At 45.3% G+C, this 144,179-nt stretch overlaps 1 protein-coding gene across 4 annotated transcripts; it reads right to left on the bottom strand.

The window, feature by feature from the left end:
* Positions 1-42,854: 42,854 nt before the first annotated feature.
* METTL27 (methyltransferase like 27) lies at positions 42,855-130,166 on the bottom strand. 4 transcript variants are annotated; one of them, XM_044283933.1, is made up of 7 exons: positions 120,925-121,242; positions 118,828-118,900; positions 105,568-105,746; positions 91,299-91,427; positions 61,753-61,888; positions 45,029-45,121; positions 42,890-43,505 (listed from the first exon to the last, which is right to left on the bottom strand). In XM_044283933.1, the coding sequence occupies exons 3-7, from the start codon at positions 105,685-105,687 to the stop codon at positions 43,270-43,272; spliced, it is 714 nt and encodes a 237-aa protein (XP_044139868.1). In that variant the 5' UTR covers positions 105,688-105,746; positions 118,828-118,900; positions 120,925-121,242; the 3' UTR covers positions 42,890-43,269. The 4 variants fall into 4 exon arrangements, with proteins under 4 accessions (XP_044139869.1, XP_044139868.1, XP_044139866.1 ...); XM_044283931.1 differs by lacking the exons at positions 118,828-118,900; positions 120,925-121,242 and adding an exon at positions 130,094-130,166 and having other exon boundaries at positions 42,891-43,505; XM_044283932.1 differs by lacking the exon at positions 118,828-118,900 and having other exon boundaries at positions 42,891-43,505; positions 120,925-121,241.
* Between the last annotated feature and the right edge of the window lie 14,013 nt (positions 130,167-144,179).

Below are 144,179 nucleotides of genomic sequence, written 5' to 3'. Positions count from 1 at the left end.
TCTAATGGGGGTCTGGAGGTCTAGTGGGAGTCTGGGGTCTGAAGGTCTGATATGGGGGTCTGGTCTGAGCTCTGATATGTGGATCTGGAGGTATAATAGGGGTCTTATCTGAGGTCTGATATTGAGTCGGGGTCTTACATGGAGGTCTAATGGGGGTCTGATCTGAGGTTTAAAACTGGGGTCTTATATGGGGGCTGACATAGAGGTATAAACGGGGTTTGGTCTGAGATTGGGGGATCTCATTTAGGGTTTTATATGGGGGTCTGATCTGAAAGGAAGGTGTTTGTTTTTTAATTACTAGCACACAATATAAAGCAGTGTTTTTGTACAAGTATTTTCAGGGGGACTGTTTCAGCAGTACAGTATTGGGGAGCACAGCAGTACAGTATTGGGGGTGGCAAGATGGGGTGTTGAGAAGATGGGAGGAGGATGAAAAGTAGGAAAATAAGATGTCTGTTTGTTGAACTCTGCAGAGACGAGGCGCAGCTGAAGAAAGTCACCATGCTGGTCTTGTCTAACAGGAGAAGAAGAGGAAAGAGAATATCTACATCAGAGAAGAGAAGTCACTGGATGTAAGAGGTACATGTGGCGCTGTATGACCCTGTATGTTCTGTAGCGCTGTATGTAATGTTTTCCAAGTAGGTCTTTAAAAGGGTAAGGCCTCATGCACACGACCGTTGTGTGCACCCGTGGCCGTTGTTCCGTTTTCTGTGATTTTCTGCGGATCCATTGACTTGACCTGTCCTATTTTTTTGACGGACAACGGTTCACGGACCCATTCAAGTCAATGGGTCCTTGAAAAAACACGGATGCGCACAAGATTGGCATCCGTGTTCGTGATCCGTGGCCGTAAGTTACTTTCATACAGACGGATCCGAAGATCCGTCTGCATAAAAGCTTTTTCAGAGCTGAGTTTTCACTTTGTGAAAACTCAGATCCGACAGTATATTCTAACACAGAGGCGTTCCCATAGTGATGGGGACGCTTCTAGTTAGAATGTACTACGAACTGTGTACATGACTGCCCCCTGCTACCTGGCAGCACCCGATCTCTTACAGGGGGCTGTGATACGTACAATTAACCCCTCAGGTGCCGAACATACAGGGTCATACAGCGCCACATGTACCTCTTACATCCAGTGACTTCTCTTCTCTGATGTAGATATTCTCTTTCCTCTTCTTCTCCTGTTAGACAAGACCCCCCTCCCTCCCCAGTTTCAATTTCATTGGTGGCCAGTGCGGACCCCCCGCCCCCCCCCCCCCTCCCTCTATTGTATTTATATCATTGGTGGCACAGTGTGCGGCCCCCCTCCCTCTATTGTATTTATATCATTGGTGGCACAGTGTGCGGCCCCCCCCGGCCCCCCCTCCCTCCCTCTATTGTATTTATATCATTGGTGGCACAGTGTGCGGCCTCCCCCCCCCCCCCGATCATTGGTGGCAGCGGAGAGTTCCGATCGGAGTCCCAGTTTAATCGCTGGGGCCCTAATTGTTAACCATGGCAACCAGGGCGCTACTGCAGTCCTGGTTGCCATGGTTACTTAGCAGTATTAGAAGCATCATACTTACCTGCTGGCTGCTGCGCTGTCTGTGACCGGCCGGGAGCTCCACCTACTGGTAAGTGACAGATCATTAAGCAATGCGCCGCACAGACCTGTCATTACCAGTAGGAGGAGCTCCCGGCCGGTCACAGACAGCGCAGCAGCCAGCAGGTAAGTATGATGCTTCTAATATTGCTAAGTAACCATGGCAACCCAGGCTGCAGTAGCGTCCTGGTTGCGATGGTTACCTATCGGAGCCCCAGCGATTAAACTGGGACTCCGATCGGAACTCTCCGCTGCCACCGATGATGGGGGGGGGGGAGAGGGGGGACCGCACACTGTGCCACCAATGATATAAATACAATAGAGGGAGGGAGGGGGGGCCGGGGGGGCAGCACACTGGCCACCAATGATATAAATACAATAGAGGGAGGGAGGGGGGGCCGCACATTATTACTGTGAAGGGGCACAGTGGTCATTATTAGTGTGAAGGGGCACAGTGGTCATTATTACTGTGAAGGGGCACAGTGGGCATTTTACTGTGAAGGGGCACAGTGGGCATTTTACTGTGAAGGGGCACAGTGGGCATTATTACTGTGAAGGGGCACAGTGGGCATTATTACTGTGAAGGGGGCACAATGGGCATTATTACTGTGAAGGGGGGCAGAATGGGGATTTCTACTATGGAGGGGGCACAGAGCCAGAGGGCATTACTACAATGAAGGGGGCACAGTGGTCATTAGTACTGTGAACGGGGCACAGTCGTCGTTATTACTGTGAAGGGGGCACAGTGGGCATTATTACTGTGAAGGGGGCACAGTGGGCATTATTACTGTGAAGGGGGCACAGTAGGCATTATTACTATGAAGGGGCACAATGGGCATTATTACTGTGAAGGGGGCACAATGGGGATTTCTAGTATGAAGGGGGCACAATGGGCATTACTAGCACAGTGGTCATTATTACTGTGAAGGGGACATAGTGGTTATTATTACTGTGAAGGGGGCACAGTGGTCAATATTACTGTAAAGGGGCACAATGGGAATTATTACTGTGAAGGGGGCACAATGGGCAATATTACTGTGAAGGGGCACAGTGGGCATTATTACTGTGAAGGGACACAATGGGCATTATTACTGTGAAAGGGGCACAATGGGCAATATTACTGTGAAGGGGCACAGTGGGCATTACTGTGAAGGGGCACAATGGGCATTATTACTGTGAAGGGGCACAATAGGGATTTCTACTATGGAGGGGGCACATAGGGCATTACTAGCACAGTCGTCATTATTACTGTGAAGGGGGCACAATAGGCATTATTACTGTGAAGGGGGCACAATGGGGATTATTATTGTGAAGGGGCACAGAGGGCATAAATACTCTAAGAGGGCACAATGTGGGAATAACTACTGTGAGTGGGCACACAGCTGTACAAAACTACTGTGAAGGTTGTACAATGAGGGCAATACTAGTGTGAGGGGGTACAATTATATATTTTTTAAGTATTTGGGGGGTGCCAGAGAAAGGACCCGCCCCGGATGCCAAACACCCTAGGCACGCCACTGAGCAGTGACAGCAAGAAACAAACCAGTGGCTGCTACAACACGTGATGGCCTTACAGAAGACAGGAGAATCTCAGGGGTCCAGAAAGCAGTCCGCACGGCGATCCCCAAAAAGGCTCCAATGGATGACGTTGAGACCTACCTAGCGGTGTTCGAGAATGTGGCCGAGAGGGAGGGTCTACCCTGAGACCAGTGGGCTGAGGTTATTTCTCCGTTCCTGACATGCGGATCCCAACAGGTCTACTTTGATTTCTCGGCCGAGCAAGCGGTGGACTACTACAATGTCAAGGGTGAGATCCTGGTGTGACTGGGGGTGAATGTGTTTGTTCGGGCTAGTGCCCTGGAGATGGTGGACCTGGTAGAGCGGTATGGGACTACCGGGGAACTCCAGGGGGGGCTCTGGGGAAGGGGGTAATAAAACCCAGAAAATCCCCGCTCCAGACCCGGCCGCCTAAGCTGAGATAAACTGCTCAGGATGTGCCATTTGGGGATCTGGCCCTGATAATCTGCTAGCATTGTCATGAGCCCGACCATGTAAGGACCGACTGTCCCCACATGGTTGATCCCATGGACACAAACTTTGGCTTCTGACAGTCACTGTATGCCAGAAGGGTCTGTGCGTCAGACACTCCAGTGACTCTCGATAATAAACATTTGTGTGAGGTGGAAGTAAGAGTCACTACCGTGGTGGCTCTGGTGCGACCCACGGAGTTTACTGGCCGGAAAGTCGGTGTATTCAGCATACATGAAAATGTAAAAGAATACCTGTCCCTGAGCACGTGCCGGCAGGTGGATCCATGAGGTGGCAGTGACCACGAGCCTGCACTATGAGTTGACACTAGGAAGAGACTTTCCGTTGTTCCTAGCCATGTGGCCAGCTGTTATACCTACTGATCTCTGAGAGACAGGGAAAGCTTCAGTGGAGAGGCCTGGGTCAGATGGGGTGCTAGAACACAGGGAACCCAAGGCAGAAAGGCCCGCAGTAGGGGTGACAGCCACTCCGGTGGATGAGGGGGAGACAACCCCACTGAATGGGATAGGTAGGGAGCATAGGAAGGCAGCTCAGCGAGCCCAGAGTCGGGTCTATAATTGAGCAGCTTGGGTCCAGAACTTTAGCCTGGGAGATCGGGTCTTGGTTTTTGTGCCACCTGTGGACAGTAAGTTCCATGCTAGGTGGCTGGGGTCCTATGAGATAGTGGAGAAAATAGGCAACATAAATTACAGGGTACACCCGCCAGGTCGGCAGAAGCCAGAGCAGGTCTACTATGTCAACTTACTGAAGCCTTGAAAGGATAAGGAGACTTGTGTTAAGAACAACCCACAGCCTGTTTATCTAGGAGAAGGATTTCCGGCACCTCTGTCTGTTGCAGGAGAAGCGGTTACCACGGTACGTGTTATGTTGTTGACAGCCTTTCCTCTAAGCAGGCTCAGAAGGCCAGGGAGTTCATTAGCCGGTACATGGAGGTGTTCTCGGACCTCCCTGGACGTACTTACGTAATCCGATGTGGTATTGTCACAGAGCCCCAGGCGAATGTCCGGTTAAAGCCGTACCACGTGGCCGTGGCTCGGTGACAAACCATCTAGGAGAAGGCACAATACTTAGGGTATGGCATTGGACACGGAGTCATCAAACCCAAAATGAATAAGATAGAGGCGATACGGAGTTGGCCACGGCCTGTCACCACCAGGCCAAAGAGGAGAAGACCAGGGTCACCAGATGGTTCTTGTCTCTACAGAAGTTCAAGTTCACGGTGGAACATAGAGCAGGCCGGTTACAGGGAAATGCAGATGCCCTGTCCTGGGTGCACTGTTTGGCGAGTGTTCACCCCCTCAAGGTTGAACAAAGGGGGGGGGGGGTGTATATGACACAGTGAATGGTCTGTTAGTAGATGGGAGGTATTTTCCTCCCAGTATATGCTACAGAGACTGATTGCAGCAAAGTGAGGTCAAGCACCGTCCGGATGACCAACTCTCATTTAAATCCTGGACTTAAACTTTGGTGTGGACCTGTTTGCAAAGTGTAAATACACGCCTGGACTTGGACTCTTTATGCAGGACCTGCAGCATGGTGTGAACTGAACACCAGGACTTTCACCTAAGGTGAAGTTGTTTGCTGAGCTGTTAAATCTGCTTGTGTGAATAAAACACTGGAGGTTGATTAAGAACTGTTTTTGGCGCCTCTGTTCTGCGTCCGCTCACCCTGTCAACCAGATCGAATCCCCACAATTGGTGGCTTGGAGCGGGCATACGCAGCGAGGCTGACGCAAAACCGGAATAATTATATATATTTTTTTTTCCGGGCACTGTTTTATGTCCTGGATTAAGTCTGCTAAATTGTACCCAGAGTGAATCTCCACAATATACTCTGTGTGTGTATGTGTATGTATATATATATATATATATGTATGTAATTTTTATATTTTTTTTGTCCATTCTTCTTTGCAAAATAGCCGTAGCTCAAGTCAGATTGGATGGAGAGCGTCTATGAACAGCAATTTTCAATGGGATTTAGGTCTGGACTTTGACTGGGCCATTCTAACACATGAATATGTATTACGAAAAGTGGGTGGGACCCACTGGTCAAACCAGAGAGTGTGGATTCTCGGTGTCAACCAAGAAATGGCAGCCACTTACCCCTAGGGTGTTTCTCAGCACTGTCACAGGAGACAGGACAGAACGCAGCAAGGGAGAAGCTGAACCACTACCTACAGGATTAGTTAATATGGTAGACAGCTGACTCACTGAGTCAGACAACAGGTAACGCTCCAATAGCTCAAGTTGCAGTTAGAACCAAAGTGTGAACTGAGTCCGATGGCAGACATGGTGGTGAGAAGTGGCATTGCAGAGAAGACTGGAGTAAAGGCAGCAGTTGATTATTGTTAGATGCAGAAGCTGAAGCGTGGTCAGAGGCAAGCCAGCGGTCAGAAGCCTGTATCAGATAGTAGCATGGTACAGAGGATCAGATAGGCTCAGGGTCAGACAGGTCCAGTAGTCGATGCAGGTGGCAGGCAAACAGAATGGTCAAACACAGAAGATCAGAACAGAACACCTTTGCTATTACTGTAAGTAATCTCAATGCTCAGGAAGTTTCCTGGGACAGTAAGCTGTTATTAAACCTTGGACCGTGCTGGGAAGAAGGAAGCACATAGAAGCATAAATCACAGGAAGCCGCGAGAGTGCCCCACTACGGGACGCCAAGCATAGAATAGAGCACGGAGGCAGCACGGCCGGAGGACCCGTCTAGCAGGCACGCGCCTGCTACATCTGACGGAGACAGCAGCGGGCAGCAAGGCAGGAGATGCTGGGAATATGACAGGTGAGATAGCGGGAGGTATGACAGAAGGCCCAGGCCTTTACAATATGCTTTAATCTAAACCATTCCATTGTAGCTTTGGCTGCATGTTTAGGGTCGTTGTCGTACTGGAAGGTGAACCTCCTCCCCAGTCTCAAATCTTTTGCAGCCTCTACCTGGTTTTCCTCCAGGGTTGCCCTGTATTTAGCTCCATCCATCTCAACTCGATAATCTTCCCTGCCTCTGCAGAAGAAAAGCCTTCCCACAGCAAGATGCTGCCACCACCATTGGGGATGGTGTGTTCAGGATGATGTGCTGTGTTAGTTTTTTGTCAGACATAGGGGGTAGGGTGTCATTTACTATCATATATATGTCATTTTTCTGGCATATATCTGTCACAGTTTGCGGCACAAAGGTTATTTGCGCTGCAATCCGTGACTTTTCCTCGCCCCTATGCCAGGTCTAAAAAAGGGGACGTGGCATGAACGGGGAAGAGCCCGTCTCCTGTTTTAGACTGGTGGTGGATGCGCCGAAGTTATGTAGAGGTCGGTGCCTATTTATAAATTCGGAGAATCCAGTGCCAGCACAGGGGTTATTAAAACTGGCATCTTAAACGTTGGTCTTAATAAATGTGTGTTTTGCATTTAGGACAAAAAGTTCAACTTTGGTCTCATCTGACCAGAACATCTTTCACATGTTTGCTGTGTCCACTGCATTGCTTGTAGCAAACTGCAAACTTCTTATGGCTTGCTTCAGGGGTCAAGTCCTGGGAAAAAAAGTGTGGGAACTCACCCAAGATCCAGTGCCACCCCGACCCCGCCCCCCCAAAAAATAATATATATATATATATATTTCGCAGAAAATTCAGTGCATAAACATAAAACGTAAACGAAAACTGGAATTTGCGCTATATTTCTGTTCAGGCGTAATTCGTCTCTTTCATATTATAAGCTCCCCTTATATATAATTAACAGTTCTGAAGACTCAGGGGTGCTGGCTGGCTTGGCTTTAGGGGTGCTGACAGGCTTGGCCTGAGGGGTGCTGGCTGGCTTGGCCGGGCAGAAGGAGTGTAGGAGACTGAGGCCTTTTTTTTCCAAGCTGCTCCGGAAAAATAATATTTTTCATTACACCTCAGGTCAGACCACCAATCAGACCCCCAATGTTAATCAGACCTCAGCTAACAGCCCCAATAAGATCCCCAATGTTAATAAGACCCCAATAAGACCTCAGATCACACCTCAGCTCAGACCCCAATATAAATGACCCCCAATCAGACCTCAGATAAGAGCCCCATGCCTCAAAGCAGCCCACAGTAGCCTCATAGCAGCCCCCAGTAACCTCATAGCAGCCCCCAGTAACCTCATAGCAGCCCCCAGTAGCCTCATAGCAGCCCCCAGTAGCCTCATAGCAGCCCCCAGTAGCCTCATAGCAGCCCCCAGTAGCCTCTCCACCAGCCCCGAGTGCCTCTCCACCAGCCCCCAATGCCTCTCCACCAGCCCCCCAATGCCTCTCCACCAGCCCCCCAGTGACTCTCCATCAGCCCCCAGTGACTCTCCATCAGCCCCCAGTGCCTCTCCATCAGTCAGCCCCCAGTGCCTCTCCATCAGCCCCCAGTGCCTCTCACCAGCGGCCCCCCAGTGCCTCTCCATCAGCCCCCAGGCCCACCAGTCAGTGCCTATCCATCAGCCCCCAGGCCCCCCAGTCAGTGCCTCTTCATCAGCCGCCTCATAAAATAAAATAAATTCTTACCCTCTCCTGCTCCTGGACGCCGCTCCTCTCCTCCTACGCAATGATCCTGCTGTCGGCTGTGCTGTGAAGGCTGCGCACAGCGTGACGTCACCTAGCGCCTTATGCCTGTGCATAGCCCTGCACAGCTGACAGCCGAGGACCAGGAAGCGGTGAGTACAAAGCCTTCACCACTTCTTGGTCCTTTTGCCCAGCGACCGGCGTTAAAGACGGGCAGCCCTGAAAGGGAACGGCATTCCTGCTATGAAAAAAGTGCAGGAACGCCTTTCCAACACGTTCCCGCAGGACTCGAGCCCTGGCTTGCTTTCAAAAATGGCTTTCTTCTTGCCACTCTTCTATAAAGGCCAGATTTGTGGAGTAAACGACTAATAGTTGTCCTGTGGACAGATTTACCTGTGCTGTGGATCTCTGCAGCTTTTCCAAAGTCACCAGGGGCCTCTTGGCTGCTTGTCCAATCAGTGCTCTTCTTGTTTGGGCTATCAGTTTAGGTGGACGGCCATGTCTTGGTAGGTTTGCAGTTGCACCATACTACTTCCATTTTTGGGTGGATAGATTGAACAGTGCTCCGTGAGATGTTAAAAGCTTGGGATATTTTTTTTATAACCTAACTTTATCCTTGACCTGTCTGGTGTGTTCCTTGGTTTTCTTGATTGTTTGATCACTAATGTTCACTAGCAAACCTCTGAATCATTCACAGACCAGCTGTAGTTATATTGAGAATAAATTACACACAGGTGAACTCTATTTACTAATTAGGTTACTTCTGAAGGCAATTGGTCACACTGGATTTTATTTAGGGGTATCAGAGTACACAAATGAAGTACACAAATGCCACACTTTCCAGATTTTTATTTATTAAAGATTTTAAAAAAACATGTACCATTTTCTTTTCACTTCACACATACTTGCTACTTTGTGTTGGTCTATCACATAAAATCCCAATAAAATACATTTCAGTTTGTAGGTGTAATGTTAAAAAATGTGGAAAAGTTCAAGGAGTATAAATACTTTTTCAAGGCAAGCTAATCTTAGAGAAAACATCAAAGATCTGCGCCTTATAGTGCCACAGCTGGTGTTGTGTGGCAACTATTGTGACACTGTGTATCACAGTATATTTATTGAAGTTTGCATAAAGAGGAAGGAACACGGCCCCCTCTAATGGTGTGAGGTCGCTCCTGAACTAAAGATGGCAAGTGGAGAAGGAAAGCGGCCCCCTCTGGTGGTGTGAAGCCGCGCGTCCAGCTCTGGTATGACCATGGCACAATTCTTGCAAGAAAGGGGAGAACATCTGTATCCACACAATCAGCTCTTACTATCTCTTTTACAGTTTATCTTGACAAAAAATATATTCCTCTTCGACAGAAAGATCTACCACCAGCTCAGAGGGGTGGCAATGGGTAGCCCATGTGCCCCCAGTGTTGCCAATCTCTACCTGGGCTGGGGGGAACGTAATGTGGTGTTTGGCGAGACAACTCCAAATTGGTACCAATGCATTCTGTTATGGCTCCAGTTCATTAATGATGTGCTTATCCTGTGGAAAGGGAGTAAACAAACACGTTTGTTAATGCACTGAACATCAATTAACTCAGTCTATTCTTTACCGCAGAGATCCATAAAGATGGAATTACATTTGTAGACCTGAAGATTGCCAGGGGTCAAGATGGCAATATTGTCACCAATATTTTTCGCAAACCCACCGCCACAAATTCGTTACTGCATTGGGACAGCTGGCACCCCTACCCATTAAAAAGAGGTATACCGGAAGGTCAATATCTCAGGGTACGACGTAATTGCAGCTCACTTGATAAATATTATGTGGCTGCAAAGGACCTCCAAGATAGGTTCACAAGACGAGGTTATCCAGCAAAGGTCCTTCATGTGGCACATCAGCATTCTCTTTGCAGCAACAGGGACAGCCTCCTTAATCTCAGGGCTAGACCTGATGGGGACAACATTGCCCGCATCATTGCAACTTTTGACATCGAACATGAGGAGGTACGACGAGTCCTCAATACCTACTGGGACATCATCAGGTAAGATCCTGATGTAGGTCAATACGTGGGAACCGCTCCTTCCATCACGTATCGCCATGGACGCAATTTAAAGGACCGTTTAGTCCACAGTTTCTACCAAACACCAAGAACAGAGACTTGGCTTAGAAATTTTACCACTGGTATATACAGATGTGGTAAGTGTGTAGCATGTAATTTTATCCAACAAGGGAAACATTTTACATGCACGCATACGGGCAAGATTTTTGATATTCGATCATTTATTAATTGTAAGACCTCTGGACTGATTTATCTGATCACATGCACGACGTGCGGTGCCAAATATGTGGGCAAAACCATCAGAGAATTTACAAGGCGCATTGGTGAGCATTTGGGGAACATCAGAAATGATAATGACACCCCTGTTGCCAAACATGTGAAGTTGTTTCATGATGCCAACCCCAACACCCTCAATGTCCAGGGAATTGAAGTTGTCAAACGCTCAACTCGAGGGGGCAATTTCGACAAACTTGTCCTCAAGAAAGAGGCAGGTTGGATATTCAGACTCGGCACTGTCAAGCCCATAGGTTTGAATGATCAGATCTCAGTCGCCTGTTTTATCGACAATTTTGTGCTTGTCCGTAGATGCACCTTCTGTTTACTTTGCCATATACTACTCAGAAAGCCACTGATTAATTCTGAGCTAGTGAAGAGCAATAGATGATATTAAATTGTCACAGCTACACACCGGGGGTTACCAAAACGTCAACCCCCCCCCCCCCCGATATAACCTTTTTGGACATCTGTATTTATATCCCAGATGTCTATTAATGCTCTTTATCTTGGCCATTTTGTCATATATCGGGCAGCATGGTGGCTCAGTGGTTAGCACTGGTGCCTTTCAGCACTAGGGTCCTAGATTCTAATCTGACCAAGGACAACATCTGCATGGAGTTTGTATGTTCTCCCCGTGTTTGCGTGGGTTTTCTCCGGGTACTCAGGTTTCCTCCCACAATCCAAAGACATACTGATAGGGACCTTAGATTGTGAGCCCCATTGGGGACAGTTGGATGCTAATGTCTGTAAAGTGCTGCGGAATATAGTAGCGCTATACAGTTTAAGTGCATAAAAAAAAAAGCCATTACTTGAGAAAGATCCCAGGAAGCGGATCGAAACGTTGCATGCCTGGTGAATAAAGTCACTATATTTATTTTACCTTGTGGATGTGCCGTGGAATTTCTTCTATCTATTCATTTGGAGCAGGATCGTCTCCTCCATACATACGCAAGAGACTGCAGTGCTGCCCAACTCACAATTTTTTATTTATATATATATATATATATATATATATATATAAAACTCAGCGGCTCAACCTCTCACCGTATGGAAAAGGTACTCACCTACAAGGCCCACAGTGAAAACTTAGATAGCAAAAACAAAGAAGGAGCACACTCAAAAGGGTGCACTTGAAAGAACAAAGATGCACAATTTATTCAACCTAAAAACATATACTCCCCTAAAAACAAATATACCTAAAATGCAGGCTCTATACGGATATAAAACCTCTATGCATATAGAATTGAGTCCCGTATATCAATGCGCCAGTCCCAGGGTGATTCCTATAGCATGTATGCCAGCTCTATACAGTTGAAATAGAAAAGATGGTACATACAGTACAGACCAAAAGTTTGGACACACCTTCTCATTCAAAGAGTTTTCTTTATTTTCATGACTATGAAAATTGTAGATTCACACTTAAGGCATCAAAACTATGAATTAACACATGTGGAATTATATACATAACAAAAAAGTGTGAAACAACTGAAAATATGTCATATTCTAGGTTCTTCAAATTAGCCACCTTTTGCTTTGATTACTTCTTTGTACACTCTTGGCATTCTCCATTGAAATGAATTAGTGCCGAATCCGGCATTAAAAATACTGCAATGCCGGATCCGTCCTTCCGTTCTGCGCATGTGCAGACTGGTAAAAAATGTGAAAAAAAATATATAAGGATACGTTTCTCTGGATGACATCCGGAGAGACGGATCCGTTCTTGCACTGTGTTCATTTGAGGGGTTAGGTCATGTGTTTTAAAGAGCAGATTCTAACAGACGAGGCAATTCCTAATACCGTATGTCTACTTTTTAAAATGTATTTAGCTTTTACACTATAATATCCTTTTTTAAACAGAGGATAGGTTAAGAAAGTTTCCAAAATCAGTTTTGAATACCTTGAGGGGTGTAGTTTCCAAAATGGGGTCACTTTTGTGGAGTTTCTACTCTAGGGGTGCATCGGGGGGCTCCAAATGGGACATGGTGTAGATAAACCAGTCCAGCAAAATCTGCCTTCCAGAAACCATATGGTGTTCCTTTCCTTCTGCGCCCTGCCGTGTGCCCGTACAGTAGTTTACGACCACATATGGGGTGTTTCTGAAAACAACAGAATCAAGGCAATAAATATAGAGTTTTGTTTGACTGTTAACCCTTGCTTTGTTAACTGAAAATATTGATTACAATGGAAAATTTGCCAAAAAGTTTAAATTTCATCTCCATTTGCCAATAACTCTTGTGGAACACTTAAAGGGTTAACAAAGTTTGTAAAATCAGTTTTGAATACCTTGAGGGGTGTAGTCATTTTTGGATGGTTTCTATTATGTAAGCCTAACAAAGTGACTTCAGACCTGAACTGGTCCTTAAAAAGTGGGTTTGCTTCTAAACTACTAAGCCTTGTAACATCCCCAAAGAATAAAATGGCATTCCCAAAATGATCCAAACATAAAGTAGACATATGGGGAATGTAAATGAATAAATATTTTTGTAGGTATTACTATGTATTATAGAAGTAGAGAAATTGAAACTTGGAAATTTGAAAATTTTTGGTAAATTTGGTATTTTTTTATAAATAAAAATGAATTTTTTTTACTCCATTTTACCAGTGTCATGAAGTACAACATGTGACCAAAAAAACTATCTCAGAATGGCCATGGATAAGTAAAAGCATTTTAAAGTTATTCACACATAAAGTGACACTGGTCAGATTTGCAAAAAATGGCCTGGTCCCTAAGGTGAAAATGAGCCCGGTCCTCAAAGGGTTAATTATATTATTTACCCCTCCAGTCCTGAGTTTTTCACACTCCCAGGGCATATTGCCTTGTGTGGACCAACTTCCTCAAAATACATCCATATATTGCTTCTCTTTCTTGAAGCCATCCTTAGATTCCTTAGGTGACAGGCTCTCTCTCTTTATATAGACACTCAAGTTTATTAGAAAATCATCCACAGTATTATGTTCAACTACCTGTGTTGTCACTGTTGTGTAGCTGATTTTCTGTCAGATCAGCCAAATAATGTATATTATTACTGAAGCTGTGTAAATTTCGTGTTACTGTGCATTGCGCATGCGCAGTGCGGATCAGACGCTCGTGACCTTTGGTTCACTTGCTTGTCAGCCGACTCAACAAGTGAATCGAAGATTCAATTCATGAATCAGTTCTTTTGAATGAACTGATTCAAATAAACCGATTCCTCTAAAAGATTCGAACTTCCCATCTCTAATCTATCCTGCTGCGGACCGGCGGGAAGCGGCATACACGTCCTGGCCCCGCCTCCCCTGACCGGCCTCTGCAGCATAATTGGTCCTTCCCTACTTAATGGGCGGGGTATAAGCTTCTTTAGAGACACGTGGAGGAAAAAAAGACGGCCATACCAGAGCTGGACGTGCGGCTTCACACCATGAGAGGGGGCCGCGTTCCTTCTCCACTTGCTATCTTTAGTTCAGGCACGACCTCACACCATTAGAGGGGGCCGCGTTCCTTCTTCTTATGTGCAAACTTCAATGAGTATACTGTGATACACAGTGTCACAATAGTTGCCACACAACACCAGCTGTGGCACTATAAGGCGCAGTTCTTTGATGTTTTCTGTAAGGCCCCCTTCACACGGGCATCGCGGGTGAGAGCCGGATGTGATGCAGGTGTGTTCAGGAAAAATCGTGCGAGTAGGCACGCAATTTCAGTCAGTTTTGACTGAGATTGCGTTCCGTTCGAGGGTTCAAAAAAAGAATAAAAACATTACTCACCCCATCCACTTGAGTGCAGTCGGAATCCTCTTCTTTGTTCTTCTTGAAGGACCTGCAAAAGGACCTTCGCTGACGTCATCTCGATCACCACATGGTGAGCGCAATTACATCATCAAAAGTCCTTTTACAGGTCCTGAAAGAAGAAGAAAGATGATGATGCTGGCTGCGCGATCAAGTGGATGAGGTGAGTAATGTTTTTATTATTTTTTAACATTATACATACATTGACATTATACTTAGCATTCTGTATTAAAGAATGGTATTATTTTCCATTATAACCATGTTACAGATCTACAGAACACCAATCCCAAACCCGAACTTTAGTGAAGGGGTTCGGGTCTGGGTACCATATTCAGTTTTTTCTCACGCGTGTGCAAAACGCGGTGCACTCGCTCAGAAAAAACTGAACAACGGAACGCAATCAAAACTGACTGAAATTGCATGCCTACTCGCACGATTTTCCCTGCATCTCATCCGTCTCTCACCTGCGACGCCCGTATGAAAGAGGCCTAAGATTAGCTTTAATGGGTCGCCTCCATATCTTAGACTCCTGATGATCCAGCCTTAGCTGGGGAAACGCGTTGAGCAGAATACATAGAGCCAGATTTATCATTTCTCTGATAGCTCACTCCACTTTCACATATGGCTAAACGTCAGTTTCAGCCAAGTCAGATTTATGATCGGCCCTTTAAGACTGTAATAAATAGTGGTTTGACGGTAGCAGTTTATTCGTCAGTAAGCAGCTTTACAAAAGTCACATGTCTTTACGAAAAAGTTGCATGTTCTAATTAAAAGTCGCATAAGATAAACATGGTCCTCACTGGAGTAAAATTGCGAATTTTTTTGCGACTTTTTAAATAGTTGCAATAGTAAATCTGTCTAGAGATTCAGTTACATAAGAAAACACGCCAACTTTCAGAAAACTGGCGAGTATAGTGCAGAGCCAATAGCCAATAAAAGTCGCACATTTTTGCGCAGTTTAAGCGATTGCGCATAAATTTGCGACTTTTTCACTTCATTATTCTAACTTGAGCTAATGATAAATCTGGCCCATAGTGTTGAATCAGCGACGTTAGGATCCATTTTTTATAGTGTACAAGATATTAGTCAATATTCCCTACCGGATCCACAACAGACAAAACCTAGGTGACTTTAGGCTTGTTCTGAATTAGATAACTGGGTTTGAGTTTAGGGCTTGACTAATCTTCCTCTGAGGGCATCAGACCAATTTTATCCCTACTGATCTAGAATCTGGATTTTTTCTGGTGGATGCAACTCATACCACCGGAAGGTTTACTGGTGGATATACTTTTCTAGAGTCTAGTGCCTGGGATACCAGGGGCATCTCGCCCAGGTTAGGGTTTTAATAGTCTACCAAACAAAGAGTTATTTTTCTTCCATCCAGTAACAACTATATTATCATAATGGACAAATTGACCCTATATACAGTTGTGTTCAAAATAATAGCAGTCAGACATCACTAACCTGATCAATCACTGTTTTTGATAGAAATTATATTTCTACATGACAAATAATTTACTAGCAGGTGTAGTAGAGTAATAGAAATCCAACAGACCCAACAGTCATGACATGCATGCTGCTGATTCTCTGTAATTCAATCACTTATTGAAAGTGGCATGTTCAAGATAATAGCAGTGTGGAGTTCAATGAGTGAGGTCATTCATTCTTTGAAAAACAGGTGGCAATTATTGCCCCTATTTAAGGAAGGAGGGCAGAAAATGTTGTACATGCTGGTTAGAGTGCATTTGTCTCAGAAATTCTGAGGAATATGGGTAGTTCCAGAAATTGTTCAGAAGTACAGCGTACCTTGATTAAAAAGTTGATTGAAGAGGGGAAACCATATAAAGAAGTGCAGAAAATGATAGGCTGCTCAGCTAAAACAATCGCAAATGCTTTAAAATGGCAACCAAAACCTGAAAAATGTGGAAGAAAGTGAAAAACTACCATTCAAATGGATAGAAGAATAGCCAAAATGGCAAGAACTCAGCCAGCAATCAGCTCCAGGAAGATCAGAGAAGGTCTAAAGTTACCTGTGAGTACTGTTACAATTAGAAGACGCCTATGTGAAGCCAAGCTATCTGCAAGAAGCCCCGGCAAAGTCTCACTGTTGAAAAAAATACAAGTGCTGAAGAGGTTACAATTTGCCAAAGAGCATATTGACTGGCCTAAAGAGACATTTTGCGGACTGATGAAAGTAAGATTGTTCTTTTTGGGTCTTGTGGCCGGAGACAGTTTGTGAGATGGCCCCCAAACATGAGAATTCAAGCCACAGTACACTGTGAAGACAGTGAAGCATGGTGGTGCAGGAATCATGATATGGGGATGTTTCTCATACTACGGTGTTGGGCCTATTTATCGCATACCAGGGATCATAGATCAGTTTGAATACATCAGAATACTAAATCAAGTTTACAGTTACATTAACATCAATGCTTAGCCATGAATGATATAACTACTATAATCGCTATAACAGGGTACATCAGAAGAAGGAAATATACACAGGTTGATGAGTGTTTTGGTTTCCCTCCGTACTAGACTCAGGTCAATAGAATTCACCCCAAACTGACGGAGTGTATAGCCGGACCTTATGAGTAGCTCGGGTGCCTAAACTTTTGCCATAAATGCCAATGACGTTAAAATTTTGGATGATTTCTAGCTTCCCATGAGGATAATTCTTCAAAGCGAAAAATTTGATCGACTTTGAGTTTCCATTGCTCTATGGAAGGAGGGGTAGATGACAACCAACACTTTGGAATTAAAAGTCGAGCTACCATTAGAAGCTGTTTGAAAAGGAAAGGCATAGGGTGAGTTGCTTTGTCCATATCAAGGTTGAGTAGTGCTTTACTCGCAGACATCTGCACTTTGGTCTTGCAAATTGAGTTGCTAACCTGGAATATTTCTTCCCACCACGCCTTAATAATTGGGCAATCCCACCATATGTGGAAAAAAGTTCCTCTATCAGTACCACACCTCCAGCATGTGTCAGAAGCTGTTGCTGAATACAACGAGGTGATATCCGGGGTTTTGTACCACCTGGTTAGGATCTTATACCCATTTTCCTGTATACGGACACATCTGAATGAGTAGTGTGGGGAAGACAAAACGTCCGGCATTATGGAGCATGAGAGCTCCTGTCCCAAATCCCTTTCCCAATGACGGACAAACGCTGGCTTAGTGGGGGTCGACGGAATGTTTAGCCTTTTGAAAAGTTGTGAGATTAATCTCTTTGGGGGGACAGGGTTTGAGATTAAGGCCTCAGACCAAAGTAAAGGTCGATAAATGTCATTTATTGTTATGTGTTGAGAGATGAATGCATGTATATAAGATGTGGAGGGGATATGCCGGCGATCAGAAGTAAATATCGCTTGAAACTCCTTAAGATTGACTAAGGAACCATTGAGATCGAAAAGTGGTAGAATTGGGAGTGTTGATTCCCTCAAGTCCCTTGGGGTACAGTCTATCACCTCGGGCATTGCTGTTCCCAGGATATCCCTAATGGAAACAAGAGGGGAGGGAAAGGGTATCGAACAGTGAGATGACTGAAACCATCTCCACACATTCAGGGTGGCTTGAATGATTGGATACGGTGAGGAGGGTAAGTGACATGTGCTCCTGTTGCCCAGTAATAGGGATCTAAAGGGCTTATTTACTAAATCCTGCTCCATTGCAACCCAGGGTTTTGTGCTATTAGGTCTGAGCCATTCTATTACTCTAGACAACAGGACTGCCTTCCCATACACCTCTGGGTCTGGAAGGGCAATACCCCCGAGACACTTAGGGCGCGAGAGAAGTTCGTAAGACAGTCTTGGTTTTTTCCCTCTCCATATAAATGAGCGAAATAATTTCCTTAAGGAGTTATAATAGGTTTTGGGGACTGGAATGGGCAGGACTTGTAAGTATGTAAGGCGAGGGAGTATCAATGACATAAGTAAATTCTTTCGTCCAAACCAGGAGGTGGTTGGAATATCCAATATATCTATACTAGAGGAGATATCATTTAGTAGTGGGGTATAGTTCAGTGAAAACAGGTCCTTGGTGTTTGAGCTAATTTTAACCCCTAGATATGTTATGTAGGGGGTGGACCAGTTGAAAGGGGAGTCTTTTTTTTTAGCTATTTTGGGTCGGTTGGGGAATCCCCACACAAATTACTAGTGATTTTTGCTTATTAATTTTAAAGTTTGAAAAAGAGCTGTAGCACTCTAGATGTTTTTGTATAATATGTAATGAGTCTTTAGGGTTAGATGTCATGATATCGTCCGCGAATGCGGCAATTTTATGGTCCCTGCCTCCCAGAACCACTCCTCGGATATCGGTGTCCGCTCTCAATCTCAGGAGAAGCGGCTCCAATGCCAATACGAAAAGCAAAGGATAAAGGGGGCATCCCTGCCTAGTACCGTTTTGGATAAAAAAAGGGTCAGACAGATCGCCATTGACCAATACCGAAGCAGAGGCCTGTGCATACATTGCAAAGGTAGCTTGTACAAAGGGATCAGGTAGGCCAAACCGTATAAGGACGTGTTTCAGAAAAGCCAGTTAATCCTGTCGAATGCTTTTTCTGCATCCGTGCTCAGCAGGAGGAGAGGTCTAGAGCGAAAATTGCACTAATCAAAACTCTGGCCGTATTGTCTCTACCCTCTCTACCTTTGATAAAGCCCATCTGATCCCCGTGTACTATTGAAGGAAGGAAAACCGACAAGCGATTAGCTAATAACTTCGCAAGCAGCTTAAGATCGATATTGAGGAGGGAAATGGGTCTATAATTGGCACATTGTTTAGGGTCTTTTCCCTCTTTAGGGATCAAGGTAATATGGGCTTGTGTCATATCCCTGGATAATTTTTCCCCTTTAAGGGTTAAGTTACAAACCTCAAGTAGGTGAGGGAGTAAACATTGCTGGTATGTTCTGTAGTATTGTACCGGTAGGCCATCAGGGCCTGGACTTTTGCCAGAGGGTGTCTGTTTTAAGGCAATTTTGAGTTCTTCAAGAGTGAACGGGGAGGTCAGTTTCTGTTTCTGGTCTTCAGGGATAGTCAGAATTGGGATTGAGTCCAGGAAGGATGAGAGGATTGATGTATGCGTTTCAGGGGAAAGTGTTTGGAGCAGATTGTATAAAGCTTCGTAAAACTCTCTAAATTGAGCACCTATTTCTTTAGAGGAATATAAGGGGGAGCCCTGGGGAGATGATAATTGGTGGATGTAGTTTGCTGCTCTCCTATTTCTTATTCTGCTCATCATGAATTTGGATGTTTTGTCTCCATGGGCAAAAAACTTGTGTTGCGAGTTTAAGAAAAGCTTAGTTGTGGACTGCTGTAACATGGATTTCAGTTCAGCTCTATACCCAGATAACTCCTGGAGTTGTAGTGCTGAGAATGTACGTTTGTGCGAGGATTCTAAGGATTGTATTTTCTGGCAAAGAAAATCAAATTTTTTGGTTCTCTCCTTTTTTTGATGAGCTCCCATGCTTATGAAATGTCCCCTAATAAATGGGCATCCCATGGGTTTATGGGCATCCCATAGGGATAGGGCAGAGATAGCGGGCCTTTTATTTAAGGTAAAGTATTCCTCAAGGAGTTCAGCAATCTTATTTCTAGTGTACTGATTCCCTAATAGGGATTCATTAAGGCGCTATTTAAATTTGTACTGTTTGGGGACCAGGGCGGAGAGTGACAGGGAAATAGGGGCATGATCAGAAAGGTGTATAGATCCTATTTGAGGGTTACGACAGTTTTGAAGGTGTTCTTTAGATACAAACAGGTAGTCCAGGCGTTGGTATGAGACATGGACATTTGAGTAAAAAGTATAGTCTGCAGTAGTGGGATGCAGCGTACGCCAGACGTCTATGAGGTGAAGGTTCCAAAAACCCTCTCTAATGTACCGTAGAGTTTTAAGAGCAAGGGCCAATTTTGAGGTTGAGGAGTCTAGTTGAGGGTTTAATGTAGCATTAAGATCCCCTCCTGCTATAGTCAAACCTTCTGCGAAGGAATTAATAGCAGGAAAAACCTTGGAAAACCAACCGTGATGGCCAGTGTTTGGTGCGTAAAGGTTGATGAATGTATATATCTGAGGTCCTATGTTGCCCTTAACCATTAGGTAGCGACCCTCAGGATCCTGTAAATGAGATATATATTGAAAAGGGACTCTCCTCTGAAACCCGATACTCACCCCCCCTGAAGCAGAGGAGTTGCCGCCACAGTGAAACCATTGTGAATAATGGCCATATGAGAGATTGGGGTATTGATTGAATTTGAAGTGCGTCTCCTGGAGGAGAAGGACAGTGGGAGCCAGTTTGCGTAAAACAAAACAATAAACAGAAAGAAATACTATCTGTGAGAAAAACCTTAAAGGGCAGGTCATCACAGAATGGGGTAGAGGTCGTAGGGGGGAGAAGGGTAAATAACCCACTTGTGATCCCCAACGCACCGTTTGATGCCTCATGGGTGAGGTTCTCAAACATGCACATGAGAAGTGTCGTGGATGGCCTCTCATTAGACACGCACACTATAAATGAGTAGGAGAGATAGGGTAGTGGGAGATGGAAGGAAGTAAGCAGGATAGGCTAGGAATATGAGGACAGGGAAGTGACATATAACAAGAGTATATAGAATAGAACTCAGGTCAGGTATGTGAATAGACATACAATGCTGAGTCTAGATGTCACGTTGCAGAGTCCTAATGAGGTAAACTGTATGTTTCTTCGCTTGGACTTCTGCGATTTTGGAGTGCGAGGATGCTCAAAAGGGGTGATCACGGGAATCTCCGGCAACTCCAGGATGTCTTGATATAGTTCCCAGTTCTCAATGTCCATGCTTGGGATCTGAAGTTGGTCAAAAACTCCAGCTAGATCGGCGAACGCTAAGATCGTGAGGCGGCGACCCTCATGCGTGAAGGTAAGTCCAAATGGAAAATTCCACCGGTACAAGGTCTTGTTGGACCAGAGCCAGTCGGGTAGGGGCTTCAAGGATCGCCGTTTTCTTAAAGTTGAGGGAGCTAGGTCTTGGAAAACCGTAACAGGCGATCCCTCGCACGATATTGTATCCTGATTCCTGGCCGCCTCCAGCACTGCAGTTTTGACTTGGAAGTTCAGAAAGCGGCATATGATATCCCTGGGGGGTTCGGCTGGCTTCAGTTTAGGCCTCAGCGCTCTATGAGCGTGTTCAATAGTAATGTCCACCTGAAGTTCCGGACCTAGCAGGGACTTGCACAGCTCCATGACAGTGGCTGGGATATCAGCGGTGAGGATTGATTCGGGTATCCCCCTGAATCGAAGATTATTCCTCCGTCCTCGGTTTTCCTGATCCTCCATAGCGCTGTGGAGGTCGTTCAGGTGAGTATGGCATTTCTGCAGGGAGGATGCTGTGGCTGACTGGTGGGCTAGAATCGCGGCCTGGTGTGACTCTAAGGAGACCACTCTGTCCCCGACATGTAGCATGTCCTGGCGCATAGCCGTTAGTTCAGTCAGAATAGGCTCCATTGCTTTGCTAAGCGCCTGCTTCAGGAATTTGCGCGTGATCGGGAGTGCCGTTCTGTTGTGGGCATCTTCGGCGTCCGACTCCCCTTCAGAGAAATTTGCTGCACGCTCACTAACCTTAAGTGAAGGTGTCGGCGCCATCTTGGGCTCCCGGGCCGCAACTGTAGTGGCTGCTTTTCTGATAAATTTGTCCATTTCTCCACTCGGATTCGCCGTTCTGTTGGAGCTGGACGAGTCCCCACACTTAGATTGGCCTATCTAGACCATTTCTCTGGCAGTCGGCTAATGTATGCTGGTGCTTTGTAGGATCTGTAGCGGAGAGCTCCTGACTAAGCTGCCATCACGGTCAGGCGCTCGGGAAAACACCAATACATCAGAATACTTGAAGAGGTCATGCTGCCTTATGCTGAAGAAGACATGCCCTTAAAATGGGTGTTCCAACAAGACAACGACCCCAAACACACCAGTATCAACATCTTGGTTCTAGACCAACAAGATTGACGTTATGGAGTAGTCAGCCCAATCCCCGGATCTTAATCCAATAGAAAACTTGTGGGGTGACATAAAAAATTCAGTTTCTGAGGCAAAACCAAGTAATAGAGAAGAACTGTGGAATGTAGTCCAATCATCCTGGGCTGGAATACCTGTTCACAGGTGCCAGAAGTTGGTTGACTCCATGCAACACAGATGTACAGCAGTTCTCAGAAACAGTGGTTATACAACTAAATATTAGTTAAATGATTCAAAGTAAAGCAACATCTTCAAACATTTTTCAGTTTATATAGTGATTGTTTGAGCTTGTAAAGAAGAATACAAACACTGCTATTTTTTTTTAAACAGTCAAATGTTCACTTTTCGTCAAATATTTTAGAGGAACAACACAAATTTGATATATTTTTCTTCATGTTTGATTTGGATCAGAATGTGTAGTGTTCCTAATTCATTTGTGTGTATGGAAATAAAAGCTATTAGAAGGATTTTGAGCTTTATGCACTTTTTAAAAACATACTGCTATTATTTTGAACACAACTGTAGCTCTCTAACAGTCAGAGAGACCTTTGAGTATTTTGCTTAGGTTGTTGAAAAAAAGTTTAAAAATTAATAAGTGGTGAGTCATCTGGTTCAGTTAGGGATGCAAGGAAGTGTTTGCTAGGGATAAGAAGAGTGTTTTCAATGTGCTTAGATGTGTTCAGTGATGCACCTGTATGTATACTTTTTAAATCAGTTATGCCCTTCTATATCCATGAGGTGAGATCTAAATTGGGAATATGACTATGGACTATGGCTATGGCAGTGCTTCTCAATTATTTTCTGTCATGCCCCCCCTAGGAAGAAGAAAACATTTCGCGCCCCCCGCGCGACTGTAAATAGTATAATTTGTCTATAAAATTGTTATAAGTACAGCCCCCAGTAATAACAGCCCCTCTGTGTCAGTAATAACAGCCCCCCCTTTGACAGTAATAACAGCCCCCCCTTTGCAAGTAATGTTATGGGGGGATCTGTGGATGACGGACACTGTTATGGGGGGATCTGTGGATGACGGACACTGTTATGGGGGGATCTGTGGATGACGGACACTGTTATGGGGGGATCTGTGGATGACGGACACTGTTATGAGGGATCTGTGGATGACGGACACTGTTATGGGGGGATCTGTGGATGATGGACACTGTTATGGGGGGATCTGTGGATAACGGACACTTATGGGGGATCTGTGGATGATGGACACTTATGGGGGGGATCTGTGGCTGGCGCTGTTAGAGGGATCTGTGGCTGGCACTGTTATATATGTGCCATCCACAGACCCCCCCACCCCATAACAGTGCCATCCACAGTGCCCCCCAGCCCATAACAGTGCCATCCACAGACCCCCACCCCTTAACTGTGCCATCCACAGATTCCGTGTGCCCGCCGCCGCCGTTTAAAGTATTAAACATGCCCCCCTCACTCCTAATAGTACCGTATATCCGAATTTCTTCTGTATAATGCCGGCAGGCGGGCCGGGCGGCCGGCGCGTCCCTCAGTGACGTCACTTGTCTGCGCCGCCTGCTTCATTCATAAAGCAGGCGGCGCAGGCACGTGACATCACTGAGGGACGCGCCGGCTGCCCGGCCTGCCTGCCGGCATTATACAGAAGAAATTCGGATATACGGTACTATTAGGAGTGAGGGGGGCATGTTTAATAACTTTTAATTCAATAATACATTTTCTATTAGTATACCGGAGGGAGCGGTGGGGCGGGGCTATAGTACAGTGACCGCACCGCCCCACCGCTATTGACGGCCCCAGCTCCTCCTCCCAGTCCCTCCTCCCTCCAGCCTGGGCGCGCCCCACTATTTGAGAAGCACTGGGCTATGGGCACATTTTGCAGACGAATAGTTGGAATAGTATTTGGTCTCAACTTCGGCAATTGTGAGTAGAGAGTCTGTTGTCAGTTGAAGGGGCATTAGGAGAACCATAAAAAGGAGAGAAAAGTAGAGGAACCAAGAACATTCAGCTCCATGGTAACCTGTGGTTTTATTGTAAATAAATACCACCAGTGTCTATGTTCTAGAATGGCTGCTCTGTAGTAATTGGCGATACACGGGCAACCCAATCCACTGTCCTCTATATGGGCATATGATGTCTTAGCTGCTAATCTTGGGCATTTTTTCTGCCAGATAAACAACATGAGAAGTAGAGATGTCCTTGCAGTTCCCCCGGCAGTCGTTTCACTGGTGAACTTTGTGCGTTTGCGATTTGCCGAACATGCGAACATATGGCGATGTGCCATATTCTTTTGCATTGCGCCCAACTTTGACCCATGACACACACATCAGGTGGCACAGGACAGCCAATTGAGACGTTTCAGCACATGGACACACCCCCACCCTATAACAGAACCCGATCTGGCAGCCATTTTACATTCTGTGTTTTGCCAGTGTAGGGAGAGGTTGCTTTGTGGAGCAGGGACAGATTGTTAGGGACACCATAAACGCTAGCTAATAGGGCCACAAAAGTTCTTTTAAGGACTGGTATAGGTGTGCTATCGATAGGTGTGATTTACTTATAATATACTTTCTAACATAGAAAGTATATTATAGTGCATTTGCATTGTGCAGCAGTTGTGTGTGGTTCTGCTGCGATACCGCAGGTATATAGAGGGACAAGCGCTATTGGAACAACTATTTACAACGGGTGTGATATACCTGTTGCCCCCCAAAAAACTGATTGAGGGATGCAATATACCTGCTTCCACAAAATACTGATTGAGGGGTGCAATATACCTGCTTCCACCAAATATTGATTGAGGCCTGCGATATACCTGCTTCCACAAAATACTGATTGAGGGGTGCAATATACCTGCTTCCACCAAATATTGATTAAGGGGTTCTATATACTTGCTTCCACAAAATACAGATTAAGGGGTGCGATATACCTACTTCCACAAAATACAGATTAAGGTTTTTTTTTATACCTGCTTCCACAAAATACTGATTAAGGGGTTTTTATATACCTGCTTTCACAAAATACTGATTAGGGGATTGATATACCTGTTCCCACCAAATATTGATTGAGGCCTGCAATACACCTGCTCCCACAAAATACTGATTAAGGGGTTTGATATACCTGCTTCCACAGAGGAATTATTTTCCCATCCATTCCCAGACCTTACTAATGTGTAGCCATTCTTGGCACCGGATGAGGAATTGGAGGTAGCAACGGCCACTACCCAGCGGTCTGATGAAAGTACCCAGATCAGCCCAAGGAGCATGGTCCCCGCTGGTGCTGCCTACTCCGAGATCTCTAATGTCAGTGCTGGTGAAGGTGAGAATGTCGATAGACGTCAAGTGGGTGCCCACAAGAGAGGAAGAGTGAAGGAGTTCAGAGGGAGAGATGGAGCAGCAGGGAGGAGAAACAGGCAGAACTCGCAGTGCATAGGAGGCAAAAAGCAGACTAAAAATGTATCTTGCGCTCCCAGGACGCCAGCATGTGGCTCCGCAGTGTGTGCTTTTTTAAATAGTGTTGTCATCTGCAGCCTGTGCTGTCAACACATAAGTCGCGGTAAGCCCAACACTCGCCTAGGGACGACCGCCTTAAGAAGACACCTGGCCTCCCATCACCAAGCCCAGTGGGAGCAACACCATCAAAACCCACAAAGCCACACTCTCGGTGCTCCTCGTCCTTCCTCCTCTCCTTCTCCTCTCTCCTCCCATTTGTCCTCCACCTTCCACCGTGCCGTTGTCACGTTCATCTGGCAGAAGGAAGGCTTCCATGGCCCAAATGTTTGAGCGTAAAAGGTTGATGATGCCGGATAACCCTCTTGCCCAATGGCTGACTGCTGGCTTGTTGGAACTGCAATCCCGCCAACTACTGCCATATAAACTGGTGGACTCGGAAACCCCTGTATAAAAAGCATAAAGTGCAAGGACACAAAATGGCGGACATGTTACTAGCATCACAGAGGGCTGTCAGAATGGAGCATTTCCAGGCCTTGCTGCGAGAGATGCTGCATTCTGCTGTTACGGGCGCTGGCAGAGAAATTTCCACCCACAGCGAAACAGGTGTGGGTACCAATCCTACCACGCCTGCAAGAAGCGGGTGGTTTGAAGATGTGTTGGTCACTTCGGATTTGAGATCATTCTTGCAGCCAACCCATTGAAAGCCGCCCTCCGGATCCATCCTCAGGGAACGCCTAGACCTACAGGTGTCCGACTACATCAGGTTAATGGCCGATGTGGACGTTCTGAGAAGAGAGGAACCCCTGGACTACTGGTTGTGCAGGCTTGACCTGCAGCCAGAGCTGGCACAATTTGCCATGGAACTCTTGGCTTGTCCCTCGCTGAGTGTCCTGTCCGAAAGGACGTTCAGCGCAGCAGGGGAAATCGTGACCGATAAGCGCACTCGCCTAACTCATGACTGTGTGGACTACCTCACATTTCTAAAAATAAATGAGGCATGGATCTCAAGGGAATTCAACACCTATGATGACCATGTGCAATTGAATTTCCCCATGCCAGCCCACACATATTCGCCACTACCCAGAACAAAGAATGGACCTTGTCTTATGTACAGTATATACAGCGGCATAAAAGGCCTTTTCTTTTAGGTGAATGTCAAATTTTTGGGGCCTCTACTCCACTGGCCTACAGTAAAATTGTTATCCAGTGACCGCCTAATGTACCTCCAGCCAGATAATCACTTGTTCTTTTCTGTCAGGTGAATGCCTAATTTTTGGGGCCTGTACTCCACTGGCCTGCAGTGAAATTGTTATCCAGTGACCGGCCTAATGTACCTCCAGCAACATAATCACTTGTTCTTTTCTGTCAGGTGATTGCCTAATTTTTGTGGCCTGTATTCCCGTGGCCTAAGCTACGCTCCAGCAAGGCACATTTTTGAGATTTTCCCTTTAATACGCATAAAAATGGCCCCTGATTAAAATACATATTTTTTGTGGGAATTTTTGCCATTGATCCTCTGGTATGTCACTGTCCATGTTGTTGGGACTATTTGTGCCTTCAAGTGAGTATTTGGTGGCTGCAAATATGACATGAAGGTTTTTCCGGTTTGCCTGCAAATAAATTCAATGGGGTCCGCCGCAAACGCGTGGTTCGCGAATATTTGATTGTGAACGCATGTTCGCGATTCGTCCCAGCCACTGTTCGTCCATCACTAATGAGAAGTTTCTGTATATGAACTAAGTGTGGACGTAATATGGAAAGGTACTGTATATTACTTAAATGAGACCTTGCTAAACCAGTGGAGGAGATGTGATAAGGACGCCAGTAAGAATTTTTGTGAGGAAATAGCTAAAATTACATTGTCCGCAAAGAGACCACCAATTAGAAGTCCCTTGATGTTAGCATGTTCCCTCTTGTGCTGTGCCATGAATTTCATTATGGGGTAAAAAATTAACACAGACAACAGACACCCCTGTCGGGTACCATTGAATGTAGGAAATTGGGTAGTCTAAATGTCTAGATTTGTACAGATGATGGGGAATAGGGGGCTAGTATTGGCAGAAAAATTTGGTCCTCAAAATATTGGAGCCAGTACAACGCTGTATTTTTTTTCATATAAGTCGCTTGTTAGCCCATCCGGGCCTGGTGATTTTTTGGCTTTTGGAGACTTAATGGATTCCATAACATCCAAAATAATAAAAGGTTCAGAAATCAGTGACACTTAATGGGTAGAGAGATGTGGGAGAAATATACTATTAAGAAAGGGATCTATTCCTTCTTGTGTTGTCTGGGGTGTATCTCTGTCAGATAAGGGGTTATACAGCCTAAAGTAGGCTGCCAAGGTATTTGCAATACTCTGTGGGTCTAGAACATAATGATCTTTCTAGTCGTAAAGGAAGGGAATTTTTGATTTTGCTGCCTGAGCTTTCAGCCTTTTGGCAAACAAAGAGCTCATTTTATTTCTTTGCCAGTAATACATCTTAAGTCTTTGTAGTGCTAAATCAAAGTTGTAAGAGTTGAGTAGTTGCAGTTGCATTTGCAGACAATAGGGCACATTTATTAAGACCGTCGATTTAGACGTCGGTCTTAATAATGGCCCATAGCTGGTGGAGGATCTGCCGAAGTTATGAAGAGGCGCAGGGCTCTTCATAACTCCGGTGTATCCAACAGCAGTTCTAAATATAAGACAGCTCCCTTGTTGTCTTACATTTAGACCATTTTCTATGCATAAAACGTGTAGAAAATGATGAATGAGATGGGCCTCTCCCCTTTCCTGCCCACGTCGCGCCCACGATTTTAGACCTGGCGTGAGCAGGGAAAAGTCACAGATAGCGGCACAAATAACTGTTGCACCACCATCTGCGCCTCACATACTCCTAATTTAGGCTTATTTCAGATGAATAAATAGCCCCCAATATATTTGCTCAGCTATGTTGGGACAGGAGACAGATTTTTTTTCAAGCTATACAAAGCGCTTAGGTGCTGCAAGATATACAGCAACTTTTTTGTCTTTCTTATCATGTGAGGCAGTATAAATGAATTTGCCTCTCATGAATGCCCTATGCAAACACCACACAGTTAATATGATATGGAGCTGTTGTCATTAATGTGGCGTTATTCTTTCAAAGCTGCTTTAGAGCAGGTGTAATATTTATCTCCATGGGGACAAATTATATTTCTGAGAGGTTTGGGCGTGCACAGGGTCATGATCCGACCAAGATATCACACCTATAGAAGTAGAAAGAGTTCTATGAGTTGAAAGTTTGCCAACCAGGTCTATGTATGTGTAAGTTTTTTCAAATTGGTGCTGCATTCTCTATACATACAATACAGATTCTATTGGTGAAGGAGGTTAAAGAGAGGGGATGGGTTTAGGCCATGTGTGGTAGAGGTCAGAATGTCATATTGTAATTGTCATTATTATATTTATATTTGTTATATTATAACAGGGTAAAAGGGAGTTGCAAAGTTTGAAGAAGAAATTAAAATAATAATATAGCAACCCTCTGTCCATTTTTTGTTCAATCAGTGTAAAATAGAACTTAACAAACCATTTCAGCTCAGATTCACAATTTTTATTTTAATTTTTTTTTAATTCTGGTCAAAATTAATTTTATCTGAATCAAATATGTTCCAGTATTATAAAAAATATACCCGTATTTTTCACCCTATAAGACGCATCTGCCCATAAGATGCACCTAGGTTTTTAAGGAGGATAATAAGAAAAAAAATAGTTTGAACGAGAAGGTGTGCTTTTGGTGGGTTTTGAACTAATGGTGGTCTCTGGATGACACTGTTATGGTGACCTGTGGATGACACACTGTTATGGGAGATCTGTGGATGACACTATTATGGGGTATCTGTGGATGACTGTTATGGAGGGGATCTGTGGATGATACTGTTATTGGGGATCTGTGGATGACACTATTATGGGGGATCTGTGGATGACACTGTTATGGAGGGGATCTGTGGATGATACTGTTATGGGGGGATCTGTGGATAACACTTTTATGCTATATATGTGTCATCCACAGATCCCCCCCATAACAGTGTCCCCCAATACACCGGGCCCCTCTTCTCATAGCAGTATTCATATGTAAACTGTAATCCCTAACCTCTTCTTAACTTTAGTTAAAGTAGCGCTATCCCGTCCCATGTACTACTACTTACTGTCAAGCTCCCGTATCGTAGCAGGCAGAGCGGCCGGCAGTGTAGCGTCACTCACTCACGTCACGCGCCTTCTCCGCCTGCTTCACTAATGAAGCAGGCGGAGCAGGCACGTGACGTGAGTGACGTTACAGCTGCCGGCCACTCTGCCTGCTACGGTAGCTTGATAGTAAGTAGTAGTACACGGGATAGTGCTACTGTAACTAAAGTTAAGAAGAGGGATTAAGGATTACAGTTTACATATGAAAACAGCTGTGAGCGGTGGGGCCCGGTGTAAGAGTACAGTGACTACACTGGGCCCCACCGCGATGCCAGCAGTTGCCGGTCTCCAGCCCCTCCTCCCTCCCCCTGATACATAACCGCGCTGTGCAGCATCACAGCCGGCGATGTATCAGTGTTAGCGATGTAAAAATGGCAGCATTCGCCCCATAAGACGCACTGCCATTTTCCCACCACTTTTTTGGGGGAGGGGGGTGCGTCTTATAGGGTGAAAAATACGGTAAGTCCTAGAAGAAAATAGACCCACACATAATACCATACTTCTCTGACTGAGACAAGCCAGTTCTCCTTCCAAAATGACAAGAGAGCTGAATGTCCCAGTATCACACTTCAAGAAAAAAAAAAAATGCCCTGGTTAGCTGAGTGGCCTTGGGGTTACTCTGTGACCTTAGGGAAACCAACTAGTATGCATCTGGGGTATTGTAGTCCATGCAATGCAGCTCATGTATGCAAATATGAAAATTAACATCTTTTATATCTGCTGACATCGGATAGGCTTAGTATTCTATTTTTTTTTGGGGGGGGGGGGGAGGAAAGTAAATTTGCATACTTTTGGGTTTCTGGGAAAGATATTCAAATTAGCTTTCCTTCTATTCGGTACTCTTAAAGGGGTATTCTCATCACGCAGTTTCATACTTACTTGCTCCCGGCGCGCTGTCCACTTCCTGGTTTCAGCAGGGGGCGGGCTCCATCTTGATTGAAGTCTTCTCCCGGCCGGGCCGCGCGCTGGACTGAACGCGCACACCGCCGCGCATGCGCCCTGGTGACTTCTTCCTGGCAAGTATACTATACTGGCCAGGAAAAATTCACCATAGCTCATGCGCGGCCTCGGCATGCGCTTTCGGGACTGCGCGCGGCCGGCCGGGAGAAGAGAAGAAGTCGTCTGCGCAAGCGCGGCCACCGCGATTCCTGAGAAGAGCGGTGGCCGTAACCAGGGGAGATGGAAGACAACAGTCAGGTAAGTATATGTTTATTTTCTTCTAAGGGGTGGGAATTAGTTAATTAAATATATTTAGAAAAATTATCACTGGTAAATCATTAACAGATTTAACAGTGATCATTAAGGTGGGAATACCCCTTCAACTTTTTGAGAGCAAAATTGGCTTCTAAATCCCATTCAGAAAAGTATTATGAGTGGGTCTCTGTTATTTGCCAAAAACAAATCACAAGAAATTTGGGTTTGTTAGGCCTTCATCAGGATTCAGTACCCCTAAAATCCTGACGAAGGCCTCTCACCCAGTTAAGCAAGTTCTCTCTGCTGTGCACTGATGAGGGGCAATTATCCTGAAACAGCTGTCTGCAGATGAGGTAATGGCTTAGTTATTATCCAAGTTATGGCTTAAAGGGGTTCTCTGGGAATTAAGAAAATGAAAATACTTAAATATTACTTCATGATAAATATATTCCCAAATACCTTTCATTAGTTATAATGGCTTGTTTTGTCTAGGGAGAAATCATTAGGAGAAACAAAACAGCCGCCATCCTATTAGTACACACAAAACATGTCCTTATCACACAGGAGGACAAGTTACTTCACAACACTGAGATAAAGAGCTGCCTCATCCTCCTCTCTGCTTGTCAGAGATTATGATCCTGAATACAGATGATACGATATTTAGCTGAATCTCTGTAGGAATGGAGTTCATGAGCAGATGTCCACACAAATAGAATTACAGGTGGCACTGCTGGTACACATCAACACCACCGAGTGCTTCACAAACGCCTCTTGATACCTTCAGAAGACCAGTCACAGCGGTGCACAATCCACAAAATAAAGCCATCCAAATCTTCCAAAAACAAGATGAAGAAAATAGGCAGCACTCACCACTGGTTCTTTGCTTCTTTTATTTCATACAAGCAGATTACATGCGGCTGGGTAGCAGATTGCCAAATTCACATACAGCGGCGACGGCCGTTTAGCGCACGAATGATCGCGCTTACTCAGGCCACTACGTAAGCACGTATCTACGTGCTGGCCTCTTATACCCGGCATCTAGTTGTCATGGAAACCCCAAACAAACCTGACGCCACAAATATAAGGGTCCATTAATAACAATATACAACAGCAAATATGCTATTTCAAAAACACATTCAAATCATTCCGGTCCTTCAGACCTAACTGACCTAATGCTCCCGTACGTATAATTCATTTTGCTTCCTTTTGTAAGAGAATGCGATGTCTATCCCCACCCTGGGCTGGGTGCGGGACGACCTCCACTCCGGCAAACTGGAGCGCTTGTACGCTTCTCTCACATGAACAATTAACCTGCGACAGCCTTTTCCCGTTCTTATAGAGTTAAAATGCTCTCTGATCCTTTCAAATAAACACCTGGTGGTTTTTCCTATATAAAAGCGGCCACAATTGCACATCAAAAGATAAATCACATATGTACTTCTAAAGTTTATGAAGCCGGTTATTTTTTGAGTTATGGAACCTATCTTTAAAATTTTCTTGCCGCATTTGTAGCTGCCCTTCGGCAACTGCTCCTGCAACCAGTTCCTCTTCCCCCCCCCCTATGAATCTACTTCTAACAATCCTGTCTTTGATTGTGTGACTCCTCTTATATGTTATTAACGGCTTTTCACTATACCCTTCAAACCTACATCCTTTTTCAAAATATACCAATGTTTTTTTACCGTTATTATTCTTCTGTTGTCCTCTCATATTATTTTCTCCTTTACCCATTAAAAGCTCATACTGGGAAAACTTACCTGCCTCTTCCATCGTCTCATCTAATAATTTCTCAGGATAACCCCTTTGTAACAACCGTTCTTATAGCTGCAGTGCTTGTTTTCTGTATCCTTCGTCTTTGCTGTTGATGCTCCTCAATCTAATAAATTGCCCATACGGTACAGATTTTTTTACTGTATAGGGGTGAAAACTGTTGTGGTGCAGTATAGAGTTGGTCGCCGTGGGCTTCCGAAACCCCTCCGTGACCAACTCTCCATCCACAGACCATGACAGAGACATCCAGAAATTCTAGGCATAAACCCCCAAAATTCATCGTGAATTTCATAGCCATGCAATTTTTATAATTAAGGTGCTGTACAAACTCCCTACACAAAGTCTCAGTTCCTGGCCAAATTGTAAAAATATCGTCCACAAACCGAAGAAACAGTTTAATGTACTTCAAGTAAGGATTGCTGGTACTAAAAATGCACCTATCTTCCAACCTTGCTAGGTACATATTCGCAAAAGTGCATGAGACCGGAGTCCCCATTGCTGTGCCGACTTTTTGTCTATACCAGTTTATTCCAAACTTGAAGACATTATTATCCAAAATAAACATTAATGCCTCCTGCACAAAATCACAATATAGGGAACTTTTTCCTGCATGTTTTATGACATCAATACCTGCTGTCACTCCTTCAGCATGTGGTATACGTGTATATAAACTTTCCACATCTAGGAAACTGTTTCTTCGGTTTGTGGACAATATTTTTATAATTTAGTCCGCCGCTGTATGTGATATAGTCGCCGCTGTATGTGAATTTGGCAATCTACTACCCAGCCGCATGTAATCTGCTTGCATGAAATATAAAGAAGCAAAGAACCAGTGGTGAGTGCTGCCTATTTTCTTCATCTTGTTTTTGGAAGTCATGAGCAGCAGCACTTGTATACAGTCTCCATTACCACAGTCTGTCCTTTCTGTACTTCTTGTCTCCTCATAAACTCCATTCCCACAAAGATTCAGCTAAATATCATATTAACCTGTATTCAGGATCATAATCAAAGTAGACGAGGTGGCCGCGGGAAAAGTCTCTCCAGACTCTGACTCCCTCCTCACACAGTTCGCCACTTCACCTGACTCCTGGCCTGTGAGGAGTGTCCAACCTAAGACAGAAGAAGAGGAGTGAGAGACCCTAAAACATAGAATAGAACTGGCCCGGGTCGCGGACAGTGTCATAAATTAAGGTGGTATGTGTATGTCTTCCGCAGCCCTGGCCTGGTCCTTCTTTTCCTGCCTGCAAGCTGCAGTCTGCATATTGATGTATAATAGCAGGCATTAGGGAATAATGAGTCATCATGAGTCCCCCATACATGAGCAAGAAGAAGACATTACTGTATGGTGGCCACAAGACTTTACTAAACTGAGGAGGGGGGGGGGCTTTAAAAATTGTTGTCCATACAGTATAATGTCACGTTGTGGCCCCCTTACAGTACAGTTCCTGAGTCCACAGTATGTCTCCTGGTGGCCCCATGCAGTATAGTGATTCCTTGTGGCCCACTGCCTGCCCAGCATGCCAGCCCATGCAGTGTATAATGTCTCTCCTTGTGGCCGCTGCCTGCCCCCCTAACAGTATAATGTCTCCTTGTGGCCCCCATACACTATAATGTCTCCCTGTGGCCCCAAATGTTTTTCTTTTAAATGGGTATTTATTGTGATATATATTGTTATTGTGATGCATTTCTTATCGTTATCGTGGGAATATTTTAGATTTGGGTGGTTGTAACCCCTGGAAATACACCATGTATAATGTGATTGAAAAATGAATCCAGCCAACAAAGGAGGCAATATGTACACTCACAATACATTAGTAAGTGCTTTGTATTAACTTTCGCTACATGATAAATGCATTTGCTGAAATGAGACAACCCCTTTAATTGTTCGTCCTGGTATAATGGAAACTTAAACTAAACTATACAGTGTATATATATATATATATATATATATATATATATATATATATATTTGTAATTTAGGGAATAGGACATCCAAGAGAATACAGAACATTTAGTTTATCGCTGGCTTTTAACGGCTACTGTACCTCATGAATTGCAGTCTGTTACAATTAGTTTAAATGCATACTTTGTAAATTGTTTCCCAAAGATCATGCCAAAAAATGAAGTGTGGTGCTATATTCTCTAAATTAACGGCATGTATTGAGCAGGTCGATAGAGTATCTGATGAGATGGTGCAATCCAGTGAGAACAGGACATTCCCTTCAGCCGTGACCTGATATAAGGACGATATTTACATTCCTCAGGGACTTTATCTTCCAGCCTGGAACCAGAGAGCTTCCTGCAGGACAATAAACTAACACTAGATGAGGACATTCTGGGCTAATAGCACCCAGCAGGTAATGATAACATTTATGTATCCTGGGGAACACAAGGTAGGAGATATGACTTCCTATTATCAATGTTCCTGCTAGAGTCATAAATAAGCAGAAAAGGAAATGATAAAACAAATATTGGCTAAAGGGGTATTTTCATCTGAGAATGGGACCTCTCAACCTTGTCCCACCTGGATGCTGAAGCCAGAGGTGGTCGAGACTACAGAAACAGCTGTGCAGGATGTGCTATGCTTTTTCTGTAACACCCATACAAGAGAATGGGTTTGAGGAACACCATAGCACAGCCAGCTGACCTGTTCTGACCACCTCTGGCCACAGCATTCTGACAGGTCATGGTCAGGAGGGGAAACCCATGCTAGAGAAAAATGTGAGTCTCAGAGGTGGGGCTTGTACAGACATTTAAGGCATATCCTATGCATATGCCATAAATTATTTGGATGGGAATGCCCCTTTAAAGTGTTATCATAAGGCTGTCCATATTTGATAGATTCAGTAGGGGGTGCTCCTGCATAAGATGAGTAAAGCATTGATTAGCGTCCCTTTCATAATAGTTTCCGTGAACTGCTGACGCACCAGTGGAACTGACTGGATGTTAATGCTGTACCTATGTGCTATTTCATTTTGTAGCACCTTTAAAAGACCATGATATGTTTGAATTGTATACTGGTGGTCACAGTTGGCTGGTGAAGTCTGTGGTTATATGTACTGACGCAGTAGTATGGTGCCACATGGACTCTGAATAACCTGCAATTTATTCATTAAAATCTCTGCTCTTTCAATACTTAGTGGTCATGTGTCCGACCAGTCATACTGCCTGAAAGCCTACCTTGTGTAAGTATGCATACAGAGATAGATGTCAATCACTATGATGAAGTCCCCAGGACTGATCCATCCCAGTGAAGAAGAGGGAAATAGAGGGAGATAGGTAAGTGCCAAACATATGGTACTACTTATCTGTGGGGGAAAAAAAAGGATTATAGATTGTTGGCGGGTTCCATTTGCATCCGCTAACAAAAAAAGAGTCTATTGCCAGCTTTTAATTCTGGGCTTCTAAAGGTGACAACTATAAATCACATTAGATGTAGTATCCGCAGAGCCTGAAGAGCATATAAACTGGCGATGTCATGCAGTAAGCAGCGCTGCATCTGCAATTAATGGAGCCTCCTGGAAGAGCTGTAATGTATTTTTGACATTATAATAATGTCACTGAAAGGAGTGATCAAAGTTATATCTTAATGCTTCAGATTTCACAACGTTTTAAATTTAAGCTCTCCATGTCGGCATTACATTAGGCCAGAATTATGCTTCAGATTTATGCTCTGAGCTGGGAGGTGGCAGACAAAGGTGTGTAGCCATATTATAATGGTAGAAGGACTAGTTTGATAAGGTACTAATATTGGAAATATGTTAAGATGAATAATTGTTGTAAGATCAATTGCACCGCAGGACGTGGATGAGAATGTAAGACTAGCTTCACATCTGGGGCACTGCTCTCTGGTTGGCTCTCCATGATGTATGGGGATGAAAAATCCATACTGTTGGTACAGATTCCTTCTTTGCAGGTACACAGGGTGACGTGCTGCTGACAAGGGTTTTTGGTGCTGCTTGAAAGATCTGATCCCCCTACAAACCAGCATTTTCTTATTTGTAGGAAATCAGCAACATCTTTACATTGACCAGTTATTGGGAACCAAGTGTTCATATGAATGTTTGGCCCTGATAGTTGTCCCGATCCTCAGCCTGTGTAACAGAGCCCATTAGCTGGCCTTGTAAGTTACATAGCTGTTGGCAAAGCAAAACTCTTGGCCAACAGCGATCTCTCCCGATCCCTTAACCTCCCATACAAACGCTAGGCTTGACCAAACATGCATGTCTTCTGAGTAGGAAAGAGGGTAGAAAGTCTTATCTCAAGGTGAAGTAAAGTCAGCAGTTGAACATAGGCTACTGGTGATTCCGCTCCATTTTTCTTACCATAACGTAATTCCACAAAGAGACTGACCTGTGAAAAGATGTGCAAGGAACATTGAGCGTGAACATCGTTTTAGAAGAATCAATTAAATCAGTACATCCACAGGAAATCATTGTCATTGTAAAAAAAAAGTTCTGAAATCTTTTTACCACTTATGTAAGGTTTCTCATCTAAAGTGGAAGGGGAATTAAATCACTATTTGTTCCTTTACAGTACTTCCTCATCCCTCCTTTCCTTACTTTCCCCCTAGCATTTCCACCAGTATTTAGTCACCCGCACCTCACTTTATTACAATGCTAATGGATTCTGAAGGGGTTTCGTACTTATAAAGCTCAATATAAGGGCATGTTCACATCTGTATTGGAAGTTATGTTTAGGGCCTCCATCACAGATTATGCCAGAAAGAGCGGACCAAAAAACTGTATGCAGGACAGTTTTAGTTTTTTTTTGCTAAAAAAGTGGACACCTGAACAGACCTCATTATACTCAGTGGGGTCTGTTCGGCTGCATTGGCTTTAGTTATGTACCAAATCCAGCACTTCCATTATTTTTGTTCTGCTCCTCTAACAGAGCAGAAGAACGGAAATAGTTAGTACAGATGTGAATGTGGCCTAAGGCCTCATTTAAACTTTCGTATTAAGGTCGGTATTTGTAAGCCAAAAGCAGGAGTGGATCCAAAACACGGAAAACATATATTTTAAAGAATTCTGTCTTCAAAAAATAGGGCTTTGAAACTTTTTTGGACTTACTTATTCTCATAAACGAGTTACTTCACTTTTGAAAGTGGGTGTGAAAGGGGGTGAGGTAGCTATGTTTTCATAAATTTTACTCCAGACTTATCACCATAGTTTTTTTTAAAAGGCTGATTGAAAAGTTGCAAAAAACTCCAGTAGTAGGTGGTGTAAAAAAAAAAAAAAAAAGAGTATCAGTTCTAGACAAAAGTGTAAGGGCTCATGTACACAAATGTATTTTTATTCCATGTCCGTTCAGTATTTTTTTTGCGGTGCATATGCGGAACCATTCACGTAAATGACTCTGTGTCCGTATGGCCATTCCACAAAAAAAAATAGAACGTGTTCTATTACGGACAAGGGTAGGACTGTTCTATTAGAGGCCGGCCCTTCCGTTCCACAAAACGCGGAACACACGGCCAGTATTCATGTTTTGCGGATCCACAATTTGAGGCCTGAAAAACAACCAACAGTGCATGAGCCCTTATGCTAGATGCACCAAACAGCCGACAGTTATGTCTCTCAATCCCTCTTCCCCATACATGCATGCTTGGTTGAGAGGAGAATACACATTGCTCTGCCCAGCAGGGTTAGAGAGTCATTACAGATCACATCTCAGTCTTGATATTTTTGAAGTGTTTAGTGTGGTTATAGTGGTGTTAAGTTGTATTACACTTTTTTTTTCCTGTTACAAAGGCTACTGCATTGTGGGCTTGCAAAACATTCTGGGAAAGAGAAGTCTCCAGTCTCCAGGACACAGTACAGAGCTGTCCTATGCATGTCTCCTTCTCAAACTCCATCCTTGTAAAAGCATGTCTGATGAGAGATCTACCTTTGTTTCAGAGACATGATATTATGCAGAGCTGTTCAGCTAGTTGTAATTGTTACTCAGGGAGTTGATTTTACTGTTAGATAGGTATGTAATCCTATGTATAGGCAGCCATTTTACCATGTGCTTTTACTGTCAATGCAAATGTTATAGTACATGCTATCCATGCTTAATATTTATACATGTTATTTGTATTCTTGTAGTTTTACCAAACAATACTGTTTCACCAATCAATCGTATATAATCAATCAATCGTATATAATCAATCACATATGTACGACCTGTTGACTAATAAACAAGTTAGATTCCAAAGAACAGTCCTCTTATTTGAAAGACAGGAATGGTTTATGCTGAATGTCACACTGCACACTGTGTGAACGTGTAAGAAGACAGAACACACATGTTGTCAATGAGAGAGGGCAGAAAGACGCTGCCAGATTCCACTGGTAGGAGGCTTCGTTTCTAGTGTTCAGCGAGCATGCTTGGCCGAACACCAGTTCGGCTCGAGCATCGAGATGCTCGGCACATCCCAATGTTTGGCCGAATACCTTGTGTCCTTGAGCTCGAGTCAGTGTATTTAAGTCAAATTTAGCCTCTTTCTGAAAAAATTCTGCCGGGATTTGAACTCTCAACCTTCTACATTAGAGGCAGGGACTTTAACCACTCAGCTATAAAGCTGAATGAAAAACGGTGTCAGAAAAACCTTGTAGTGTGTCATGTAGTAAGCATTCCTATACAGCAGAAGTATAATTTCATATTTCAGTGCAGGTTGACATGTAGCTGTATAGCTGACATAGTTTATCATTCAGCTTTATACCTGAGTGGTTAAAGTCCTTGCTTCTAATGTAGAAGCTTGTGAGTTCAAATCCCAGCAGAAAGTTTTCAGAAATAGAGACTAAATTAGATTTAACCACTTCAACCCCGCTAGCTGAAACCCCCTTAATGACCAGGCCACTTTTTACACTTCTGCACTACACTACTTTCACCGTTTATTGCTCGGTCATGCAACTTACCACTCAAATAAATTTTACCTCCTTTTCTTCTCACTAATAGAGCTTTCATTTGGTGGTATTTCATTGCTGCTGACATTTTTACTTTTTTTGTTATTAATCGAAATTTAACGATTTTTTTGCAAAAAAAAATGACATTTTTCACTTTCAGCTGTAAAATTTTGCAAAAAAAACTACATCCATATATAAATTTTTCGCTAAATTTATTGTTCTACATGTCTTTGATAAAAAAAAATGTTTGGGCAAAAAAAAATGGTTTGGGTAAAAGTTATAGCGTTTACAAACTATGGTACAAAAATGTGAATTTCCGCTTTTTGAAGCAGCTCTGACTTTCTGAGCACCTGTCATGTTTCCTGAGGTTCTACAATGCCCATACAGTAGAAAACCTCCACAAATGACCCCATTTCGGAAAGTAGACACCCTAAGGTATTCGCTGATGGGCATAGTGAGTTCATAGAACTTTTTATTTTTTGTCACAAGTTAGCGGAAAATTATGATTTTTATTTTTTATTTTTTCTTACAAAGTCTCATATTCCACTAACTTGCGACAAAAAAATAAAAAATTCTAGGAACTCGCCATGCCCCTCACGGAATACCTTGGGGTGTCTTCTTTCCAAAATGGGGTCACTTGTGGCGTAGTTATACTGCCCTGGCAATTTAGGGGCCCATATGTGTGAGAAGTAGTTTGCAATCAAAATCTGTAAAAAATGACCGGTGAAATCCGAAAGGTGCACTTTGGAATGTGGGTCCCTTTGCCCACCTAGGCTGCAAAAAAGTGTCACACATCTGGTATCGCCGTACTCAGCAGAAGTTGGGGAATGTGTTTTGGGGTGTCATTTTACATATACCCATGCTGGGTGAGAGAAATATGTTGGCAAAAGACAACTTTTCCAATTTTTTTATACAAAGTTGGCATTTGACCAAGATATTTATCTCACCCAGCATGGGTATATGTAAAATGACACCCCAAAACACATTGCCCAACTTCTCCTGAGTACGGCGATACCAGATGTGTGACACTTTTTTGCAGCCTAGATGCTCAAAGCGCCCAAATTCCTTTTAGGAGGGCATTGTTAGACATTTGGATCCCAGACTTCTTCTCACGCTTTCGGGCCCCTAAAAAGCCAGGGCAGTATAAATACCCCACATGCGACTCCATTTCGGAAAGAAGAAACCCCAAGGTATTCAATGAGGGGCATGGCGAGTTCATCGAATTTTTTTTTTTTTGGCACAAGTTAGCGGAAATTGATATTTTTTTTTTTCTCACAAAGTCTCCCTTTCCGCTAACTTGGGACAAAAATTCAATCTTTCATGGACTCAATATGCCCCTCATGGAATACCTTGGGGTGTCTTCTTTCCGAAATGGGGTCACATGTGGGGTATTTATACTGCCCTGGCATTTTAGGGGCCCTAAAGCGTGAGAAGAAATCTGGAATATAAATGTTTAAAAAGATTTACGCATTTGGATTCCGTGAGGGGTATGGCGAGTTCATGTAAGATTTTATTTTTTGACACAAGTTAGTGGAATATGAGACTTAGTAAGAAAAAACAAAAACAAAAAAAAATATTCCGCTAACTTGGGCCAAAAAAAATGTCTGAATGGAGCCTTACAGGGGGTGATCAATGACAGGGGGGTGATCAGGGAGTCTATATGGGGTGATCACCACCCTGTCATTGATCACCCCCCTGTCATTGATCACCCCCCTGTCATTGATCACCCCCCTGTCATTGATCACCCCCCTGTAAGGCTCCATTCAGACGTCTGTATGATTTTTACGGTTCCACGGATACATGGATCGGATCCGCAAAACGTATACGGACGTCTGAATGGAGCCTTACAGGGGGGTGATCAATGACAGGGGGTGATCAATGACAGGGGGTGATCAGGGAATCTATATGGGTGATCACCCGCCTGTCATTGATCACCCCCCTGTAAGGCTGCATTCAGACGTCCGTATGCGTTTTGCGGATCCGATCCATGTATCTGTGGATCCGTAAAAATCATACGGACATCTGAATGGAACGTTACAGGGGGGTGATCTATGACAGGGGGGTGATCAATGACAGGGGGTGATCAGGGAATCCATATGGGTGATCACCCGCCTGTCATTGATCACCCCCCCTGTAAGGCTCCATTCAGACGTCCGTATGTGTTTTGCGGATCCGATCCATGTATCCGTGGATCCGTAAAAATCATACGGACGTCTGAACGGAGCCTGACAGGGGGGGTGATCAATGACAGGGGGGTGATCAGGGAGTCTATATGGGGTGATCATGGGTGATCAGGGGTTCATAAGGGGTTAATAAGTGACAGGGGGGGTGTAGTGTAGTGTAGTGTTTTGTGGTATTTTACACAGCTACCTGTGTCCTCTGGTGGTCGATCCAAACAAAAGGGACCACCAGAGGACCAGGTAGCAGGTATATTAGACGCTGTTATCAAAACAGCGTCTAATATACCTGTTAGGGGTTAAAAAAATCGCATCTCCAGCCTGCCAGCGAACGATCGCCGCTGGCAGGTTGGAGATCCACTCGCTTACCTTCCGTTCCTGTGAACGCGCGCGCCTGTGTGCGCGCGTTCACAGGAAATCTCGGCTCTCGCGAGATGACGCGTATATGCGTCACTCTGCGCAGGGCTGCTGCCTCCGGACCGCACATCTGCGTTAGGCGGTCCGGAGGCGGTTAAATACACTGGGTGTCCCCAAGCACTGACTCCATATATGGACATAGCTATATATGGAGTCAGAGCAGGGACTCCTAAGCCGCAAACTCACACTAGGGGATTCCCTCACTGTAAAGCGATATTTTGCATAGACCTCAGTGGGACTCGGCACCCTCCCTTCTTCAGAGCAGGGGGTGCCTGGTTTATTGCTCTGTTTCTCCCATTGAGCACCCGAGCATCACAAAGTGTTCTACTTGAGCACCAGAGCACTTTGGTGCTTGGTCAACACTATTAGTTTCCCAAGAACTAAAGGAACGGGCATGTTGCAATCTGACACCTCTCTCTGCATCTTACACTAGGGAAGAGTTGGGAGGCCTCCATAGACGTTAGATGATTGGCCACTCCTGCCGAAATCAGGGATTTGGGGAAAGCCGTTTCTATGGTGACAGTGGAGCCCACTGCATGTTGGGCCCTTGTGCAGTTGCACATATAGGGGGAGATTTATCATCAACCTGTGCCAGTTACAAAAAGTGGGAAACATTGTTTTTGTGTTATTTTAAACACCACAAAGACACAAACTTTGTTGTAAGTGGCATTTCTACACTGCTCTCGCTACTTTCCTAAAAGGGAGCATGGTGAGGGCGAGGAGGGGATGGGTCTAGGACATTTATCTTGTGCCAGTTTTTATGGTGCAAATGAATACAGAAATCTACAGCAGCTCGGAGCTCATTCTGGAGCACTGACTGCTTGAGTATGCGCCAAACTGGGTGCATCCTCTGGAACAGGGAATATTATAGACCAGCGTAAAACCCCCATAGTATGTCCAGCTATGGCATTTATTAATATAAAATTCTGAGGAACTTTATTGAGTGACAGTTGAACAAAATATACCAAATAATATATGTAATCAACTGACAATAGAAGGGGCTGACATTTTTCTATAAATGAATATAACACCGGGGATATAGTCAGACTCTTGATTGATCTCCTTTTCTGATGTAGCTTTCTCCCACTGCTCCACTTCTTCTACCAAGACCTGTTCCCAGAATCCTTTATACTGTAAAGAAGACAATTCTTCTTCAAGTTCAGCCTTGTACTGCAAGTTAGAGATGTTACTCCGTGTGGTCATGCACACAAAACCGCCTAGACATGGGCAGAAAAACTGCATTCAGTTTAAGGTGTGGAGGACATATCACATACAGCATATGTTTTATGATGCCTTTTAAAGGGAATCTGTCAGCGGCAAAAGCCATCCCAAACCGCCAGCATTACCTTCAAGTAGCCGGCAGTGAGTTTCAAATGATTATTTTCTTACTGCATTCTGATAAAGGCAGAAGTATGAAAAATGATCTTTTATCCTCCGTCCGTGCTATTTTCCAGTCAGTCTTGAAGTGAGGGGAGCAGCGGTCTCCTTGCTTCAAGTCAAGGTAATCGCGTCCCCTTCCTTGTCCCTTCTCCTGTGACTGACAGCCAGTGTTCTAGCAAAAATCCTTACTTCGTGAAAATACCTTACCCCTCGTGACTTCCGGGGGTGTGCGCCTCAGCGCAAGTGCACTATCATGGCACGGTTAAGATAAAATTACATGGAGCGCTGACTCACGGACATGTGCGTACGCCGCCAGGGATAAGGAGATCTGCCGGTCTTTTCTCCTTACCCTCACACTGCGCATGCGCGGATTGTGAAATCTCCTTTTGCTCCCAGCACCATCAGCCATTCGGGGGGTGGTGGGTGCAGCATATTGGGGGGCATAAACCTAACCCTAAACATTGTCAGGGTAAGGAGATTTCACAATCCGACCGCCAGATCTGCTTATCCCTGATGGCGCACGCATATGTCCGTGAGTCAGCGCTCCATGTAATATTATCTTAACCGTGCCATGGTAGTCGCACCCCCCCGGAAGTCACGAGAGGTAAGGTATTTTCACAAAGTAAGGAACACTGGCAGTTCGTCAAAGCTGGCATAAGTGCTGTCAGTCACAGCGAAGGGGCAGGGAAGGGGGCGCGGTTACCTTGACTTGAAGGAAAGAGGCCGCTGCCCCCTTCACTTCAAGACTGACTGGAAAATAGCGCAGACGGAGGATAAAAGATCGTTTTTCATACTTCTGCCTCATCAGAATGCAGTAAGAAAATCATCATTCGAAACTCACTGCCGGCTACTTGAAGGTACTGCTGGCGGTTTGGGATGGCTTTTGCCGCTGACAGGTTCCCTTTAAGCATATTCATGAATTACATTTTTACAAGTTTTTGGGTTACTAGTACTACAATAAAAGAAGAATAAAACCCGTCTATTTTCTTTCCCCTGTCTGATTCTTCTGATCATGAATGATCTATAGGAGGAGTAAATTGATCCAAACATGTGGCTAGCACTATATGGGGGCACTGACTTAATTAGAGCATTACACTAAAAAGTGAAGGGCTCTTCTGTGTACAAAGAGAATAATAGTCATACTGCTATCTCAAATCTACACCTACTATTACATTAACCGATGGCTCACAGCAGCAGTAAACTGACAGTACAGAAGGATAATATTTAGTATTTTATTTTCAATCGAATCCTCCTGCGAAATGAAATATAAAACCAGCCAAAAAGTTCTAAAAAAAAAAAATTAAGTGCCTGCATTTTCTGTATAAATGAACTTAGAATAAGGTAGTGTGTGTATTCTCACCTGGTTTAGTGACACGAAGCAGTTCTGGAAGCACCAACACAGGGACCTGTCCATCACTGAGTGCTCCAACTATAATTACTGCATCATACTTTTCTGAAAACAGACAAGATGTAAATGTATTCTGTTATATATCTACTATATATATACCAATATAACACAGGAATTGTTAGGGAGAGTTGCAAGTGCAGCCATTAGGGTCTACCATAGATATTTGGACCCCTGAGCATAGGATGTTTGCATTAAAAATGCTTAATATGAACCCTACTGTGGTGTTGAAGTGAGGAGCAGTGGGGGACTAGTTGCCCACTTTGCTCGGGGCCCACCCGGGGATTCACCTGTACCCCTGACAGCATATTTGCATGTACCTGTGCAGTTGGCCCCCCAGTCCAATACTGGAAATGATTACAACTCCCAGCGTCTCCATTCTGTTATTGTGGTAAATCCAAGGACAATTCAGAGAGGGAGTATAAGAGGAGAGGACTACAACTTTCAAGGTTTCTCAGGCTCACCACTTCTCTACTGCTAAACTCCATCCCCACCTGCACTGATCACATTAAGGTGACGTCATCACAGGTCCTTCCCACTTCTCCCCTCTACTGCTGAGCTCTGGCCTCTCCTGCACTGATCACATTAAGGTGACGTCATCACAGGTCCTAGCAGGTTATAGTGCCCATACTGATGTGCACCCCACTCCCGCCCCCACCCCCTTCCACCTTCAGAATCCCAGGCATTTTTGGTAATTTATAAATACCGGCTGAGCTTCTTTTTTTTTTTTGCCAGAAAGAGTACATGTCTGGAAAAAAAAGGACAAATTGTCATCTGAAAGTTAAAGACTGTTCTGGAGGAGGCTATGGCACTTGTAGGGCACTGTGGCTGTCAATTATGGCACAACTATGGATATGGTGGAAACGTATAAGACATTTAAATGTTATGGGAGAACTGTGGCTGGCACTTGTGGATAAACAACACAACTATGGCAAGCAGTTTTGGGGCATTGACTGGCACAAATATGGTACTGTCAATAACTGTCTTTTATGGTAGCACTGTGGTTGCTCTGTTAGACGGGCATAGTGGCTAGTACTGGCACTGTGGATGGCATTTGTAAGGGCACCATGGTTGCCACCTTTGACATCATTGTGAATGGCTCCTATGTTAGCAATATTGGTGGGAGTGGTAGGGGCAGTGTGGATTTCACTTATGGAGACTTAGTGGCAAGCAGTTTGGGGGTACAGTGGCTTTCAATTATGGAGGTACAGTGACTGACAGTTATGGGGGCACATTAGATAGCAGTAATGGGGGCACTGGGGCTATCATCCCTGGCATTACTGTGGATCACACCTGTGGAGGTCAGTATTGCTGGGATTTCTTGGGGAACTATGGCTGCTAGTTACAGATATAACAGATGAAACTTATGGGGGCATTGGTTGGCCCTTTTATGGCATTGTCGCTCACTCTCTCTAATGGTAACACTAGATACTACAAGAGGCCCACAATTGTAAGATCTGTAGGAGTGATGTGGCTGGCACTAACTTTGGCTGGTAGTTATGAGGGCAGTCCAAGACACTTGACTAAATGTATAAGGGCTCAGTCTGGCACAATGAGGGCACTTGGACTGCGATTTGTGGTGTTATTGCTGAACTGTAATGATACAGACATGCAAAACATCTCTTGTAACGTACATCTCATTTACCAAGGACTGTCTTTGTTGCCCCTAGCAACCAATCAGAGCTCAGCTTTCATTTCTTTAACTGCTCTGGAAAAATGAAAGCTGCTTTCTGATTGGTTGCTATGGACAATGAAGACAGTCTTACTGGTAGATAGCTTTGATGAATGATGAATGTTATTATTTACTCATGTAATCCCCTAATATTACATATATAATATGCATTTATATATTTAGGCCAGACATTGTTCCAATGTAGGTACAAAATTGGACATGTGGCTAAATTTGCTAAACTGTCGTAGAAGATTGATTTATTCACCCCACAGCGTTCAGCAGAACAGTTGTTGACCCTCAGCGTCACCAGAGACTGTTTTCATTCGGCGCAATGGTGCTGGGACTCCTAACACTGCTCTGAGTCCTAGCAATGCTCTGCTAACTTGGTTATTTCATAATGAATTTCATTTTAAGGAGTATTTCCATTTGGGGCATTTATGACATAACCATAGGATGATGCCCCCGCAGTGTACAGACAAAGTCATGCATGTGTGGCCACCCTTCATTCACTGCTGTGGAACTTCAGAAAATAGCTGAGCGCTGGTTTGGCTATTTTCAGGAGTCCCCTAGTGGTGAATGTAGAGGTGGCCGCGCTTCTGCTGCTTGTTCTCCATTCGCAGCTATGGGATGTCCTAAAACGGGTGAGTGCACTCGCTATTTTTGGAACTCCCATAGCAATAAATTGAGAGGACTCCCTGCATGTGCAATGTGCTCTCGTTTTTACTTCGGACCCCTGTTCTGGAAATATGAGCAGGTCCCAAAGGTGGGACTCACACCTATTGGACATTTATGGCACATTCTATCATTATATACCATATGTGTCCCAGATGAGAATACCGCTTTAACCTCCTCCCTGAGAAAATCATGCATACACCGCTGAAACCAAAGAACGCAAAATAAAGACACAGAATAAAGCTATAGAACACATTAATTGGAAAATAAATGGCAAACCCCCGACTCACAGAGAGTCACCCTCCAGCACAGGAGAGGAAACCACCTGTGGAGGAAACCTCTAGAGAACAATGGATGGAGGGTTGACCTTCCCTTGGGCTTAGAGGGTAATGTCACTATGTATCTGCCACATAAATAGTACGAGGATGGGGGGGGGGGGGGTGCAGGGGTAGTCAAGGTCCTCAGGCCATCAAGTACGGCACCAAATATGGCCGCTCGCCGGCTTTTTACAAGGGTTCTTCCATTATGACACACGTGCTTGTGATGTCACAGGTGTCTATGACTAATGTTGGGGGCAGTGTTCTGAAGGGTTAACCCTTTAGTGACTGTCAATGTGCCCTACTGCAGAGGCCCTTAATCCCTTCTTGACCGCACTTTTTCAATATACTTCAGTTTAGATAACCGCAATATATTTATGGTCCCCTGTCTATCGCAGGGTTTCCTCCTTCAGGGGAGCATGTTTGTTCTGTTACTCACAGCCACTGGTCCAGGTGCCGACACTCAGTAACCGGACCATTGGCTCTTACTTAACCCCTTCCAGACTGCACCATGTAATTGAACAGACTAACAGCACGATGTGGTTAGTTTTATATGTGACCCTGGATCCTATCCTGGGACCGCACCTCAGTATGGCGCAGCCATGAAACAGACACTTGCATCTTGATTTTACCCCAGCAGGAGGCGCAGTGCTTAGAGGTTACAGTCACCATTGGGCACAAAGCCTGATGGTTACATTGTTATTATAAGCTCGGTGGTTACTATGGGCAACTGAACAGTCGATCAGGTAAACAGCTTGATGGTGTCAGTCTTTCCCTGAGGCACACAACCCTATAGCTATAAATCTTGCCCTGAGAGCACTCGGATGCAGTTTCTGACAACTCACACTAAGGGCTCATTCAGACGACCGTATGATTGGGTCTGCATCCATTACGCAATTTTGTGGAACGAATGCGGACCCATTGATTTCAATGTGCTGTGAAAGTCTGCTATCCGCATCTGTAGTTCAGTTCCACGATCCCGCAAAAAAGATAGAGCAAATCCCATTGTTGTCCGCAATTGCGGGCAAAAAAATAAGTTTCTATCATAGTGCCAGCCATGTGTGGTCCACAAATTGCGGAACGCACGCGGGCCAGTATCCGTGTTTTTTGCAGATCCGCAATTTGCAGACAGCAAAACACTACAGTTGTCTGAATGAGCCCTAGAATGTGGATCAGGGCTGTCCTATCAGGGCCACGCTATGGAGCCCATTAGACACCACCTTCCCGCCTCCCAACTGTCATCTTCCCCTTGACTGCCTCTTGCTGTCTTCTCTCCTTGACAAGACATTTGACTGATCGTCAGCCACGTCCCTGATTGGTGCTGGGCCCCTTTACACATCAGGCACAAGAAGACAGGTAAAGAGGACAGACATCATACATGACTGCTGGGCTCTCTCTGCACCAGCTCATGAAAGCATGGATGAAATAATTTAAAGGGGCAGCACCACCAGTGTTCCCTGTAAACCTTGGCAGCTGCTGAGCGGGGTCAACTGCAGAGCTGGGCACAGCGCCATCAAAGGTGGGTGATATGAAAACCTAAGATAATTGTCACATCAAAGACATACAGTATAACCCCTGCACCATCCCGTACAATACAGTATAATCCCTGCACCATGCTGTGTAATATACAGCATAGTTCATGCACCATCCCTGCATCATGCTCTACAATCTACAGTATAATTCCGGCACCATGCTGTATAATATACATTATAATCCATACACAATGCCGTACAATTTACAATATAATCCATACACCATGCTGTACAGAATACATTATAATCTCTGCACCATGCTGTACAAGATATACAGTATAGCTCATACACCATGCCACACAGTATAGTTCATACACCATGCTGTACAGTATTCATTATAATCCATACACCATGCCATACAATATACAGTATAGCTCATACACCATGATGTACAGTATATGTTATAGTTCATACACCATGCTGTACAGTATACATTATAATCCATACACCATGCCATACAATATACAGTATAGCTCATACATCATGATGTACAGTATACATTATAGTTCATACACCATGCTGTACAGTATACATTATAATCCATACACCATGCCGTACAATATACAGTATAGCTCATACACCATGATGTACAGTATACATTATAGTTCATACACCATGCTGTACAGTATACATTATAATCCATACACCATGCCGTACAATATACAGTATAGCTCATACACCATGATGTACAGTATACATTATATGGTAATAAAAGGTTAAGGAACAAAAAGAAACCAATGTGGATAAATAGAACTGTAACGAAAGCAATAAATGACAAAAAGAAAGCATATCATTCACTGAAACAGGAGGGGAGCACGGAAGCACTGAAAAACTATAAGGAAAAAAATAGAACATGTAAAAAACAAATAAAAGCGGCCAAACTAGAGACCGAGAGATTAATTGCCAAAGAGAGTAAAACTAACCCTAAAATGTTCTTCAATTATATAAATGTTAAAAAGTATAAATCTGAAGGTGTCGGCCCTTTAAAGAGTAATGAGGGGGGAGTCGCAGAGAGCGATGAGGAGAAAGCAAAGCTGTTAAATATTTTTTTCTCCAATGTATTCACTGAGGAAAATAAATTGTCAGATGACATGCAGAATGCAAAAATAAATTCCCCATTAAAAGTGTCCTGTCTGACCCAGGAAGAAGTACATCAGCGACTTAAAAAGATTAAAATAGACAAATCGCCAGGACCGGATGGCATACACCCCCGTATCCTAAAGGAATTAAGTAATGTCATAGCCAGACCCTTATTTCTGATATTTGCAGACTCTATACTGACAGGGAATGTCCCACAGGATTGGCGCATGGCAAATGTGGTGCCAATATTCAAAAAGGGGCCAAAAACCGACCCTGGAAACTATAGGCCGGTAAGTTTAACATCTGTTGTGGGTAAACTGTTTGAAGGTTTTCTGAGAGATGCTATATTAGAGCATCTCAATGGAAATAAGCAAATAACGCCATATCAGCATGGCTTCGTGAGGGATCGGTCATGCCAAACTAATTTAATCAGTTTCTATGAGGAGGTAAGTTCTAGACTTGACAGCGGCGAATCAATGGATGTCGTATATCTGGACTTCTCCAAAGCATTTGACACTGTACCACATAAAAGGTTAGTATATAAAATGAGAATGCTTGGACTGGGAGAAAACGTCTGTATGTGGGTAAGTAACTGGCTCAGTGATAGAAAACAGAGGGTGGTTATTAACGTACACACTCAGATTGGGTCACTGTCACTAGTGGGGTACCTCAGGGGTCAGTATTGGGCCCTATTCTCTTCAATATATTTATTAATGATCTTGTAGAAGGCTTGCATAGTAAAGTATCAATTTTCGCAGATTACACTAAACTGTGTAAAGTAATTTACACTGATGAGGACAGTATACTACTACAGAGGGATCTGGATAGACTGGAGGCTTGGGCAGAGAAGTGGCAGATGGGGTTTAACACTGATAAATGTAAAGTTATGCACATGGGAAGGAAAAATGCAAGTCACCTGTACATACTAAATGGTAAAACACTCGGTAACACTGACATGGAAAAGGATCTAGGAATTTTAATAAACAGCAAACTAAGCTGCAAAAACCAGTGTCAGGCAGCTGCTGCCAATGCCAACTAAGATAATGGGTTGCATCAGAAGGGGCATAGATTCCCGTGATAAGAACATAGTCCTACCACTTTACAAATCGCTAGTCAGACCACACATGGAGTACTGTGTACAGTTCTGGGCTCCTGTAAACAAGGCAGACATAGCAGAGCTGGAGAAGGTCCATAGGAGGGCAACTAAAGTAATACCTGGAATGGGGGGACTACAGTACCCTGAAAGATTATCAAAATTAGGGCTATTCACTTTAGAAAAAAGACGACTGAGGGGAGATCTAATTAATATGTATAAATATATCAGGGGTCAGTACAGAGATCTATCCCATCATCTATTTATCCCCAGGACTGTGACTGTGACGAGGGGACATCCTCTGTGTCTGGAGGAAAGAAGGTTTGTACACAAACATAGAAGAGGATTCTTTACGGTAAGAGCAGTGAGACTATGGAACTCTCTGCCTGAGGAGGTGGTGATGGTGAGTACAATAAAGGAATTCAAGAGGGCCCTGGACGTATTTCTGGAGCTTAATAATATTACAGGCTATAGCTACTAGAGAGGGGTCTTCCTCTGGATCAACTTGCGGGATAACAGGCCGAACTGGATGGACAAATGTCTTTTTTCGGCCTTATGTACTATGTTACTATGTTACTATGCTGTACAGTATACATTATAATCCATACACCATGCCGTACAATATACAGAAAAGCTCATACACCATGATGTACAGTATACATTATAGTTCATACACCATGCTGTACAGTATACATTATAATCCATACACCATGCCATACACTATACAGTATAGCTCATACATCATGATGTACAGTATACATTATAGTTCATACACCATGCTGTACAGTATACATTATAATCCATACACCATGCCGTACAATATAAAGTATAGCTCATACACCATGATGTACAGTATACATTATAGTTCATACACCATGCTGTACAGTATACATTATAATCCATACACCATGCCATACAATATACAGTATAGCTCATACATCATGATGTACAGTATACATTATAGTTCATACACCATGCTGTACAGTATACATTATAATCCATACACCATGCCGTACAATATACAGTATAGCTCATACACCATGATGTACAGTATACATTATAGTTCATACCCCATGCTGTACAGTATACATTATAATCCATACACCATGCTGTACAGTATACATTATAGTTCATACACCATGCTGTACAGTATACATTATAATCCATACACCATGCCGTACAATATACAGAATAGCTCATACATCATGATGTACAGTATACATTATAGTTCATACACCATGCTGTACAGTATACATTATAATCCATACACCATGCTGTACAGTATACATTATAGTTCATACACCATGCTGTACAGTATACATTATAATCCATACACCATGCCGTACAATATACAGAATAGCTCATACACCATGCCGTACAATATACAGAATAGCTCATACACCATGCCGTACAATATACAGTATAGCTGTTACACCATGATGTACAGTATACATTATAGTTCATACACCATGCTGTACAGTATACATTATAATCCATACACCATGCTGTACAGTATACATTATAGTTCATACACCATGCTGTACAGTATACATTATAATCCATACACCATGCCGTACAATATACAGAATAGCTCATACACCATGCCGTACAATATACAGAATAGCTCATACACCATGCCGTACAATATACAGTATAGCTGTTACACCATGATGTACAGTATACATTATAGTTCATACACCATGCTGTACAGTATACATTATAGTTCTTACACTATGATGTACAGTATACATTATAGTTCATACACCATGATGTACAGTATACATTATAGTTCATACACCATGATGTACAGTATACATTATAGTTCATACACCATGCCGTACAATATACAGTATAGCTCATACACCATGCTGTACAGTATACATTCACCATAACCTTATAGTCAATGGTGATTCTGTGGCAAATAAAACACATGTATATTTTGTCGCTGATCTCTAAATCCACGGTATAAAAAACAGGGTGTGTGAATTCCCCTTCATTGCGAGTCAAGTGAATGATGAGCATAGTTCCTTCTATGTAATCTAGTGCCCATTTGGAAGAACTGTAGTTTTTGTTTTATGTTGGTGTTGAACCCCATGTTCTGTCCTTCCTTAGGCCTCCTGCACACGAACGTTTTTTTACACGGTCGCAAAAACGGGGTCCGTAGGTCCGTGATCCGTGACCGTTTTTCCGTCCGTGGGTCTTCCTTGATTTTTGGAGGATCCACGGACATGAAAAAAAAGTCATTTTGGTGTCCGCCTGGCCGTGCGGAGCCAAACGGATCCGTCTTGAATTACAATGCAAGTCAATGGGGACGGATCCGTTTGATGTTGACACAATATGGTGCCATTTCAAACGGATCCGTCCCCATTGACTTTCAATGTAAAGTCTGGAGTTCTGTTATACCATCGGATTGGAGTTTTCTCCAATCCGATGGTATATTTTAACTTGTAGCGTCCCCATCACCATGGGAACGCCTCTATGTTAGAATATACTGTCGGATATGAGCTACATCGTGAAACTCATTTCCGACAGTATATTCTAACACAGAGGCGTTCCCATGGTGATGGAGACGCTTCAGGTTAGAATATACAAAAAAACTGTGTACATGACTGTCCCCTGCTGCCTGGCAGGGCAGACCCCCCCCCCTGTTTTTAACTCATTGGTGGCCAGTGGGCCCCCCCCCCTCCCCTATTGTTAACTCTGGTGGCCAGTGTGCGCACCCCCCTCCCTCCCTCTATTGTAATAATAGCATTGGGGCCAGTGTGCGCGCCCCCCCCCCCCTCCCTCCCTCTATTGTAATAATAGCATTGGGGCCAGTGTGCGCGCCCCCCAACCCCCCCCCTCCCTCCCTCTATTGTAATAATAGCATTGGGGCCAGTGTGCCCCCCCCTCCCCCCCCCCCCCGATCATCGGTGGCAGCGGAGTAGAAGATTCATACTTACCTGGCTGCTGGCTGCTGCGATCTCTGTGTCCGGCCGGGAGCTCCTCCTACTGGTAAGTGACAGGTCTGTGCGGCGCATTGCTGTCACTTACCAGTAGGAGGAGCTCCCGGCCGGACGCAGACATCGCAGCAGCCAGCAGCCAGGTAAGTATGAAAATCTTCTACTCCGCTGCCACCGATGATCGGGGGGGGGGGGGGGGGGGGGGTGCGCACACTGGCCCCAATGCTATTATTACAATAGAGGGAGGGAGGGGGGGGGGGGGTTGGGGGGTGCACACACTGGCCCCAATGTATTAAAACAATAGAGGGAGGGAGGGGGGGTTGGGGGCGCGCGCACACTGGCCCCAATGTATTAAAACAATAGAGGGAGGGAGGGAGGGAGGGGGGTGCGCACACTGGCCACCAACGAGTTAACAACAGGGGAGGGGGGGCCGCACAATGATATTCAAACTGGGGAGGGGGGGGGGGTCTGCCCCCTGCTGCCTGGCAGCCCTGATCTCTTACAGGGGGATATGATAGTACAATTAACCCCTTCAGGTGCCGCACTATCATATCCCCCTGTAAGAGATCGGGTGCTGCCAGGCAGCAGTCTTGTACACAGTTTGTAGTGTATTCTAACTAGAAGCGTCCCATCACCATGGGAACGCTTCTGTGTTAGAATATACTGTCGGATCTGAGTTTTCACGAAGTGAAAACTCAGCTCTGAAAAAGCTTTTATGCAGACGGATCTTCGGATCCGTCTGTATGAAACTAACCTACGGCCACGGATCACGGACACGGATGCCAATCTTGTGTGCATCCGTGTTCTTTCACGGACCCATTGACTTGAATGGGCCCGTGAACCGTTGGCCGTGAAAAAAATAGGACAGGTCATATTTTTTTCACGGCCAGGAAACACGGCTCACGGATGCGGCTGCCAAACGGTGCATTTTCCGATTTTTCCACGGACCCATTGAAAGTCAATGGGTCCGTGAAAAAAAACGGAAAACGGCACAACGGCCACGGATGCACACAACGTTCGTGTGCAGGAGGCCTTATCCAGGACTTTAAAACTGATGGTCTATCCCTAGAATAGTCATCAGTTTTAGGTGATGGTGGGTCTGACTCTCAGCAGCCCTGCTGATCAGTTTCATGGTTTACCAGGCACAGCTCTGTATGTGTAGTTGTCACTGGGGGTCACTTATTATCCTGAAATACACCTATACTGTAGACATATTTCTGGCGCAGCGGTCAGTTGCACTGCAATCTGTGACATTTCCCCGCCCACGCCACGCCCAATTTTTTAGACCTGGTGGAAGGGAACGCGAGATGACGCGACTATGCGCGCGCGCATGCGCAGTTCGCGCCGGCATTTCGCACAGGAGTATTTCGTCAGCAACCTGCCAGCCGTGATCATTGGCTGGCAGGTTGCTGATTTTTAAAAAATCCAATCAAAGTGCCAGATAGCAGATCATATTTGTAAATATGATCTGTTATATGGCTGCCTGCTCCTCTGCTGGTTCTTTTCGTCGGTTGGATCCAGCAGAGGAGCAGGCTTCACAGTGAGTACACCAAACATCACACTTTAGCCCCAGATCACCCCCCTGCACCCCAATTAACCCTTTGATCACCCCTTTGATCGCCCCTGTCAATCACAAGTGAAAAGAAAAAAGTGATCAGTGCAAACTGTCACTTTTTTTTTTCACTGGTATTGACCGTTAGGTTTCAGTATAGTTTAGGCCCCTTGGTTAGGTAGTTTAGGGATCGGTTAGCGCCCAGCCCACCGCACCGCAGTCCGTTATTCGCTGATTAGCGTATCGCTAATCAGCATTTGTACTTTTATAGTATCTGGAAGTGATCAAAACTGATCACGGTCAGATCTATAATAGTACTAGTGTCACTTTAGTTCTCCCTCCACCCGTTCGCCCACGCCCGCCCCACCGCAGTGACAAAAAAAAAAATTTTTTTTATCGCTGCACATTCAATTTACACGCACTGCGGCGATAAAAAAATCAGTTTTGATTTTTTATCAACCGCAGTGGCCTCCGGTACTTCGCTAGGCTCCCCTTTGTAAGACAGGCTTGCTTTTTTTTTCTTGGGTAGTCTCAGGGAATACCCCTAAATTTAGTTGCCCACATGTCTAACAGGGGGTATTCTTCTGAAGAGGCCTACAGGCTTCTGACCCAGTCGGATGAGGAGTGGGAACCCTCATCTGATGAATCCAGCGGGTCAGAATACGAACCTGTAGAAAGCAGTGGCTCTCTGACGCAAAGTTCGGACGAGGAGGTTGAGGTCCCTGATAGCAGCAGGCGTACCCGGCCCCGTGTCGCTAGACCGCAGGTTGCGCAGGATCCGCTTCAAGAGCAGCAGAGTGGGGCTGGTGCTGTCGGATTACGTGGTGAGGCATACACCAGCAGCCCAGCCCTTCCTGGACCTAGTACCAGCACTGCCGTACAACCTGGTGAAGTAGCGAGCACCAGAAGGGCAGTTGAAGCTGGTACGGTGGCACGTGCAGTAGTGACCCCGTCGCAGCCACCGCAAAGACGTGCCCGTAGAGCCCCTAGAATCCCAGAGGTGCTGGCAAACCCTGATTGGCAGTCCCCAACTTCAGCCGCACCTGTAGTTTTCCCTTTCACCGCCCAGTCTGGAGTTCGGGTTGAGACAGCTCAGATCGGTTCGGCCCTGGGATTTTTTGAGCTGTTCTTGACTGCGGAGCTTTTAGACTTAGTTGTGGCAGAAACAAATCGGTATGCCACACAATTTATAACCGCTAACCCGGGAAGCTATTATGCCCAGCCTTTCCGGTGGAAACCAGTCCAAGTTTCCGAAATTAAAACTTTTCTGGGCCTCCTCCTCAACATGGGCCTGACAAAAAAGCATGAATTGCGGTCATATTGGTCCACGAACCCGATTCATCACATGCCCATGTTCTCTGCTGCTATGTCCAGGACACGATTTGAGGTCATCCTGCGTTTCCTGCACTTTAGTGACAACACCGCCTCCCGTCCCAGGGGCCACCCTGCTTTTGACCGGCTCCACAAAATTCGGCCCCTCATAGACCATTTCAACCTGAAATTTCCAGATATTTATACCCCAGAGCAAAACATCTGCATAGACGAGTCCCTAATACATTTTACCGGACGCCTTGGCTTCAAACAATACATCCCAAGCAAGCGCGCCCGGTATGGGGTCAAATTGTATAAGCTCTGTGAAAGGGCCACAGGCTATACCCACAAATTTCGTGTCTATGAGGGAAAAGATCAGACCCTGGAGCCGGTCGGTTGCCCTGACTACCTGGGGAGCAGTGGGAAGACAGTTTGGGACTTGGTGTCACCCTTATTCGGCAAGGGGTACCATCTTTATGTGGACAATTTTTTACACAAGTGTGGCCCTCTTTAGGCATTTGTTTCTAGAACGGATTGGCGCCTGTGGTACCGCGCGAACTAGTCGCGCGGGCTTCCTCCAACGGCTCGTTAGCACCCGTCTTGCAAGGGGGCAGAGGGCCGCACTGTGTAACGAAGAACTGCTCGCGGTGAAATGGAGAGACAAGCGTGACGTTTACATGCTCTCCTCCATTCACGCAGACACGACAATTCAAATTGAGCGAGCAACCCGTGTCATTGAAAAGCCCCTCTCAGTCCACGACTATAACCTCCACATGGGAGGGGTGGACTTCAATGACCAGATGTTGTCTCCGTATTTAGTTTCCCGACGCACCAGACGCTGGTATAAGAAGGTGTCTGTATATTTAATTCAATTGGCTCTGTACAATAGTTTTGTTCTCTACAGTAAGGCTGGGAGAACTGGATCTTTCCTCAAATTTCAGGAAGAGATCATCGAGAACCTCCTGTACCCAGGAGGTTCCGTGGCCCCATCCACCAGTGTAGTTAGCCGTCTACACGAGCGACATTTCCCCAATGTCGTTCCTGGTACCTCAACCCAACCGTCACCCCGAAAAAGATGTCGTGTCTGTAGCAGGAGTGGAATAAGGCGTGACACCTGCTATTTCTGTCCTGACTGTCCCGACCACCCTGCCCTATGCTTTGGAGAGTGTTTCCGGAAGTACCACTCACAGGTACACTATTAGCATAGGGATCATCTCACCAGGATAGGCACACAGGGCTATTAGGGCCCATTCACTCACTGCTGCTGCAAACGTCTCCTTTCACATGGGACAAAGTGCATAACGCACTTCGCCACATCTTTGGGCGATTTGCGCTTTGCACATTGACCCATGGGGAAGGAGAGGTTTGTTCTATAAAGGTAAAAAAAAAAAAAAAAAAAACACACCAGTAAGCAAACACGTTAATGTTCAGTTCAAAAAGTTAAAGTTACATGTTCTGTTCCAAAGTGAATAAAATTATTGCGTTGCGGCCTGGTTTTTTCTTTTTTTTTTTTTTGTCTTTTTACCTTCCAGGTGGACCAACCGATCTACTAGCTGCAGCACCGATGTGCATTCTGACAGAAGCATTGCGCTGCTGTCAGATTACACGCAAGTCGGTGTATGCGGCGCTGCAAGACGGGATTTTCTCCTCTGCAGTGACAGATACGTTTGCCGAGGCATACGAGCTGAGGAGGAGGCGGCGTTCCTATGCTTTGGCAAACACTTTGTATATATATATAAAAAAAAAAAATATATAATAATCCCGGCAATGATTTATTCATCCACATCGATTGATGCGAATGGAGAAATCTGGTTTGCCAGGGCATACGAGCTAAGTGGGTATGGATGTAGGGCGGAGCTCCTATGTCCTGGCAGACGCCTTTCCCCTCCATTTTTTTTTTTGGCAGAGATTTTTTCATCCACATTGATCGATGCGAATGAAGAAATCTGTGCCGTTCATTTTTTTCTTTCAGCCCAGAGGCTGAACGGAAAAAAAAAATCTCATTACCTGTATGCTCAATATAAGGAGAATAGCAGAAACTCCTAATGCTGGCCATACATGTAATGATTGCGGAGACCCTCAAATGCCAGGGCAGTACAAACACCCCACAACTGACCCCATTTCGGAAAGAAGACACCCCAAGGTATTTGCTGAGGGGCATATTGAGTCCATGAAAGATTGAAATTTTTGTCCTAAGTTAGCGGAAAGTGAGACTTTGTGAGAAAAAACAAAAAAAAAATCAATTTCCGCTAACTTTTGCGGAAAAAAAAAAAATTCTATGAACTTGCCAGGCCCCTCATTGGATACCTTGGGGTGTCTTCTTTCCAAAGTGGAGTCACATGTGGGGTATTTATACTGCCCTGGCTTTTTAGGGGCCCTAAAGCGTGAGAAGAAGTCTGGGATCCAAATGTCTAAAAATGCCCTCCTAAAAGGAATTTGGGCACCTTTGCGCATCTAGGCTGCAAAAAAGTGTGACACATCTGGTATCAGCCGTACTCAGAAGAAGTTGGGCAATGTGTTTTGGGGTGTCATTTTACATATACCCATGCTGGGTGAGATAAATATCTTGGTCAAATGCCAACTTTGTATAAAAAAAATGGGAAAAGTTGTCTTTTGCCAAGATATTTCTCTCACCCAGCATGGGTATATGTAAAATGGCACCCCAAAACACATTCCCCAACTTCTCCTGAGTACGGCGATACCAGATGTGTGACACTTTTTTGCTGCCAAGGTGGGCAAAGGGGCACATATTCCAAAGTGCACCTTTCGGATTTTGCAGGCCATTTTTTTTACACATTTTGATTGCAAAGTACTTCTCACACATATGGGCCCCTAAATTGCCAGGGCAGTATAACTACGCCACAAGTGACCCCATTTTGGAAAGAAGACACCCCAAGGTATTCCGTGAGGGGCATGGCGAGTTCCTAGAATTTTTTATTTTTTGTCGCAAGTTAGTGGAATATGAGACTGTGTAAGGAAAAAAGAGAAAAAAAAGAAAATCATCATTTTCCGCTAACTTGTGACAAAAAAAATAAAATTCTAGGAACTCGCAGTGCCCCTCACGGAATACCTTGGGGTGTCTTCTTTCCAAAATGGGGTCACTTGTGGCGTAGTTATACTGCCCTGGCAATTTAGGGGCCCATATGTGTGAGAAGTACCTTGCAATCAAAATGTGTAAAAAATGGCCTGCGAAACCCGAAAGGTGCACTTTGGAATATGTGCCCCTTTGCCCACCTTGGCAGCAAAAAAGTGTGACACATCTGGTATCGCCGTACTCAGGAGAAGTTGGGGAATGTGTTTTGGGGTGTCATTTTACATATACCTATGCTGGGTGAGAAAAATATCTTGGTCAAATGCCAACTTTGTATAAAAAAATGGGAAAAGTTGTCTTTTGCCAAGATATTTTTCTCACCCAGCATGGGTATATGTAAAATGACACCCCAAAACACATTCCCCAACTTCTCCTGAGTACGGCGATTACCAGATGTGTCACACTTTTTTGATGCCAAGGTGGGCAAAGGGGCACATATTCCAAAGTGCACCTTTTGGATTTCACCGGTCATTTTTTACACATTTTGATTGCAAGGTACTTCTCACACATTTGGGCCCCTAAATTTCCAGGGCAGTATAACTACCCCACAAGTGACCCCATTTTGGAAAGAAGACACCCCAAGGTATTCTGTGAGGGGCACGGCGAGTTCCTAGAATTTTTTATTTTTTGTCACAAGTTAGTGGAATATGAGACTTTGTAAGAAAAAAAATAAAAATAAAAAATCATCATCATTTTCCGCTAACTTGTGACAAAAAATAAAAAGTTCTATGAACTCACTATGCCCATCAGCGAATACCTTAGGGTGTCTACTTTCCGAAATGGGGTCATTTGTGGGGTTTTTCTACTGTTTGGGCATTGTAGAACCTCAGGAAACATGACAGGTGCTCAGAAAATCAGAGCTGTTTCAAAAAGCGGAAATTCACATTTTTGTACCATAGTTTGTAAACGCTATAACTTTTACCCAAACCATTTATTTTTTTTGCCCAAACATTTTTTTTTTTATCAAAGACATGTAGAACAATAAATTTGGCGAAAAATTTATATATGGATGTCGTTTTTTTTGCAAAATTTTACAGCTGAAAGTGAAAAATGTCATTTTTTTGCAAAGAAATCGTTACATTTTGATTAATAACAAAAAAAGTAAAAATGCCAGCAGCAATAAAATACCACCAAATGAAAGCTCCATTAGTGAGAAGAAAAGGAGGTAAAATTCATTTGGGTGGTAAGTTGCATGACCGAGCGATAAACGGTGAAAGGAGTGTAGTGCCGAAGTGTAAAAAGTGCTCTGGTCATGAAGGGGGTTTCATCTAGCGGGGCTGAAGTGGTTAAACAGCTGACCAGCAGCGGTGCCTATAGTCAGACCCTTACGATTTATAATATTGATGACCTATCCCATGGATAGCCAATCCTTATTAAAGTCCCTTATTGCAACCCCTTTAAACTTTACTCCTTTTACCAGAGTCACATGGTAATGGTCCCTGTCCCAGCATGCTCTGCTTCAGTTCCTGGTACAAGTCTTTCTTCTTAGCAACTTCCAGCATTCCTGCGCTGCCATCCAAACCATGAAACAATTGAAAGCCACAGCGCTGCAACTGAAAATGAAAATATTACATCAGTGATTATATGGTAGAGTAATAAAGAATGAAGAGGTTTCCTGGTTTCATGTAAATAAGGATTAATCATGGTATAATGGAAAGTGACTAATAATTTTGGTATCAATTTTCTACCATTTTCAAGGTCTCTGCTTGACGTCAGTGATAGGGAACATTCTTGCTCAAATCTCAAGACTGGAAACCCAGCTAACGGTTTGACACAATGGTATCCAGCCTAAACCACTCACAGAGGATATCCTAGTTCGGATACAATTGTGGCAAATTCTCATCAGAGGAATTTTCCATCCACTGACAGGGAGAAGAGATCTTGAGAGCCATGAGTAATTAACACAAAGTATACAGTATCAGAATGTTGCATAATTCAGCAATTAAAGGGGTTAACCTATGAATAACGTAAAAAAAAACGACAATTTCTAACGAAGCTAGAATCAGCCCTGTACCTCACATGGATCCAGAGATCTCCCCATTTATTGCTCTGCTAGATTTATATCCAGCTGGCAGCTCAAGGGGAGTGTCTTTTATCTGCTGCAGCTCAGGGGGCGTGTCTCAGCTAGTCATGTGATCTGGAGGCTGGACAGGGGAGTGTCGCCTGCCGAACTGTCACACTTGGGGGAGGGGCCTGGCTGCTGGTGCCTGCATCATGATCGACGTCACATTTCAGCGCGGTCAGTGATTGCGTGCACCGGTCGCTAGGCTACCGAGCATGCGCAATGGAGGACCGGGGATGCCGAGACGGACGCCATCACAGTACTTCGCTGTGTAAGTGTATTTCTTTTAATGTATGCGGCCGATTGACCGCCGTTTAGCACATTCAGGTGATCACTGTAATCAAAGCACAAGGCACTTTATGAACAAGGTTATGTATGCTTGTGATCGTTGGAAGATCATTGACTAAGTTTCACTGTGTATGTACACTAATTATCTGGTTATATTATATATATAATGAACTCACAATTAACTATGTAATTTTTTATGTATTTTATGTTTCTCACATAATTGATCATATTATTGTTAATCACTTTATTAATTGACTCACAAAGTATTGTGGGTATAAATGTAGATACTCTGACACCAATTGAGTTTAAAATCTGCAGCATGTCAAATATTAGTTGATGGAATTTTCAGGGCAAATGTCATCCTTTTTCAATGCAAAGTGTGAAATCTTGGTCAAATCTGCAAAGTAACTCATGTGGAATTTGGTGCAGAGTTGGAGTGAAAACAGCATGAAAATCCTCATGGAAAATCTGCATAAATTACATGGCCAAAAAATATGCATTTTAATCAGGGGCCATTTTTATGCATCTTAAAGGGAAACTCAAAAAAATGTGCCCTGCTGGAGCCTAGAAATTTTTTATTTTAGGCCATTGGAGTACGGGCCCCAAAAATTAGGCATTCACCTTGTGATTTTGATTCTGTGGCGGGAGGTACATTAGGCGGTCACTGGATAAAAATGTTACTGTAGGCCACTGGAGCAGGGGCCCCAAATATTTGGCATTCACCTGACACAAAAGAACTTGTGATTCTGTGGCTGGAGGTACATTAGGCGGTCACTGGATACAAATTTTACTGTAGGCTACTGGAGTACAGGCCCTAAAAATTCGGCATTTACCAGACAGAAAAGAACTTTGATAGCCGAAGTATGTTGTACGGATAAATAATTGCTCACCGAGCACTCACCCCACCTGATGGTATGTGATGTTCACACTAACTAGCGTGCGCTCAGGTGTAGGTGTTCCGGGCAAGTCGATACCTACGTAGCGGTAAGATTTTCTTGCAATTGCCTGCACTGTCTCTGTATTCTGCTCCGTGCACAGTTCTCGCAAGAATTTGGATTCAAATTCACGGGTGCAGATCGCTTTTTGCCTTCACTTTCCGAATTACTGAGGAGTCGTCTCACCCGATTAAATTATAGCGTTGAAATCACATGGCCACGCTTCAATTGGTTGTGGGATCTTGGATGCAATACTATATCAAAGCGTGCAGGCGGTCAGTATTCCAGCGCTAATACCAGATGCACTAATAAGCACATCTACTGATATAATTTATTTCGACAGGAACTTATCTTGCACCTTCCTCTACGATTTTTTTACGATTTATCAAATTTTAATCGAGTTCTAGTGTTTTAGTGTTATATGCTATATATTTTAAGTGATGTTATTATTGTGATACCCTGTACTATTAGTATTAAATAGTGTGCCTGCTCCATGATAGTTTGAGCGCTTGCCTTTCAAGTTTATTTTATCTAGTGTGCACGTATTGAATAGGGTGATCCAATTTTAGGTTTAAGCATCTATTTCATAGCCATAGGGGGTGAGCCATTCCATTATTTCTCCTCCAAGAAAATAACTTTGGCTGATGTGGCTGGAGATACATTAGGCGTTCACTGGATAAAAATTTTACTGTAGGCCAAAGGAGTACAGGCCCCAAAAATTTGGCATTCACCGGACACAAAAGAACTTGTGATTCTGTGACTGGAGGTATATTAGGTGGTCACTGGTTAAAAGTTTTACTGTAGGCTACTGGAGTACAGGCCCTAAAAATTTGGCATTCACCGAACAGAAAATAACTTTGGCTGATGTGGCTGGAGGTACATTAGGCGGTCACTGGATACAAATGTTACTGTGGGCTACTGGAGTAGAGGCACAAAAAATTAGGCATTCACCTGACACAAAAGAACTTGTGATTCTGTGGCTGGAGGTACATTAGGCGGTCACTTGATAAAAATTGCACTGTAGGCCACTGGAGTAGAGGCTCCAAAAATTAGGCATTCACCTGACAGAAGAGGCATTTTATGCCGCTACATATACATAAGACAAGGACCATTCTTTGTTCTGGGTGGTGGCAGATTTGTGTGGGCTGGCATGAACAAATTCAATTAGACATGGTCGTCACAGGTGTTGAATTCCTCCGAGATCCATGCCTCATTCATTTTTAGAAATGTGAGGTAGTCCACAGTGTCGTGAGCTAGGCGAGTGCGCTTATCTGCCATAATCCCCCACCTGCTGCGTTGAACGTCCTTTCGGACAGGACACTCGACGAGGGGCAAGCCAAGAGCTCCATGGCAAATTGTGCCAACTCTGGCCACAGGTCAAGCCTGCACACCCAGTAGTCCAGGGGTTTCTAGCTTCTCAGAGCGTTCCACATAACCCGATGTAGTCGGACACCTGTCAGTCTAGGAGTTCCCTGAGGCTGGATCCAGAGGGTGGCTGTCGAGCGGTTGGCTGCAAGAATGATCTCATATCCGTAGTGAACAACACATCTTCTCACCACCCTCTTCTTGCAGGCGCAACAGCAGAATGCAGCATCTCTCGCAACAAGGCCTGGAAATGCTGCATTCTGCCAGCCCTCTGCGATGCTGGTAACATGTCCGCCATTTTGTGTTTGTACTGGGGGTCTAAATACATTGCCACCCAGTACTGGTCCTGGCCCTTTATGCTTTTTATACGGGGGCCCTCAGCAGACACTGGAGCATGAAGGCCCCCATTTGCACTAAATTGGAAGTGGTGGAGCGCCCTGGCACCTGCTCATCGCCCAGGAGAATGTCGTTCTCGGTCTCCTCCCCCCAGCCACGAACAACACCATGGACCCCCAAAAAGTTTAAATTCCCCCCTCAAAGCTTTCTCTTCTTACTCCTCCTCCTCCTCCTCCTCCCCCCAGCCTCCTCTGACTCCTCGTCAGACTCCTGCTGACTTGTCTCAGATGGAGTAGGCCCCCTGGGAATTCATTCAGCATTGCGACTTACTCATCTTCTTGCTCCTGCTCCTCAATGGCTTGATCAATGACATGATGCAATGCACGCTCCAGAAAGAACGCTTAAGGTACGATGTCACTGATGGCACCCAGGCTGCGATCTCATCAAACGGCCGCAGAAGTCTGCATGTGTTGCGCATGAGCAGCCACTGGCGCGGTGAAAAGAAACCAAGCTCCCCAGAACCTGTCCTGCTGCAGAGTTCATACATGTAGTCGTTAATGGCCAGTTGCTGCTGGAGCAGCCTATCAAGCAATGCATATACAAGGTGGAGTTCCAGCGCATTGGGCTGTCACAAACTAGACGTCTGACGGGCAAGTGGTGTCACTGCTAAAAGTCAGAAAGACAAGCCATGGCCGTGTAAGATCTTCTAAAATGGCCAGAGATTCTCCTGGCCTGCCGCAAGATGTCCTGGACCCTGGGGTATTTGGCAACAAATCGCTGCACGACTAAGCTCAGGACGTGTGTCATTTTGCCCTGTTTTAGCGCACACAGCAGATTGGCACCGTTTTCGCACACCACTTTACCAACTGTCAAATTGAGCGGGGTTAGCCACTGATCGGACTGTGACCATAGCGCTAAAAGCAGTGCAGGACCGGTGTGGCTCTTGGCTTCCAGGCACAACATCCGCAGCACAGCATGGAAACGTCTCAGCTGGCGTGTCGAATAGGTTCTGGGGAGCTTGGGGGGCGCAGCGGAAGAGGCGGTAGCAGTGGAAAAGGAGGAGTCAGCCGAGGAGGAAATGGAGGATGGAGTAGGAGGAGGAGAAGAAGAAGAGGCAGGCCTGCATGCAATCGGTGGCAGTAACGCCAAATCCACACGAGAGCCACAGGTTACATGCTTGACGGCCGTCAGGAGGTTCGCCCAGTGGGCTGTAAAAGTTATGTACCTTCCCTGCCTGTGTTTGTTAGACCACATGTCTGTGGTCAGATGTATCTTGGCACCGACACGGTGTGCCAGAGATATATTCACTTGCCGCTGAACGTGGCCATATAGGTCTGGGATGCCCTTCTGGGAGAAATATTTACTTCCAGGGACCTTCAATTGCGGTGTGCCAATGGCCACAAATTTTCTAAAGGCCTCCGAGTCCACCAGTTTATATAGCAGTAGTTTGTGGACTAGCAGTTCCGATAAGCCAGCGGTCAGCCGTTGGGCAATAGGGTTATCCAGCGCAATTATCTTTTTACGTTTAAACATTTGGCCCATGGAATCCTGCTGGGCCGGGAGTGTGGCTTTGTGGGTTCTGATGGTGTTGCTCCCACTGGGCTCTGTGATGGGAGGCCAGGTGCCTTTTTAAGGCAGTCGTCCCTAGGTGAGTGTTGGACTTACCGTGACTTATGAGTAGGGATGAGCGAACTCGAACTGTATAGTTCGGGTTCGTACCGAATTTTGGGGTGTCCGTGACACGGACCCGAACCCGGACATTTTCGTAAAAGTCCGGGTTCGGGTTCGGTGTTCGTCGCTTTCTTCGCGCTTTTGTGACGCTTTCTTGGCGCTTTTTGAAAGGCTGCAAAGCAGCCAATCAACAAGCGTCATACTACTTGCCCCAAGAGGCCATCACAGCCATGCCTACTATTGGCATGGCTGTGATTGGCCAGAGCACCATGTGACCCAGCCTCTATTTAAGCTGGAGTCACATAGCGCCGCCCGTCACTCTGCTCTGATTAGCGTAGGGAGAGGTTGCGGCTGCGACAGTAGGGCGAGATTAGGCAGATTAACTCCTCCAAAGGACTTGATTAACTGATCGATCTGCAGCTGTGGATCATTGAGCTGCTGATCCTCAATTGCTCACTGTTTTTAGGCTGCCCAGACCGTTTGTCAGTCACATTTTTCTGGGGTGATCGGCGGCCATTTTGTGTCTTGTGGTGCGCCAGCACAAGCTGCGACCAAGTGCATTTAACCCTCAATGGTGTGGTTGTTTTTTGGCTAAAGCCTACATCAGGGTGAAGCTGTCACACCAAGTGCATTTAACCAGCAATAGTCTGTTCATTTTTTGGCCATATACAAAATCAGGGGCAAGCTGCGCCTGTCACCAAGTGCATTTAACCCTCAATGGTGTGGTTGTTTTTTGGCTAAAGCCTACATCAGGGTGAAGCTGTCACACCAAGTGCATTTAACCAGCAATAGTCTGTTCATTTTTTGGCCATATACTAAATCAGGGGCAAGCTGCGCCTGTCACCAAGTGCATTTAACCCTCAATGGTGTGGTTGTTTTTTGGCTAAAGCCTACATCAGGGTGAAGCTGTCACACCAAGTGCATTTAACCAGCAATAGTCTGTTTATTTTTTGGCCATATCCCAGTCTAATTCTGTCACTAAATCCATACCGGTCACCCAGCGCCTAAATACTAGGCCTCAAATTTATATCCCGCTAAATCTGTCCTTAGTGCTGTAGCTGGGCGAGTTATTTAGTGTCCGTTCAAGCACATTTCTTGTTCTGGGTTGAAATACAATTCCCAATTTAGCAATTTCATAATTTAGTGGTTTCTGCTATATCAGAGCTATTTGAAATCTATCCCTAAAAGGGTATATAATATTCAAGGTGCACATTGGGTCATTCAGAATAACTTCACACACACCCGCTACTGTGTATTTCCAAGTCTAATTCTGGCACTAAACCCATACCTGTCACCCAGCGCCTAAATACTAGGCCTCAAATTTATATCCCGCTAAATCTGTCCTTAGTGCTGTAGCTGGGCGAGTTATTTAGTGTCCGTTCAAGCACATTTCTTGTTCTGGGTTGAAATACAATTCCCAATTTAGCAATTTCATAATTTAGTGGTTTCTGCTATATCAGAGCTATTTGAAATCTATCCCTAAAAGGGTATATAATATTCAAGGTGCACATTGGGTCATTCAGAATAACTTCACACACACCCGCTACTGTGTATTTCCAAGTCTAATTCTGGCACTAAACCCATACCTGTCACCCAGCGCCTAAATACTAGGCCTCAAATTTATATCCCGCTAAATCTGTCCTTAGTGCTGTAGCTGGGCGAGTTATTTAGTGTCCGTTCAAGCACATTTCTTGTTCTGGGTTGAAATACAATTCCCAATTTAGCAATTTCATAATTTAGTGGTTTCTGCTATATCAGAGCTATTTGAAATCTATCCCTAAAAGGGTATATAATATTCAAGGTGCACATTGGGTCATTCAGAATAACTTCACACACACCCGCTACTGTGTATTTCCAAGTCTAATTCTGGCACTAAACCCATACCTGTCACCCAGCGCCTAAATACTAGGCCTCAAATTTATATCCCGCTAAATCTGTCCTTAGTGCTGTAGCTGGGCGAGTTATTTAGTGTCCGTTCAAGCACATTTCTTGTTCTGGGTTGAAATACAATTCCCAATTTAGCAATTTCATAATTTAGTGGTTTCTGCTATATCAGAGCTATTTGAAATCTATCCCTAAAAGGGTATATAATATTCAAGGTGCACATTGGGTCATTCAGAATAACTTCACACACACCCGCTACTGTGTATTTCCAAGTCTAATTCTGGCACTAAACCCATACCTGTCACCCAGCGCCTAAATACTAGGCCTCAAATTTATATCCCGCTAAATCTGTCCTTAGTGCTGTAGCTGGGCGAGTTATTTAGTGTCCGTTCAAGCACATTTCTTGTTCTGGGTTGAAATACAATTCCCAATTTAGCAATTTCATAATTTAGTGGTTTCTGCTATATCAGAGCTATTTGAAATCTATCCCTAAAAGGGTATATAATATTCAAGGTGCACATTGGGTCATTCAGAATAACTTCACACACACCCGCTACTGTGTATTTCCAAGTCTAATTCTGGCACTAAACCCATACCTGTCACCCAGCGCCTAAATACTAGGCCTCAAATTTATATCCCGCTAAATCTGTCCTTAGTGCTGTAGCTGGGCGAGTTATTTAGTGTCCGTTCAAGCACATTTCTTGTTCTGGGTTGAAATACAATTCCCAATTTAGCAATTTCATAATTTAGTGGTTTCTGCTATATCAGAGCTATTTGAAATCTATCCCTAAAAGGGTATATAATATTCAAGGTGCACATTGGGTCATTCAGAATAACTTCACACACACCCGCTACTGTGTATTTCCAAGTCTAATTCTGGCACTAAACCCATACCTGTCACCCAGCGCCTAAATACTAGGCCTCAAATTTATATCCAGCTAAATCTGTCCCTAGTGCTGTAGCTGGGCGAGTTATTTAGTGTCCGTTCAAGCACATTTCTTGTTCTGGGTTGAAATACAATTCCCAATTTAGCAATTTCATAATTTAGTGGTTTCTGCTATATCAGAGCTATTTCAAATCTATCCCTAAAAGGGTATATAATATTCAAGGTGCACATTGGGTCATTCAGAATAACTTCACACACACCCGCTACTGTGTATTTCCAAGTCTAATTCTGGCACTAAACCCATACCTGTCACCCAGCGCCTAAATACTAGGCCTCAAATTTATATCCCGCTAAATCTGTCCTTAGTGCTGTAGCTGGGCGAGTTATTTAGTGTCCGTTCAAGCACATTTCTTGTTCTGGGTTGAAATACAATTCCCAATTTAGCAATTTCATAATTTAGTGGTTTCTGCTATATCAGAGCTATTTGAAATCTATCCCTAAAAGGGTATATAATATTCAAGGTGCACATTGGGTCATTCAGAATAACTTCACACACACCCGCTACTGTGTATTTCCAAGTCTAATTCTGGCACTAAACCCATACCTGTCACCCAGCGCCTAAATACTAGGCCTCAAATTTATATCCCGCTAAATCTGTCCTTAGTGCTGTAGCTGGGCGAGTTATTTAGTGTCCGTTCAAGCACATTTCTTGTTCTGGGTTGAAATACAATTCCCAATTTAGCAATTTCATAATTTAGTGGTTTCTGCTATATCAGAGCTATTTGAAATCTATCCCTAAAAGGGTATATAATATTCAAGGTGCACATTGGGTCATTCAGAATAACTTCACACACACCCGCTACTGTGTATTTCCAAGTCTAATTCTGGCACTAAACCCATACCTGTCACCCAGCGCCTAAATACTAGGCCTCAAATTTATATCCCGCTAAATCTGTCCCTAGTGCTGTAGCTGGGCGAGTTATTTAGTGTCCGTTCAAGCACATTTCTTGTTCTGGGTTGAAATACAATTCCCAATTTAGCAATTTCATAATTTAGTGGTTTCTGCTATATCAGAGCTATTTGAAATCTATCCCTAAAAGGGTATATAATATTCAAGGTGCACATAGGGTCATTCAGAATAACTTCACACACCCGCTACTGTGCATTTCCAAATCTAATTCTGTCACTAAACCCATACCTGTCACCCAGCGCCTAAATACTAGGCCTCAAATTTATATCCCGCTAAATCTCTCGTTACCGCTGTCCTGTTGTGGCTAGGAAAGTTATTTAGTGTCCGTCAAAGCACATTTTTTGTTCTGGGTTGAAATACAATTCCCAATTTAGCAATTTCATAATTTAGTCGTTTCTGCTATATCAGAGCTATTTGAAATCTATCCCTAAAAGGGTAGATCATATTGAAGGTGCACATAGGGTCATTCAGAATAACTTCACACACACGCTTCTGTGCATTTCCAAGTCTAATTCTGTCACTAAATCCATACCGGTCACCCAGCGCCTAAATACTAGGCCTCAAATTTATATCCCGCTGAATTTGAATACAATACATTGGGCCAAATAATATATTTGTTGTTGTGGTGAACCATAACAATGAGAAAAACATCTAGTAAGGGACGCGGACGTGGACATGGTCGTGGTGGTGTTAGTGGACCCTCTGGTGCTGGGAGAGGACGTGGCCGTTCTGCCACATCCACACGTCCTAGTGTACCAACTACCTCAGGTCCCAGTAGCCGCCAGAATTTACAGCGATATATGGTGGGGCCCAATGCCGTTCTAAGGATGGTAAGGCCTGAGCAGGTACAGGCATTAGTCAATTGGGTGGCCGACAGTGGATCCAGCACGTTCACATTATCTCCCACCCAGTCTTCTGCAGAAAGCGCACAGATGGCGCCTGAAAACCAACCCCATCAGTCTGTCACATCACCCCCATGCATACCAGGGAAACTGTCTCAGCCTCAAGTTATGCAGCAGTCTCTTATGCTGTTTGAAGACTCCGCTGGCAGGGTTTCCCAAGGGCATCCACCTAGCCCTTCCCCAGCGGTGAAAGACATAGAATGCACTGACGCACAACCACTTATGTTTCCTGATGATGAGGACATGGGAATACCACCTCAGCATGTCTCTGATGATGACGAAACACAGGTGCCAACTGCTGCGTCTTTCTGCAGTGTGCAGACTGAACAGGAGGTCAGGGATCAAGACTGGGTGGAAGACGATGCAGGGGACGATGAGGTCCTAGACCCCACATGGAATGAAGGTCGTGCCACTGACTTTCACAGTTCGGAGGAAGAGGCAGTGGTGAGACCGAGCCAACAGCGTAGCAAAAGAGGGAGCAGTGGGCAAAAGCAGAACACCCGCCGCCAAGAGACTCCGCCTGCTACTGACCGCCGCCATCTGGGACCGAGCACCCCAAAGGCAGCTTCAAGGAGTTCCCTGGCATGGCACTTCTTCAAACAATGTGCTGACGACAAGACCCGAGTGGTTTGCACGCTGTGCCATCAGAGCCTGAAGCGAGGCATTAACGTTCTGAACCTGAGCACAACCTGCATGACCAGGCACCTGCATGCAAAGCATGAACTGCAGTGGAGTAAACACCTTAAAACCAAGGAAGTCACTCAGGCTCCCCCTGCTACCTCTTCTGCTGCTGCCGCCTCGGCCTATTCTGCTGCTGCCGCCTCGGCCTCTTCCTCCGCCTCTGGAGGAACGTTGGCACCTGCCGCCCAGCAAACAGGGGATGTACCACCAACACCACCACCACCACCTCCGTCACCAAGCGTCTCAACCATGTCACACGCCAGCGTTCAGCTCTCCATCTCACAAACATTTGATAGAAAGCGTAAATTCCCACCTAGCCACCCTCGATCCCTGGCCCTGAATGCCAGCATTTCTAAACTACTGGCCTATGAAATGCTGTCATTTAGGCTGGTGGACACAGACAGCTTCAAACAGCTCATGTCGCTTGCTGTCCCACAGTATGTTGTTCCCAGCCGCCACTACTTCTCCAAGAGAGCCGTGCCTTCCCTGCACAACCAAGTATCCGATAAAATCAAGTGTGCACTGCGCAACGCCATCTGTGGCAAGGTCCACCTAACCACAGATACGTGGACCAGTAAGCACGGCCAGGGACGCTATATCTCCCTAACTGCACACTGGGTAAATGTAGTGGCAGCTGGGCCCCAGGCGGAGAGCTGTTTGGCGCACGTCCTTCCGCCGCCAAGGATCGCAGGGCAACATTCTTTGCCTCCTGTTGCCACCTCCTCCTTCTCGGCTTCCTCCTCCTCTTCTTCCACCTGCTCATCCAGTCAGCCACACACCTTCACCACCAACTTCAGCACAGCCCGGGGTAAACGTCAGCAGGCCATTCTGAAACTCATATGTTTGGGGGACAGGCCCCACACCGCACAGGAGTTGTGGCGGGGTATAGAACAACAGACCGACGAGTGGTTGCTGCCGGTGAGCCTCAAGCCCGGCCTGGTGGTGTGTGATAATGGGCGAAATCTCGTTGCAGCTCTGGGACTAGCCAATTTGACGCACATCCCTTGCTTGGCGCATGTGCTGAATTTGGTGGTGCAGAAGTTCATTCACAACTACCCCGACATGTCAGAGCTGCTGCATAAAGTGCGGGCCGTCTGTTCGCGCTTCCGGCGTTCACATCCTGCTGCTGCTCGCCTGTCTGCGCTACAGCGTAACTTCGGCCTTCCCGCTCACCGCCTCATATGCGACGTGCCCACCAGGTGGAACTCCACCTTGCACATGCTGGACAGACTGTGCGAGCAGCAGCAGGCCATAGTGGAGTTTCAGCTGCAGCACGCACGGGTCAGTCGCACTACAGAACAGCACCACTTCACCACCAATGACTGGGCCTCCATGCGAGACCTGTGTGCCCTGTTGCGCTGTTTCGAGTACTCCACCAACATGGCCAGTGGCGATGACACCGTTATCAGCGTTACAATACCACTTCTATGTCTCCTTGAGAAAACACTTAGGGCGATGATGGAAGAGGAGGTGGCCCAGGAGGAGGAGGAGGAGGAGGAGGAAGAGGAGTCATTTTTAGCACTTTCAGGCCAGTCTCTTCGAAGTGACTCAGAGGGAGGTTTTTGGCAACAGCAGAGGCCAGGTACAAATGTGGCCAGCCAGGGCCCACTACTGGAGGACGAGGATGAGGAGGAGGTGGAGGAGGATGAGGATGAAGCATGGTCACAGCGGGGTGGCACCCAACGCAGCTCGGGTCCATCACTGGTGCGTGGCTGGGGGGAAAGGCAGGACGATGACGATACGCCTCCCACAGAGGACAGCTTGTCCTTACCCCTGGGCAGCCTGGCACACATGAGCGACTACATGCTGCAGTGCCTGCGCAACGACAGCAGAGTTGCCCACATTTTAACCTGTGCGGACTACTGGGTTGCCACCCTGCTGGATCCACGCTACAAAGACAATGTGCCCACCTTACTTCCTGCACTGGAGCGTGATAGGAAGATGCGCGAGTACAAGCGCACGTTGGTAGACGCGCTACTGAGAGCATTCCCAAATGTCACAGGGGAACAAGTGGAAGCCCAAGGCCAAGGCAGAGGAGGAGCAAGAGGTCGCCAAGGCAGCTGTGTCACGGCCAGCTCCTCTGAGGGCAGGGTTAGCATGGCAGAGATGTGGAAAACTTTTGTCAACACGCCACAGCTAACTGCACCACCACCTGATACGCAACGTGTTAGCAGGAGGCAACATTTCACTAACATGGTGGAACAGTACGTGTGCACACCCCTCCACGTACTGACTGATGGTTCGGCCCCATTCAACTTCTGGGTCTCTAAATTGTCCACGTGGCCAGAGCTAGCCTTTTATGCCTTGGAGGTGCTGGCCTGCCCGGCAGCCAGCGTTTTGTCTGAACGTGTATTCAGCACGGCAGGGGGCGTCATTACAGACAAACGCAGCCGCCTGTCTACAGCCAATGTGGACAAGCTGACGTTCATAAAAATGAACCAGGCATGGATCCCACAGGACCTGTCCGTCCCTTGTCCAGATTAGACATTAACTACCTCCCCATAACCATATATTATTGGACTCCAGGGCACTTCCTCATTCAATCCTATTTTTATTTTCATTTTACCATTATATTGCGAGGCTACCCAAAGTTGAATGAACCTCTCCTCTGCCTGTGTGCTAGGCCTAAATATATGCCAATGGACTGTTGCAGTGGTGGCTGACGTGAAGCCTCATTCTCTGCTATGACATGCAGACTGATTCTCTGCTGACATGAAGACAGATTCTCTGTTACGGGACCTCCCTCCTCTGCCTGGGTGCTGGGCCTAAATATATGCCAATGGACTGTTGCAGTGGTGGCTGACATGAAGCCTGATTCTCTGCTATGACATGCAGACTAATTCTCTGCTGACATGAAGCCAGATTGTCTGTTACGGGACCTCTCTCCTCTGCCTGGGTGCTGGGCCTAAATTTATGACAATGGACTGTTGCAGTGGTGGCTGACGTGAAGCCTGATTCTCTGCTATGACATGCAGACTGATTCTCTGCTGACATGAAGCCAGATTGTCTGTTACGGGACCTCTCTGCTCTGCCTGTGTGCTAGGCCTAAATATATGCCAATGGACTGTTGCAGTGGTGGCTGACGTGAAGCCTCATTCTCTGCTATGACATGCAGACTGATTCTCTGCTGACATGAAGCCAGATTGTCTGTTACGGGACCTCTCTGCTCTGCCTGTGTGCTAGGCCTAAATATATGCCAATGGACTGTTGCAGTGGTGGCTGACGTGAAGCCTGATTCTCTGCTATGACATGCAGACTGATTCTCTGCTGACATGAAGCCAGATTGTCTGTTACGGGACCTCTCTGCTCTGCCTGTGTGCTAGGCCTAAATATATGCCAATGGACTGTTGCAGTGGTGGGTGACGTGAAGCCTCATTCTCTGCTATGACATGCAGACTGATTCTCTGCTGACATGAAGACAGATTCTCTGTTACGGGACCTCCCTCCTCTGCCTGGGTGCTGGGCCTAAATATATGCCAATGGACTGTTGCAGTGGTGGCTGACATGAAGCCTGATTCTCTGCTATGACATGCAGACTAATTCTCTGCTGACATGAAGCCAGATTGTCTGTTACGGGACCTCTCTCCTCTGCCTGGGTGCTGGGCCTAAATTTATGACAATGGACTGTTGCAGTGGTGGCTGACGTGAAGCCTGATTCTCTGCTATGACATGCAGACTGATTCTCTGCTGACATGAAGCCAGATTGTCTGTTACGGGACCTCTCTGCTCTGCCTGTGTGCTAGGCCTAAATATATGCCAATGGACTGTTGCAGTGGTGGCTGACGTGAAGCCTCATTCTCTGCTATGACATGCAGACTGATTCTCTGCTGACATGAAGCCAGATTGTCTGTTACGGGACCTCTCTGCTCTGCCTGTGTGCTAGGCCTAAATATATGCCAATGGACTGTTGCAGTGGTGGCTGACGTGAAGCCTCATTCTCTGCTATGACATGCAGACTGATTCTCTGCTGACATGAAGCCAGATTCTCTGTTACGGGACCTCTCTCCTCTGCCTGTGTGTGTGCTGGGCCTAAATATATGCCAATGGACTGTTGCAGTGGTGGCTGACGTGAAGCCTGATTCTCTGCTATGACATGCAGACTGATTCTCTGCTGACATGAAGCCAGATTGTCTGTTACGGGACCTCTCTCCTCTGCCTGTGTGTGTGCTGGGCCTAAATATATGCCAATGGACTGTTGCAGTGGTGGCTGACGTGAAGCCTCATTCTCTGCTATGACATGCAGACTAATTCTCTGCTGACATGAAGACAGATTCTCTGTTACGGGACCTCTCTCCTCTGCCTGGGTGCCGGGGCCTAAATATCTGAGAATGGACTGTTCCAGTGGTGGGTGACGGGAAGCCAGATTCTCTGCTATGGAACCTCTCTCCAATTGATTTTGGTTAATTTTTATTTATTTAATTTTTATTTTAATTCATTTCCCTATCCACATTTGTTTGCAGGGGATTTACCTACATGTTGCTGCCTTTTGCAGCCCTCTAGCTCTTTCCTGGGCTGTTTTACAGCCTTTTTAGTGCCGAAAAGTTCGGGTCCCCATTGACTTCAATGGGGTTCGGGTTCGGGACGAAGTTCGGATCGGGTTCGGATCCCGAACCCGAACATTTCCGGGATGTTCGGCCGAACTTCTCGAACCCGAACATCCAGGTGTTCGCTCAACTCTACTTATGAGTTGACAGCACAGCCTGCACTGTGGAGCCATGTGCCAGCGTCCTGGAAGCGCAAGAAGTGACCGTTCATGGTGGATGGCTAGCTCCAGATACATTTGCAGTCTGCTTTTTACCTCCTGTGCCATGCGAGCTGTGCCATGCGAGCTGTGCCAGCTTCTCCCCCTTCTCCTCCCTCTCTGCTGCTCCATCTCTCCCTCTGAACTCCCCCCTCCTCTTCCTCTCTTGTGGGCACCCACATGATGTCCATCGACATGTCATCATTCTCACCTTCACCACCACTGACATTTGAGATTTCAGAGTAGGCAGCAACAGCGGGGATCTCCCTCCTTGGGCTGATCTGGGTACTGTCGGCAGACCGCAGGGGGACGGCCGTTGCTACCTCCTCTTCATCATCCGATGTCAAGAATGGCTGCGCATCGGTAAGGTCTGGGAATGGAAGGAAAAATATTTACTCTGACTCGTATGGAGGGGCTATGATAATGGTGGTGGTGGAGGATTTGGGGGTGCACACAGCTAAGAGTGAAGAGGGTGCAGATACAGAGGATGAGTAGCGTGCAGAAGCAGAAGGGTGAGTGAGCCACTCAACCAACTCTGGTGCGTTCTTTGAAGTAATCGAATGCTCTTTCTCCAACTTCCCACTTAGGCTCCTGCCTGGTGCACCTGCCTGACCCCTACCACCCCTGTGGAATGGCATGCCTCTTCCTCTGCCTGTCATTTTGAAAATGACCCTGTGCCTAAGTCCCTAGAGAAGAGCAGTATTTGTAGAAGCAGATATATTACAGGCCTCAATCAATATTTGGTGGAAGCAGGTATATCTAACCCTTTAATCAGTCTTTTGTGGAAGCAGGTATAACACACCCCTCAATCAGTTTTTTGGGGGGGCAACTGGTATATCACACCGTTGCAATTAGTTGTTCAAATAGCGTTTGTCCCTCTATATAGCTGTGGTTTCGCAGCAGAACTGCACACAACTGCTGCACAGTTCAAATGCACTATATAGAAAATATATTATAGGTATATAATACCCCTACCTCAATCAGTTTTTTTTTGGGGGGGGGGGGGGGGCAACTGGTACTTCACACTCATTGCAATTAGTTGTTCCAGTAGCATTTGTTCCTCTGTATAGCTGTGGTATCGCAGCAGAACCACACACAACTGCTGCACAGTACAAATGCACTATAATATACTTTCTATGTTAGAAAATATATTATAAGTATATCACACCCCTCAGTATATCACACCTATAGATAGCACACCTATACCAGTCCTTAAAAGGACTTTTGTGGCCCTATTAGCTGGCGTTTGACATCCCTAACAGTCTGTTCCTGCTCCACAAAGCAACCACTCCCTACACTGACTGTTATAGGGTGGGGGTGTCCATGTGCTGAAACGTCTCAATTGGCTGTCCTGTCTCACCTGATGAATGTGTCATGGGTTAAAGTTCGGCGCAATGCAAAAGAATATGGCGCGCGTTAACATCGTCATATGTTTGCATGTTCGGCGGATCGCGAAAGCATAAAGTTCACTACGAACCCACTGCCGGCTCGACCGCAAGGCCATCAGTATGCATTCTGTATTTTGCAGACTGGAACAGCTGGCCCTTAATAGAACAGTCCTATCCTTGTCCATAATGAGTAACTTTCCTTTTTTTTTTTTTTTACCTATTGAAATGAATGCTTCCGCGTACAGTCCACACAAAAAAAATAAGAAAAGAAATGGAACAGATACGGAAAGAAAATGTTTGTGTGCATGGGCCCAAAGTATAATGCACAACACTGGGACATTTATCAAAACTGGTGCAAAGGAAAACTGTCTTAGTTGCCTATAAGCAACCAATCAGATTCCACCTTTCATTTTTCAGAGCTCCTTTAGAAAATGAAAGGTGGAATATGATTGGTTGCAATGGGCAACTAAGACAGTTTTCCCTTTGCGCCAGTTTTGATAAATCTCCCCCACTAACTTATCATACGAACAGTAAGCTGAGACTGTAATACTCATTCAACTTGTAATCATCTTGTAATCATGTTATCCCAAGGACCCTTCCATCGCTTATGTTTGATGAACCAGGCAGTTAACTTCACTTTTCCCACGATAATACCGCACATTTCTACATCAGTGACCATCCTAAATGTTAGACACAGATGATAAAGGTGACGTGTGGACGCTATTATTTTTATAAAAATCAATCATTAGTTCAGGGATTGTCCCAGTAAATGTACAACAGAGGTCTGGGATCAGTCAGCTGAGACAAGGGGCAGTTATGGCTGGGTAACTTACTGCTATTATAAATGATCTCTTATTTAAGTTAGTCACCAGGGAAGTCACTGTTATACCAGGCACAATGTTTGGTAGAGCTAGATCATCTGAACATAATGATACCTTTTACTTAGTCATCCTTTGAGCATTTAAGTGCACTGAGGGCAGACCCACGTCTCTCTGTGCACCCTTGTACCTCCTACTTTTACTTGCTATAACGGAAACGAAAAGGAACACTGTTCGTTTTAATCTGTCCGAATGTAGTTGAATGGAGAATAACAAATGGAAGCCAGCATTCCGTCTGGTTTCCGTTATTTTAGGCGGAAAAAAAAGTCCTGTCTGCAGTTGTGCCAACAAAATATTATGTGTCATCATTAGGGTTCAGCGAACACCTGGAAGTTCGTGTTCGCCGGGTCCGGCCGAACTTCGCCGCAAAGTTCAGGTTCGGGACCCGAACTTGACCCCAAACCCGAACTCCTTTGAAGTCAATGGGGACCCAAACTTTGGGGCACTAAAATGGCTCTAAAAAAGTCATAGAAAGGGCTAGAGGGCTGCAAAAGGAAGCAAAATAGGGGAAAGAGCAGGACAATTTCCCTGCAAACAAATGTGGATAGGGAAATTAATTAAAATAAAATAGAATTAAAAAAATATTAATATTGATCTTGAACTAGTAGGCAGAGGTCAAAGTGGAGTAGGAGGTTGATGTGGCGGTGGACGTGGCGGTGTAGGTAGGAGCAGTGGTGGGGGCTGAGGAGGAGGTAGCCAACACTATTTTTGAAGTTTTTTTATTAATTTTTAAATTTTTTATAAATTTGGGAAGGCCCCAAAACATTGGGAAATATAAAAAAGAGAAAGTGCGCTGGAGTATAACAATGGCTGGGTGCGGCCGGTATACTTGTCTATTCTGCACAATGTACGGACAAGTCCTGTGGGACCCATGCCTGGTTCATTTTAATGAACGTGAGCTTGTCCACATTGGCTGTGGACAGGTGGCTGCGCTTGTCTGTGATCACCCCCCCTGCCGTGCTGAACACATGTTCACACAATACACTGGCCGCAGGGCAGGCCAACACCTCCAAGGCGTAAAGGGCAAGCTCAGGCCATGTGCCCAATTTGGAGACCCAGAAGTTGAATGGGGCAGACCCATCAGTCAGTACGTGTAGGCGTGTGCGCACGTACTGTTCCACCATGTTGCTGAAACGCTGCCTCCTGCTAAGACGTTCCATATCAGCTGGTGGTGCTGGTTGTTGTGGCGTGCTGACAAAGCTTTTCCACATTTCGACAATGCTAACCCTCCCTACTGTGGTGCCGGCGGTGCCCCTGCTGCGTTGGCGACTTCTTTCTCCTTCTCTGCCTTTGTCTTTTTCTTCCACTAAGCCCCAGGTGTCAGGTCGGAATGTCACCAGTAGCGTGTCTACCAGCGTGCGCTTGTACTCGTGCATCTTCCGATCACGCTCCAGTGACTTAATTAAGGATGGCACGTTGACCTTGCAGCGGGGATCCAGCAGTGTGGCCACCTAGTAATCAGCACTGGTTAGAATGTGGGCAACTTGTCGGTCATTGCTCAGGCACTGCAGCATGTAGTTGCTCATGTGGTGCCCCAGGCTGCTCAGAGGCAACAACAAGCTGTACTCTGTAGGAGGTGTATCATCTGTGTCCTCTGTATCCCCCCAGCCACGCTCCAGTGATGCCAATGAGCTGCTTTGGGAGGCCACCCTGCTGTGAACACGGTTCCTCCTCATCATCCTCCTCCTCCTCATCATCCTCCTCTTCCTCATCCTCCAGAAACTGCCATGGCTGGACAGTTGTGTACCTGGCCTCTGTTGGTGCAGGAAGCCACCCTCCGAGCCACTTGTGAATGACTGGCCTGATAAGAGTTTTAAATGATCCCTCTTCCTCTTCCATCATCGCCCGAAGCGTTTTTTCAAGGCGACATAGAAGTGGGCTAGTAACGCTGAGGACTGCGTCATCGGCACTGGCCATGTTGGTGGAGTACTCGAAGCAGCACAACACGGCACACACGTTCCACATGGAGGCCCACTCGTTGGTGGTGAAGTGGTGCTGTTCCGCAGAGCGACTCACCCGTGCGTGCTGCAGCTGAAAGTCCACTATCACCTGCTGCTGCTTGCACAGTCTCTCCAGCATGTGCAAGGGGGAGTTCCACCTTGTGGGTACGTCGCATATGAGGCGGTGAGTGGGAAGGCCGAAATTACGCTGCATCACAGACATGCGAGCAGCAGCAGGGTGAGAACGCCGAAAGAGCGCACAGACGGACTGCACTTTCTGCAACAGCTCTGACATATCGGGGTAATTTTTGTTAGGAACCTCTGGACCACCAAATTCAGCACATGCGCCAGGCAATGGATGTGCGGCAAACTGGCTAGGCCCAGAGCTGCTACGAGATTTCGCCCATTATCGCACACCACCAGGCCGGGCTTGAGGTTCAATGGCACCAACCACTCATCGGTCTGTTGTTCCATACCCGTCCACAGCTCCTGCGTGGTGTGGGTTTTTCCCCCCAAACAGATGAGTTTCAAAACAGCCTGTTGTCGTTTCCCCCTGGCTGTGCTGAAGTTGGTAGTGAAGGTGTTAGGCTGACCAGATGAGGAGGCGGTAGAGGAGGACGCAGATTAGGAGGAGGAAGCAACAGGAGGCACATCCTGCAATCCTCTTTGGCGGAAGGTCATGCGACAAACTGCTATCCGTCTCAGGCCCAGCCGCCACTGCATTTAACTAGTGTGCAGATAGGGAGATATAACGTCCCTTCCCGTGCTTACTGGTCCACGTATCGGTGGTTATGTGGACCTTACCACAGATGGCGTTGCGCAGTGCACACCTAATTTTGTCTGCCACTAGGTTGTGCAGGGCGGGGATGACTCGCCTGGAAAAGTAGTGGCGGCTGGTAACCATGTACTGTGGGACAGCCACCGCCATAAGTTTTTTTTAAGTTTCCGTCTCCACCCGATGGAATGAAAGCATTTCAAAGGCCAGGAATTTTGAAATGCTGGCATTCAGGGCCAGGGATGGCGGGTGGGTAGGGGGGTACTTTCTCTTTCTCTCCAGTGTTTGGGAGATGGACAGCTGAATGCTTCCATGGGACATTGTGGCGATGCTTGGTAACGGTGACAGACGTGGTGACGTTGCTGCCACATCCTCTGTTTGCGGGGTGGCAGGTGCCACTCCAGGGGGGGGGGGGGAGAAACCGAGACAGCAGCAGAAGGGGGACCAGGAGGAGCCTGAGATCTTTTCTGGTTTTTGAGGTGTTTGCTTCACTGCAGCTCGTGCTTTGCATTTAGATGCCAGGTCATGCACATAGTGCTCAGCATTTATGACTCGCTTCAGGCTTTGATTGCACTCACGTTTTGTCATCAGCACATTGTCTGAAGAACTGCCACGCCAGGGAACTCCCTGGTGCTGGCTTTGGTGTGCTCAGTCCCTGGGTGCGGTGGGCAGTAGCAGGCATACTTGCCAGGGGACGGCCACTCTGCTTTTGCACACTGAACCCTTTTTTTGCTGTGCGGCTGGGGCTGTGTGACCACCACCTCTTTCTCCGAACTGCACACGTCACTCGCATGACCTTGATTCCATGTGGGTTCTAGGACCTCATCATCCTCCACATTATCTTCCACACACTCTTCACCCCTGCCCTCCTTGCCGGTCTGCACACTGCAGAAAGCCGCAGCACTTGGCAGTGCACCTGTGTTTCGTCATCATCAGAGATGTGCTGCGGTGGTCCTCCCATGTCCACCTCCTGAAACATAAGTGGTTAGGCATCAGTGCACTCAATCTCTTCCACTTCTGGAGCAGGGCTATGTGGACGGCCCTTGGAAAACCTGCCAACAGAGTCATCAAAAAGCATAAGAGACTGCTGCATGACTTGGGGCTCAGACTGCTTGGCTGATTTGCAAGGGGGTGAGGTAAAAGACAGATGCCCATGGGCTGCAGGTGCCAATTCTGCGCTTTCAGCAGGAGACCGGGTGGGAGACAATGTGAAGGAACTGGAGGCACTGTCAGCCACCCAATCTACTACCGCCTCTACTTGTTCTGGCCTCACCATTCGTACACCGGTATTCGGGCCTACAAAATAACGCTGAACGTTCAGTAAGGCCGGACTAGAGGTTTACCCTAAGGGTAGGCCATCATGAGAAATTTTGTGGCAAGGGACCGGGAAGGATAGGGTTAATGGGCAGTAAGGGTGTGGAGAGGTGTGGTAATGGGGGTGGGGTTTGTGGGTATTTATATAGAGCGGCAGCAGGAAGTCTGCTCGCCATTTTACTAATGGTTAAAAAAGCACAGCAGAAAGCTCACCATGCTGTCTGTTGAGGAGATGATCGGGAGGTTGCAGGGGCGGCATCGGAGGCCCGGGGACCAGCGTGGCTCCATTGGCAGATGACAGGCCTACTGCAGGGGGAGATGGTGGGTACTTTTAAGGGTACTTTCACACTTTTCCGGCATAGAGTTCCGTTCTATGGGCTCTATACTGGAAAAGAACAGATCAGTTTTATCCTAATAGAAATAGAATGACCGGCACTCACAATATACATTGGTCACGCAGAAAATACTAAAATTTATTCATATCTATAACGAACATAATAAAACATCAGTATTGGCCAATACTACTAAATTACAATAAAAAAGACTAAACTACGTGAATCTACAATCAGATTCAGGCGGTTTAGTCTTTTTTATTGTAATTTAGTAGTATTGGCCAATACTGATGTTTTATTATGTTCGTTATAGATGTGAATAAATTTTAGTATTTTCTGCGTGACCAATGTATATTGTGAGTGCCGGTCATTCTATTTCTATTAGGATAAAACTGATCAGTTCTTTTCCAGTATAGAGCCCATAGAATGGAACTCTATGCCGGAAAAGTGTGAAAGTACCCTTAAAAGTTGATTACTGAAGTGACACAACTCCTTTAACCTCATTCTAAAAGTACCATACATGTATAGTGCTTGGTGAGGAGCTGTAATCTGGGATTAAAGCTCCTGCATTCTAGCAGGAGCAGGCTACTTTCACACTCGCGTTTGGCGCGGACCCGTCATGGATCTGCATGCATCCGTTCAGAACGGATCCATTTGTATTATCTGTAACATAGCCATGACTAATCCGTCTGGAACACAATACGTCCCTATTGACTTACATTGTGTGTCATGACGGATCCGTTTACCTCCGCATCGTCAGGCGGACACTAAAACGCTGCAAGCTGAGGCAAACTGATGCATTCTGAGCGGATCCTTTTCCATTCAGAATGCATTAGGGCAAAACTGATCCATTTTGGACCCGCTTGTGAGAGCCCTGAATAGATCTCACAAACGGAAACCAAAACGCCAGTGTAAAAGTAGCCTTAGGTGTCCTACTGTCAGTGGCAGCTGGGCATCCCAAGAAAAAGACGTATGTGGTTAAAGGGGTTGTCTCAAGGCACTTACTAATATATTGTAATTGCCCATATTTCTTCTTTTGCTGGCTTGATTCATTTTTCCATCACATTATACACTACTTGTTTCCACAGTTATGACCACCCTGCAATCCAGCAACAGTGATCGCGCTTGCACACTTTCTGGTGGCCCGGATTAGTGTTGAGCGAGGAGAGCTCCTGATGATACATCCGAAGTCGCCTCCTAAGAAATAAATTTACTCCCACATCCTTGCCGAACGGCGCCGCACCCTCCACTACGTCATGTAATTTATTCACTCCACCATCCTTGCGTCCTCCTTTCTTGGCCTCCGAAATCTCGCGCAGCCGCAGTATCGCTGACTGCCTGCGCCTGTACGATACTCCTGCTCCAGAGGGCAACAACCTCAATAGTGTCACTGGGCATGCGCCGAGCCCAGTGACGTAATCAGAGCGCTGTTGCCTCAGGAGCCGGAGTATCGTACAGGCGCAGGCAGTCAGCGATTCTGCGGCTGCGCAAGATTTCGGAGGCCAAGAAAGGAGGACGCAAGGATGGTGGGGTGAATAAATTACATGATGTAGTGGAGAGGGCGGCGCCGTTCGGCTCCGATGTGGGAGTAAATTTATTTATGAGGAGGCGTGCTGGGCACTACTGCAGGGGGGCGTTACTGGGCACATGAGGAGAGGAATAACGCCCCTCTGGGCACCTTGAGGCTTAATTAGCATATCAGAAAAATCGCTTTTTGATCTAAATGAAAAGTTGAATAAAAGCAAGAAGACCCTTGCTGGAATGATGGTACTTTATTGCACATTGCTTTGTGCAACGGTTTTATGTGCTCAAAATAGGTGACAGATTCCCTTTAATTACTGCATCTGCCTTCGGTCAATGAGCCCTGTGCAGTGACTAGAGGAAGCTACTTTGCTGCTTCCTCTATTGAAGCTGGTGTTGATCACTGGGTGTCCTGGGCATAGCAGACCCTGATCAGGTCTGCCTGTGTACAATGCCCCATACGGGGAGGGGGGGGGGGGGGGGTTCCCCTGTAGCTGGGACTGCTTTGGATGCCCTTGTTACTGTGCAAGAAGAACAAAAAAGTATCAGTGTCTCCCAGAGGTCATTTAATGACCTAATGGGGGATATATTATGTGGCAAAACATTTTTTTTTTAAGTACAGAATATGATAAAAATACAAACAAAAACCGTTCGCTCAAAACTATACATGTATCAAACCAATCGACACAAAACGGAACCCAATAATTTATTTTGCTGTTGGTTTGCATATTTAAAGGCTAAGCTATAGTTAAAAATTTTTTACGTTTTTCCCAAATCAGACAAAAAAAAAAAAAAAAAAAAAGACACATTAGTAAAGCCTCATTCACGCGTCAGTGTTTGGTCAGTGATTTCCATCAGTGATTGTGAGCCAAAACCAGGATTGGAGCCTCCACAGAGATCAGGTATAAGGGAAAGATCTGCACCTGTTCTGTGTTTAGAGCCGTGCCTGGTTTTGGCTCAAAGTCACTGATGGAAATCACTGACCGAACACTGACTGTGTGAATGAGGCCTAAAAAGTCCTATGTGTCACGTAAAAAAACGTTGCAAAAATTATTTTGGCAGCCCAACAAATAAGAAAAGCTACAGCCATTAAACCACCACGTGCGCTAAACCTGGTCAAGAGTTAGGCCTCATGCACACGGCCGTTGTTTTGGTCCGCATCCGAGCCGCAGTTTTGGCGGCTCGGATGCGGACCCATTCACTTCAATGAGGCTGCAAAAGATGCGGACAGCGTTCTGTGGCCCCGCAAGAAAAATATAACATGTCCTATTCTTGTCCGCGCTTTGCGGACAAGAATAGGCAGTTATATTAAAGGCTGTCCTTGCCGTTCCGCAAATTGCGGAACGCACACGGACGCCATCCGTGATTTGCGGATCCGCGATTTGTGGATCGCAAAAAACGGAACGGTCACGTGCATGTAGCCTTAGAGGGGTATTCTGGAAATAGCAATTAAATCTTATTCATTGTACAACAAATGTGCTGTCATATGATGGTCACACAGTGATAGCTGTACTGTAACAAGCACCTACGTGACTGGGGGTGGGTTTTCATCCTCTGGATATGAGCTTCGAGTCTTCTCATTTATCATTTCATCTATGTTGGTCATGCAATTAATTATTCACATGTGCCATAATACCCCTTTAAGCCTAGCGGGCCCACGAGCTCAAGAAATGGATGCACAAATATATTAGAAAACTGCGATACATAAGCTTTATATGTTGAAAGTGGAATACCGCTATAAGGTCTCAGAAGTACTGCACCTTTGTCACAAATCCACTGGATGTATATGGCCATGGTCCTGCTGAAATCAGGTCAAATAGCATACAGTTTATGGCTACTTTCACATGCGATTTTCTATCCGGTTTTAAAATCCAGCAGAGGAAAACGCTTCAGTTTTGTCCCCATTCGTTGTCAATGGGGACAAAACTAAACAAACCAGAACAGAGCTCACCAGCACCAGAATGCATTCCGTTCCAGTTTGTTGCGTTCTGTGACCGGACACGTAACCGCTGCAAACTGCGGTTTTGTATCCGGTTAGCAAAACTAAACAATCTGAATCCGGCACTAAAAACAATGTAAGTCAATGGTGCCGAATCCGTTTTTTTTTCGGACAGGACAAAACCGTATCCGGCACTAACATTATTGTAAGTTTGTTCACTTTCGATTTAATACAACTGCGTCCAAACGGAACGAAAGAAGTCGGTTGTATTAAATAAAACTGAACCAATTTCTTCCAGTTTTGAGATCCTCTGGTGGATCTCAAAACCAGAAAAAAAAATCACATAAGTGAAAGTAGCCTTTCTGGTGGTAGACACCGGCTCTTCGGTGGGACCATGGCCTACAGATAACATAAAGCTGTATGGAGCATCTACATTTCATTCCAAGGTGCACAGCTTATTATTCCCATGCCTTTAGTTTGTGGTATAAATCCACATTGCTGACGTGTGTTGTCTCAGTGCCATCCCCCAATGTAAGGCTTATGACCCGTGAAATAGATTTTCCTTCCTGTCTGGGAAAGCTATAATCAGACCTGGATGTGCTTGACTAGCAGTGGGAATCGCTGAGCATTTCTTTGTTCATAGCTTGAGGCAAACTTCATGATGAAAGCTGAAGAAATCTTTTTGACATCTCTTTTTGTGTTTGGCCATTCACATAACTTGTCTTTCCTTAGAGCAGAGAGAAGGTTTAATCTGTGATCTATTCCTGTACTGCATGGAAAAGCTGATGTGTTGAGCGAAGTGAAGCAATGAAATCGGAATTCGGTCCGAAGTTTAGGAAAACTTCAATTTGCAAAGAATCTGAATTTTCTTGCACTTCGTGGTAATGAATCAGGTTTTCCTAAAATGGCGGCTGCACGTGTATCAAAGCGAAACTAAGTGTAAAAGAGACAAGACCAGGAACGCAAGATCGCTCATAAGGTCGTGCAGTCCGCCAATCCACATATAGCCATCCCCTGTAATGTCACAGCCCTATAAAACCCTCATCCAGGGCCGTCTTTGCCACAGGGCAAAAGGGGCAGCTGCCCCGGGGCCCAGTTGCTCATGGGGGCCCAAGGCAGCTCAGTTTCCCGACTCCCACATTCACTTGTTGTCTATGCGAGCGAGCGGCGTGTGGCTCGCATTAGTGAAGGACTTGTCTGTTAATTACAATTACTTACTGACGAGGCCGTCAGCCAGTGCCATGCTAGCTCCTCCTCCCGCCCTTGCTTCCCTACGGTACGTACGCTGCCTGCCTCTGCACCACATTCTCCCACTGCCGCCTGTCTCGGCCCTCAAGTTCCTCAACTTACAAAGGCGGCCGCGTCACAGAGGAGACACCCAGTCCATCACCACCACCATCACTAGTCTAGACACTCAGTAACTGTTCGGTTTCTCACCTGAGCCACGGTCACCTCTAGACTATCTGTAAGTAAGTCGCTTGTCGCTGGTGTCATGTGTGATGTGTCATTCCATTAATTATGCCATACATACGTGTACAGATACTGGTCCTGTACTTCTGTGAGGCTGCAAGGCAGGGGTGTGGTGTGCCACTCATGCTTAAACTTGCATTTCGCCCCGAACCTGCAGCTTCCTTCGTTAAAGAGGAAGCACAAACCTCTGGTGGATGCCGCTGCAAGAGTAGACTGACTTGACCCTCTGAATCCCCCCCGAAAGTAATGCCCCTGCCGCCCCGGCGCCGTCACCCTCAACCATAAACTAATATCTTTATAGTCCCACCTAATGTTAGGGTGAACCGCCTTTCTCTGCCGAAATTGCTCATCATACCTGAGCCAACCTGATCCCCTGTAAACCCTGTACGCTTCCCCAATCGCACCTAGGTAACAGAAAACAGCTGAGCAACACTCGGGTGTCTTTTTCCTAATGACAATAGCCAATATAGCAAACGCCTGCAACCAGTTGGCGAAATAGCGCGGGATGAGTCTATACCGGCGCTTCTCATCATCTTCCTTTTTTCCCTCAACTATCCTTGACCTATCTAAGCAAAAACGCTCCAGGGGGAGAAGTGAAAAAATATCAGCGTGTTCCCCCCTCCATATGCGATCCCGTACTTCCTGCTTTAAATGCGCCCCTAATGGACCTTCAAAACACACATAAACCTCCCCCTTTGAGGCATCATCCACCCTAGGCCTGACCTCTTCGCCCCCTGCCTTCTTCTGGGCTCCATTGCGCACACAGATTCCTCCCACGCCGGGAGGACGATGATAAAAGGCGCCCATCGTCCCCCTTTTTGGAGAGTCCCTAGAGGAGCTCCTGCGCATGGATCTGCATGCATCCGTTCAGAACGGATCCATTTGTATTATCTGTAACATAGCCATGACTAATCTGTCTGGAACACAATACGTCCCTATTGACTTACATTTATTAAGTAAACGGGGGTTTACATTTGACCGTGCACCCGGACAGAATTCCCCACACAAAGTAGAGCTACCCATAGCTGAATTTTAAGTTTTATCCTAATGCATTCTGAATGGAGAGCAATCCGTTCAGGATGCATCAGGATGTCTTCAGTTCAGTATTTTTGACTGATCAGGACGGAGATAATACTGCAGCATGCTACGGTTCTATCTCCGACCAAAAAAGACTTGCCCGAATGCCGAATCCGGCATTTTTTTCCATAGGAATGTATTAGTGCCAGATTGCCGGATCCATCCTTCTGGTCTGCGCATGCGCAGACCTGTAAAAATGTGGAAAAAAAAATCGAAACTGTCCGTATGACAAACGGACAGACGGATCCGTTCTTGCAATGCATTTTTAAGACGGATCAAGATCCTGATCAGTCTTGAAATGCAATCAGGTGGCGTACGTGTGAAAGTAGCCTAATCCATTCCGTGTAGTCCGCTCCTAGGATCCTTTTTTTCCCATGCAGTTTATTTTTCAATTATACCTCTGTCCCCCTGTCTTCTCCTTCAAACAGCCCCAAATTTCCTGCTCGTTTCTAGGAGTTACGGCCACCGCTGCAATGGTTTCAGCGGTGGCCGCACGGAAACACTATCGTCAGCTCAGCCGGCTTTCATAGAAGTGAGCACGCACATAGTCTTGCTCATACGCAGTCACTCCTGACCACGGCCACCTCGTCAGTGCTCAGGTACGCCCCCAGCAAGCAGGGAATCGAGGCCCTGAGAGCGGCGACAGAGCTTGAAAATAGCGAGGTGAGACAACCCCTTTAAGGGTGTGGCAGCTGAGATGCACCTACCTTGTGGCTCAGAACCATGTGGCCATGCAAGACGTAGTGGTATTCTATTAGCACATTAAAAACAGATTGTTTATCCAATGTTCATTGTGGTACAAATGTGGGAACACGCACTGTGTCATCCCAGTCCAAAGTGGGACTCCTGAAAGAGGACCTGTTAAGTCTGCTGGTGTGTCCATATTAGAACAGATTTTCTCATAGCTCTGCGATGTATTGTTCTTATGTTATTCCTCTTTAAAATTAATTGATGAATTGTCAACTGGAGGTTCCAGTTCTCCTTGCTGAAGGGTAACTGGTAAAGCCCACTTGTCAATTTATTTATAATTTTTCATGAGGAATAACAAAGGTACAGCACAATGCAGAGCTCTGTGTACAAGTGATGCCAATTGTTATTTCACGGGGAATATCACTATTTACTAAAACCAACTTTTCAGGAGAGGTGACAGAGATAGTCTACACTGGTAACTAGAAGGATATGGCACTCCGGTCTGTCATGTAGAACACGTAATAAAGTGGAAAGAGGTAACTCCTGGTGTGGTGTAAAGTTTGGTATGTTATTCCTGATGACGTGTCCTCCATAAAAGTGTATAATGTGAAGTCCCTGACATGTAATGTGTACTGAAGTATCAATACTGCAGACAGAACGGAGAAGGAAGGTTTATGGAGAAATGTAGAGAGTGTGTATGTATGCAAGTATATCACCGTCACATGATATGATTGTGCAAATAATATTTTTTTTTAATTAATAGTCCACGACTATTGTAAGAACTTTAACTCCCGCCTTACGTCACATATAACCTTTCATAATACTTTTCATGCTGTTCACCTCCTCCTATAACAGCAGTTCTGCAGCACTACTGCACCCAGGTGGCTGTAATTTGAATTGCAAGAAACAAATTTGTACCTCTTCGGCTGCACGTCCAGTACCACATGCTACATCCAGTACAAGCTTCGACTCTCGATTGAAAGGATACACCGAGGCCAATGCCAGCGCGGCTAAACGTGGAGCTTTATATTCCAAGACTGAGACATCCTTAAATGAAAAGAATATACGTTCAATTACTCTGAAGTTGAAATAATTAAATTGTAATTCTGTGTGTTACCCTACAGGGTTTACTGATGGAAAACTAATAATGATATCAGAGTTGTTATTAACTGTTGCTATAAAACGCTAATACTGTACCCTTAATAAATTTAGAAATTTTGAACATCTGAAATGGAGTCTAGGAATACATGACAATGCAAGGGCATTGTCCGTGGGGCAGGCGCATGGGGATCTCAGACCCATTCACTTGAGTGGGTCCGCAATCCTTCCATAAAAAGATAGAGCAAGTTCTATATTTTTGCGGTACGGAAGCACGGAATGGAACCCTAGAAAGCACTCAGTAGTGCTTCCGTAGTGTTCCGTTCCGTTCTTCCATTCCACATCTTCGGATTTGCGGACCCATTGAAATGAATGGGTCCGCATCTGTGATGCGGAATGGCAACGGAACGGTGCCCGTGTATTGCGGATCCGCAAATGCGGTCTGCAATACAGCAGTGGGCATCACACGTTTGTGTGAACGAGCCCTAAGAGTACATTCACACGGCCGTGTGTAATCCTTTCCATTTTGTGGCCTGCAAATAACGTAACTGTGTGTCCGCATTTTGCAGACGAATGACCTCTTTTTGTGTTCTGTATTTCTTCAGTTTTTACGGTCCGCAAGAAAGAGAGAAAAAAAAGAATTATTAAATTTATAGTTGTCAAGGAAATACGAAAACAAATCCACAAAAAACTGATTACATACGGAAACCATTCTGGATGTCATCCGCAATTTGCGGATCCATTGACTTCAATGGAGCTGCGGACCGATCTGTTCGGACAATAGCAGTACAAGCGTTATATTTTTGCGGACTAGAAATGTGGAAACACGGATGTGGACAACATACTGAATGTTGTCCGCACATTTTTCTCACCCATAGGAATGAATGGATCCGCATATTCCACAAAATGATGATAGGGATGAGCAACCCCAGACCCCATTAAAGTCTATTCACTGTATTATTTTCCCTTATAACATTGCTATAAGGGAAAATAATAGCATTCTTAATACAGAATGCTTAGTAAAATGTGCCTTGAGGGGTTAAAAAATAAAAAAATTAACTCCCGTCGTCCACTTGATCCTTCTATCTTCATTCAGCAGGACCTGCGCTGACGTCACCACGTTCACCACGTGGTGAGCGCAATTACATCATCAAATGTCCTTTTGCAGGTCCTGAAAGAAGAAGAAAGAAGACAATGCCGGCTGCGCGATCAAGTGAATGAGGTGAGTTATGTTTTTATTATTTTTTAACCCTCGATTAACATAATGCTTGCATTCTGTATTAAAGAATGCTATTATTTTCCATTATAACCATGTTATAATGGTAAATAATAAAATCTACAGAACACCAAACCTAAACCTGAACTTCAGTGAAGAAGTCTGGGTTCAGGTCTGGGTACCACATTCAGTTTTTTCTCATGTGCGTGCAAACGCATTGCACTCGCATGGAAAAAACTGAACACCGGAACGCAATCGCAGACAAAACTGACTGCAATTGCGTGCCTACTCGCGCGGGTTTCCCGCAATGCACCCTGAACGCATCCTACCCTCACCCACGACGCCCATGTGAAGGGGGCCTAAGGGTCCATTCAGACGTCCGCAAGTGTTTTGCGTTCTGCAAAAAACACCAGACCGCACATGGCCGGCACCCCAATAGAAATGCCTTTTCTTATCCGTGTCTGCAGACAAGAATAGGACATGCTCAATTTTTTTGCGGAGCTGCGGAACGGAAGTGCGGATATGCGGTCCGCATCTGTACTTCCATTCAGCGGCCCCTTTGAAAATGAATGGATCTGCACCTTTCCGCAAAATTGCGGAATGGGTCCGGACCCATTCATACGGACGTGTGACTGGACCCTAAGAGGGGGTTTACAAAAATAAGTGTCATGCTTCAGTGTGGGAGGAAAACACCACACCAGAGGTAGGTGTGTTCATACGCAGGAATACCTAGAGTCCTATTAAGCCCTATAAGACCCTGGTACTAATGGCAGGGACGAGGCTACTTGTTTCTCCAAAAGGAAGGACGAACAGGAGTCTCCTTCAGGCCTAATACAAACAATAGGGAAATGCAACACACAGAACCCAAACAAAATACAAAAGGGAAAGTAAAGATTTAACTTCAAAGGAGCAATGACAAGAAAAGCCAAAGAAAAGAACAATTGTACCCCCAGTCGAGTACAGAAAGCTTTCCAGAATCTGGAAACAAACTGAGTCCCACGATCCGAGACCACGTCAGAGGGAATGCCATGGAGTTTCACAATGTTGTCAACAAACACTTGTGCAAGTGTTTTAGCATTAGGTAGGTCCAACAACGCTATAAAGTGCACCATTTTACTAAAGCAATCAACTACAACCCGAATAACTGTCTTTCCTGAAGGATTAGGTAGATCAGTGAAAAAATCCATGGATAAGTGAGTCCCTGGTCTGGACGGGAGTGTCAATCTGTCACCTTAGCATGTGCACAGGTACTAAAGGGTGACACAAAGTCGTCAATACTTGCACAACTCCGGCCACTAGAATCTAGAGAGATGAGGTCAGCAGTGGATCTGCTCCCAGAGTGTCCCGTAAGAACCGTACAGTGATGTTCCTCAAACACCTTGTGACGCAATTCCAACGGAACAAACAGTTTCCCAGAGGGACAAGAATCTGGTGCATCTCCCTGGGCCTCTAACACCTTCACCTCTAGGTCAGGGTAAAGAGCGGATATCACCACCCCTTCCGACAGTATAGGACTCGGATTTTCAAAATCACCACCTCCAGGAAAATTATGTGACAAGGCATCTGCCTTGACGTTCTTAACCCCAGGACGATAGGTGACAGTGAAATTGAATCTGGTGAAAAATAAAGACCATCTGGCCTGCCTCGGGTTCACTCGTTTAGCCGACTCCAGGTAAGCCAGGTTTTTGTGATCTGTTAAAACTATGATTGGATGAATTGCCCCTTCTAACCAATGACGCCATTCCTCAAAAGCCAACTTAATGGCCAGTAACTCTTTGTTCCCTACATCATAATTTCTCTCTGCAGAACAGAGTTTTATTAGAGAAAAAGGCACATGGATGCCATTTACCAGGTTACGGGCCCTGCGATAAGACTGCTCCTACCCCAACCTCGGACGTGTCCACTTCCACAATGAAAGGTTGTGATACATCCTCCTGCACCAATATAGGGGTGTAAGAGAAGCATTCCTTAATCGAAGAAAAGGCTTTCAACGCCGAATCAGCAAAAACACACTTCTCTATTTTTGCATACAATTTATTATCTCTTAGGATCTATAACACCTGTCTAACGTGATCCTGATGTATCTCCATGTCTGAAGAATAAATTAGAATGTTATTCAAATACACGACTACAAAAACCTCCCCACAAGGTGATGAAAAATGTCATTCACAAAATGCTGGAAAACCGCAGGAGCATTGGTCAACCCAAAAGGCATGACTAGGTTCTCAAAGTGCCTCTCAGGAGTATTAAAAGTCGTCTTCCATTCATCCCCTTCCTTGATCCTAACCAGATTATATCCCCCCCTTAAGTCCAACTTGGAGAACACCTTGGCACCAACAATCTGGTTAAACAAATCGGGAATTAACGGAAGAGGGTAAGGATCACTGAGAGACACAGACGGAGCACAATCAGATTGAGTTCATGGAAATCCAGACATGGCCGAAGACATCCATCCCTTTTTTTTTTAACAAAAAAGGACCCTGTTGAGATTTGGAAGGTCTTATGTGTCCTTTAGCCAAACTCTCAGCAATATACTCTGTCATGGCCAGTCTTTCAGGTCCAGAAAGGTTATACTATCTAGATTTTGGTAACTTAGCTCCGGGAATAAGGTTGATAGGATAATCATATTCCTGATGTGGAGGTGAATCCTGGCATCCACTTTCAGAAAATACATCGGTGAAATCATATATAAAAAAGGGTAATATCTTAGTAGTTAAAACTCAGTCAGCCAACAGGGAGCCACGTCTGTGGGCTCTAGTGACTGGGGGTGAGAGAAGCCTCAGTCAGTTGCTGCAGCTCATGCTCAGACAGCGCAGTGCTCCTGTCTGAGCGTGACCTACTGAAAGGGTGGACATCCCAGTGTCTGCCCAGGCTAGGGTGGCCATTGGCTTCACCCCAGAAACCCAGACCTCACCGGCCATGCCCCCAAGCCGATAAACCACACGCACCTCCGTGAAGCCACACCCCACCTCTGTGAAGCCACCCCACCACCACCCACTGGCAGGGCCGTAGATAATTTTTTTTCCTGGGGGGGTTCAGCTTTCTCAAATTATAAGAGTCATCATCCACATCTACAGATATCTCCCCCCCCATAGCAGTGTCCCTGACAGTGTCCCTATTGTAAGACGGACCCACCGTTCCTTATGCAAGTGACTAAGTGAGCTACTTGTGCAAAGTATATGTACTACTACTATCTAATAATCCATCACTAACTTAAAATACCCCAAATTGGGTCCTAAACTGAAAAATGTGGTCGCCAAATTTAAAATACATATAAATGTAATAAAAAAGACATGGACCACCACATACCCCTTACATCCAGTGACATCTCCTGTCATGTAGATCTTCTCTTTCCTCTTCTCCTCCATTTGACCCAGACCACCATGGCAAATTCTTTCAGCCGCATCTCGTCTCTACAGTTTGTAACACAGACACGTTAGATTTCTCAATTTTTCCATCAACCTCCTCATCCTGGTGTCCCCACAGTGTCATCCTGCCACCCCCAATACTGTGCCCACTGTGCTCCCCAATGTCCCAGGTACCATACTGCTGAAAAGATAGTGACCCTAATAGACATAATTGGGGTAATTTATCAAACTGGTGTAAAGTAGAACTGGATTTCCAAAAGAGCTGTCAAATATGAAAGGTGGAATCTGATTGGCTGCTATGGGCAACTAAGCCAGTTCTGCGTTACACCAGTTTAATAAATTACCCCAAATGTTCCTATAGTGTCCTCAGCAGCTATAATGTCCCCTAGAGTGCCCCCAGTAATAATAACACCCTCTATTGTGCTCCAGGCAATAATCCCTGTATAGTGTCCCCAGAAATAATAGTATACACCCCCATATAGTATTTTCCACCACACTGCCGCCACATAGTGATCCCCCCATAGTAATTTGCCCCCACACAGTAATTTGCCCCAAACTGCCCCCATATAGTAGTTTGCCCCCACACAGTAATTTGCCCCACACTGCCCCCACATAGTAATTTCCACCACACTGCCCCCACATAGTAATTTCCATCACACTGCCCCCACATAGTAATTTGCCCCCCATAGTAATTTGCCCCCACACTGCCCCCACATTGAATCCCCCTATCCCCCCCTTATCTACGCCCCTGCCCACTGGGAAAAAAAACGGGGGGACAGGAGAGGGAAGAAGTTTCTGAATGGAAGGTGAGCTGGGGGCAGCTGGGGTGCTTCTCTCCCCCTCAGTCAGCCACATGGAGCCATGTCTGCGGGCTCTAGTGACTGACTGGGGGTGAGAGAAGCCTCAGTTAGTTGCTGCAGCTCACTGCACTGTCTGAGCGTGAGCTACTGAAAGGGTGGACATCCCTGTGTCCGTCCAGGCCCTGGGCCAGACTATCCAGCCTAAAACTGGATGTCTGGCCACCCTACACAGAGGCCAAAAATGCATGCCATTTGCCATGCCAAATGCACTGCACTGACTAAAAGGACCTGTCCACACGGCAGAATTTGCCACTGGAATTTTGCTGCAGACGCTGGGCCCAAATTCCACTGGCGAACGCATGATGTCTGACTCAATGGGAGTTGTAGTGACCCTGCACTACCATTCCTACATCCTGCTACTTATTGCTTCGGAATTTAACCCTTGGGATCGACAGTATCCAGGTAGGAGCACCGTGACACACACAGAAACTATTAAGGCTGCACCACACCACTCAACACTCCTAAAAAACCTAGGACATCGGCCCTGGGGGGGTGGCACGTTGCAGAGGTAGTACTGCAGTTCACTGGTCGACCGTTTAAAACTGATACTGTCCTCTCTTGGTGCAGTGTCTGTACAGACACCTTTTGAATCTGCTGCAGATGTCCGCTTGTGGTTTAGCTCCATTCAGTGGAGCTCAGCTGCGAACAGGTCCACAGCATTTAAAGTAATTTTGACAGGGTCAAAATCTGCTGTGTGAACGGACCTTAAGGCTGGGTTCACACCTGAGCGTTTTACAGCGCGTTCAAACGCGCTGTAAAACTCTCAACACATGAAAACCAATGCTTCCCTATAGGAATGGTTCTCACCTGGGCGTTTTACAGCGCGTACGATCGCGCTGTAAAACGCCTGACGCATAATCAAGTACTTGAGCTTCTTTTGGGCGTTTTGACGCGCGTTTGTGGCCATAGGACACTGCAGTCAATCACACAAACGCGCGTCAAACGCGCGTTTACTATTAAAAAAAACGTGCATAAAAACGCGCGACAAAAACGTGCGTAAAACGCGCGTTTGAGAAACGCTCAGGTGTGAACCCAGCCTAAAGGGTTTCTACTACTTCGGTTGCACATATTTAGCTGTCAGACACTAGCGATCCGCTAGTGTCTGCTCTGCCCAACCATCCTAATATAATTGCTTTTGGGGCAGCCGTTTTGCTAAAAAAATAACTTTTATTAATATGCTAATGAGCCTCTAGGTGCTATGGGGGCGTCATTAGCACCTAGAGGCTCCGTCTACCTTCAGAAACTGCCGCCGCCGAGCGCGTCCCTCCAGCCCGCCCATCTCCTCCTGAATGCGATCCTCCTTGTGAGCGTATGTATTCTGCGCATGCGCAGTGAATGTCTGACCGCTTCCTTGCTCAGACATCTCCACTGCGCCTGCGCGATGACGCCATAGTGCTCCGAGGAACAGGCGCAGTGGAGATGTCTGAGCAGGGAAGCTGTCAGACATTCACTGCACATGCGCCGAATACAGGCGCTCACAAGGAGGATCGCATTCAGGAGGAGATGGGCGGGCTGGAGGGACGCGCTGGGCGGCGGCAGTTTCTGAAGGTAGACGGAGCCTCTAGGTGCTAATGACGCCCCCATAGCACCTAGAGGCTCATTAGCATATTAATAAAAGTTCTTTTTTTAGCAAAACGGCTGCCCCAAAAGCAATTATATTAGGATGGTTGGGCAGAGCAGACACTAGCGGATCGCTAGTGTCTGACAGCTAAATATGTGCAACCGAAGTGGTAGAAACCCTTTAATAGGATCTGGTTTCCATTAGAAAACCCAGCCTTTTTCCTGACAAGAAATCATAGCACGCTGACTTATTTTGTCCTATATGATGAATCCTGTACAGATTTGGGTGAATCCCTCCATCAGTCAGAACATACTTGCTCTTTGAGTGTAACATATGGAGGTCTTGTTTTCTAGATAATACTTGAGAGGATAAGAGCTTACCCATCGATTGCCCTCTTGCTGCCAACAGGAAAGGGACCCAGGATGCGTCATTTTGCACCAAAATTGCACCACAATTCTTGCATAAAAATCTGTCTCACAGTAAGCCAACCAGTAATTGGTATAGAGCAGGGATGCCCAACCTGCGGCCCTCCAGTTGTTGCAAAACTACAACTCCCAGCATACATGGACAGCTTACAGCTATCGGCCTACAGCAGGGCATAGAGGGAGTTGTAGTTTTGCAACAGCTGGAGGGCCGCAGGTTCAGCATCCCTAGTATAGAGTCTGAGAAAAGTGTTTCTCCCTGCACCACATTCATCATCCAGCCTGAGCACTGTGATAAATCCAGCCGGTCTTAGCTTACACCATCTGCAGGATTAGTAGTTATTCCCTCCTGATAATTTCCTTGTATAGTATATTTAGTACAGTATAAATGTGATTGTAGTTAGGGGCCAACGACCCATGAGGCTTGGAGACCAGGTTTATTGTGACATTTCATCAATGAACTATGGAGTGCAACACACACTCTTCAGGGTCATCTTTAATATTGATTGGGCCCTGGGCAAGAATTTACTTGGGCCCCCTGGATCCCGCCTTCCCACGCCCAAGCATGCCGTTGCCACGATCTTTGTTGCCTGCGCTATGCCAAGTCCGCCCCGTGTCTGCAATAATAATGTTTGATGTCTGCAATAATGATGTCTGAATAAAGAAGCTACTTTTTTGGCGAGTGCCGCCCACATTTGTGGCAGAGCACCATCTATAGTGAGGAAAATCCGGCATCGGAGGTTTTTTATGTCTTGGGAGAAAGTTTTGGCCAGTGCCACCCAGTTGTGCTCTTTAGAAAATTTGACTTTCTGAATTCAGACATTAGTGCCGGCCGCACTACCGATCATCCAATGCCAAACAAATCTATCTCCTGATTATATCAACTTTTTGAGGTCCAAAGTCAGATCACACCAAAGATGGCTGCTGGCTTTTATTGAAACCATCGTTGCCGCTATAGGTCTAAAGGAGGCTACCCACTACCACACCATTACCTACCAGACATTGCACCAGCCATGTATATGATGTCTGTGACCACTACATCAGTACCCAGCTTCACAAACCTTGACCAACCACAGCTGCATGCGAGTAAGGTAAAGGCTGATAACCCTTGGGTCTTTTCCAGACTGTGGTCCATTAAACGCAGCTCAATTTTAACAGTTCACACAGTTCATACAGGTTTAGCAACTTGAGAGCAGTGGGTCAAGGTAAGAAGGAAGACATAAATGGAGGATGTCAAGGTAAGAAGGAAGAGTAAGGGTCCATTCACACGTCCGTTGTTACTTTCCTGATCTGTTCTGTTTTTTGCTGAACAGATCTGGACCAGATCTGGATCCATTCATTTTCAATGGGTCCTGAAAAAAAATCTGACATTGTGCTGTCCGTTTTTTTTCAGGACCCATTGAAAATGAATGGGTCCAGATCTGGTGCAGATCTGTTCCGCAAAAAACGGAACAGATCAGGAAACAAACAACGGACGTCTGAATGGACCCTTAAGTGGAGTCCATCACAGAGAAAGACATGAACCCAAGGGGTCAAAGTAAGAAGAAAGACAAGTGGAGGATGTTAAGGTAAAGAGGAAGACATGACTGATAGGGGTCAAGCTAAGGAGGAAGACTTACATTAGAGAGGAATACATAAGTGCAGGTGGTTAAGATAAGAATAAATCTCTTATATATATAAAAAAGAGTTTCTGTCTGTTTGTCTAGATGTCTGTCTGTCTGGACGTTCTTTATGCGCGAACAAACGACTGGACCGATCTTCACCAAATTTGGCACACAGGTACATCAGGTGTCCGGGAAGGTTTTAGACCGTGTCTCAGCTCTCTAGGACGTTCCTGAGATATTCCCCAAAAATGACCTGCATTAGCCAGTAGAAGCTAGCTAGCCTTTCACTTAAATCCAAACTGCCATTTACACGGTCACATGTCCCTTATTAGCCAATAGAAGCTGGCAGGTCCTACTCCAGGTTGCCATAACAACTGATCACAGGTTTTAGCAGTTTGCAGGTCCTTAAATATTCAGTCATATGACGTATGACGGCACAACTACACTGCTACATGCATGGGCCACTATTAAACTGACAGGCTGCTGTGGAGTTCACTGATAAAGGGGCGGGCATTGTGGAGGTCTCTGTGGAGGTCACTGTTAAAGGGGCCGACACTGTGGAGGTCACTGTTAAAGGGGCGAGCACTGTTAAAGGGGTGGGCACTGTTGAGGTCACTGTTAAAGAGGCGGGTACTGTGGAGGTCTCTGTTAAAGGGGCGGGCACTGTGGATATCACTGTTAAAGGGGCAGGCACTGAGGAGGTCACTGTTAAAGATGCGGGCACTGTAGAGGTCACTGTTGTTAAAGGGGTGGACACTGAGGAAGTCACTGTTAAAGGGGCGGGCACTGTGAAGGTCACCGTTAAAGGGGCGGACACTATGAAGGTCACTGTTAAGGGTGGTCAATGTTAAAGGGGTGTGCTGTCATGACCATGGTTATGGTCGTGACTCCTTGGGAGCCGCACGCAGTTGCCCGCGGTCTGGGTGTTGTTTCAACCGCAGCTGGGGGCACTTAGTTGTTTGCCTCAAGTGCGGTTGCCACAGACAACAGGTATGCGTGCGGTTGCCTCTGGCTTTGTGTGTGTGTTTGTGTGCACTTTCCTTGTCTGGTGTGCACGAGGTTTGTGTAGGTGTGCACTGTGACACTTCCCTTCACTTGTGGCTGCCCGAGGCAACGTGTTGTATTGTGTACATGTGGTGGCAATGTCTCGGCCTTCTGGCTGACTTTCAGGACACGGTTGCCACGCATGTCGTTGCCTGTGTAATTGTGTGCGTATTTCCCTTTAAGTTGCTGTCTTCCCTTCCCTGGTGTGAGAAGGGTTAATTCTCTTCCTAGACTGTGAGCACTGGGTGTGTCTGTGTGGGTGTGGCTACATGGGCTATTTAGCCACTGCTGAGAGTAGTAGTCAGAGGGGTACTTCAGCCATGGTCTGCTGGAGTCATCCTCCTACTTTATACCATCTGCCAGTGAGGGCCACCCTTGTGGTCATAAATGTTGTTATGTGATGTTAAGTTTATGTTTATGTGGTGTCGATGGTGTTGATATTGCAGCTATGGTTCTGGCTTGCTGTGTGTTTATGTGTGCTGTGTCCTTTTATGTCTGTGTGTGGATTCAGGGATCCAGTCAGTGTGTCTGTGGCAGGTAGAGGTGGAAGTCTTTCACTCTCCTGCCATATCCATAGTCTGTTTATGTTTATATCCCCTTGCAGCTTGGCCAGTTTAGACTCCTGTTTCTCCGCATCCAGGAGGAACAGGTGGTCTACCCAGCTCCTAGTTCAGGGATCGGCAGAGGGTGAGTAGGGATCCGAGGTTCCTGAGCATGAGCCCTCCTACCTTCAAGGTCGGCTCATGCAGCTAGGAGTCAGGGTCGGATTAGGGATGCGTTAGGAGGTGACCTGCTCCCTTATTCTGTTGTCCTGGCCAAGCAGCGACTAACATGTCGCGGCATCGCACGGCTGAGGGTTTTCCCCATCCTCAGCCGTGACATGGGCACTGTGAAAGTCACTTTTAAAGGGGTGGTCAATTTTAAAGGGGCAGGCACTGTGGAGGTCACTGTTAAAGGGGAAGGTACTGTGGAGGTTACTGTTAAAGGGACGGACTCTGTAAAGGTCACTGTTAAAGGGGTGGTAACTATTAAAGGGACAGGCACTGTGGAAGTCACTGTTAAAGGGGCGGGCACTGTGGAGGTCACTGTTAAAGGGGCAGTCACTGTTAAAGGGGCAGGCATTGTGGAGGTCACTCTGGAGGTCACTGTTAAAGGGGCGGACACTGTGGAGGTCACTATTAAAGGGGCGGGCACTGTGGAGGTCTCTGTTAAAGGGGCAGGCACTGTGAAGGTCACTGTTAAAGGGGCGGCCACTATGAAGGTCACTGTTAAAGGGGTGGGCACTGTAAAAGGGGCGGGCACTGTGGAGGTCACAATTAAAGGGGTGGTCACTTTTAAAGTGGCGAGCACTGTGGAGGTCACTGTTAAAGGGACACGCACTGTGCAGGTCACTGTTAAAGATGCAGTCACTATTAAAGGGGTGGGCACTGTGGAGGTCAATGTTAAAGGGACGACCACTGTGGAGGTCAATGTTAAAGGGGCGGCCACTGTGGAGGTCAATGTTAAAGGGGCGGCCACTGTGGAGGTCAATATTAAAGGGGCGGCCACTGTGGAGGTCAATGTTAAAGAGGCGGGTACTATAGAGGTCACTGTTATCGGGGATTCTGTTGATATCTTTTTAGGACACAGGAAAACATGAAATGAAATAGATTAAATATACCCATGCGAAACCGGGTCCTTCTGCTAGTACTGTATATAAGTGGAGGATGTAAAGTTAAGGAGGAAGAAATAGGTAGAAGGGATCAAGGTAAGGAGGCAGAAGTAATCAGAAGGGGTCAAGGTAAGGAGGAAGACATCAGTGCAGTGGGTCACAGTAAGGCCTCATGCACACGACCGTGGTGTGTTTAGCGGCGGCCCGTGCAGACCCCAAAAACGGTCGTGTGCATGAGGCCTAAGGAGAATGACATGAGAAGAGGAGGTCAAATTAATGAAAAAGACATAAGTAGATGGTGGAGGAATACATGAGTGGGTGGTTGGGTTGAGGGTGAAAAAAATAATTGGGTTTGAGAAGATATCAATGAGCAAAACAGCTATTTATCCATTACTACTGACAACCAGCCTCTATATCATGTGTGAGAGGTTGTCACAGCCCCACCCCTATTACTGACATCACTGATATTATAGTACTATCATTACATTGTGATCAGACATGAGATCCACACACCTTATACTACAGGAGCAGCTATTCCTCTATTACTGCTGACAACCAGCCTGTATATCATGTCTGAGAGGTTGTCACAGCCCCGCCCAAACTGTAATATTATGGGCCAGATTTATCCATCTTACTCCACTTTTACATATGTCCAAAGTCACTTTTGGCTAAGTCAGATTTATTAATGGTCCTTTAATACTGTGATAAATGTGGTTTGACGGTAGCAGTTTATCCTTCAGAAAGTGGCTTTCCAAAAGTCACACGTCTTTACTAAAAAGCCACATATTCTATTAACAAGTCGCATGAGATAAACATGGTCCTCACTGGAGTGAAATTGCGCAATTTGTTGCGACTGTTTTAAATTGTCGCAATAGTTAATCTGTCTAGAGATTCATTTACATAAGAAAACACGCCCACTTTCAAAAAACTTGCGAGCATAGCGCAGAGCCAATAAAAGTAGCAAATTTTTAGCAGTTTTAGCGATTGCGCAAAAATTTGCGGCTTTTTCACTCCATTATTTTGACTCGAGCTAATGATTAATCTGGCGTGTTTACCGTATATGATTAATTCTATGTAATGTGCGCTGTCATCTCTTTAGGAAACACTTGTCATGGGTGCGACTTCCCATTCCTCCGATAGTTGCACAGGTGATGTTTTACAGTTTGGACCGTAGTATTTGGTCTCCGGCGCTGATTTCCTCCCTGCACAAACAGCCTTATCTCTCATGATGCAGAAGATCGGAAATCTGGAATATTCTGCCCACATACACCGTGTTGACTGTGTACTTATAGGACAGGATTGTGATGCATTAGAGTCCCAGTCCCAGTTCAGTTTTATTCAATGAGTTACACAGGATGAGGAAAATAGCGCCACACCTGTCCATGGGTGGCGTCTGGTATTGCAGCGCAGTGTAAAGTGAATGGGACAGAGCGAGATGCAGAGAACTTCCACTTTGTAACTTGAACAAGGTGGAATTTCAGGTCATGTTCATTGCTGCGGCACCCCTGCTTTCTAATCCCTTCCTCGTCCATTTGTCATGTCGCACATTCCTCCTGATACGCCCCCCCACCTTCCATTTGTAATCTGTCATTTCGCACTTTCTTCCTGTCCCATTGAGAGGAGCTGTGAATATAACAAGAGGGAGGAAGTGTGTGTTGTGTGCAGCGGGGGAGGGATGTGTTGTAGGCACACAGCCCTGGAGCAGGGGGGGTAACCTCCATTATAATTAGGATTATTATTGCTCCTGTCCTTTGCGTCCCCTGTCCAGCCGGTTACACATGTAATGGGTCACTGATGACGAAACGAGCGGAAATGGCGATCATTAGCGATTAATAATATGTTACTGTAACAGCATTTACCACCGGTGTAAATTTGTTTCATCAGACCTGACCGGTCGGGGACTTGCTTTACTTGTTTGTTTTATTATTATTATTTTTTGCTGGATTAACCCTTTGAGGGAACACAATTGCAGCAGTGCGGATCAGCGATATTTCACAAGCAGTCCCCCCCTTACCTACTTAACTACCTCTTAACTACTTCTTTCGCTCCGTACTTGCGGGCTTCCCAGGTGCAAGTTCGTTGCGCAATCCCGTCGGCACTTGCTCCTGCGAGACCTGTCGTGGGAGTTCACAGGGTCTCGCGGGTTTGCGCAATGAACTCACGCCTGGACAGCACGCAACTATGGAGCGAAAGAAGTATGACATTGAGCGCAGCCGCACTTAACATATAGGGAGGGCCCGTCGCCGCACTTAAAAAAATAACTTGTGGGGCTGAATAAGCAGCTGCCTTGGGCCCCCCAGGAGAAACTGGACCCGGGGCAGCTGCCCCTTTTGCCCCGCGTTAGACGGCCCTGACGCTCTTACCTCTTCATACTGTGTAGCCCACTGGTCGTAAAACTGTAGCTTTTCCAAGACAGAACAGTCTTTGTGAGCAGCCGCTATCACATCCCTGACTTCTTGCAGCCTTTTACCACAGTCGGCCATGTTTTTAGACTTTCAAATGATGCATCTCTCTTCCTTATAGACGTGTAGCAAAAAATGATCTGCAAAAGAAAAAATTATGATTGTATTAAAGTTAAAGAGGTTCTCTAAGACCAGGAATCAATTTTGATATTGCCAGGCAGGGTGCAAGGACTAAAAAAGCCTTACCTGTCACAAGCTCCCTTCTCCTCTGCTTCCCACTGGACCAGAAGTATCACGTGCCACCTATGGACACATCTCTCTGCTGTTGGCCAATCAATGGCCTCATAGGTGATGTGTGCAGGCAGGGCATGACTACTACCACCCCTAAGGCCACTGATTGGTGATGTGCATGTAGATGGCATGTCACCCTGCCTGGCAATGTCAAAAGGTTTTTTCAATTTTGGAGAACCCCTTTAAATGGATGCTGTATGTGTGTTCTCTATCAATTACAATAGGAAGATCATGTTCACTCCCTCAGGAATGTGAGGAATATTTTAAATGTATGACGTAATATCTGTCCATATGCCCTTATGGGAAATATGGACGCCACAGAGAAGGTTCCCATTCTCAGAATCACCCTCTATTAGCCAGCGTGGAAGAAAGGCTAATAAAGAGCACCATTTGCTCTCGGAGACTTGGCCCATCCATGTATTACACGTTTGACCATTGAGAGGTTGCCGCTGGGCAAATCTAACCGGACGTCTTTCTGGAGTGCAGTTTCTGCCCTGGCTGACTCAGCCTGGACATTACATGGTTGCTCATTCATGTAACACCACATTTTGGCTGCAGGGGAAATATGTGTCCAAATAAAACCTTCAGGACTGCAGAGATCAGCTGATTCCAAGGCTGGCAATCATTTTTTTTTAGACAATCCCTTAAACAGAAGGTCAGTTTCTGTGACTTAAAATCAGCTCCATACATCTGAAAGGGGATTGCATATGCTTGCCCCCAAAACAACCCCATGTAGATGAATGGAACAGCACTTTACAGTGAGCCCCTGCGGAGCCGGTGCAGAGGATGGGAGTGGTAGTCGTCCTGATAAGATGTGTCATGGTGTACTCCCTCGGGCCATCGTACCCTGGGGTTTGGTGCAGTGATAAGGTGAAGTGAAGGAATCAGGCAGATGTAGAAGAACAACAAACATTTTTCTTTACTGAGTGCAAAAGGATGAATTAGAGTACATCCAACTATTGTCTATACAAGGTGCAATGTCTATTGCCCCAGATGATGAGGTATGGTGGCAGACAAGATTGCAGACAATAGCACTCAAGGGTGGTATTTCTTTCTGAACTGATTTCCCTTCGCTAACAGCAATAAGCTGGCACATGTGGCTATAGGTGTCCACTTGCGAAATGCAGGCTATTGAGTGTGACTGTCCCGAGCTGTGGTGATGGGTGTCTTAACTTGTTATCCCCTCACCTGCAGAGTAGTCTGTATAGCTGTAGTGCTGTTCACTCAGCTGACTGTAAATGCTGTAGCTTGCAGATCTTATGTGGACTAGGACCCTGCAGTCTCCCTGGAGTAGTGGTCCTCACAGACGAGCTGTATCTCTCGTCCCAAAGGCCCTTGGAGTGGGAGCAGATGGATGTTCTCCTTCACTCCATGATTGCTAAGCTAACTCTGGAACAATCTAGAATCCCCCCTCCTGGGAGGAAGCAGGACTAATGTTGGGCGCAAATATTTGAATAGCAAATATTAATCGCGAATATCGGCAGTTCAAGAATTTGCGAATATTTAGAATATAGTGATATATATTCATAATTTTGAATATTCTAGATTTTTTTTTTCATCGGTGACCTCCTTTCTTGCTTGTGGGCCATTGAGAAGGCTGCAATGTCTTTGTCATAGCTTAGCAACATCCCTAGCAACCAATAGGAAATTTGCCTACCCCTTAGGCCTCATGCACACGACCGTTGTGTGCATCCGTGGCCGTTGTGCCGTTTTCCGTTTTTTTTCGCGGACCCATTGACTTTCAATGGGTCCGTGGAAAAATCGGAAAGTGCACCGTTTTGCAGCCGAGACCGTGATCCGTGTATCTTGTCCGTCAAAAAAATAAGACCTGTCCTATTTTTAGGACGGACAACGGTTCACGGACCCATTCAAGTCAATGGGTCCGTGAAAGAACACGGATGCACACAAGATCCGTGATCCGTGGCCGTAGGTTACTTTCATACAGACGGATCCGAAGATCCGTCTGCATAAAAGCTTTTTCAGAGCTGAGTTTTCACTTCGTGAAAACTCAGATCCGACAGTATATTCTAACACAGAGGTGTTCCCATGGTGATGGGGACGCTTCTAGTTAGAATATACAACAAACTGTGTACATAACTGCCCCCTGCTGCCTGGCAGCACCCGATCTCTTACAGGGGGCTGTGATCAGTACAATTAACCCCTCAGGTGCTGCACCTGAAGGGGTTAATTGTGCGTATCATAGCCCCCTGTAAGAGATCCGGGGCTGCAAGGCAGCAGGGGGCAGACCCCTCTCCCTCCCCGGTTTAAATTTCATTGGTGGCCAGTGCGTCCCCCCCTCCCTCCCTCTATTGTAATAATAACATTAATGGCACAGTGTGCACCCCCCCCGGCCGCCCCCCTTCCTCCCTCTATTGTATTATTACGTTGGTGGCAGTGTGCGGCCTCCCCCGACCCCCCCCTCCCTCTATTGCATTAATAACATTGGTGGCAGTGTGCGGCCTCCCTCTCCCCAAGCCCCCCCCCGATCATTGGTGGCAGCGGAGTTCCGATCAGAGTCCCAGTTTAATCGCTGGGGCTCCGATCGGTAACCATGGCAACCCCAGGACGCTACTGCAGTACTGGTTGCAATGGTTACTTAGCAATAGTAGAAGCATCATACTTACCTGCTGGCTGCTGCGATGTCTGTGTCCGGCCGGGAGCTCCTCCTACTGGTAAGTGACAGCAATGCGCCGCACAGACCTGTCACTTACCAGTAGGAGGAGCTCCCGGCCGGACAGAGACAGTGCAGCAGCCAGCAGGTAAGTATGATGCTTCTACTATTGCTAAGTAACCATGGCAACCAGGACTGCAGTAGCGTCCTGGGGTTGCCATGGTTACCGATCGGAGCCCCAGCGATTAAACTGGGACTCCGATTGGAACTCCGCTGCCACCAATGATGGGGGGGGGGGTTGGGGAGAGGGGAGGCCGCACACTGCCACCAATGTTAATAATGCAATAGAGGGAGGGAGGGGGGGCCGGGGGAGGACGCACACTGGCCACCAATGATATTCAAACTGGGGAGGGGGGGGGTCTGCTGCCTGATCTCTTACAGGGGGCTATGATACGCACAATTAACCCCTTCAGGTGTGGCACCTGAGGGGTTAATTGTGCTGATCACGGCCCCCTGTAAGAGATCGGGTGCTGCCAGGCAGCAGGGGGCAGTCATGTACACAGTTTGTAGTATATTCTAACTAGAAGCGTCCCCATCACCATGGGAACGCCTCTGTGTTAGAATATACTGTCGGATATGAGTTTTCACGATGTAACTCATATCCGACAGTATATTCTAACATAGAGACGTTCCCATGGTGATGGGGACGCTTCAAGTTAAAATATACCATCGGATTGGAGAAAACTCCGATCCGATGGTATAAAAGAGACTCCAGACTTTACATTGAAAGTCAATGGGGACGGATCCGTTTGCAATTGCACCATATTGTGTCAACGTCAAACGGATCCATCCCCATTGACTTGCATTGTAATTCAGGACTGATCCGTTTGGCTCCGCACGGCCAGGCGGAAACCAAAACAACTTTTTTTTCATGTCCGTGGATCCTCCAAAAATCAAGGAAGACCCACGGACGAAAAAACGGTCACGGATCACGGACCTACGGACCCCGTTTTTGCGGTCCGTGAAAAAAAACCTGTCGTGTGCATGAGGCCTTACTATATAAGAACCTCCACAGCAGCCCTTGTATGCAGTATTTTGCAGATCATCTGAGAGAGACAACAGTGTTATTGCTGTGCTTCTGCTTTCCTGTGTCATTACATTAGATAGTTAGTTAGCTTATATATATATAATACAGATAGTTAGTGGGAGATAGGTTCTGCTGTCCATATATACATACAGACATAGTGCTGTGATGTCACCAGTTCCCAACAATACATAGTGCACCAATCACTAATAAGTAGTCAGACCTGTTAAAATGTGAAGTTGCACATATTGCGCCAAAATATTTGCATCATTAGTGCCGATTTTGCAATCCCGAATATATTAGAGCGCTCTAACTGCATATAAAGCTATTGTAATGTTCTGCCGTGCCAACCATTTTCTCCAGTCTTAGGAAACTTCTAGCAGCTTGAAAAATGCAGCTATAGTGACCCACGCCTGTTTTTTGCGCGCATTACACGAATATTACATTGCCGATTTTTTACGATCAAGAAAATAATCTCGAATTTGCAAATATATGACGAATTTTCTACCAAATATTCACGAAATATCACAAATTTGAATATTGCCCCTGCCGCTCATCACTAAGCAGGACTACCCCAGCTCTACCAATAGGGAAGGAAACAGAATGGTAAATGTAATTCCTAAGGTCAACCATACCTTACCATTGCTGAAACATACGGCAGATACATAACGTAGCATGACATTATTACAAAATATACAAGCAATTGCAGATACCCCTAGGTCTAGGGAAAGTTTCTGCAACAAAATCTGCCGTATGTGAATGTACCCTTGTGGAAATACTTATCCCGCCTGAAAATGGCTTTTAAGAAGATCACAGCATCCTAGATATTAGAACTATGTATTATTTAGTAGTCAGTATCCTTGCCTATGAAGTTCACATATCAGATGAGATGACACATACTATATGTTCCTGGAGCTACAAGCTGAAGTGCCTGCCGTTTGTTTTCCTAGAAGGCCAGATCTCTCAGCACCACATTACACATGTATGGAACTAGAAGACCAGGGGCCCATGTGAAGTCATGCAATGCATTAGGTAAATGGCTATTTATCACCTGAAGACACTGAGCGCATGAATTCCTTTCACCCGCAGTACATTGTCGTGTGGAGACATTCCTAGCTGCATTAGGTAGAATTAACAGTTAGAAATAATTAGCTGGACAATTTATTTTATTCACATACATTGTAGGTTTCTCAATGACCCTCAGTCATTTTGACAGGCAAATCAGTGCAAATGTAAAATTTGTTAGGAAGCCCCATGCCACCCCTGGGAGGAGAGGTGGACATACCATATGTTGCAGTTGCATGGGGGCCCAGTAGGCAAGGGGGCCACTGCTACCTTAGAAACAGCTTCCTACTGTGTATTAGATTTTATGTAAGAGACTAAGCTAAATAATTCCATGGGTTGGGTGGGGGGTTATTGAGCTATTCGAAAGCTAGCTGCCATCTATTCTTCTTGCACAAGTGCCTTCTGATGTCTGTGTCGACCCTGCCTGGGACCAAGAGCTCTCCTGACTCAGCAACATATGGGAGATGTGCATGTGAGAGCCATACACATCCATGAACACGTCACCACAGCATGTGTGTGGTAGAAGTCTCTTTGGCCCCCTAAGCTGGCGGAGGCACCACAGCATGTGTGTGGTAGAAGTCTCTTTGGCCCCCTAAGCTGGCGGAGGCACCCCTGCATGTGTCAAGGGAATATTTGGCAACTACTCTCTTTCTTTTCTTCTGTACTTTCCAGTTGCTTTCTAATAGACCATTCCACCATACAATCCTAGCCAGGCCTAAATTAATTGTAATAGTTGCAGGTGAATTGTGATCAGACTGCCCCGGGCTGTACACTTTCATGCTGTTCTTCGGCCTCCTTTGTGTTTCCATTTCTCTTGGTGCCCCTGTCCCACCATATTTGTATGGTTATTTTCCTTAAAGGGGTATTCCAGCACAATTTTTTTCCCCCCAGGTTAGACATATTATAAATAAAAAAATAGAACTGATATCCACTTCACCCATCCCCCACCACTGCAGTTCAGATGGTGCTGCACTCTGCTTTCTGCTTCTGTCTTGACATGGCAGGAAACAGCTGGGATTGTCCCCAGCCTATCACTGGTGATAGGAGCAGGAAGTGAAGTGCAGCAGGGACCCTGGCACCACCGTTATGGCAGTGCATGGGTGAGGTGAGAATTTTTTCTATTTTCTTCCTCCTGGGGGCCCTTCCAAACCAAAAGATCTGATGCTCTCAGTATTAATTAATACTAGGAATATCTGGTACTTATGCACCTGGCTGGCAGAAGAAAGTGCCCTCCTGCTTTCACATGTATTGTCGTCCTCAGAGTAGTGATAGAGTTGAATGCTGTGGCCGGGGCGGCAGTATTTTGTGCTGCACTGTGTATTTGGTTCTGCTGGGGCAGTATTTAGTGTTGCACTGTGTATTTGGTTCTGCAGAGGTGGTATTTTGCTGGCCCCGCCTACTTTTCTTAGCCCTGCCTACTGTCAATTTGGACCCATCTACAACATGGGGCCACTTTTAGTTATTTTTTTTCCAGGGCCACTTTAAATTCCTAGTCTGCCCCTGTAAAGAAGCCAGGTATTATTAGAAGGCAAAAGAGCAGGAACTTGGTCTCACAACAGTGACTGTCCTTTTCTTTATGGTCCTGTGCTGAGATCTGTTCACATCATGTTTCCACATTTGGCGTATACACTGGGAACAGTATCCCTTTGGCTTTATCAGAATGTTTTAGTATAATTTATTTATTCACTGTATGAAATAGTGTAGTAGAACATAAAGAAAGTATGGTATAGGCTTATTTTTCAATGGGAGCCCCAAATGCCCCAAATATTATTCTACTTTCTTTATCATAAAGTATAGAAATCATTAATGCACGCTCAGTCATTTTCTTCTTCTATATGAAAACACGTTTATTTTCTATTATATTTGTTATGTTTGAATTATTAGCTTAATCATAAATCACCAGAAAGTGTACAGTATCTTCCTGTACAATAGCCAACCACCTGCCTTTTCCATGGGGCTCTGAAATAAATCTGAATACTGTCAGAATAAACCCTAGGCGACAGCAGTATACGTCATTTTACAATTTATTTATATTATGCTTTGCCACCTAATAATGTAGACAACGGTTTTAAACCATTTTACATTACATTTCATTTTGACCATAATTCTACAGCTGACTTTGAAACATTGAATGTGTCGGCAGATAAGAACCATTTGGCCCATCTAGTCTGCCCAATATACTGAATACTATGAATAGCCCCTGGGATAAAATGTGGTCACTATGTAAATACATAGGGGGACATTTATAATTCCCCTCATGCCAGTTTTCTGTCTTTAAAAAGTTGCAAAACCCAGTTTTGCGTTTTTTTGAGTGTCATTGCAACTTTTTTTTTTTTTTTTTACAAGTGTCTGGTATTTTTACGCCAGTTTCTGAAGAAGAGAGCATGATGAATGAAATCAACTACGAGTCGATTCTACCTGAACCAGAAGTGCTCCCATTGGCCTGAAGATCGGTGCAGGACATTCTGAGGTCTCCTACAACTCAAATTTTTCTCTTTTGTCTTTCAGTTAAAAAAATAAATAATTGTGTATAATTTAGTTTTTTTTACTTATATGATGGATCCAGCACTCTGTTTCTGCTCATCAGATGGATGAAAGGGAAAAGTTACAGAATTGTGAACAGAGCCTGTGTTAGACTCCTGACGGACTCCATGGACTACCTCGGTAGTATTCTGATTCTACAGGTTTCAAAGCTGAAATCTCTTAAATTTACCAGATGGATTGTCTGCACTAAGCTTGATCTGATGATTTACATTCTGGGAAGTGTAGGATTTCTACTATACTTGGTAGGGAAAACAAACCTTACCTATTTCCTGCTGCCTGTATAGCACCACCATATTCCTTAGTGCAGTACAGAGATTGCTATCAGAGATGACTTCACATCAGTCCCTGTGCCTAATGGGGCTCTAAATCAAATTTTCCTATCTCCTTAGGAAGTCGCTTAACGAAACCAGTATGTTTTTTTTTTTTTTTTTGTGTGTGGGAGGAAATTGGAGAACCCTGAGTAAACCCCAGTAGGCACGCATATGTCATCCTTGGTTGAATTCAAATCCAGGACCTTGTCATATAGTATTGTACAGGCTGTAACGTAGCATAAGTATAGCAATATATTTATAACAAGATATATATATATATATATATATGTATATGAAAAAATACTTGATAAAGGCTCTAGTGTTGAGCCGAAACGTTGCTTTTTTTCACCCTTATCTATGAGCCGAGCAGAAAGGATCCCTTTACTATAAGAAGAGTTGAGAATATTAATTTAGCCCCTTTAATGACCGCCAATTCAGTTTTTAACTGCCGTCATGAATGGGCATAATTCCAGGCTGCCACCTTTTTACAGAGGTCTAGAATAAGCGCTGCATGGGTCTCCCATGAAGCTGAGAGCAGGAGCAAGCTCCTGCTCTAACAGCACAGATTGCCAAACCCACCGATCGGAGATGTTCAACACCTTAGATGCTGCGGTCAATAGTGGCCACAGTATTTAAGTTGTTTAGAGGGAGGGCGCTCCCTTTGTCAGGCATCAGCACAATGTGAGGGAGATTGCGGGGTGCTAATGTCTCCTCATGGCAACTGGGGGCCTAATGTAGGCTGCCAGGTCTGCCTGCAGTTTATGTCTATTAGAAGCTCTGAGCCAGATGCTCAGCCTGATAGTGCCTGACAGTATCCCACTTAACAAAAGGGTTTGTATTGCGCAAAAGTAGTATTATACAGTATATACAGGTGAAACTCGAAAAATTTGAATATCGTGCAAAAAGTTCATTTATTTCAGTAATGCAACTTAAAAGGAATTGCATTAATGCAGCCTAAAATTAGAATATTGTGAAAAGGTTTAATATTCTAGGCTCAAAGTGTTACACACTAGTCAGCTAATTAATCCATACCCCCTGAGCAAAGGGGACCTGAGATTGTGACTTTGGGGTTTTCATAAGCTGTAAGCCATAATCATCCAAATTATAACAGATAAAGGCTTAAAATATCTCGCTTTGAATGTAATGAGTCTCTCATATATTAGTTTCACCTTAAGTTGCATTACTGAAATAAATGAACTTTGCACGATATTCTAATTTTTCGAGTTCACCTGTAGATTTAGTATCGCTATAATCGTACTGACCCAGAGAGTAAAGTTATTATGTTATTTATGGCGCAAAGCGAATGTCGCAAAAGTATTGCGGCAGTATAACTTGTCCCACAAAAAATAAGCGGAAAAATAGAAAATGTTATAGCTCTTGAAATGTGTCACGAGGATGTCAAGAGCCACGTCTGACTCTGTTATACCCGGGGTCAGGAAGTCGCAGCGGGTGGCTATATGCTCTATGTCTAAATATAGCGCTGTTACTCAATGGTAGCTTTCTGGGTTTGCCTTGCAATCCTTTTTGTCTCACTCAGGCACTCCCAACCTCCTTATATTCCCCTCTCCCACTTCTCTGGTTGCCAGATATAGAGCTTCCTGCCTGGACTTCTATACTGACCCACTGGAGCTGAGTTGCTGTTATCCCTGGTTGTTGTACCAGAGCATTACTCTCCGGATCCCTGTTGGTTGTTTGTGGTCGCCCACCTGGGACTATATGTTTTGTCAGTATTGTCTGTCCTCTCCCTAGTGTTTCCGTTTAGTGTTAGTGGTGCGGACTAGTGTTCCCACCGCCCTATTCACTACGTAGGGCTCATCTCAGGGAAAGCCAGGGTTTAGGCACGTGATCTGTGTACGGGTGAGAAACCCATCTAGGGACGTCGGGGCAGTCAGGTGCCAGCCTCAAGGTGAGTTAGGGGTCACCATCTTTCCCTCTCCCGTCGACAGGGCCTTCCTTTTCCCTCCCTTTGCGTCATGCATGTAATCGGCACGCCGGTCGTGATAAAATGTGACGATAAAAAAAACTGCATGGTCACGAAGACCCTAAATGCATACAGTACAAGGGGGAAGGGATAAAAGCAGACATAGACCTAAAGTTCCGCTCAACCTGTCAGACAAAAACTCATATAATTTGTTCATTTCTTTTGGTCATAACCTGAAAATGTAATATGGAAAACTGTCAATAAAATGAAAGTAGATAGCTCCACCTGCTGTCTGTTCTTTTCCTAATCTCTCTGTGGTGGACGCACATGCTCTGTTTCATCCTTCAACTGTCACTAGTTGTTAGAAGCTGTGACAGTTACAGGACACGCCCCCTGAGAAAGGACACCCCCCTAGATCTGCCAGTCTGAAGAGAATCTATCATAGCAAATGGAGATCTCTGGATCTATGTTAGGTACATGGCTTTATTAGAGATTGCTATGTACAATACGATTTGCTGAATTTCATTTTTCACATTAATCATGCGATAACCCCTTTAAGTGCAGAATTAGCAACTATGTACTAGAAGAGATAGCCAATCCTTACACCAGGTCCTTGACCATCCCCATAAACTTGACTTCTTGAGTCGTATAGCTACATATCACAATTACAGCCTGTTCTCAGGCCACGTAGGTCGTATTAACATCTATTTACATTCCAGTTATGAATCCGCATAGACAGGACATGAATTTCTAATATTCACTTTTTCCTGAAAGCATGAGCAAACATTATTGTATTCGAGCAGCACTCCCTCATCCCTGGCCGCACTAATGCAGAACATTCTCCCCATTTAAAATGGAATTTGGAAATTTTCGCTAGAACAAAAATGTGAAAAGCCTTCAAAGTGACTGTTGGTGGCTGCAACACAACCCTGGCTATGATGATATATTTGCATATTTGCCAAAGGTGCGGTCAGTTACATGGAAAAATAGGATAAAAAAAATATGGCTTTCTCTAAAAATGTTCTCTGCAAATCTTCTTAGAAATGATTAAAAAAGCATTCAATCAGTCACAGCTCGTGTATAGTAAAAGTGAGTTCTCAACTGACCGAATAATCCGTGTATTAAATAATCCTATGGCTCCGCTTTAATATTTAACACCACCAGCTGTTTTGTCTGCATGGCAAGAGACGTGAAAATGCTCCCTCTGGTGGAGAACAGGGGTAATTTCACATTGCTGAAATCCAAAGAAAGCTCCAGTTTGGATCCGCTTTACATAATTTTATTATTATAATTTTTTTTATAGGGAATTGGATTATGATTAGTTACCTAATATAATATAATTATCCAATGTTTTCTGTTTGCTAGCGAGACAATATTTTATCACTACATAGGAAACAAAGATGGGCTGAGCAAGGAAGCCCCCCGGGAACTGTGGCACTGGACTGTTGGCATGCAAATGCAGTTTTAAAACTAAGACAGAGAAAGGACTGACAGGAAGACTCCTCCATTGTCTAGGCCATGGACTCCTTCCGTTCCCTACACCTATATGCCGTTGACAGAGACCTGACAATAAAATCTTTCAGGCCTCCTCCTGGGTGGGCCCTATCTGAGTTTACACCCTGTAGGAGCCGCTTCCCCTGCTTACACTATAGGCGGCATGGTGCCACCTATGGCGAGATGCTTATAGGCTGGAAGAGGCTTCAGCCGTTCCACTCATCATGGGATCAGGGTAAGGTGAATTTAAATCCTAATGTTTTCAGGAGAAAAAGAGGGCGCTATTGGCTATTAGAGGGAACTATTGGCAAATATTTTCCCATTAGTGGACCCTATCCCCTATTAGGGGGCACAAGGGTGGTGATTTTTATTGTGTGGGGTTAAGTGAGTTATCACTATTTTGGGGTAGAAACATTTTTTTTATTAATAATAATACCTTCTTCTGCCACAAAACAGTAATAACAGCCCCTGTTGTGCCTCCACACAATACAAGTGCCCACCTTGATTATTTTCTAGGGGGCATAAATGTTTACTGTGTAGTGAGCACAAAGGGGGTCAGTAATGTTGCGCCAGGAGAGAAGGGAAGGATTATTACTGTCAAAGCCAAATTACTAGGGGCTTTACTACTTCCTAGCACAATATTGGACATTATTAGTATGGGGTGCTAAGTAGAGCGATATTTCTGTGTGGGGCTTTAAAGGGACATTATTGCTGTGTGGGTTACAAGAGACGGCACTATTACTATATGAGAAGGGCAGCACAATGACATTTAGGGCCTTATCTGTTTCACACTATTATTTGTGGGGGTAGTACCCATTTATACTATTCTTTTTGAAGTGCAGTATTTGGAGGCACTGTGACACACAGCCCGTAATTGGGGAAGGTTGGGGTAGCAGCAGGTACAGAGACGGGGCTATCGGCAGGATGAGAGTTTTTGTGGAATGGCGCAAAATAGGCTGAAAATATGAGGAGCCAAAGATGTCTGGGCAGCAAGGTCTGCAGACATAGTCACACCTGGAGGAAGTCTTCATGGCAACCTGCGCCAGATAGAAAAGAGGGGAAAAGGGAACAAATTTAATCCGAGGTGACATCACATGTGGGTCACTGCATTAGCTGTACTGTATTCACTTATATTGCCTACCCGTGTAGAACCACTACCACTATATACCGTAGTCATTGTATGGTAATATTGGTCTTATTGGTAGTGGTACCACTGAGTGGAAATGGTATTAATGGTCTTGGTATGGCATTATTATTTGATCCTTTTAAAGTAGTATTATTAAGTAATATTAGTCTATATATTGTGACTGACTATAGTATGTCACTCGGTTGTTGGTACAAAATTTCTGCATTTGGAGGACACACTTTGTCTGAAAGCAGCCCTGGCGAGAAGGGGGTCAGAGAATGACATATTAAATGACATATTATATAGATATTGAACTCTCTATTCCTACACCACAAATTGAAAATAAGACCTCTCATATTCATTGAATAGGGTTGTCCAGGATTTAAAAAAACGGAGTCTGCTTTTTTATCCCCCGAAACAGTGCCACTCTTGTCCCTGGGCTGTCTCTGGTATTGGAGCTGATCCTCAATTAACGTTTTTCTTTCCCGTAAATGGCTGATTTTGTCTAATTACTCATTTGAAATGATTTCAACCCCTGTTTTTGTTTTTCACTCCAAGCCCTCCTGGAGCCGTCACTTTTTTTATTTTTCCATTCATTTAGCTTGTTTTTTGAGGTACAAGTTATACTGTTGAGTGTCATCATTTAATACTACATATGATGTAGTTGGAATCTGGAAAAAAATTCCAAATGGGGTGGAATAAAAAAAATAAAAATGCTATTCCACCACAGTTTTATCTGTATTTTTTTGGCATTCCCTATACGGTTCAACTCACCTGTTATCTTCATTCTCTGGGGCAGTATGATTACTGTGATACCACATTCATATATTTTTGTTGCGTTTTAATACTGAAAAAAAATTAAAGCCCTTTATTTTCTCTTTGCATCATGTACTGTATGTCTACGGAGTTGTATGAGAATACATTTTTTGCAGGTGATCTTTAGTTGTTATTGATACTTTTTTGGATGTGTATGACTTGTTGATAACTTTTTATTACATTTTTTGGGGCAGGTAAGGCAACAACCTACGTTTATATTTAAATTGATCAGGCATTTTAAGAAGCAGAAATACTAGTGATGTTTATATTAAAAAAAATATATTTTTAAAAACCTTATGCCCCCTAGGGGAACTGAACATGCAATCATTTGATTCTGCTTCTCTCACAGACTACAATGAATTGCCATTGTCGTCTATGGGAGATTTGCTATCTTTCAATATAGGAACTTTGCTGTGGCGGGCCTCAGAACCTTCAGAACGCCTGAGGATGCCATAGCAACTAAATGGCTCCCTTAATGTGGGGAAATAGACCTCTCAGGTGCCATGGTCGCAATTGACCATGACATCTGAGGGGTTAGAAATCCATGATTGGCATTGTCGCCGAACACTAACTTTGCCTCCAGATGTCTGCTGTGTAAAACAGCAAAAACCTGGTGACTATAGTGCCTGCTCAGCTCCTGAGCGGGTGCCATCTTTAAAGATCCGACATCTGCAGTACATGTATGGCAGATGTCAATAACAGGTTAAAGATGGAGAATATGATTATAAACAGTTGCCTCATGTTTTGCTATTGGACTTGGTCAAAGTAGATGTTTGTAAGACAGTGATCACTTTGATGTACTTTGATTTGCCTTCAGCCCTACATGCATATTATTTGAACAGTTCCAAACAGATACTAGAGAATTGTTAAAGGGGCTACCCTGGAATTAATATTGATGGCCAATCCTCTGACACCCTAGACCCCTGCCAATCAGCTGTTAGAAGTGGCTGGCACTCCGTGAGCACTGTGGCCTCTGACTTAGTTGCAGCTCAGCCCCATTGAAGTGAATGAGGCTAAGCTGCAATACTAAGCACAGCCACTGTACTGTGTACGGCGCTGTACTTAGAGAGCTGCTGGGAAGTGGCTGTGCTCACTATAGCGCCTCCCTGAAAAAGCTGATCGGTGGGAGTGCTTGGACTTGGACCCCTGCCGATGTGATAATAAAGAGGGTCATCATTCCTGGATAACCCCTTTAAGCCATCCCCCCTCTCTGCAATTGCTTATTCATAGACTGGTGAGAAGGCAGGCTTAACCAGACAGCTAGCCCCTTCATACATGTCACCGGTACATAGAAGGAAATGAAGCTCCCTGCCTGCGTTGGAGCAAACGTGGAAGTGGAGCTTCCAGGACAGTGGGACTGTCACTGAAATCAGGCCACCGGGGCAGTCTCACAATTAAACTCGTGGTATATTAGTCACTTTTCTTAATTCATTTTAGACAACCAAAGAATGCTTTATGTCCCAGGACAACCCCTTTAAAGTATGTAGAGAAAGACTGGAAACCACTTGTATGATTTAAGTGCAGAACTTTATTGCATAGGCTGTTTTCCAGTTCACATAAATTAAAAGTTTTTGGGCATATAGCCTTCTTCAGTTATAGTTATACAAGATACAAGATAAGGCAATAATTTGTGACAGTGCAATATTTACAATATACATAGTGATGCAAATACAAATACAAGACTTGAATTAGCGGGTGGTCATCCTATTGAGGTGAAGAATCCTGGGCGATCATGTGCTAGGTGTGATGGAGAGCTACATAGACTGTCCGTGTATTTGGGAGAATACCCTTGGGTGAATCCGGATGGTATTTGGTTGCCAAAGTGCATCAAGGACGTATGTTAAGGAAAATGACCTTTTTAGATCTTGGCATGAACAGACTATTATATTAGAAATAACCGGACATTGCATGCAGTAATGAGAACTTATACAGACATGAAACATAATACATATATAAAAAACAAGGTTGAGCACGGGGTGTAGACAGTTGTGAGGACGTTTATACCTTTAGTATGCAGAGAGATGCAGATGTCTATGGAGATGTAGGTATCCTTACCTGGATGAGCCGCTTGTGCTGATATTTCAATGTGGACTGCTATGGTCCATAGCTTGGGGGCTCTGTGGCCTAGAGGGCGCTTGTGGGATGTAGGCTGCTGCCCTGTGTTTTGGCGCCATGTTCGGGAGCGTGGCTCGTGCCTTTAAAAAGGGGTGTGCCGGAGTGGGGGCAGGACTGGGGTGGGTGGATACAGTGGCCTGCTGTCTCCTCATTCTGGTAAGTATGCGGGGGCCATGGGCGGTAGGCAGTGCTGGGGGCAGAGCGCAGTGGCGCCGTATGCCGGGGAGAAGGCCGGAGGCAGGGGAAGTGATGTTGTGCAGGTACTGCGCATGCACCGGAGTGTGGGAAGCTGGGGCGTTGGGAACTTCAAAGATGGCAGGCACTGTGTGAATAACACACAGCGCATGCGCTAGAAGGGTAGGAGCGGAGGCTAGGGAGCTCATGTGATGTGTAGAGGGAGTATCACCGTGAGTCTAAGAGGAAGGTGGTGTATAGTTGACTGCAGATAGGTGAAAACTGACTATAAAAGGATATAGAATGCGGCAAGGGGGTTAGTACCTCATCTGTAAGGAGAATAATATTAATTAATTCATACAATAACTGATAATTATGTATATCATTAAGGGTAATAAATCAGAGGCAACCAGATAATTACAGCAATAGTGTGTGAACGTATCAACATAGAAACCACATTTGTTTGTTAAATAAAGCTTCCTGGTTCATATTCGCGGTTGAGACCCTTTGGTTCTAGGGTCTGGAATTGGTGGATCCAGAATGCTTCTCTGTTTTTAAGGATTCTGCTAATGTCGCTGCCTCTCCTAAGGATTTTAACCTGTTCAATTACTTGGAACTGTAGTTGAGCGATGCTGTGTCTTTTGGCTATGAAGTGCGCAAAATGGGGTAGCAAAATGTTTTGACAGCGAATTGTGGACTTGTGTTTACTGATTCTATCCCTGACGTTTTGTGTGGTTTCGCCTATATATGCAAGGTCGCGTGGACATTTTATTATATAGATCACATTGGAGGTTTCACATGTATAGAAGTCATGTATAGAAAAGCCTTTGCCAGTTTGGGGGTGGTAGATCTTATCTCCTTTTGTCGCATGGGAGCATTGTGTACAATAAAGGGAGGGGAATGTGCCCTTGCGTTGTGTCTTAAGGAATGTCTGCCTTGGTATTTTTGTAGTAGGGCCCTCATCAGCTCGTACCAGTATGTCTTTAAGGTTTTTTGGACGCCTATTGCAGGGTAGAAATGGGGAGGTAAATTCCTCTATGCTGGGATAGGACTTGTGCAAGAGATGCCAATGTCTGTGCAGAATGTTCTGTACCTTGGTCGCAAATGGGTGATATGTGTGGACAAAAGGGATACTCTTGCCCTGGTCTCCTCACTTTGTCGTTCTCAGTCAGTCTCTCCCTGATCATTTTTCCAGGGTAACCCCTATCTTGGAAACGATTGGCCATCTCAAGTAGCCTCTTGTCTTTGATTGTCGTGTTATCAACAATCCTGGATACTCTTTTGAACTGAGAGCGTGGAAGGGATTTTTTCATACTGCTAGGATGGAAGCTGGAGTAATGCAGTAGACTATTGCGGTCTGTGGGTTTGGTAAAGAGGTCAATGTGTAGGGTACCGTCTAGGTCCTTATACACTTCTGTGTCTAGGAAGTTTACTGAGCTGTGGCTCTGATGTAAGGTGAATTGCAGTTCGGGCCATATAGCATTAATCGTGGACGAGAAAGTGTGTAGGGATTTTGCACTTCCGTTCCATATACAAAAGACATCATCTATGTAACCTTTCCATAATATGTCATGTTGTTGGAAATTGGTGTCTGTATATATGTGTTCTTCCTCAAACATGGCCATGCAACCATTAGCATAGGGCGGCGCCGTATGCACGCTCATGGCGGTCCCACGTTTCTGAACATAGAATGTGTCCTGGAACATGAAAAAGTTCTCAGTAAGAACCAACTATAGAAGGTCCATGCAGAGGTAGACCACCTCACTGTCAGTATAAGTTGCTTCTTAGAACCTTGTAGTGGCTGTGAGTCCCTTGGTATGCGTGATGGACATATATAGGCTGACTACATCTAATGTGACTAGAATCGAGTTTGGGTGGACCTGTTTGATGTCCCTTATTATTTAAAGGAATGTTGATATGTCAAGTAAAAAAGATTTGGTAGTTTTGATCTTGGGAGTGAGTATTTTTTCGAGAAATATGGATAATGGCGATAAAATGGAGTCTGATGAGGAGACTTTTGGGCGGCCTGGTGGTTTTGTAAAGGCACGAGCCACGCTCCCAAACATGGCACCAAAACACAGGGCAACAGCCTACATCCCACAAGCACCCTCTAGGCCACAGAGCCCCCAAGCACGGACCATAGCAGTCCACATTGAAATACCAGCACAAGGGGCTCATCCAGGTAAGGATACCTACATCTCCATAGACATCTGCATCTCTTTATTGGCTAAAGGGCCACCATTATCTGCATACTAAGGATCTAAACGTCCTCACAACTGTCTACACCCCATGCTCAACCTTGTTTTTTATATATGTATTATGTTTCATGTCTGTATAAGTTCTCATTACTGCATGCAATGTACGGTTATTTCTAATATAATAGTCTGTTCATGCCAAGATCTAAAAAGGCAATTTTCCTTAACATACGTCCTTGATGCACTTCGGCAACCTAATACCATCCGGATTCACCCAAGGGTATCCTCCCAAATACACGGACAATCTATGTTGGTCTCCGTCACACCTAGCACATGATCGCCCAGGATTCTTCACCTCAATAGGATGACCACCCACTAATTCAAGTCTATAACTGCACTAATTATTGCCTTATCTTGTATAACTATTCCAGTGATCTGAAGAAGACTATATGCCGAAAAACGTTTAATTTATGTGAACTGGAAAACAGCCCATGCAATAAAGTACTGCACTTAAAACATACAAGTAGTTTTCAGGAGTCTTTCACTACATTGCAACTCGGCCTGGGAACCGTCTCTTGACACCCACGAAAATTTTGGCACCTAGAGTGTGATCCAACCATTTACTAACTACCAACCCCTTTAAAGTGACTTCAAACAAGTGACTGAGCATGAAAAAATAAAAATCACTTTTTATTTTTCATTAATTTCTCATTATTATATACAAGCTTCTCTGCAAGTGGTCGATGAATGACATAAGATAATTGGCAATTGTCCACATGATCACTAATGCTATGTCATTACATAATACCTAATTTTAATAATGATATTACAGCATGCAATGGGTATTCTTGTTCCGCTAAAGCTACAGAGACACAAGTTGCGGACCACTACTGTACTGTATAGGGATGTGACATATTGTGTTACCCAATGTCATAGGTACATAAATGGGACTATGTATTGATTTTGTATAATTTCTTAGAAGAATTAATTTTACACAAATCTTCTAGGTAGACACAAGGACAAAATATTCTTGATGTATTCATGTGGTTGTGATATAGCTCATCATCAGCTATTTTAATATGTATCCATAAAACTGATGACAGCCACGTTGATCTATATTAAATATAATGGTATGTTAAAACATCCATATGGATTATTTCCAATCAAAATGAAAAGTCTCCTTTTATATACATTCCAGAAATTTTACATCTTCCAGATATGACTAAAATATTGGAATACAGACTTCAAGTCAAAGTTTAAGTTTTGGAAAGTTATTGATGTGGCTTTCCCAACTTCAGATCTTCTAGAGAGCTTTAATAGACAACTGATCTGTTGTAAATGTTCTGGCTTTGTACAGTTCAAGAAGTAATTTCTAAGAATTTAGTGATTTATTTTACCCTGTAAAGAAATTACATTGCATTCTTTGGCTTCTCAGACAATATATTCACATTTAGATATTTTATACAATTTAACATTTTTACTAGAAACATATTTACATATTTGGCCAGCCTGGGAAGACAAGTGAAAAGATATTATAGGCACATGGGCTGCAATCTAATGGGGTTGAATAATCTAATCTCCTAGGTCTCAAATACGTTCTTGGGGCTACTCCTAAGGGCATTGTTACGGTGGTCCCTTGGTAGTCACTCTTTCATCCCTATAAGGGGTTCTGGACTTTGTTGCATGGGCTGCTACTTCTACGAGTAGTCTACTTTCAGAGGCTGCTATCCCAGGTGGGTCAAGAGACATCATAGAATGGCAACAAAGGATCCGACAGAAGTTGTCAAAGAGAAGCTGAGGTCAGGACTGGCAGAGTTTGTGCAATTTTGGAAAACAGGAAATTGGTCAGGGTCAATATGGCAAATAGGGGGACGTCAGACACAGGAGGTCAGAATACATTATAGAGCAACCTTGCAGGACTAGCCAATAGAAACCTACTGATCAGGCACCTTCCCCTGTGGGAATAAATACACCAGGGAATGCTGTCAGGCTGGGGACATATTAGCCCATGTGACTTCTGTCCCTGGTGTACGGACCTATGAGAGCATGCACCAGGAGGAAGGAGGTGGAGAAAGCCAAAAGCAGCCTGCAGGGGGAGGCAGCAAGAAGAGTTGCTATTGTGGAGCTGTGCATACTGGGAAAGAGGTGGCCAGCGGGAATAGACCATTGGCATTACAGTACACCCCACACCTCCTCTTCTTTGGTCCAGACCGAAGGTGGAATTTTACAAGAAAAGCCAGTGCATTGATGTTCTTGGAAGGCTCACAAGACTTTTCTTTAGGACCATATCCCTGCCTATCCAGCAAATAAAAAGTTTTCCTCCCAACCTTGCTGACATCAAGAATTTTCTTTATCTTGAACTCATCTTCAGAACAACTGGAACGGAAGCAGAAACCGAAGACCTGGAGTAGAGGTTGAGCAACAATGCTTTGAGATGCGAAACATGAAAGGAATTGGGGATATACAGAGAAGTTGGAAAGCATAACTTATAGCAAACAGGGGTCATCTGTTTTGAAAACTCAAAAGGACCCAAGAATCAAGGAGCGAACATTATAGTATGGCTTCTCATACAGATGTTTCTGGAGGATGGCTAGATTTTGTCTCCTTGGGAAAAGTGCCATGGTGGCCTATGTCTCCAGTCAGCAGATCTTTTCAGGTAAGAAGTCACCTGGAACAGGGAATATTTAGTCTCCTACCAGATCTGGAGGAAGTCCTTGACAGTAGAATTGGCATATGGAATCTCAGAGGAAACTGGAACACGAAGTAGAATCCACAGATGTTGTACATATATAAATTTAAAAATGGGAATTGCCAGTAGACTTGTGAGAGTGGTTGTTATTAGAGAATTAGTTGCAGGGAAGCAGTAGGTACTCAGTAGTAATGGTGGGAATAGATGAAACAGTGTAGATAATTCTACAACAGTTGGTTAATACAATCTATCTGCTCACTGGACTGAGAATGATATACTGATAAGAAACCAAATTTGACACTCAGCAATCTACAAAGGGACCTGCAGAACTTCACTGGTCAGAGACAAAGTGCTGGGGCAAACCATGCAGATGGAAAATGTGCTTGTTAATATGTTAGTGAAGTGGACAGCAGCAGTAGGAAGACCAGTCATAGGAATGAAAGGAGTCATCTTGGAGAAACTACCGAGATCAAAGAACTGAAGGATGGAGGCAGATAGTATATGTGATGAAGTCTACTGAAATATGTCGCCATGGAGAGCCTGGCCTGGAAAAAGGAAGAAGATGAACCACAGGTCTTTGTGAAAAAAATAGTTTTGTGCACATGTGGCACAGGAGGTAACATGATCACAGATGTCCCGGCAAAGTGCTGGCCAGAAACGAGGTCTAACGTCTTGCAGGCTGCAGGATGACCAGAAATTTTTCATTTATGTCCAGACGCAAGAATTTGCTTCCTGTTGGCTGTAGTAACTAATGTTTTCTCTGAAGGAATGTCCTTGACCATAATAGAAGCAACAGACATAATTTGGTAATCTATATAGGGTCGTAGAGAACCATCCTTTTTCTTGAGAAGCCGGCTCAAGAAGGGGAGGAAGACTTGGAGATGAATCCTCTCTCCAGATTCCTTTTTATATACAGTAATCTGTTATAGCACTGTCTCTCTGGAAGAGCCACTGGGTATACACAAGCATGTGGAGGAGTGGTGCCAGGCAATAAGTCAAATGGCCTATGAGGTGGCAGAGTTTCAGCTTCCTTCTTACCAAAAACACCTGCCTCATTGGCATATTAAGATGGTAGTCCATGGAGGTTTGGGGGAATTTGAGGCCTCAGGACTGGACGAACTGTAGCCAGGCAACATAAATGTCATTGAGACCTCCCATGGGGCAGTAGAGTACAGCATAGGTTCAGGGAGAGGGACTATGTTAACTGAGGCCACAGCCAAGGACAGCTTCAGGCAAATAGTAGGTATGGGAAACTAAGGCCAGATGCATGAAGCTGCTAGCAGAACTAGAGTCCAGAAAAGCCTGTTCAGAGAAATGAACAAAACCAGGACTATTTGAATAGTCAGATTTAGAGAGAGGTTGTCTTCATCTAGGATCATCTCTCCTACTAATTTTAGGCACTGGAGTTTTCTGACTTGAGAGGGCAATTCTGTACATAATGAGCTCTACCACAACAGTACAGACACAAACCATTCTTGTGTCTTAGCTCTTCCTCAGATGCTTTTCAGAGTATCTGGTCATTCTCTGCCTGCAAGCTCGTCTTTGATTTGACCTGCCAGACACTCCCAGAAGACTTCTACCAGAACCTGATTATTCCATAACATCTCCACAGACAGTGTGGTGAACTGGATGGCATACTGGTTCACAGTCAAGTTGTCCTGCCAGAGAAATAGCAAGTATGATGCAGCTGAAGCAGTCTGGCCAGGCTTCTCAAAGACCCTGTGGTAGGTAGTCATGGACTTGTACAGGTTGGTAGTCAGGGAATCTCCACTTTACCAGAGAGGTGTTGCTTAAGCCAATGCTTTCCCAGATAAGAGACACAATGAAGACCACTTTTACATGATTTGTAGGAAACTGGTGTGCTTCAAGCTTGAATTTTATGGTACACTGATTAAGAAGGCTTCAGCAGTTCCCGGGGTCTTCTTTATAGCGTGACGGTAATGACAAGTGCAAATTGGTACTACAGGGATGAGTGGTAGACTGCGCCTGATGTTCAGATATTGGAGCCATTTTTTTCTTGATAAATTCGCTGAGTAGTTAGCAACTTGAACAGATCCTGTATCCCAGGCTTGGGGTCCATGGCCTGAGCAAACTGTAATGCAGCAGGTGTGACTAACGGTGCCACTGAATGGATTTGACTAGCGGCTATTCCTGAGGGCACTGTCAATGTGGTTCCCTGGTATTCACCTTTTCACCCACATACAGGGACTTCACTACAGAGGACACCAGTTTGCAGGCACATAGTAGGGGGAGGGGGGAGTATGGACATCCAAATTAGTGATCTGAGGCCAGTGGCAGCAGTAATGTTCATGTTGTAATTAATATGACTCGGAGGATCTGACAGGTTCCTTCTAATAAGTAAGTAGTAAACTAGTGTATCTTCACACTAGATTGGGCACTAGATAAAATCTGAGGGACACTTTGCACCTTGTGCAGTGTATATTGTGGGTCCATGTGGCACCCATAAAGTCTTTTGGATACATACAATAGCTCTGTGTCTCTGATTTTAAATGTGGCCTGCTCCAATGCATGCCTTGTTACTGAGGCATTCCTTCCAGAAATGTTTCTTCCAGGGGAGAATATGATGCCTCATAGAAGCACCATACATAGACAACCAGAGTGCCTACAGCTCTATAATACATGTCATTTTAAATTTCTGTCCTGCCATATGACCTTGCAAATCTACTTTCAAATGAGGGGAGATGGTTCACACGCTGGATCAGCTAGAACCTTAGCTATGGCGCCGCTTTCCAAAATGCTTCCATATTTTGCATCGTAATTACGGTACAGTACGTTTCACCACTGCCAAGCGCTGTCCTGTACACACCATTAACTTCAGCGTCTTAATACCATGTCTAAAAAAGATGGAGACTTCTCCTTTATTGTGTGACAAGTGTAACATGAAAAGTGAGTGGTTTTGGCAGAAACGCCTGGTTGCTATATTATCCAATAGACAAAACATTAACTTTTTTTTTTCCTGCCTGTTTGGCCACAGCACATTTTTCAAGGCTGTTATGTACAATATCGATTTATAAAATAAAAAACAGACAAGAAATATGCGCCTTGGCATAAACTGAAAATGTCCAAGCCAGAAAAGACACATAGATTGTGCCTGTTTTCATATATCATAAAACAATGAAGCAAGCAAAAAACAGACACAAACTATTTAGGCTACAGAACCCTCTTGGAGAATATACAGCTTTGGCTAGAACAGCTTTACCAATCTTTCCGCTATGTTTTCTGGCATTATGTCCCATTTTTTTTGCCAAGAAGGACTGTTTATGAGGTTGATTCTGTAAAAAAGGCTAATCCAATTTTCATTACATATATTAAAAAACATGGATCAGACCCTTGGAAAAGGACTTCATAAAACACGTCTTAATTTACACATTTCTCATGTGTAGCTGAATTTATGGACTGACAGCTGCTGGTCTTTTATTACAAATAGATACATATGACAAGAAAAGGTTAATGGGATTCATGTGTCCTCCTGACACCCTTCTAAAGATCCTCCTGACAGCTAGGGCTACTTTCACACTGACATTTTGGTTTCCGTTTGTGAGATCCGTTCAGGGCTCTCACAAGTTGTCCAAAACGGATACGTTTTGCCCTAATGCATCCTGAATGGAAAAGGATCCACTCAGAATGCATCAGTTTGCCTCCGTTCCGTCTCCATTCCGCTTTGGAGGCAGACACCAAAACGCTGCCTGCAGAGTTTTGGTGTCCGTCTGACAAAACTGAGCCAAACGGATCCGTCCTGACACACAATGTAAGTCAATGGGGACGGATCCGTTTTCATTGACACAATCTGGCACAATAGAAAACGGATCCGTCCTCCTTTGACTTTCAGTGGTGTTCAAGACGGATCCGTCTTGGCTATGTTAAAGATAATACAAACGGATCCGGTTCTGAACGGATGCAGACAGTTGTATTCTCTGAACGGATCCGACTGTGCAGATCCATGACGGATCCGCAGCAAACGCGAGTGTGAAAGTAGCCTAAGGTAAGCCCTTATCCCAGAAAAAAACAAGAGTGTTTGTCAGTACAATACCTTAGCAGCACGATGTCAGGCTTGTACGTAGATGCTGCAGCTCCCAGAATGCACTGGGAGCCAGGAAGTCCTGCCTTGCACTGCAGGCTGGCTCCCAAAGTGTGGGACTGTCGTACAGCTGTATTCCCAGTCTGCAGAACTAAGGGCGGCTGCACACACTGCAGATTTATGTGAAGCATGGAATCCGCACTATTTATTGTGTTGTTTTTGTTGTGTAGATGTGGATTTTCCGCAGATCCAAACAATTTACTTGCTACAGATTTTAAAATCTGCACCTAAGAAAGAAAGCAATGTGTACATGAGATCTATCTAATCGTATACACTTTGCTGGTATTACGCTTCTGTTTTCTGCACAAAATCCGTGTGCAAAAACCATGCATAATCCGCACTGTATGCAGCCAACCCTCATTCACACGTCCATGTTCTCCAAGGACAGCACACCTCCCCAGTTCATTGTAACCACTACAGGACCGCAGCCCTGTTATTCCTCCTGGACGCGCCGGGGCGTCATCTCGCAAGACGCGAGATTTCCTGTGATCGTGCGCACACAGGCGCGCTCGTTCACACGAACCGGAGGTAAACTAGCTGATCTCCAGCCTGCCAGCGGCGATCGTTCGCTGTCAGGCTGTAGATGCAATTTGTTTAACCCCTAAAAGGTATATTAGACGCTGTTTTGATAACAGCGTCTAATATACCTGCTACCTGGTCCTCTGGTGGTTCCTTTTGCTTTGATCAACCACCAGAGGACACAGGCAGCTCATTAATAAGTGGCACCAAACACCACTACACTACACCCCCCCCCCCCCGGTCACTTATTAACCCCTTATTAGATCACCCCATATTAGACTCCCTGATCACCCCCCTGTCAACTCCCTGATCACCCCCCTGTCATTGATCACCCCCCTGTCATTGATCGCCCCCCTGTAAGGCTCCATTCAGACGTCCGTATGTGTTTTACGAATCCGATCCATGGACCAGCGGATCCGCAAAACACATATGGACGTCTGAATGGAGCCTTACAGGGGGGTGATCAATGACATATAGCCCATATAGACTCCCTGATCACCCCCATGTCATTGATCACCCCCCTGTAAGGCTGGCTCCATTCAGAGGTCCGTATGTGTTTTGCGGATCCACGGATCCATGGATCGGATCCGCAAAACACATACGGACGTCTGAATGGAGCCTTCCAGGGGGGTGATCAATGAAAGGGGGGTGATCACCCCTTATAGACTCCCTGATCACCCCCCTGTCATTGATCACCCCCCTGTAAGGCTCCATTCAGATGTCTGTATGTGTTTTGCGGATCCACAGATCCATGGATCGGATACAGGGATCAGTGAGGATCGAATCACTGCATACAGCTCAGTGATCCTCCCAGTTTATCCTGACAGATACTTTTCGCTTTCGCTCATACCCTAAGACTTTTTGGTGCTTTGGCATGAGATGTCTAGACTAAATGAACTTCATCCAGGGGAAGCATGGCCCTGGACCTGTTATACACCACACTGGTACTTTAAACATCACTTAATTTTCGAGGTGTTGATTATGTGTTAGTTCTTGCTTTACCTAGAATAGAAGGGTCCTTTATACACGGTTTACTAGGAAGAGAGCATTTTTGGAAAATAATTCCTCCGTCTGCTAACAGCCCCTTCTTTAGTTAAAGGGTTTTCTGATTTAGTGAAAATAAGCCGTTGTGTGATGAAAAGCTATTTTCTAAGGTACTTTCAGGATAGCATTATTTTTTTCCGGCACTGAGTTCCGTCAAAAGGGCTCTATGCCGGAAAAGAACTGATCAGGCATATCCCAATGCATTCTGAATGAATAGAAATCCGTTCAGTTTGCATCAGTATGGCTTCCGTTCAGTCACTGTCAGGTGTTTTGGCCGGACATAATACCGCAGCATGCTGTAGTTATGTCTGTACAATATGTCTGATCAGTCTCCGGCATTAATTCCCATTGACTTGCATTAGTGCCGGATTCGGCATTGCAAAACAACTGCATGCGCAGACCAGGAAAACTGTGAAAAAGACTGCAAGACGGATCTGTCCATCCGCATGACAAGCAGAGAGACAGATCCGTTCTTGTAATGCATTTGTAGACTGATCCGCACCCGGATCCGTCTACAAATGCTGTCAGTTGTCGCACTGATCGGCAGATCCGGCAGGCAGCTCCCAGAATGGAACTGCCTGCCGGATCACACTAACGCTAGTGTGAAAGTACCCTAATATATCTTAATATAGCTTATATTTATTATGATCGGCCTTCGATATGTTAAAAACATATATAATTGGAGTGGCTTGCACTATATTTATTAAAAGGTGCAATTTGGACTGCCTGAAACTGAGAAAATTAATGATATCCTAGATTTGCGCTAATAATGCAGTATTTCAAACAGGTACATAATCTGTTTATTGTATGAATACTATTATACTGCATGTCACACAATAATATACCCTGGGGCAGATTACGTGCATCATGGGCCCGGGGATGTCAGTGTCTACTCAGCTAGGTCCCCTTCCCTACATTTTCCCCTTCCATGTGCACAGGGGTGCACGTAGCCTTTCTGCTGCCTGAGGCGAAAATTGAACCCCCCCCAGCCCTATTGTGATACACATGAATACTGTGATACCAGGGCCGTCTTTAACAATGGGCAAAAGGGGCAGCTGCCCCAGGCCCAGTTGCTCCTGGGGGGCCCAAGGCAGCTGCTCTTGAGCCCTGCTGCCACTGCCTCGAGTATCAGGCTATCAGCTACACAGGGGGGGTGCTGCCATGCCTGCCTGCCAGCACTCCAGGCAGCGTACTGTGAGAGCTGTGATTTTCTAGGACCTTAGATGACATCATCACCATGTGACCAGTAACCTAGCAATATTACTGGTCACATGGCTATGAGGTCATCACAGGTCCTTTCTAAGTCCAGGAGTGTTGCTGCAGGAGAAGTTTCCCATAATTGTGGAGCTTTTTTTTGACAAGATTACATCAGGAAAAGGTGACAGGGGCTGTAATGCTAATATACTGTAAGCTACTGTATAGTGGGGTTGCTATACTGCTCTACTGTATACTATGGGGGTGCTGTATACTGTATACTGTGGGGTGCTTTATACTGTGGGGGGCTGTATATTTTGGGATGCTGTATACTGTGGGGTACTGTATACTGTGAGGTGCGGTATTCTGTATAGTTTGGGGTGCTGTATACCGTGAGGTGCTGTATATTGTGGAGTGCTATACTGCTGTACTGTATAGTGTGGGGGCTGTATAGTGTATAGTTTGGGGTGCTGTATACTGTAAGGTGGGATATTCTGTATATTTTGGGGTGCTGTATACCGTGAGGTGCTGTATACTGTGGGTGCTGTATATTGTGGAGTGCTATACTGCTGTACTGTATAGTGTGGGGGGCTGTAGAGTGTGGGGTGCTGTATACTGTGAGGTGCTGTATATTGTGGGGTGCTATACTGCTCTACTGTATACTGTGAGGTGTTGTATACTGTATAGTGTGGGGTGCTATACTGCATAGTATGGGTTGCTGTATACTATAGGGTGCTATACTGCATACTCTGTGGTGCACTGTAACGCTAGGGTGAACCGAGCCCTGGTCTCCTTCCTGCAGAGCGGTGCCCACTTCCAGCCTGAGCCCAGCTGCCTAGAGCACTGATCCTGAGCCGCTGGAGTCTTCAGAACTGGAAGTATTTATACCAGGTGTGTGGATTTTTTGTGTGTGTGTGTTGTGGTGGAGGCCGTGATTGCATGCTAGGGTGTGGGAAGGCGGGATCCAGGGGGCACAAGTAAATTTTTGCCCAGGGTCCAATCAATATTAAAGATGGCCCTGTGTGATACACATGAATATCGAGAGATAAGCACTTCCACAATGGAAGCGCTCATTTCTCATGGCCCTGCCACTGCCCCCTCTTGTCTCTAGATCTCGCTAGTGATGTCCCGAACTATTCGCCGGCGAATAGTTCCCGGCAAACATAGCTTGTTCGCGTTCGCCGCTGCGGGCGAACATATGCGATGTTCGGTCCGCCCCCTATAGATCATCATTGAGTAAACTTTGACCCTCTACCTCACAGTCAGCAGACACATTCCAGCCAATCAGCAGTAGACCCTCCCTCCCAGACCCTCCCACCTCCTGGACAGCATCCATTTTAGATTCATTCGGAAACTGCATTCACAGAGAGAGGAGGGACAGTACTGCTGCTGCTGATTCAATAGGGAAAGCGTTAGCTAGGGCATTGTTCTGTGTCCACAGACTCATCTGCTGTTAGAACAGCGTCCTGACAGCACCCCAAAAAGCCCTTTTCAGGGCTGGTACAATAGTGTGCTTTTTTTTCATATATATATATTGCAGTTGCCTGGCTGCCCATGTGTGAGAGGCTGCAGGCTCAGTCATAGACCGCATTGTGTGCACAGTGCACACCATTCATACAGGGTGTGACAGAAAATACCTTGCAGATAAAAAAAAATATATTTAAAATGTAACTGTGATCTAATCACATTTGCAAGCCCGTGTGTGTCAGGCCCCCACACATACTGTATTGTGGCCACCGGCTAGTGGCTGGCTAGGCCTGCACTCATACCGTTACAGGGTGTCATTCACTCAAATACCTTGCAGGAAAAAAAAATCTATTTAAATTTTTTGGGATCTAATCACATTTGCAAGCCCTTGTGTGTCAGGCGCCCACACATACTGTATTGTGGCCACTGGCTAGTGGCTAGGCCTGCACTCATACCATTACAGGGTGTAATTCACTCAAATACCTTGCAGAAAAAAAAATCTATTTCAAATTTAACTGTGATCTAATCACATTTGCAAGCCTGTGTGTGTCAGGCCCCCACACATACTGTACTGTGCCCACTGCCCACCACTTATATAGGGTGGCACAGTACCTTGCACGCATAGTAAAACTTATCTAATAAAAAATGACAGGCAGAGGCAGGCCACGCCGCAGGGGCCGTCGTGTTCGTGGTGCTGTGATTTCCACTGGCCCTGGAATAATGCCCAGTGTTCAGAGGCCACGTACCCTGAACCCAAAAAATTCGGAGAAAATAGTTGACTGGCTTACACAGGACACCCAATCTTCAACAGCTTCCGCTAGGAACCTTGACGCACCATCCTCCTCCAGCTCAGCTTTGGTCACCTGCTCTCAAGTTACCACTCTCCCGCCCGCCGCCACCACCACCACTACCACCACAGCCACCACAGCCGCTTCACTTGATCCCTCAGAGGAGTTATTTACACATCAGTTGGATGAAATTAGTGATGCGCAACCATTATTGCCAGGGGATGTAGATAACAGGGATATGTCTCAGTCAGGCAGCATTACACACATGGACGTACAGTGTGATGATGATGATGATGTTGTACCTGCTGCTGCTTCCTTTGCTGAGGTGTCAAATACAATTGAAGTGGTTGATGATGATGATGTGTCCGTGGATGCCACGTGGGTGCCTGCTCGAAGAGAAGAAGAAGAGGGGGGAAGTTGAGAAGGGGATACAGAGAGAAGGAGGAGACGAGTTGGAAGCAGGGGGAGGTCGTCGCAAGGAGCTAGTGGCACAGTCAGACAGCATGTATCGGCACCCGGGGTCAGCCAAACAGCACGCCAATCAACGCATGCTGTTGCCACTACCAAAATGCCGTCATTGCAAAGCTCAGCAGTGTGGCATTTTTTTTGTGTGTCTGCCTCTGACAACAGCGATGCCATTTGCAACCTGTGCCAAAAGAAACTGAGTCGTGGGAAATCCAACACCCACCTAGGTACAACTGCTTTGGTAGGTGTTGGATTTCCCACAACTCACAAACGCCTATGGGATCAACACATGATGACGAGTAGAAGCAGCACACAAGCTTAAAGCCACCATCCTCCTCCTGGTCCAGCATCTTCAGCCTTGTCAACCACTGCTGTCTTCCTTGCCCCCTCTCAACCACCCGCCACTCCGCCTCTCACCTTCAGCAGTTCCATCTCATCTGCCCACAGTCAGGTGTCTGTAAAGGAAATGTTTGAACGTAAGAAGCCAATGTCACAGAGTCACCCCCTTGCCCGGCGTCTGACAGCTGGCTTGACGGAACTCTTAGCCCGCCAGCTTTTACCATACCAGCTGGTGGAGTCTGAGGCCTTCAAAAAATGTGTCGTTATTGGGACACCACAGTGGAAGGTACCCGGACGAAATTTATTTTCTAATAAGGCAATCCCAAACCTCTACTCATTGATTGAAAAGGAAGTCATGGCATCTCTGGCATACAGTGTTGGGGCAAGGGTCCATCTGACCACTGATACCTGGTCTGCAAAGCACGGTCAGGGCAGGTAAATCACCTACACTGCGCATTGGGTCAACCTGCTGACGGCTGCCAAGCATGGAATGCGTGGCTCTGCAGCGGAGTTGGTGACACCACCACAACATGCAGGCAGGCCTACTGCCACCTCCTCTACTACTCCATCCTCTTCCATAACCTCCTCGGCTGAGTCCTCTTATGCTGCGGTGTCTGGCTGCACATCAACTGTATTCCCCCAGCTCCCCAGGGGCTATTCCACATCTCGGACACGACAGTGTCACGCTGTCTTGGGGTTGACTTGCCTGAAAGCAGAGAGCCACACCGGACCAGCACTCCTGTCCGCCCTGAACGCACAGGTGGATCAGTGGCTGACCGTGCACCACCTGGAGATCGGCAAAGTGGTGTGTGACAATGGAAGCAATTTGTTGGCGGCATTGAATTTGGGCAAGTTGTCACATGTGCCGTGCATGGCACATGTGTTGAATCTCATCGTACAACGCTTTGTGTCTAAGTACCCAGGCTTACAGGACGTCCTCAAGCAGGCCAGGAAGATGTGTGGCCATTTCAGGCGTTCCTACACGGCCATGGTGCACCTTTCAGACATTCAGCGCCGAAACAACATGCCAGTGAGGCGCTTGATTTGCGACAGCCCGACACGTTGGAATTCAACACTCCTAATGTTCGACCGCCTGCTCCAACAAGAAAAAGCCATCAACGAGTATTTGTATTACCGGGGTGCTAGGACAGCCTCTGCGGAGCTAGGAATTTTTTTGCCACGTTACTGGACGCCTGTAGGCTCATGCGTCCTTTTGAGGAGGTGACAAACCTAGTCAGTCGCACCAAAGGCACCATCAGCGACCTCATCCCATTTGTTTTCTTCCTGGAGTGTGCCCTGCGAAGAGTGCTGGATCAGGCTGTAGATGAGCGTGAAGAGGAAGAGGAAGAGTTGTGGTCACCATCACCACCAGAAACAGCCTTGTCATCATCGCTTGCCGGACCTGCGGCAACGCTGCAAGAGGAGTATGAGGAAGAGGAGTCAGAGGAGGAATGTGGCTTTGAGGAGGAGGAAGACCAACCACAGCAGGCATCCCAGGATGCTCGTTGTTGTCACCTATCTGGGACCCGTGGTCTTGTACGTGGCTGGGGGGCAAGAACAGACCGTCAATGACATCAGTGAGGAGGAGGAACGGGAAATGAGTAGCTCGGCATCCAACCTTGTACAAATGGGGTCTTTCATGCTGTCATTTCTGTTGAGGGACCCTCGTATAAAAAGGATGAAGGAGAACGACCTGTACTGGGTGGCCATGCTACTAGATCCCCGGTATAAGCAGAAAGTGGTGGAAATGTTACCAAATTACCGGAAGTCAGAAAGGATGCAGCAGTTCAAAACCAAACTAAAAAATATGCTTTACACAGCTTATAAGGGGAATGTCACAGCACAATGGGAATCTAACTGGGGAAGAGGTCAAAGTAATCCTCCTCCTACCGCGACCACTGCAGCAAGGACAGGGGCGCTTTACAGATGTGTTGTTGATGGAGGACATGCAGAGCTTTTTTTTAGTCCTACACATCGCCACAGCCCTTCGGTATCCAGCCTTAGAGAACGACTCGACCGACAGGTGGCAGACTACCTTGCCTTAACTGCAGATATCGACACTCTGAGGAACGATGAACCCCTTGACTACTGGGTGTGCAGGCTTGACCTGTGGCCTGAGCTATCCAAGTTTGCGATAGAACTTCTGGCCTGCCCCACTTCAAGTGTCCTGTCAGAAAGGACCTTCAGTGCAGCAGGAGGCATTGTTACTGACAAAAGAAGTCGCCTCGGTCAAAAAAGTGTTGATTACCTCACCTTCATTAAGATGAATGAGGCATGGATTCCAAAGGGACTGACAGTAGGGGATACGTTTAACTAACAAAAGGCCTGATGACATGCCTTGGCCTCAAAATGGTCCCCACGCTGCTGTATTTAATGTTTGCATATCGGATGACTTTCGTGAATTCTCCGCCACCAACTAGGGTTCAAGCCGCAATGTTTTAGTCACCTTTCTGCCTTGAAAACATCAATTTTACAGCCGGCTGCAACAATAACATTGTTTTTCAGGCATGTGTACATGCCTAATTTTTCTGGCCTCTGGTGCTGCACTGTGGCTGCAAAAACAAAACAAAACAAAAAAAGGCACATACAAGTGTCAATTCCCCTTTTGTGATCGTTACCTTGTTGTGGTGAAGTGGCTTGCGTATCACAATGAAGCGATCATCACCAGTATGAGTGTGTTGGCAATGTTGCCACACCCCAGATGATAAGGCCGTTGCTTCATTATGATCAGACCTAAAGCGATCGGACGGCTGGATGTTTTTTCATAGAGAAATAAAATTAAAAAAAATTCAGTTGTATGGGTGGGTTTTTAATACATAAAATAAAAAAATCATAATAAAGTCTCTGAATAGTTTATTAGAAATAATGCAGACAATTTAAAAATCCCCGTCAATTCCAATACAAATCAAGTACAGAGCTCAGAACTAAATTATTCCAGGATTTCGTAATGGTTCGTTAATTCGACAATGGTTAATCAATTCGACACACGTCCCCGGATAAAGGACGTAACAGGGATTAAACTGATAAGAATAGTACTAGTTAAGACACCACTCATATAGGGTGTCACAGCACATTGCTCCGTTCATGCGCAGTGCCCCAATTTAGGAGTAAGAGGACCGACCAAGCTGCTTTTTCCATCTCCCGGTTCCTAAAATCAATTCAGTTTGGTGTATCAGAGTTTGGTCTGTCACTGTGAAGGCAGTCGAAGGTACCCGGCCTAAATTTTTTTTCACAAAAGGCAATCCCACCCTGATATGGGACGTAACAGGGATTAAACTGATGAGAAGAGAACTACAGAAAATAGCACTCATATCGGGTGTGACAGTAAATTGCACGGCGCAGGCGCAGTGACCGTGGCTTAGATTCAAACAAAGGGGAGGGAGCCAGAGTTTTTTTAACCATCTCCCCATTCGAAAAATCAATTTAATAAATGGACCCCAGATTGGGGATGTCACGTAACAGGGATTAAACTGATGAGAATAGTACTACAGAAAATAGCACTCATATCAGGTGTGACAGTAAATTGTACGGCGCAGACGCAGTGACCGTGGTGTGGATTCAAACAAAGGAGAGGGAGCCAGCAATTTTTTAACCATCTCCCCGTTCGAAAAATCTATTTAATAAATGGACCCCAGATTGGGGACGTAACAGGGATTAAACCGATGAGAAGAGAGAACTACAGGAAATACCACTCATATCGGGTGGGACAGTAAATTGCACGGCGCAGACGCAGTGACCGTGGCGTGGATTCAAACAAAGGGGAGGGAGCCAGCGTTTTTTTAACCATCTCCCCGTTCGAAAAATCCATTTAATAAATGGACCCCAGATTGGGGACATAACAGGGATTAAACTGATGAGAAGAGAGAACTATAGAAAATAGCACTCATATCGGGGGGGACATTAAATTGCACGGCACAGACGCAGTGACCGTGGATTCAAACAAAGGGGAGGGAGAAAGCGTTTTTTTAACCATCTCCCCATTCGAAAAATCAATTCAATTCACCTTTCTGGGACCCCTGGTGTTGTACGTGGCTGGGTGGAGGAAGAAACCTTCAATGACATCAACGGGATATGGCTAGCTTGGTATCCAACCTTGTGCAAATGGGAAGTTTGCGGTTGGGCAAATGGACTGTTTGTGGTTGTTTGCGGTGCATTAAAAGGGGAGTTTGGTCTGTCAATGTCTGTGAAGCGGGCGTAACCCTTACACTACCTGATCGATACAACATCATACCTGATCGTATACACACACTGGATGTTTTAAACCACGTTGTTCAAAAAAAAATAATTTGGATTGTTAGGTGATTTATGCCCTTTATGGATTAAAATCCAACTCTGCGTCAACTATGTAATTTTCCATGGGAGTTTTGCCATGGATCCCCCTCCGGCATGCCACAGTCCAGGTGTTAGTCCCCTTGAAACAACTTTTCCATCACTATTGTGGCCAGAAAGAGTCCCTGTGGGTTTTAAAATTCGCCTGCCTATAGAAGTCAATGGCGGTTCGCCCGGTTCGCACGTTCGCGAACATTTGTAGAAATTCGAGTTCGCCGTTAGTGAACGGAAAATTTTATGTTCGCGACTTCTCTTGGTCTCGCCACCTGAGGCAGCCACCTCACCCGGCCTCATTGGAGGTGCACCCCTACATGTGTCGCCCAATAGTTTTGGTTTCTGTATAAAGAGGCTGCAGCGTCCAACACCCTGCATCCCCACCGATCAGCCATTTCTAAGTAGATCTATCGCCAGATGTTGCCACCAGAACTACACAACTCTGTTCACTGTCTAGTGGACGGAGCTGGTAACTGTAGCGCTGCTCCCATCAAAGTGAATGTGTCGTACCATGTGCCGATCTGATATAGATGACCAATCCTGAGGATAGACCATCAATATTGAAAGCCTGAAATACTTGTTAAATAAATTTTAGGCTCATGTACACTAACGTGTGCGGCTCTTGCTGTGGACCACAAAGAGCGGTCTGCAAGGAACTTGCACCATTTGAAAATGCGGACCCATTCACTTAAACATTCAGTCTGTACCGCAAAAAAAATAGAACATGTTTTATTTTTTGTGGTGTGGAGGTACGCACTCTGTAGTCCTTCTGCTCCATGACTCCCCTCTGCACCGCTCCGTATCTTGCAGATTGTGGACCCATTCAAGTAAAAGGGTCTGCATACGTGATACGAAGTGCACACAGCCGGTTGCAGGCCGCAATATGGGCATGTTCGTGAGCCCTAAAACATAGAGACCATTCCCACTATATAGTGGCCACACCCACTTTTCACTCTATTGGCAAGCATAGGACAGTGAGATCTGTACACAAGTTGTCGCACTGGCCTGAATATTTAGATAAATGTGGGCTGTTGTAGTTTTGAATGTCTCTGCTTGCTGTCATTGAATGGGTAACATTCTAGCTTACAGTTAGAAACTGAAACCCCATTCGTCCCTGGTCCTGCTTATACAGCTGGGTCATTAGAAGAGATAGCTTTGATGGACTATAAGGGGGCCAGGAACACATGTAATTTGGATCCCTGGGGTTACACACAGCAATTGACAATGGTTTCCATAATGTTTTCTACCACTTTATTTTTTTTACAGTTAATAAACTGCAACAATATATTAGTTCAAAAATCTATAGCCAAATATTAAATTGTCTAAGTACACAGTATTTGGTATTGTGGGATTTTAGTGGCATTTTGGAATCAGTGGCATTTTCATAAAATCACAGGATTTTTTAGCTATAGCATTTTCTCTGGTGTTTTCCCCCATAGGCTTCTCAAAAACATTTTAAAAATGCCTGAAAATGCAAGCAAATTAGCACTCTTTTCAAAATTAAAAGAAAGCTGGGCCTTTGATGCCACCAGATGCAAGGTTGCTATCCAAGACTATAATTCAACGATTTACCTTTTTAAACAGGCCTTGAGGCATAACTTGGAAGATAGCTAAGCCAGTACCTCTTCTGCAGATGTTTTTTTGATTGAAAATGCTTTACTTAAAATCAATTGTCACCGTCATACATATGAACTACTGAAACACATGCCAAGCCAAGAAACAGCACCATGTACCATACACTGCATGACAGCACAAAATACAGTATAGACTAACTTACACTATACAATGACACTGGATGCTACACTAACATTCCTAATCGATCAATTAACAGATAGGGAAGGGGGTTTGGGGAGAGGGGATAGGAAGGAGAAATCACATGCTCAAAGCTTTATATAAGGACAGGCAAAAAAAAGGCGGAGAGGAGGAAGGTGAGGGTTATTAGATCTCTTATTCATCAATGTCCAGTCTGTCCAAAATGGAATAATCTCTGAGCAGGCTGTGGATCAGCCTGCGACAGTCAAAGATGGACATGTTTTCTCTCCTCAAGATGAGGCAAATCCTGGCTAGTCAGATAGCATCCTCAAAACAGTTCATAAGGCACAAGGCCTCCTGGATTGCCCCAATAGTGTGAATTCCAGGAAATAGTCAATAGAGCACTGAAGTATGTGCTGTTCCTGGGCATATAGTCTTTGAGTTTATTTTCCAAGGCACCCATAAGATTCAGTGCAAAGGGGCAATCTCAAAACAGTTGCAAAAATGTTTCCTCTGTGTATAGGCACCTGGGGCAGTAGCAGGTTTTGCACAGATTGCAAGCTTGCATGAATGACATAAGAGGCAGGCCCCCTTGGATAGCCATCCATGACAAGTCCTTGTGTCCGTTGGTCAACCTGCCTGAAGACATTAGCCCATACAGTCAGTGATAGAGATGGGACGGGGGATTCGTCGAATCCACAAATCTTGCTGGGTTTAGTGGGATTTGTGGACTCGAATCCCAACGTAATTTCCCTAATTCGAATCCGACGAATCCCGCCGAGCCTGCGACGTAGCAACATCACGTCCCTGCGCCTCGCGAGAGCAGTCTGCCACTCGCCGCTGGAGAGAAGAGACGCCAGCAAGCCCTGGACTTCCTCGGACTGCACTGCTGGAGCCTGCCTCAGCCTCACTGAGCACCCCAGCCACACATACAAAGGTACTACAGCCTGTAGCGGGAGCACTTCATGTTGGAGGAGTGTGGCCCGGAGTCCGCCTGCAGGTTCAGAGTCTTCACTGGCACATGGGGACACTGTAAGGCACATGGGGACACTGTACGGCACATGGGGACACTGTACGGCACATGAGGGCACTGAATGGCACATGGGGCAAGGAATGGCACATGGGGCACTGTATGGCACATGGGGAAAGGAATGGCACATGGGGGCACTGTATGGCACATGGGGAAAGGAATGACACATGGGGGCACTGTATGGCACATGGGGGCAAGGAATGGCCCATGGGGGCACTGTATGGCCCATGGAGGCACTGTATGGCCTACGGGGGCAAGGAATGGTACATGGGGGCACTGTATGGCCCATGGGGGCAAGGAATGGCACATAAGGGCACTGTATGGCACAGGGGTCACAGTTGCAGTGGGGGGGTGGCTTTGACGGGGAAGGGGCACCATGGATCAGTTTCGCACTGGGGCCCCATGGAATTTGTGTACGCCACTGGCCTGGGCTAACCTATACTGGGGCACTATACCTGTCTAACCTATACTGGGGCACTATACCTTGCTAACCTATATTTATTGGGGTACTATACCTGGCTAACCTATACTAAAGCACTATAGCTGGCTATTGTCTTACCTATACTGGGGCATCTATACCTGGCTACCTAATATTGTGGGCAACTATACCTGGCTACTTATCCTGGGGGCAACTATACCTGGCTACCTACAAATGGGGGCATCTATACCAGGCTCCATATACTGGGGCTACTATACCAGGCTACCTATACTAAAATTCAAGTGATATAGCTAAGCTTGCTGCACTATTCTCAATTGCATATTGACATCTGTGCAGGTCCCGCTCAAGTACCGCTGTTGCCTGCAGTGGAGACCCGACCCGACCGTGTTTGGAGCCGCCAAGCAGGACATCAACCTTGCCTGGAGCAACACAGCTGGTCCTTCTTGTTTGTTGTGCATGTAGGTACTTTTAACAACACCAATACCTGGCTACCTAATACTGTGGGCAACTATACATGGCTACCTAATACTGTGAGCAACTATACCAGGCTACCTAATAGTGTGGGATACTATACCTGGCTACTTATTCTGGGGGCAACTATACCTGGCTACCTACAAATGGTGGCATCTATACCAGGCTCCATATACTAGGGGCTACTATACCAGGCTACCTATACCA

Source organism: Bufo gargarizans, chromosome 3 (genome assembly GCF_014858855.1).
Source record: "Bufo gargarizans isolate SCDJY-AF-19 chromosome 3, ASM1485885v1, whole genome shotgun sequence".
Classification (NCBI taxonomy): domain Eukaryota; kingdom Metazoa; phylum Chordata; class Amphibia; order Anura; family Bufonidae; genus Bufo; species Bufo gargarizans.
The sequence above is the reverse complement of the archived record's forward strand: the minus strand, read 5'-3'. Positions and strand labels throughout refer to the sequence as shown.

What these genes read in the sequence shown, in the direction of transcription:
- METTL27 (XM_044283931.1), bottom strand. Translation starts at nt 105,687, where the DNA reads ATGGCCGACTGTGGTAAAAGGCTGCAAGAAGTCAGGGATGTGATAGCG. An exon ending in ACCATTACCATGTGACTCTG is followed by an intron (nt 45,122 to 61,752) that starts GTAAAAGGAGTA and finishes GTCTGTTTTCAG; the next exon opens with AAAAGTATGATGCAGTAATT. An exon ending in GCTTCGTGTCACTAAACCAG is followed by an intron (nt 43,506 to 45,028) that starts GTGAGAATACAC and finishes GCCCATGTCTAG; the next exon opens with GCGGTTTTGTGTGCATGACC.